The following is a 144,179-nucleotide window of genomic DNA, read 5'->3' as shown; positions in this document are numbered from 1 at the left end:
CACCCAATTTGTGGTATTTTGTTATGGCAGCCCCAGAGAACTAATACATCCTACTAGACTGTGAGCTTCTTGAGAGATGGAATTCTATTCATCTTCATAGTCACCTAGCACTGTGCAAGGTGCAGATTATTAACTGAAGTGTTCAATAATGTTTGTTCAACTCAACCAAGAAATAAGGAAACATAGAGTCCTCTGGCCCCACCCTCTCACTCATCCACCTCACCCCCTATACTGCCAACATTGGCTTTCCTGTCCTTAGACAGGTCACATTAGAAACAAAAGGTTGAAATTCGAGATGGAAAAAATCTTTCTAACCCTAATGTATCAAAATTCCTCAATCTCATTCCTAAATAAATTCCAGAATTCAATCTGCATTTTTTTTTTCTACTTTACCTATAAATAGAACCTCATTCAGGAACAAAGTACCAAGCAAGAAGACTTGGCAAGCCACTTGAACGAGATGATACAGCCGGCAGGTCCTATCTACCTGGCTGGGTCATATGTTCTCTTTAACTGCACAGCAAGGTGAGGCAAAAACTTCCCTGTGGCTTTCCCAACTCTGCCCGAGGTGATTCAGCCCACCCACCTTACCCACTCTACCGACTCTGAGTTGAATGAAGTCACTGAGGAAAAAGAAGGTGACTAAGTGCTAGTTACACTGAGCAACAGCCTATTGTGAGCTCCAGAGCTGTAGGTCATTGTATTTTTTAAGCCAAGATACTGAAAGAAAAAATTAATTTAACCTGTCAATTGTATTAAATATATTTATCTTTTAAGTGGAATTTTTCTGAAATTAAAAATACATACAAAAAATTTACGAAATCCCTTGGCAGTATCCAGTATCATGCTTGAGAAATAAGTTTGGTAAAATAAAGAACCTTCTGGAACACCTCTCTTAAGGTAACTAAAATGAGAATTCAGAAGTACATTAAACAGTTTTCCTCCTCTTTAAGTGACTTCAGATGATTCTAGAAAAGGGAAAAGGACTAAGAAATGGAAAAGGCAGGTTGGCAGGTTATAAAAAATGAAAATTACAGCTGTGGCCATGCTCTGGAAAATATTCCCTGACCTAGCTAGACGTTGATTATTGAACCAACAGCTTGCTTATATAATTACAGTGTGCCTATAAACCTGGTTGATATGATATACTTGTTTAACTATTAACTTCTAGATTTCCTGGAGTTTCCACAATCCAAAAAACACCTAAAAGTATGAGATATGATATGTTCCATTTATTAACCTATTGTGATCATAAGCAATAACTACAGTACATAACTTGGTAAGAAAAAAGAAGTTCTTAGAAAACATAAGCAAGGTATTTAAGCTCCAGATATTCTGCTTGGGCATCTTCTCTCTTTAATTCTGCTAAGAAACTATTCTGCCTATATGAACATTCTATTGGTGCCCCTGTATACTTGAAGTCAAGATTCCTTCTCCATCACTCCTTTGGATCTAGGACACAATATCCTCAGCAGCTCTGAAAATTACATTAATACTTGCAAGCTCATTGTAAAAACTTTCATGATCTCCCTCTCATTCATAGGACCTCCCAACTCACAGTATCTCTTCAAAGCCTGTCATCTAGGATTCTATCCTACATATTTCTGTACTTTTCTTACTCCCACTAGACTAGAAACTTCTTAAGGGCTGGAGGGAAAGGAAGAGTAAAGCAAATGTATGTTTATGGAGAGCTTATTATATAACACAATGCCTCAAACCCAGAAGTGCATTCAATAAATATTCATCAAATAAATGAATGCCAAGCACTGGCCAAAACACATTACATACATAAACTCGCTTAATTTTCATAACAACCCCGTGAATGAGTGTCAGTCTCTCCATTTAGCAGGTGAGGAAATGGAAGCTAGAGGTTAAGCAGATTTTTCAAGGCTCATAGCCAGTGAGTGGAAGAGTAGAGCAGGCTGCATTTCTGTCTAGTTCCACCAAGCACAATGTCTTAAACATAACAATCGATCACAAATTTATTTGTCGAATTGATCTGGACAAACCTCTTATCCAAGTTCTCTCTTTAGGTATTTTCAGAGTCTTTGGGACTATTTTTGTAAAATGGCAAAGGTGTTTGGGGTGCAGAAAGGAGTAAATAAAGTGGGGAGAATATGCTTATAAAGTTTTCAAATATCACGGAAAGGCTGTCTCTGCACATTCACTGCAAATCAATTTTCCATTCTGTTCTTTTTTCCATTCTGTTCCCACTGGTTTTTCAGATTCTAGCCTTACCTTATCTCCAACTCATCCCTCCCATGAGGGATTGGAGGAGGCAGAATGAAGGTAGGGAATAAATAACTTGTCACTCAACATCCAGACCATCTATTCCCATGGTTTCACCCTGGGATCATGGGAAACCACTGAAGCACAGGTACGACTGTTCTGCTTTGGCCGGAGAGAACTCACTGGTTTAAAAGTAAATTCATTCCCCAACCCCCCACCTCCTCTACCACAAAAAGAGGTAATTCTAGTTTCTTCCACAACCATCCAGTACAGAAGGAAAACAGTAGAGACGTAGGTTCACTCACAATTTCAAGGAAACTGCACTTGTCACATTTACATAGAAATAACCAGGAAGAAGGGAAATTACTAAACCAAAAAGGGGCTGTATTCCTAAGTATTCGTCTACTTAGGTATGGTGCCAAACTGGCCATGTTCTTACTGCTGTTTTAAAACAATTTAACTTTGATGGGAGGGAGACACAGAAAGTTTGGGTCTGCTTAGTTACAGCCTATAAGACAGCTAATGGAATCAATATTCATGTCTGATGTTTAACATAAACTTCCTGTCTGTGCAGACAGGATCTATCAGTAGACCAACTGAAACTAGCCTCTTTCAACCAGTGGGCAATTTGTACTTGGAATTCAACTTTAACACTCAGTATGAGTCACACTCAGTATTCTACGATTAGCAGAAGCTTAAAGGAACATGTTAAAAGGATCCTATACATAGGTAGACACAGGTCAGCCCCTCCTAACTACCTTATCTGGCCCTGGTATGCCCAAATATCCATGGAATCCATTCATGTTTTCAATCTCCAACCACGTATTTTGGGTAGTGGGTTCATAAATTTGTTATGGAGTCACAACTCAAGTCCGGTAGCCAGGAGCTCAGGTTCTGGGGTCAGACAGACCTTGATTAAAGCCTCTGCTGTGCCACTATCCACCTGGACACCTAAGGCACGTTCCTTAACCTCTCTGGCCTCAGTTTGCTCGTATACAAAATGGGACATCATTTTACCAGGCCCTAGTGAAGGTAGAATGAGATAATTTACATCCATCACTAAGCACAGTATCTGGAATATAGAAAAAATCTCAGTGGTGTTACCATCTGGGACGGTAGGAATTATAGCACTTCCTTCTGTGTGACTTAAACTTATCGCAGTCTGGGTGTGGTGAACAAATCTGGGCTCATCCTACCAAAGCTACTCTGTCTTCCTGTAGCTTCCACCCCCTCCCCCTTCATTTTCAGAACCTTTACCAGGACATTCCTTCCTAAATACATACAATACCCACAATGTAAGTGACTCTGTGAGCTAAAGGATCCTCATACCCACATGAAAACTGTCCCCGCAGGGTTGGGGGAGTAAATGTGAGAAATGGCCCTAACCATTGTAGGAGAAGATAACAGAGGCTGTCTTACCGTAGAGGGAAACTTCTGTCTTTAGTCCACACAGAAACAACGATGGCACTTCTGAGCTGCATCACGATAATAACCAACAAAGCCAGGCTACGGTGGTAGTGAGAGTTGTTTTTACTTTATTTGCTTTTCAAACAAAATGTAAGACCAAGAAAAGGGGAGAATGAGGGACTAACGGAAGAACTAATGAGCAGCTTCTCAATAGGAGGGAAAAAAAAAAAAGAAATATAAAGCAAACAGGAAGAGTGCAGCTGAGGGGAAAGGACCCCAGGATGGGCTAAAGGAGACTGGTAGCTCAGTTCAGCGGAAATGAGCAATGGCCTACAAATCTCAAACCCAGGAGAAACACCACTCAGACATTTCCTGTCGGCTGGGCCCCAGAGGTCACTGGCTGAGTAGTGGGTGAGAAGTTATCCAGGTTAACAACTTCCAATTAAAGCCAAGGATGAATGTAATGTAGAAGCTCCATCATGAAAAGACTCCATTACTTGCTTGAGTGAAGTCATAAAGGGCAAGACTAGCAGACTTTTCTTGAAAAGGACCAGACAGTAAATATTTTTGGCTTTGTGGGACAGTCTCCATCCCAACCATTCAATTCTACCATCGCAGAGGGAAAAGCAGCCATGGACAACATATGAATGAATGAGCACAGCTGTATTCCAATAAAACTTTATTTGTGACACTGAATTTGAAGTTTATATAATTTTTATGTGTCATGAAATGTTATTGTTTTGATATATTTCCCCCCAGTCATTTAAAAATATGCAAACTGGGGGCTGGCCCCGTGGCCGAGTGGTTAAGTTCGCGCGCCCCGCTGCAGGCGGCCCAGTGTTTCGTTAGTTCGAATCCTGGGCGCGGACATGGCACTGCTCATCAAACCACGCTGAGGCAGCGTCCCACATGCCGCAACTAGAAGAACCCACAACGAAGAATACACAACTATGTACCGGGGGGGCTTTGGGGAGAAAAAGGAAAAAATAAAATCTTTAAAAAAAAAAAAAAAAATATGCAAACTGTTTTCATTTATGGGCTGTACTTAAAAACAGGTAGGACTGGATTTGGCCCATGGACTGCAGTTTGCTGACCCCTGGTTACAAGCACGGGCCCTGTGCTCAGACAGGCCTGGCCTAGCATCCTGCCTCTGTAGCTTACTGGCTATCCAGCCATGAGCAAGTCAGTTAACTCACGGGAGCCTCAGGTTCTTCATTTGTAAATTAACAACAGCATCTGCCCCTAGAGGATTTATGTGACGTTCAAAAGCGTACTAGGTGAAAACTGACTGACATAAGATAAGTGACGATGACAATGATGATGATGATGATGATGATGATGATGACGGTGATGATAGCATGGGGTGTGGGTTGCGATCAGTATCCAGATCTGTAGCTAATGGTCTGTGAAAAAAAGACTGATCAAAACCCAACTTAAGGAGAGATTTACAGAGTAGAAAATGAAATAGATGATAAGAGACCCAGCAGGTGCCTATTTAATGCCTCAATTCAGAATTGAGTTGACTAATTTATGATGATTTGTGATAGACACCATTTTGTGTAGATTATAACCTGAATATCCTTTCCACGGAGAAAGAAGTGGTTTTATGGACCGCATACCAAACTGTGTGAACCAGCTCAGGGAAGGAAGACCGTCTCTGTCTCTGAGGAGACAGAGTGGGGAACAAGACCAGGGCAGAAGGCGGGGCAGCCAGTAACAGCACCAGTGGTCGAGGAGGAAGTGGGGAATCCTCTCATCTGGGGGTTATCCGTGCAGAGTTCCCTGTTTTGTCACAAGACAGCCTGAAACCCTTCAGAGGCTCAAGTTCAGAGGTAACTTACAAACCAGTTCCTGAAACCAGCACAGGATGGATGAATTCCCTTCAATCCTATCCCGCTGGATTCTTTAGACAACTCATCTTAGTTCTGCATACTTTTAAAAGAGAAAGGTAGTCAGGGATCATGTAACCTTTAAATCTGCTCAGAGGGCCTAGGTAGGAGAGATGACACTTCTTAGCCATCATAAGTTGCTTTCTGTGCTATCCTTACAACTTCCAAATATCAAGCAAAGATATAACAGGAATATTAATGCAAACAAGCAGGAAAACTGCATTATAATTTAATGACCCCGAACCTTTTATGAAACATGGGGAAAAATGATAGAGATCTCTACTGATGAAAAAATACTTTTATTGTCAGACACTTATTGAGCACCTATTATTTATAAGCACAATGCTAAAAGAGACGCAAAGATGTATACGAAGAAACGTTAGCTACCCAGCAGGGGCTTTCAGAGATCATCCATAAAAGGTAAACAACAATTACAGTGGTTAAAACTGAACGCTGATACTGTAGGTACTCGGAATTAAAACGAGAGTGTTTGCAAAACATCCTTTGGCAGAGAATCGGTAAGAAAGCCCAGCACCATGATTCATGTATGACCATTTCTTGGGCGCAGAAAAAGAACCCCTGCTGATGGTCCCATCAGCCTCCCTGGCCAGCCTGCCCCCGACAAAAACAAACAATACAAAAAATAGGAAATGTACTAAAGATTCTGAAGAAAAAAAAGTTTCATAAATGTGGATTACTAGTGTTTATGGTGGTTTAGTGAAAAGAACTTCAGGACAGAGAATCAGGAAACATTAAGTTCCACCTGTGGCTCTGTCTTCAGGCAAACTACTTACTTCCAAGACCTCAGTTTGCTCATCTGTGAAATGAGATGATTGGACTAGAAAACTCCTTTCGCAGCTGTAAACTCTATCACTTAATATCAGGATGCATAAATAGGCACATTTAGTAAGGAAAGCTATGTTAAGAATACGTTAAGTGTGACTGATTTAAATAACTTGTGAGGTCAGCAAAGTTGATCCTAGCCTTAATTCTTCTAACAAATCTAGTAACCCAAAGTAAACCTCCTTTTATGACTCGGCATTGCATGTGAAGTTTAAAAAAAAGAGAATTATTCTGCAACAATGCACATAACACAATCAGGTGCTATGGAAGAATTATTCACAAAATGAAAGAAAATCTAATTTTGCCCGTAGAGATAACTGAAAATGCAGAAATGTCCAGAAGCAAGTTATTTCCCAGGCTGGAATTTTAATCAGATCATTACATTTTTCTTTTTATTTTCATATTGGTCTGGATACCTACAGACAGTAAAACAAAATGAGCTTATAAAATATGTGATGTTTACTTAAGACATTTTGGTGAAAATTAAAATTAGAATCCACTAGGGAACTAAGTTGTTTAGATGTATGGAACCCAACTTTGAACCCATGATTGCCTAAGCTCTTCAACTTTGGAATTTTCTGGCCTCACTTTGAAAATAAATTGATCCCCACATTGAAATTTTAAAGATACAATTTTATGAGGAAGAAAATAAATTCAAATACATGAAACACAAATGTCAAAAAGGTGGGGGCATTCAACTTTTTTATTACTAAAAAATGCAAATGAGAATAAAGTATTAATACCTTTCATTGAATTGGCAAAGTTTTTCAAATTATTATACCCAGGATGAAGGTAAGTAGGCATAACCTTTGTAGAGAGCAATTTATTTGGCAATCTTTACCACCACGATGCCTAAAAGGAGAGAATGGGTACTTCCAAATATCGTTGGTGGGAATGAGAATTAGTGTTAGCTCTCTGTGGGGCAATTTGGCCACATCTCCATGCATGTCCCTGAACCTAGCACTTTCACTTCTAGGAATTCATCCTAAAGAGATAATTGGGCAAACGTGCAAAGATGTATGTTCAAGGTATTCCTTGCAGTATTGTTAACAGCTGTAAAAAAAAAAAAAAAAAATAGAAACTATGTGAAAGTCCAATAGGAGATTGATTAAACAGCTACATTCTTACAAATTAAAATAAGCAATTGTTAAAAAGAATGAGGTGAACGTATGTGTGTGCATATAAAAAGATGTCCAAGATATATGGCAGAGTATAAAGCAAGTTGCAAAATATTACATATAGTGTGTAAAACAGCATGTATGAGTATGTATGTATGTACAAATGCAAAGAGATAGTCACCAAAAAGTTAACAGTAATTACCTCTGGACGGTATGACTTGGAGTGATTTTTATTTTCTTGTTATGAATTTCTCTTTGGTTTGAACTTTTTTCATGAGTATATATCATTTTATGATAATGAAGAAGTTATTTTTAAAAGGTGGAGAAGAGAATGGGCAGTGGGAAGAATTGGATATCCATAACCAGTAGTTTTGCATCCTGGAATTTAGTCTGAGGCCATGGTATACACAGTAACTTAGGAAGGGGGATGGTCATCACAGGAATATCCCTAACATTGAAAGTTACTAAATATTAAGGTCCTATTTAAATAAATACAACAGAATTGGATATTACGAACGTAGAAACACTAATTTGATTACTTCACAGTCTATTGGTAAGTGAAGCAAAAGGGAAGTGAATAGACATTGGTTGTATACATATTTTCAATTTATTCATATACATATACATAAAATAGAAAAAAAGTCCAAAAGGATATATGCCAAAATGTATTCTATAGTAACTGATGATTCTTATTTTCCTTTTCCATATTTTCAAGTGTTTCTATAATGAACAAGTCTTATTTATGTACTTTTTTAAGTTTTAAAACTATTCCTTACAGATCTTTCAGATTTTAAAATACTGGAAAGTAGTTACAATAATACTAAGCTGTGAAAAACAAACCGATGAGAATCTCAATCCTTTTCTCCAGCGTTAAGCAGACCACCAAGAGACCCCCGTGAGTGCCCCTGCAGCTGAGTCGCAGCCTGCTGGAAAGAACTGAACGCCCCACTAACACAAAACAAGCTCAGGAAACCCAAGGTGCCTATTCTGATTTTGTGTCCTGAGATGGACGAGGTTATAAAACACACTGGCTCAGATTACAGACTAAGCATGACAAGTCTGGCTGGTACAACCTAACAAAGGAATTGACACAGAATGAGAAATTTACATTTCCAGGGCGGAATGAATTACAGAAGCAAAGCACCCATAGTAGGGTTAAGCCTACCACTCTCCTACATGCTGCTGAATTATGCCTTACACACATTTCTCACGACGTGATTTACCTATTACTACCTTAAACTGAGATAAACTAGGATTTTTAAAAGGTGAATAGAGGGAGAAATGAGAAAGAGTGCAGGGTCAAACTTTTTGTAGATTTTCAGGTGAACTGGGAGATGCCAGGCCTCCCTTCCTTCCTCTCTCCTTCCCTCCCTCCCTCAGATCATTATGGCTGATAACAATAGTTTTTCTCTCCCGGGTAATGTAGATGACACATTTTTCCTGTAGCCTGTCTTCCTGTAAAGTGCAGGAATTCCTGCACTTTCTGGGTGCCCTTCCTGTTAACTTACATTTCAGATTTCCTCAAAAGGCATTCTACCGCTTTAATATTTGAAAAATGTCAGCTCAACCCCAGACAGCTAATATAAACAAGCTGAAAAGCATACCACCTAAAGTTACAACTGTGGAAAACAAAATTTCTTTTTAAGAAATTCTTTCTCGGAATCTCACTGTTGGTAAGGCTGGAAAGAAGTAACTGGCTCCTTCAGCTCCCAGGGACTCTGTAATTCTTTTGCCTCTGCTGTGCCTTAAATTAGAGGTCTGTAAAACCGAATTATAGTGATCTAGAAAGTTCGTAAAGGTCCTTGAATTGAACATGTTGTTAAATTCTTCAACACTGTGAGGTTGCATCCACCTTTCACTTTTCCTCCCATTTCATTTGGTTATAGTATTACAAAGAAGTTTGCTACTGCAAAAAATGTCTTGGCCATTTGAAACTGCCATAGCTGAATTAGGCCAATTCCACATTTAAAGTCCAGGCCAAAGCTCCTTTGCCTTTTCTGAAATGATCACCCACTTCTTTCTACCAATAATTTTCCTTTGGGACAGAAACCCCAAGTTCACTCCGTATGTACCTTCCAAACACAACCCAATTAAGAAAACTTTTTGGATGAATGGGAATTGATTTGAAGAAGCATCAGTACCTGATCTATTATGTGTGCACCCATAATGGAAGAGTGCCATGCTAATATTTCTTTTAGCTTTCCAACTCAAAAACTTGCGCTACTAGGAGTGAGCTACCTTAGGAGTGAGCCCCAAAAATGCAAAAAGGAAACTGATTTAGTTTAGACCCTGAGGTGCAAAGATCAGATCACTCTAACATCACCTTCTTCATGAAACCTTCCTGACTATCTCCCAGAGAGATCACCTCCATCCCTAAAGTCCAACAGCACCATTTCTCTTCACTATCTACGCAATTATCTTGTATTATAACGATTGTATACATGCTTTCTTTCACCAACCACAGAGTAAGTTCCTGGAAGGAAGCAACTACATTTTAAATATTTTTGTATGCCCCCAAATCCTGTGCACTACATCCGACTATCTATCTCTATGTGTACATACATACACATACATACACAGACACATATGTATCACGATATGTTTATACACATATTAAACTGAACTGAATGAATGAGTGAAAATATACACAAATACAAAGTAAGTAGATGTCATCTCTTTAATACATCAAAGCATGGAATGCCCCTTCTAAGCTACTATTTCTCTGGTCAATTAGGAGATTGTAGGTTTCCCCTCTCTTAAGAAACATCTGCACCTCATAATGCCAATTCCTATGTTCTTCAGCATTCTTAGCCTTTCAGATTTCCATTCTCCCCTAAGACTCAAAGACAAGCAGAGCCCTACTTTGAACTCTTAAGAATACGTACTACTTCCTTCTTGGGCTGAGATGCATGCTTCCCATCAGGTAGAATTAAAAAGTGGTACAACTACTCCAAAAAAAGCGGCAGAAAGCTTATGAGACACTTTCATTTCACCAGGTCTTACTTACCTATGTCGTGCCCCAGGTAGCCTAACTCACCCAGTGCCTAACCCACCTCTCCATTCCATACATTCTCAGATGGCATACGCTTTCTCTATAGTAAAGAAGGATTGATTATTGAAACAAGTGACTTAGGGTCCTGGAGGCACCTGACAACACCCCCTCAAGTTCTCTTGATGCCATGTTAGAAATTTTATTTTTTTTAATCCCCTCCCCAGCATGACATTAAGTCTGCAAAATACAACTGCGTAAAAAAAAAATTTAAGAAAAAGAAAAGAACACAAAGAAAACAACCATAACCCTGAACTTCTGACCTATTATAATTGACTAAATATATGCAATTACACACTTAAAAGATTTCATTATGGTTGTCAATGAAACAGTGCAGTCTCCCCACGTTGGTGTAATGCTTAAAAGTACAGTTTTTCCCCCAACATTTTCCCCCGAGATGCAAAGCATCTTCCTTATGGGAAGACATAAAACATCTATGTCCTCATTGCTGCTTCTAAATACTGCGAACCCAAAAGCAATTGGTGTAAAGTGCAAAATCTCGGAAGAGAAAGTCTTCTTGTCTGCTTTTCTGTAACATGCTATTATTCACACTTCACCTTTACTTCCTTTAAAAACCAAAAGTTGTTTAATGTTCAAAGCGATATCAATGGAAATTTAGCTAAATACTGGTACCGCAACGGCTCATTCCCAAAGGAATATAAGGTTACATTAATTTCCTACTAGTTTAACTCAAGTTTTACCTTTCATCTTCACCTACAGACTTTTTAAAAGTTTGTACCCTTGTTGCACATAAAATTACTTGTAATATGTGTGCATACCAAAGAATTTTACAATTATATAAAGCATTGCACTTTTAGACGCTACCAACCTGCTCTATCTCTCCTGACTGTGCAAAAGGCAAAAAGAGCTCAGTAATCCTAGCAGAAGAATGCAAATAACGTCAATGCACAGCTGAACTGCAAGCCCTGCCTTACAGGAACTCTCTGTGTCTGCAAAAAAAAGACACATACTAAACAGGAAATGCAACTGAGCTGTGGAAAACCTCAAACTTAAAAATGCAATCGCCAGGCGAAAATTGCATCCATGCATTCATAAATGCATGCACAAGCCTTTGCATTTTTGCAAGTAATGCAAATAGACTCTTACCTTTCGACTGAGACATTTTCCCCTTTCCTTTGATGGGGGAGGGGAGCACAAAAGACTTTGCCTTGCTTCTCTTCTGTAGCTAGTTTTGCAACAAAGATGCAAGCTGCAGGCGTGCAATCTTCATGCAAGTGGAGTTTCTCTTGACCGATGCAGCAGATGGACTTTCAGGGAATCAAGATGGAAATGCACACCTTGCAAAACAGACTGGAAAGTGATTTTTCCCCCAGTTGCAACGTTAGGGAAGGCTGTGCTGCAGCTACATGATGGGCCAGGGCTGGCAGCTAAAAGCTCCAAACTTGGAACTGAGTATCTTAGTGCGCAGACGTCCTTCCTGCGAAGGGCGCGGGGGCCGCTGGGTAATGTAGTTCCGGAGCAGAGTCCACGGGGCTCTGATTTCAGGAAACGTGGTCGCGCGGGTCGCTGACCGAGATGTCCGGGTGCGACAAAGATTGCGCCCAGATAAACAAGTCAGACTCGCACTCGGTAGTGAGTGATGGGCGACAAAAGGCAAGGCCAACACAAAGGGGCATTTTTGTTATCGAAAAGCCCTTGAAGCAACTAAAGCTAAAGAACATGAGGTTAGCTAAAAATCATCTGGCTTGCTCAGAAGGTCTGTTTGGGTGTTTCGTGTTCGCAGGGCAGCACCTGTTGTACTGTTCTGCCTGTAGCCGTTTACCCTCACACCTCCATTTTCAAAAACATTTTCCTGGCATGGAGAATTTGTTGGTGATTTGGCTGGCTAGAGGTAAGAATACCTTTGACTGCAGGGAAGATGCAAAGCTTTATTTAGTGAGATAGAATCCAGGTCGATTATTTTCAAGGAACCTGAAATTCAATTCTGGGGCTGAGGGGGAGTTCTTATTTCTTGAAGGGTTAAAGAGGAAGTTCTGCTTTCTCTATGTCAAAGCTAACTTTATCAAAGTTAAACTGTTTAGATGTTTTTTCTAACCTGGGGGGAGGAAAGTCCCTGGCCTAAGGGAGAAAGTGAGTGGTAGTCTTAAATTAACGAAGTCAAATATCTGGAATTATTCAACAAAGTTAACAGACATCTGTTGAGCCCCTAGGATGTGCCAGGAATCTTTCTAGGGCTTTGCGTCATCCATTTGTCATGTGTTGCTCATGGCTAAGGGATGGACAGCATCCTGTTCACCCCCTTCGCAAGGAAGCTGGAGATGCATCGAATAATTCCATGCAAGAAATGGAAACGAGTGAGGGGGCATGGCCTGAAATAAGCTCAGTCCTCTCCTTCACTGAGTAAACCAGACTCAAAATGTACTTTTAAGGTAGAGAGGGAAGAATTGAGGATTTCAGGCTGCTAAGGTGTGAACCAAGCACAGTGGAAGAATGAGGAGAGCCTGTTCAGAGGACGCTAAGGACACCTGTTGCCTTGTATGCAGAAGTGGTGGGGGTGGGTGGGATTTACAGGTGAGGACTCTACAGGGCCTTAAAAGGCAGGCTAGAGGTTTGGACTTTATTCCACAGATACTTGGAGGTGGTGAAAGGGGTGTAACTTAAAGCATTGTTTTAAGAAGGTAAATTTGCCCTCAGTGATTAAGGTGGATTGAAACTGGGAGAGGCTAGATGTAGGTCAGGTCAGTTGTGAAAAGCAAAAAGCGGACTTTGAAAGAAGATTTGGCTAGATTTGACAACTGCTAACGAAAACTGTCAGAAGTTTACTAAGAATTCTAGGAAGCCAGGGCCTTCTGAGTAATGGATGAATCAGAGGGAAGAAGGCCACCATGTTTCAGCTGCAACTCGGCTCTTAAAACAAATAGGTCACAGGTCATGGAACTAACATTTGCTTAAGTTGATCCCCTCTGCTGACTTTATGAAGAATTTATCACAGTCACCTCACGTTCATATTAGCTTCTGCCGCTAAGATGAAGGAGTTTCCCTCCCAAGAGCACAGATACAGAGACTTCCTAGCTTACTTTCTTTAACTGTTCTTCTGGGGGAATCCATGTCGTCCTTTCCTCGCTCTCTTGCACACAGGATCTCAGCGCCTCATTGAACCAGCATCTTTTTTATAAGTCTCATTTAACCAGGAAGCATGAGGGCATGGAGATCCATTTCAGTGCATCTCGTCTACTTTTCCAAGCATTGGTGGAGCACCTGCTATGGGCCAGGCCCTGGGATAGCTTCTGGAGCTGCTCGTAGACTCACTAAGCCCAGGCAGGGCCTGAACAGCTGCCTAGAGCTTACTTCAATTTGCATTTTATGTGGTCAGCAGCATTGCTCTTAAATTGCCCCGGACTCCTTTCTTTATGGAAGAGTTCTAATCACTTGTCTGGTGCATTTTGCTACTATCATTTGTGCTTATACAGTCTCTGCATAGGCATGCACAGTTCCCAGCTGGCAAATGGATTGTGTTCTGAAAGTCAATCTGTAATTCATATTCCCATAGGAACAATGATATGTTCAACAGCCAGTGCACATACACTCTCACACACGCCTATGCAAGACACTTCTGACCCGTAAGTTGGTTGAACCATATATTTAAAAATATCAAAATTCATCATTTTTCTTTCTGGGAAAAATATATTTTAAATTTCCACGGAGAACTCAACCTCTCTGTGAAGTCTTAGATTCCGGAAGAAAAAGTTCTTGTTGCCTGCATGGTAAAAGGTTTCCTCTGCCCACGGTCCTGGGTAGAGGAGGAGGTTATACCTCTGTGCAGTCGTGGGCTGTCCTCTTGCCAATCTGTGGCAACGTTCTTAGGAGGGGAATCCCTCCTATGGTGGTGTAAGGAAATGAGCAAAATCTGGATGATTGTTCTGTTATTAGACAGTACATCAGGTGTTTATCTTGAGGTACCCTGTGCTCCTACTTCGAATCTGCCGTCTTTGTAATTTTCTGTACTTCCAATCTTTCTAAAATGCAAGTTTGATGCATTCTCCCCCCAGCTTCTACTCACCTTCAAAATCAGTTCCAAACTCCTTGGCATGGTATAATTGGCCCCTCAAGACCTGGCCCCTGCTTACCCTCCAGCCTCCTTTCTCATCCTATGTTGATGCTATAGGCAGAGGCCAGGTTTTCTCTGAAGTTGCTTTTAGATATATTGCTCCCTCTGCCTGGCAAGCCTTTTCCATTCCCTGCCGAGGTCATTCAGATTTATCCTTGAAGACTCGGCTTAGCTGCCAGTTTCTTTCAGCCACTTTCTGTGACACATCACCCTATGACCACCCTCAGTGTGAATGAGGTGTATTCCCTAATTCCATAGCGCCCTGCACACACTTCTCTCCTAACACTCATCATAAGGCTGACAGGTGTTCATTTACGTATTTGTCTCCCCCAGGAGACTGAACTACTGGAGATCAGACTAATCTGTGCATTCCAAGTGTCCAGCATGTAGCATATGAAAGGCACTCAAATGCATACTGAAATAATGGAGTAGATGGGGAGAGGACCTGTGACCATGGCTAGCCTAGAATAGCTAGATTCCAACGATGGAGTTAACACCTGCAGGGGAAACTAGAACACCTGGGGAAAGCCCTGTGCTGTCAGGTTAAAGGTCTGAGATTCTTGGAAAGAGGCCCTGAGGTTAGGTCAGACTGGCTCGAAAGGAATTATTCTAGAGGTATATGTGGAATGGAGAAGGTGGTACGGGTAGGGTGACTCCACCTGGGGTGATTTTGACCCCCAGGGAACATTTGGCAATGTCTGAAGACATTTTTGGTTGTCACAACCAGGGTATTGAGGGTAGTGATACTGGCATCTAGTGGGTAGAGATCAGGGATGCTGGTAATCATACTACAGTGCACAGGAAGCCCCCTACAATGAATAATTATCTGGTCCAAATGTCAGTAGTGCCGAGTTTGAGAAAGCTTGCCACATAGGATACCATGAGAACTTACTGACACTCTATTTTTTAAGTTAATTTAAAGCAAATGAGATTTGGTAAGTTGTTAACTTTTGATGTGAAAAAAAAAACACTAGAATCTAAGAGATGTGAGTTCTAGTCCTGGCTGTAGAAAAAGTTAGCTGTGTTTCCTAAGGCAAGTCACCTTTCTGGACCTCTTTTTGTTCAACTCAGGCCCTTTCCAGTTCTAACAGCCCATGGCTCTAAACCTGGCTCAAATGTCTGATTAAAACCACCAGTGATTTGAAAAAAGAAAGACAGTTGTGATCACATATTCTGTTTTTTACCTTGGTTAAATGTCTTTCTTCAGGAACTAGAAGGGTTCCTAATCCTCTGCTTTACCAAGACAACCGATGACCATTGTAACAATATCACTTAAGAGATGAGACAAGACATATTCGTATTATAAATTGAAATGTTGCCTCCTAGGTGGCAGTACTCATCTGCACGTGACATTTATGAATGTTTTCCAACAGCATCTACCAGATATCAGGAACAAGGGAAAGGAAGGCACCAAAGTTAAAGCTAAGAGTTCCAGTTTGAATATCTACTTTTCTGGATTCTGGAAAATTACGGTATAAACAGGTGTGTTATATATAATGAAACCTATAGGGGAGAGTATGTGGGGAATTAGGTTAGGGGACTGGATGATGAGTGATGGTTGTACCATACCTTTAAGTACAGTTTTTTTTTTTACTGCATTAATATATCACAATGAATTATGACTGTTGGCAGATATTTTAGAAATCTCGAAATAGATTCAGCTTAGCTTCTAGTGCCCTCCCCAATATGGCACAAGGATACCTGTTCAGCCTTATCTCTCAAGTTTCCTTTGTTTAAGCAATCTGGTCAAAACAGGATTAAAAATCTTCCTCAACTTACAATGGAGTTATATCCTGATAAACCCATCATAAATTGAAAACATTGGTAAGTCAAAAATGTGTTTAATACGCCTAACCTACTGAAAATCATAGCTTAGTCTAACCGATCGTAAACGTGCTCAGAGCACTTACATTAGCCTACAGTTGGGCAAGATCATCGAAGACAAAGCCTATTTTATAATAAGGTGTTGAATATCTCATGTAGTTTATTGAATACTGTACTGAAAGTGAAAAACAGAATGGTTGGAGGGCTACAGAATGGTTTTATGTGTGTGGGTTGTTTACCCTCGTGATTGCATCGTTGTTTACCCAGGCAGCTCGCTGCGCTGCCCAGCCTCACAAGAGAGGATCGGACAGCATATCGCTAGACCGGGAAAAGATAAAAATTCCAAGTACAGTTTCTACTGAATGCATATCGTTTTCGCACCATTATAAATTCAAAATATCCTAAGTCGAATCATCGTAAGTCAGGGACCCTCTGTACTTATCCTCCCTAAGACCTGAATTTACATCTCGGTGCTTCTTTGTGTTAACCCATGCTATTCTATGTCTTCATTTTCCTAAATTCTACCTTTCATTCAAGGTTCAGGGGCAGCTCTTTCATGAAGTTGTCCTTGATCACATCCCTCTGTCTTGTAAAAGAGCATCCTCACCTTTTAACTCTGATGGCATCCGTTAGCTATTATGGGCCATGTAGCTAATATGCAGTCATATTACATGAGTACAAATCTTACCTCTTCTGCTAAATCTCTTGTTCCCTGCATATTCCTAACCTACTCCCTTGGGCAGACCTGCTTGCTTGTCTATATTTGGCCCTTGAGTCTAACCTTGGGCAGGGACGGTTTCATCTTCATCATGCAGCCCCAGGCCTAGCATATGTTGTATGCATATGTGCTCAATCAATACCTGTTTATCTAATGGATGGGTGGATTTATTACATACTGAATGAATTCATCTAAAACAGGTTGATTAGCTTATCTTAGCCTCCTTTGTTAAAAGTCAAAGAAATGCTAGCATAGAGATTTGCAAGGAAGAAGAATTTTTGTTTAATTATGATAACTAATTATCTAAAAAATATTTGGCTAATATTTTAGTGAGACTCCTATTAAGATTCTAGATGTTCAAATTACTATCAACAACCTCTAAAATTAACAGTGTCTATTGTGTCTTATGGAAATGGCAACCAACTATCCAGAATCCTCATTGGATTACATTCTCATTGAATAAAAAATGTGGAATATGAATGCTCAGTGGTTCTTAGCAATCAAGGAGCCATGTAGCGCTCCAGTGTAATGTTTCAACCTTTCCCCAAAACCGTATTGAGTCTTGGCCAGACATATTAGCATGAGCTGACCGACAAAAGATGTAGGTTCTAGGAAAGTAAGAATAGAAATGATTCCAGCTAGCATTAACCCTGTAAGTGTGTTAGTTATCATCTGTGTGGTATGTTAAAGCACTGGCAAGTAGTGAACTACCTTGAATGATTAGATTAAGTAATATAGGACACAAAAAACTTTCCAATACTGTTAAGTCAAGAGGAAAATTGGAATGGTGTCTAATCTAACATATGTATATACTTTTTCTCCTCCTTCCACTGTAATCAAATCAATCAATCTCTTTTTCCATATATATATACACACGTATATATATACACACACATATATGCATGTGTATATGTGTGTGTATGCATTTCTTTCTCTCAAGCAAACACTCACTCATTTCTTCTCTGTTCCTGCCCCGTCTGGCTTCTGAAAGTCTGAAGAAGTCAGAGCTCTACAGAAAGTCAATAAAAATGGTTGTATTCAATATGCGAGGTTCAAGTTACCCTTAAATTTGGAACTCCTAATCAACTCTATATTTAATTAATTACTTATTTGTATTATACAGGGTGATTCAAAAAGAATTGCACCTTGGCCACCCAGATCCTCAGATGTCTCACTTTGCAACTTCCTTCAGACAGAATACCTCCGGAACCTCACATCTGTACTGCACCTTCATTTTTTTTCAACCTTCAAAAAATGAAGAATCTTGTCCTGGCTGCCATTTCGGTTGTCAAAGGTGACATTTTACAAAGGGTCAAGGGTGATTGATGCGTGCCCTAGGGACATGAAAGGTGCATACTGAACATTTATTAAATTATGGAGAGGGCTTCTTTACAATGAAAGTTGTCAAATTATGGCCCATGCTCTAAATCCATCCTGCCCACTGTTTTTGTAAATAAAGTTTTATTGGAACACAGCTATGCACATTCCCTTATGTATTGTGTACAGCTGCTTTATACTACAACAGAGTTGAATATTGCAGCAGAGACTATCTCACCTGCAAAACCTAAAATATTTAGTCTCCGGCCCTTTGCAGAGTAAGTGTGCAGACCCACCTTTACAAACTGACCTTTTCTACATGCTCCTATAAACCCCAGTTACTGGTTAATGCATTTCCAAAAGTTTCACTTCTTTTGGAATCACCCTGTACTTGAACAATTTCTATTACAAAAGTCTTAACAATTATACCATAAAATCGTTGAGAATATTTTTGTATACCCTGCAGATCCTACATAGAACAGCAGTGGGTGCATACTAAGCCTGTTATAAATATTTGTTGATAGATTGATTAAATTGAGCATTTATTAAAAGAATCATGAATCTTATAAGAAAAAATTAGCTGTCAGTTTTCCTTGAGTGTATCTCATTTTCCACCTATTTTACTTTTCCTACATATCTCTCAGAATGTTCGAGTCCTAATATATTTAAATACTAGGTCTGTGTACTAGAGAAGGATTAAGAAAAATAAAAACATAAAATACAGGCAATACCAGCTATAAAACACACAGCTCACAAATCTTTTTATCCCTAGGACCAAAAGAAAAGAGAGAAGAGAAAAGCACCCCAGTTTATTATGTCCCATTTTAAAAAGTAATAGACTTTTATTAAGACCTACAATTATGATAGGTATGGTATGGGTTAAGAGACTGGACGAGTAAGACCCCTGGTCTGAGAAGCCTAAAATCCTATAGGTGATATGAATAACATGTTTGTAATATTTTAAGGTTTCCAAGCTCTTTCCACATTCACTGATCATTTTATCCTTACAGTGACATGTGAACCGGGTTGTCCCAACGTCTCACTTATCTTTGTCACCTCATATTGTTGCTTTACTTGGACAAGATGGAAAAACATGTGATTTAAAACTGTCTTGATTACAGATGTAAAAACTTGTCTTCTGATTCCTAGTTCCCTATTTTAAGCTATCCAACCTAGTCTTAAGGCAGGTAACTTTTAAGGAATGCCCTAGAAATTGTGCCTTTTTTCAGGCTAAGAGAATCTGGTAACATTTTGCCTTATTTTATATTAGTTATTAATGGGATAAGCTCAATTCAGGACTTATAAAGGCCACAATAAATCTGTATATCTCCTTTACGCTCCGTACTTTAGGCAATATACTGTGACAATTCACTAAAGGCTGTACTATTTGAGGATGAGTTAGAAACACTGATATAGGACAAAGTGTTGTGCCCTTCAAGGCTCCTTGATCTGTTTACATTGATATTAATAGATGGTTCTGGGCTTCAGTCACAGGCCTGAATAATTCAGGTCATACTGACCTGCTGCACTTTTTAAAAAACTATAAAATAGTCTGGGAAATATTTTAGATCGGTGATACCTGCAAGTTATTGAAAAAGTTCAAAAGTCCACAGAAAATTAAGAAACTGTCTGAACTACAGTGGTGTAGAAATAATTATAGTCAATATAATAAATCAACTTGTTCTTAAATTGTCCCATTTGGATTAGTGTCCAAAGGGAATGTTTTATTATTAACAGCATATGGCAGATAATTAGAAAATACTACTGATTTTCTATATTTATTGTTTTTTGAGATGGGTAAACTAATAATTTTATTGTGGGCCAAACTCATCAAAACAATTGGTTCCATATGTTTTTGTAATTAATATTAATTAATTGCATAACTATTATGCAATTGTATAGTATTAGAAAGTAGCTATTTGAGAATATAATGAATGTCCAATGGTATTTTATAGCTTGGGCTTCCTACTGTAAAGAGGTTAACCTTTTTAGCATGAGCTGCATGCTCTGTGCCTGTTCCTGACTCTGTATCCTACAGTAAAAGGAGTAAAACAGCAGAGATAGATTAGATTGTACTCTACTGCCTCTGGAATTCTTTGAAAGTCTATTTCAGAGAGTCTTTCCAGCAGCCTTACCTTACTGACATTTAGATGGAAAATGAAAAGAACCTAAAAACCTGCACACTTGCTAAAGACAACTAGAGATTTCCATTTTACAGAGCTTTGTTTATCCTTTTGTTTCTGCTTTTTTTTTTTTTAAATCTAAATGCATTTATTAAACATTTTTTGGGCACATTGCCAAATCGGATGCTACTGTATATAAAGAAACTGTGTGGAGTGTGGTAACACCATCTGGCACTGTGAATACATTTTGGAATGCTTGTGGAAATTTCAAAGAAAAATGTAGGAAATTTTGTGTATAATTTTCTTAAACTTATTTCCATGAGATCCATGATTTAGGAAACACATTCTACAGGTTTTCCACAGACATTTGGATGATTTTTTTTTTATACCCAGATAGTGCTTTATGAAAAAGCATAATGCTTGGTTCTTACCTTTTAATGACTCATTAATTCTGTGTAAAATAGAGCTGTTAATAGTAGATTTTAAAAATATGCCATGTAAAAAAATCTTTAGAGGATTTGTGAACTTCATATTAATTCTTCCCCAATCTTAATAAGGTAGCAAACCAAAGTGCCTCTCAGTTTGAAGTTAGAGAAACTGAAGTACATCCACAATGTATGTTTGTGACATTCTAGATAGAATCAAGAAAAGAAGTAGAGCGCTACTACACGTGTTTATGACATCTGTCTGTCTGCTAAGCTAGGAGTTGTTACAACTCACAGGATTGAGCAAAAAGGCACCTCAAACGTGAAATACATCGCTCTGTTTATTCCTGCATCTGTAAATACCAGTTTGTTAGTTCATCAACATTGGAGGAGTCAAGCCAATTCAGATTTTAATTCGGTAGGCTGAAGGCACTGTTTTAGTTTGCAACCTGAGAACTCTCACTGTCACAATTTTAAGTGACCTAATTGATATGATGTTGACCTAGGAGCAATACCAAGGTGAAACTAAAATCATTACCAGCAATTATCTATTATATTTAAAATTAAGTACCTGAGAAACAAAGGTTTCCAAAATATGATTAAAACAAGATTATATCTATGTGGATGCTACCAACATATTAATACACCTCCCAACTCAGAGACATAAAGCCTGTGTTCTATAAAGATGTTTAATTATTTCAAATTCAAGTCTTTATATAACCAACAATCATGGACTGTTTTCAAGGGCAGTGGTAACTAAAATATGGAATTTATTGGCTGATGGTGCTGTTCAAGTGCCCTTCTACGTAATATGTTTCATGTGTTCTGTTTCAAAGCCATTTTGATAATGAATCAACAGATGTTACATGAAAAAATTGTTCTAAGGATTCCTGCTAGCTTTCTCTCAGCCATTCATGTTTAATTTGGGAAGGAAATTTGAAGAAGTAAATTAATACCTATTCTACCTGTTTTTAAAAGTTTATGGTAATAGAAGAGTCAGACATAATGAATATTTCTCAAAGTCAAGTGTTCTATGAAAGGCAGTTTAGATTGGAAGAGGTAGAAATATTCACAATGATAGTATATTATATTACAAGTAAATACTTTATGAGAATTAGTGGATATAGTCAGACATAGGTAAAGAAAAACAAAAGGGAGTCAAATAATTTGGAGAATATTTGATCTACTTAAAAGTTATACCTCCAACACTAAATTAATACACAAAAATGCGAAGTAATCAATTTTAAATTGAAGAAATAATTTCAGATCTAGTTCATGGGAAATGATTGCCTCTGCCTCATGCATGCAGGAGTAGATAAGCTGCTCTGTTATCTCAGCTCCACTTATAATCATCAATTTTTCATTCAACTGAACAGTTGATGATCAAGAACTTAAGACATTTCAGCTGATGGGATACCAATCATTGTGATTTCAGCTGTAAATATTGTGAAGAATTAGCTGCAACAAAAATTCAAGCAAATGTGGGCTGGCCCAGCGGTGTAGTGGTTAAGTTCAACGTGCTCCGCTTTGGCGGTCTGGGTTCGCAGGTTTGGATCCCAGGCATGGACCTACATCACCCATCAAACCGTGCTGTGGCAGCATCCCACATACAAAATAGAGGAAGATGGACACAGATGTTAGCTCACAGCCACTCTTCCTCAATCTCCCCCTCCCCCCCCCAAATCAAGTAAATGTGAACTTTGGCCCTCAATTTTATGTTTCAAAGACTTAGTAAAGTGTCAAATACCAAGAATATACCATTGGAAGATGCTATTTAGCTGTACACTATCCCATAGAAGCAGGTAAATTGACCCAACTCTAGCACTTGCTTCCATGCCCAGTTCCAGTTTCTGTTATCTTCTTCTGGTTGTTCATAGGTGTAATTTGACAACACTCTACCTGAATAGGTTAGCCATAATGGTGAGGGGATTAAAACACAGACTCTGGAGCCAGACTGCCTGGCTGGGTTAGCCTCCTCACTCTTGTTCTGTGAGTTGGGCTCAACAGATCACTTCTCTGTGCCTCAGTTTCCTACCTATATAAAGTTGATGATGATAGTACCTATCTCATGGAGCAGTTGAGAAGATGAAATGAATTAATACACTTAAAGCTTTAATTAGAGTGCCTGGTCCATGGTGTATGCTTAATGGCTATTACCTATTGAGGCTTTTGGTGGTTATTATTGCTATTAAATTTCCAGGCATTAGGTCCTTTCTTGAGAATGAAGATACTGTATTTGAAATTGAAGGAAATTGGTATGTAAGAACATGAGTCCTACCAAGTGATAAGAAAAAAATCTAAGACAGAAGATGAGAAAGCTTTGAAATCAGAGGAATGTTACCAATCAACATAGGGAAATATGAATAGAAATGCTTAGTTTAATAGAAAGGAAAGGAAGAAGAAATATTTTATTTTTGCAGCAAATCAAAACACTGTTGGATGCTTGTTAAGAGGAAATGGAGGCCATATGGAGAAAACAATTCCATTACACAGTGTGGAATGGATTTAAAGGACAGCTGAATAGCTAGGGCATGAATTATGTAGGCCTTTAGCCATATAATGTCATAGATTAACAAAGCAAACAGCAGGGGGCATTGTGGTAGTTAATGAGAGGTGGAAAGAGTTGTCAGGCTTCAATGATCAGTTTTTATGATGCGGTTTTCCTCATTAAGGAAGTATACTGATAACATTATTTTGGTTCTTTCCAATCATTGCATGCATTAGGACCTTAATATTCTAAATCTTTTCATTTTATTTATTTTATCTCTATAGTTCTTATATTCATTGGCTTTGTATTAACTTTTTGCTTGTAACCATTACAAGTGGTTGCTGCCTTTTTTCTGATTAACTTGTTAATTAATTAATTAGCTCAATTTTAAAATTTATATTAGGCATATTTTAAAGATCGCCAGAATATGTTTTCCGCAGTGGCCTAGTTGTCTGATAACTAAATAGTAGAGGGGTTTGAGCATGTTTTATAGGTATTTTATTATTATTTTAAAATGGAGAAATTCTTGTTAAAGACTTATTAATTGATTCTGCATTTAAAATAATTTTTTAACACCTATCCAAAATGATCCACATGGTTGTTTAGGATTAGGCAGGGAGAACCAAAACACAAAGAAAAATTAGATAATTTTTTTATTAGCTGAAATATTTTACTTTGCATCATAATGAGTTAAAAAAATACATAGAAAATAAATATTCTTCCTTTATCAATGTCAAGAGAGTCCAGACATGAAAAATCATCCTGTAGGACTTCAGAATTTCAAAAGGACAGATAGGATTATTTTGAAGTTTTAATAAGTATTCAGAAAAACTGAACAGTCCAACCCATAGGTAGCATGTTCTATTGCTTTCTTCCTCCAATATTATAATTTTCTCCAGTTATTATGGATTCTAAAGCTAAATTTTTGGCTTGACTAGAAATGGATACATTTAACCTTTTAACATTAATTTATCTGGGTGAATTATATTAGCAATTTATGATCAGTGCTGGTTTTGAGTAGATAGGAAGTGAAGGACATAAAGTGTTTTTAAGATTTCATGTTCACAGTGACTGAGATTCCTTCAAAGAAAAAAAGTTCCTGCAACAAGAGCTGAGCAAATATCTATCAGTTTGCCTTCCAAAAAATGAATTGAGCCTTGTGTCTTAAAAACAGCATTTTAAAAATAAGTCATAAGGGAGATGAAGTGCTGAGCTGTGGTGGATGATATTCCAGTTATCTCTTCAATCAATTTTGTATAATGCTTTGGAAGGAGAATAACAAGTAATATGAAATCATTTTTCAAGATGCTATATGTGCACACGCTTAGTTCTATTTCTGTTTTCATTGGAGCAGGCAATTTATGCAATGCACTTGTAATATTCCAAGAACAAAGACCAATTTCCCTGAAGGTTATGAGCGCTCTTGAATTTTACCAATGCAAAAAAAAAATTATTTTCCTGTTGTCACATTTTAGATAATGAAGTGTGCTGGATGTACAGAGTCTCCCTGAGTTGTCTCAGGAAGTATGCCCACCGCGGGTATATTTTATTCTGAGATTCAGAAAGTGGATGTTGGCACTTCTTTAACAAGCATTGACAAGTAGTAATTAGTGGTGAGCGTTGTGGAAGATGGAGGGCTGAAAGGATTTGGGCATCAGTGTCTGAACAGGAGTATCTTTTATTCTTGGGAAAACAAGTATCCAATTGATCTGTTTATGATCCTTAGTCTAGGTTTCAGGAACCGGACATGAATCTCTGTGTGACTGAAATGAACCACCTGTTGTCTTCAAATGGAAGTGAAGAAAAGGTCGAGTAAGGACAATATATTAATCCTTTTGGCACCCCGTAGCCATTTTGCTTGTTTTGTTTTACTTTGGGGAGTTGGGTAGGGATGAGAGTAGAAATGGCTCCTATTTGACCCCTTCATGCGATTCTACCCCTGACTATGACATGCATGCATTCAGGCACGTGATAGCAATGTCACAGATTCCAAAGTTCAAAAGTGGCCTTGTGTCTTTGCTTGTCTGTTTTTTCCTTGAATGTTTACATGGTTTTGTTTGTTTTTCAACTTACCAGTGGTGCCTCACGGGTGCACTATTTCCCTAACAACATATGTAGAAACAGTGTGTTTAAAAGGTTCATAGCTACCTGACAAATAACCAAATGTGGAAATCCCTGGGTTGCGAGAAGCACAGATACTTTCCAGCCTTCCTCCCTCTCATGCAATCTAACCGGAATGAATAGAACACAGAGACTGGTTGATTACCCTCTCCACGCAATCTCCCTGAAGTGCCCCCAACTCTGGGGCACAGTCCTGCTTAAACTTGCTTCTATCGCATTCCACACGGAGGGCAGAGTTCTGAATGTGTATACACTCTGCTCTTGCCTAGTTTCATGTTATGTAATAGCTGCAAATGCTCTTGTGCACCTGCATATAAACTATGAGGAGGAAGGGGATATTGCAAAATGAAGCCTTGGTATAATTTCTACCAAAAAGGCCCATTTTGCTAAAGTTTGGGACCCCATTATAAGATCACAGAGGAAAAGCCAGACAGGAAAGGGTTTGAGTTTATAAATCCTTGTCTGTTAGACCTGAATGCAGAAAATTAGGACTGGTTTGAAACTTTTAATTTGCTTCATTAGCTTAGTAGTTGGAATGCAACTCTTAGATCGCAGCTACTAAGAAACCACCAGGCTTATTCAGATATATCCAACTACTGGAGTCACCTCATTCAATGACTAAGTTTAGCAAAAAAAAGAAAGGGGAGAATGAAAATGCAGAAAGCTAAACTGGGACAAAAGAAAGCTTTTAGGTCAGCTAGTATGAAGTATTAGCTATAACTTCACAGATGGTCCAAACAGATGAAGAGGAGAAAGGATGGCTACAGAGATCTGGCAGTCAGCCTCTTGACTTCTGTCACTCGTTGCAATGGTGTTTTCATTTATTTATTTATTTATTTTCTCTTTTAAAGGGAAGATGGAGTGGGGATAAGAATGACGTCAAGCATCTCACTTGATAATCTTGTTCTTCTTGAGAGATTTACCTATCTGTTGTGAATAGGAAGAACTTTGCTTGTAAAATCAATTTCAGATAACCATATTTAGATGGGTGGCGATCATCATTTTTCTTAAAGTTGCTTCCAGCAGCCGGCCCAGTGGCGAAGCGGTAAAGTTCGCACGATCCGCTTCTCGGTGGCCCAGGGTTCGCCGGTTCGGATCCCGGGTGCGCATGCGGCACCACTTGGTGAAAGCCATGCTGTGGTAGGCATCCCATGTATAAAGTAGAGGAAGATAGGCATGGATGTTAGCTCAGGGCCAGTCTTCCTCAGCAAAAAGAGGAGGATTGGCAGTTGTTAGCTCAGGGCTAATCTTCCTCCAAAAAGACAAAAAAAGTTGCTTCCAAACTTCTTTTTCTATATATATACTTTGGAAATCCAAGAAGCCATCAGCACCGATGATGTTGTAGCCAAACCGAGCCTTTGGTGAAGGAAAGCATAGCTGAGGAGTCGATGAGGGTCCCAGTAACATCATGGTTGTACTATTAAGCCTAATTTATTCTGTAGATTCTTTCGATTTTATAATTTCTTAATACTCTCCCGTGTTCAAGGGTATATGCCTTTTTTTGGTAAATGGCCTTATATATTCTTTAGAAGTAGGCTGCGTAGAAATTATAACCAAATGAAGGAAATAAGCATCCTCATAGTGTATCTCTTTGATTACACTGATCTTCATCTCAGTTCACGTCAGCAAACCTGGCCTTGTCATTCTCTTCCCTATCTCAAGGGCAGGGTTTCTCAACCTCGGCACTATTGACATTTTTGGGCCAGATAATCCTTTGTCGTGCGGTGCTGTCCTTTGCATCCCTGGCCTCTACCTACGGGGTGCTAGTAGCAGCCCCCTTGTTGTGACAACCAAAAATGTCTTCAGACACTGCCAGATGTCCTCTTGGGAGCAAAATCACCCCTGATTGAGAACCGTTGCCCGAGGGTGAAAAGATTTTCCAGGTTAGTCCCAGTTTATAAGTTTTCCCAAGTATATAGGATCTCCTTTCACATTCAAAAGGGTCATAATTTGGACAGGGAATTAAATGGTCACCCAACACATCTCAGTAAATAGCAACTTCGTGTTTCCAGTTGCTCATGCCAAAACTTTGGAGATGTTCTTAACTCCTCTCATTCTCTCATACCCCTCATCAGCCATCAGTAAATCCAGTTGACTAAAACCACCTTCAAACTGTATGCCATATCCAGCACTTCTGTCCATGTCCACTGATATCACACTGGTCCAAGCCACCTCGTCTCACCCAGAAGAACATGTGCCCCTCCTCAGGCTGTTCTCACACAGCTGCCAAAGCTATCATGTTTAATTAGCAAGCTGGATCATGCCACTCCTCTGCTCAAAATCCTTCAATGGCTTCCCATTCTACTTAGAGTTAAAGCCAAAGTCATTACAATGGTCTAAAAGTAGCCTTACAAGATCTGCCTAACCACTGCCCTCCTCCTTGTTCCGGTTAGCCTCTCTGACCTTATCCCTTTGGACTCACTGTTCAGCTACACTGACCTCTGCTATTCCTTAAACACCTGGCACAGCCTGTTTCAGCGCTTTCCTCTGCCAATTCCTTTTACCTGCAACCTTCTACCTCCCGCCACTCCAGATATCCACATAGCTTGCTCCCTCATTTTCCAAGTCTATGTTCTACTCTCAGCTTCACAGTGAGGCCTTCTCTGACCACTTGATTTAAAATCACACCCTCGATTCATCTCCCCTGATTTCTTTCTTACCATAGCCCTTATCACTATCTGACATACTAAAATTTTACCCATTTCTTTATTTACTTCCTGATTTATTGTGTGTCTCTCAGAATTAGTATGCAGACTCCACGAGGGTGGGGGTTTTTCTCTGTTTTGTTCACTGTCTTATACTCAGTGCCTTTAGCAGTTTTCCTAGGAAACATGTCGTGGGCACTCAATAAATACTGAATGATGCAATAATGAATTTATTGAATACTTACTTTCTTCTAGGCATCAGGCTAATACTGAGTATACAAAAGTGAGTGCAGCACTATCCCTGCCCTCAAGAAGTTTAAAATCTAATAGAGGACACACGCATGTAAATAAATAAGCACAGAAGCGTGAGATGCCTGCAATAAAGAGAAGAACGCGTGGATGTGGTATAGAGGGATAGAAGGGATTGGTGGAGCACAAGGGACTGCAGTGCATTGAGGAGGAAGTGGCGGTAGGGAAGAGATAATACTTTGTCCCAGTCCATTATTTGCACAGCTGCGGCAATGCAAATACAGTGTGAATGGCAATGTAAAGCCGCTGCATGTGCCAGTGGCTTATCATCTTGTACACCCACACCTGCAGTGTGGAATCCTTAGTTTAGCATGGTATATAAGGCTGATCATAATCTGGCTCCCTATCCAGACTTATCTATTGCCACTCTCCTCCAAACAGCTTTTCTTGCTAACTAGACTGATGAGAACAATATGTGTCCTTAACACTTTCAGGTTTTTCCTGGCTCCTGGAGTGCCCTCCCCCACCGCATGGTCTACTTGACAGGTTTTAAGACTTGGCTGAAGTGGAATAGCCTCTGTGAAGACTTCCTTGATGTCACCTTCCTTCTGGGTAAATTATCACACGAAAGACCAGAGGCAGCTGCATCAGACAGGTTGGAAAAGTATGCATTTATTTCTAAAGAGAATGAACCTATTAAGAAAGTTTGAAAAATGGTGCAAAAGAAATATATACCATCAATCAAGACTATGTATTAACTTTGAGTAATTGTAGTCTGAAATCCACATTCCTGGAGCAAAGAAGTGACATACCTGCCATAGATCAATGTAAACATGGAGACAGAACAATGAGAGCCTGTACAATAAACGAAGAGGAAGATTGGTACCAGATCAAAACATTTCCCTCATCTGCCTGCAGTTTAATCTGGGAAGAACTGGAATTAAGTTCTGGACCACACCATGTTTATGACTGACTACTTATTAATTGTATTTAAATGTGTCATAAAGTTAAATGTGTAGTAAACTATATGAATTTTATTTCATATTTTGAGTTTTTTGATTTATAACTACTAATTCCTTCTATCATGATAAAGTTGTGGGTTGAAAGTACCCATTCGATATTACGAAAGGTAAATACCACAATCGGTAGATCAGAGTGGTGGTTACAATCAAGATTCTAGTGACCAAAGTCAGACCAGTTGGGTCCGCAGCATGCTTTATAGACTAGTATCTCTGTAGGACCTGTTACTCTTTGAATATTTATTCAATAATTGAATAATTCAATGTTCAATTGAATAATTCAGTAACTGAAGGTCTAAGCGTCAGGCATTGTTTTGATCTTATAACCTTCTCAAGAATCTATGAATTAAGTTGTAATTTCTCCACTTAAGGATAATGAAGCTGAAGCTTAGGAAGGTTTAAGTACCTTCACCAGCCAACAAGAAGAGCGCTCAAGATCCAAACCTAGTTCGTTCCAAAGTAAAGCTCGGTCTTAACTACCGTGCAGGTCTGTGTCTGTGCTACATCTCTGGATGATTTCATTTCAGGGCATTTGTGTCTGAATTGAGGATAATCTTTTGCCACCAAATTGATACAGATTTTGATGGTAATCTGTGTATCATGAATCATGGTTAGTCACAGAAATTATTTGTTCACTTTGTAATTGTTACACCTTAAACTCTTTAATGAAAATGAGTTTAATGAAATGGCTGATAGTAATATTTGAGGCCTAATTGTCAGCTTGGGCAGGTGGACCACAGGCTTGGTATTTAATCACATAATGTGCCTTTGTGAAAACAGAACAGTTGTAAGACCGGCATCAGCAATTCCTGAGGGAGGATTCCAAGAAGCAGCTAAGAAGACCTTGAAAATTCCCCTGGGTATTATGGATTTCATTTTAAGTGAAAATGCAAAGCAATTAAATTTCTTGTAACTGAATTCCTTAATTATACACAGTTTCTATTGCTCATTTTTTAGTTAAAAGTTGACCTTGATTTCTTGGAAATATGTAAAAATATAGTTGCAAATGGAAAAAGACTGGAAGATAATATACAAGAAAAAATATTTTTGGTCTTAGGATAGTAGGAGAGCTAGGATGATTTTCCCCCTTTTAAAAATGTTCAAGATTATTGTTTTAGTGGTTTCCCATTTTTAAAAGAAACAAATGTAAAATAAGTAAAACTTAGAACAACATAGTGGGTTGGATTCCATTTTACTATTTATGTGGTGTTACACAAGTCACTTAATTCTATACATTAATAAATATTTTTACTAAATCTAAAATAAATATCATAGTTAGAAATTTGGATCCCTAGATATATATTTTAAATGTTTTCATCTCAATCTTTTATCATTTTTAAAATAGGCATTTTTGGGGCTGGCCTGGTGGCATACTGGTTAAGTTCATGTGTAGCCCAGGGTTCATAGGTTCAGATCTGGGCATGGACCTAGCACTGCTCATCAAGCTATGCTGTGGAGGCGTCCCACATACAAAACAGAGGAAGATTGCCACAGATGGACAATCTTCCTCAAGGAAAAAGAGGAAGATTGGCAATAGATGTTAGCTCAGGGCCAATCTTCCTCACAAAGAAAAGAAATAACATAAAATAGGCATTTTCCTGCCTGTTTTAGGTAGGATTGTAATTCATGTCTTGGGTGATACTTATGCTGAAGGCAAATTTTTTTTAGCCCCTCATCCTGTTCTTTATTCTTTGCCTGCTTGCAACAACACACCATCTCCCATTACAAAACCTGTGTAACTCTATTCAATATCTGGTGTTTTCACCTTTTAGGAATCTCTCCAAATTTCCTGACCAAAAAAAAAAGCTAGAAAAGCAGACAAAAGGTCCATGAATGACCTTTAAAAAAAACTGGATTACAAATTATCCTCCAATACTCCCAATATGATCCATTGAGGGCAAATCACCTGTCGTAGGTTGAAATGTGTTCTCAAAAAGATAAGTTCAAGTCCTAACGTCTGTGAATTTGACCTTATTTGGAAATAGGATTTTTGTAGATGCCATCAAGTTAAGACTAGGTCATATTGGATTAATATGGGCCTTAATCCGATGACTGGTAGCCTTATAAAGCAAGGGAAATTTGGGCACACAGAAGACACACAGGGAGAAGGCCATGTGACAAAAGAGGCAGAGATGAGAGTGATGCATCTACAAGCTGAGGAATGTCAAGGATTGCCAGCAGTCACCAGAAGTAAGGAAGAAGCAAGGAAGCCTTCAGAGAGACCATGGCCTTGACAACACTTTGACTTCAGACTTCTGGCCTCCAGAACTATGAAAGAATTTCTGCTGTTTTAAGCCACTCCATTTGTGGTAATTTTTTTTACAGCAGCCCTACTTTGGGTGTTCATCACCCAAACCTGCATGGTCCATGTGGAATCACCATCTCTGTTGGATGAAGAGAGGGAAGCACTGTGGCATCTGATGACCCTGGTAACAGGAGGACCCCCAAATTTGGAACAGGTACTCAATGAGAACAGCAGCCGAAACTGGGAAGGATTCTGCTGGATTGAATTCATGAGTGTCTGCAAGAGGCCATGAGAGGATAACGTCTAATAATGTCTGATGATACTGGAGGAATCCAACCCACATAAAACTAGCACACCAAAGATCCCTTCCAGGGAAGTTCTGCTTTGAACATGGTGGAGTTACAGCCCACCCAGCCTTACTTCAGATAAACTGAGAAAAATACAAAACCAGCAACAAGCAAAAGCAGGCAGACTTTGGAAGAGAGTCAATACTTGGAGGAAGTGTTTGGCTCGGAAATAAGCCCCCTGTTCTCCTGTTTTGGTTTCTGTTTTGTAGCATTACCCTGAGAGCATCTGCAGTGCCACTGGAAGTGCAGGAGGGCTGAAACTCTGACAGACTGCTCCCCTTCTTTCTAGTAAGGAGAACCAGAGAAGGGGCTCAGGCAATCAGAGCTTCCAGAGAGTGAGGAGGGAATCCCAGAAAGGGAAGAATGAGAGATGGAGGACCCCAAAGAATGTGTGAAAACCTGCCGAGCCTCTGGCTCACCCTGGGACCAAGCACGCACAGAACAAACTGAAGTCAGTCTGAACTGAGAGCGGAGCCAACACCCAACACAGCTGTTGACAGTTTGCAGTTTGAGTTGAACTCAGTTAATTGCCTGCTAAAACATAAATATCACCACTCCGGAGGAAAATAACAGAAGCCAAAATGTCCAGGATATAAGGCAAAATTACTATATGTACAAAAAGCCAGAAAAGATATGATCCATTTTAACAGGAAAAGACAATCAACTGACGCGAACCTCAAGATGACCAAGATGTTAGAATTATCAGACCAGGGCTTAACAGCAGCTATTTGAATATACTGAATGAGGCAAAAGGAGACATGCTCACAGGGAATCAAAATGTAGAAAATTTATAGAAATGTAAAAGAGGAACAGATTTTTAAACAAAAATACAATATAAAATATATTTATATAATATAAAACAGTATAGGTTTAAATATAAAATTTGTTGGATGACATCAGTAGAAGAATAGAGATATGGAGATGACAGAAGAAATAATCAGTGAACCTGAAGATAGATAGATGGATAGATAGATAGATAGACAGATAGATATAGATATAGATCTGTTTCTGAGGAATGGACGAGAGTGAGCTCTAGACAAGAAATAAGACTGAAAATACATTGACATAAAGACTGGTGGTGAGCATTAAGTAGATATTTAATTTGTAGTACTAAGAATAATGGTTATAAGGGAGAAAATATTCTCCTACAGATAGAATACAATTATTTTAAATGGTAAAGAATTAGGACTTTATATAAAAAGTAGAATAAGCTTCCTGATCTTCTCAATGGTCTTAGGACTGAAAAAACTTAAAGTAAAATTTTGGATAACTGAAGGGGAACAAGAAGAGGTGAGATGAAGAGATTAGATTGCTAGCTATTTTCAATATTGCATACTTCCTTAAGATTAATTATGGGCGCGCACACACATAACACACTGTATCAGCATTTATTTTACTTAATGGAGAATCGTTAGAGGCTTTCCTGCAAAACTCAGAAAGAATATAATGATGCTTGCAATCTCCACTCCTATTTAATATTGTGTTGGAAGTATTAGTCAATGCAATTGGATAAAAGTTAGCAATTGAGGCACATGGATTGAAAAGGAAGAAGTAAAACTATAGATCTATGCTGTCCAATATGGTAGCCAATAGCCACATGTGGTTATTTAAATTTAAATTAATTAAAAGTAAAGGAAATTTAGAATTCAGTTCCTCGGTCACACTAGCCATAGTCCAAGTGCTTAATAGCCATATGTGGGTAATGGCTGCCATTTTGGACAGTATAGATATTGAACATTTCCATCATTTCAGAAACGTCTATCAGATAGTGCTATTATAGATAATATCTATAACTTGAAAACCCAAAATAAGCAAAGGAGAAAATACTACAAACAATTAAAAAATTAGTAAAGTATTGAGTTTTAAAATTAACACACCTAACCAGTAGTTTGCATATATAGACTCTTTTTACAATAGCAAATCCTAACAAGAAATATCCAAAGCTTACATGAGAAAAACAATAGCACACTCCTGGAAGACAAAAAGGTAGACCTGAATAAATAACAATATGCATATTCCTGGATAGGCATACTCAACATCATAAAGATTTTAGTTTTTCCTTCATTAATGTATAAGTTTAATGTAATCCCAATAGAAATACTGTTATGCTTTCTTCTGTAACTAAACATGTAGGTTATAAAATGCTTGGGGCGAATTAAATAAGCAAGAAGATCTTTATTTTTTCTGCTTTTTCTCCACCAATCCCCCCAGTACATAGTTGTGGGTCCTTCTCCTTGTGGCATGTGGGATGCCACCTCAGCATGGCTTGATGAGCAGTGCCATGTCCACGCCCAGGATCCCAACTGGCGAAACCCTGGGCTGCTGAAGCAGAGCACGAGAACTCAACCACTCGGCCACGGGGCCGACCCCTCAAGGAGATCTTAATTGAGGAGAGCAGTGAGCGAAAGTAGCTGTTGGTTCACAAACCGGCCCCTGTACACAGAGGGCAAGGAGAAACCGAACAAAGAGGCAGACCACTCCAGATTGGTAGGTGGCAGGTGTGAAGAAGCCAGAGAACTTACCAGGCTTGTCTTGGGCAGCAGCAAGATGAGTGGATCTCCATACCTACCCACTGGAATCTTGAAAGTTTATATAGAGGCCTTGACGGGGTTCTGTCACATATACTGTCCCGATGGTCTCAGCAACACATACTCTCTCAAGGCTGTGTCCTTGAAACAGCTCTGGCTAATGGAACAGTAGGCAGGACATATATTTCAAGGACAGGGGAGGATGTTTGGAGACTCCAATTGCCTGGGTCCAGCTCGCAGGTCAGCCAGCGGTCACATCCTGTCCATGACCTCCTCCAACAGTAGCATTGCCAGATATCAAAATATACTCCAAAGCAGGGCTTCTCAACTGTTCCTCCGGCCCCCGGCCTCTCCTCCACCCGCCACGCCCCAGGTAACACTCAGCCATGTTTGGAGAAATTTTTATTTGTCACAACTAGGAGTTGGGGTAGGAGTAGGAGGTTGCTACTGGCATCTGGTGGGTAGAGGCCCAGGAACATGCTAAACATCCTACAATATGCAGAACAGCACCCTACAAAAAAGAATGGTCTGGCCCAAAATGCCAATACTGCTAAGGTTGAGAATCTTGGCTCTAAAGCTTCCCTAATTAAACCATCTTGGTATTGGGGCATGAATAGACTGGCCAGAGGAAAACAATAGAAAATGCAGAATTAGATCCAGTTGCATGTTTAATTTAGTTTACAGTAAAGGCATACTGCAAATTAGTGGGGGAAAGATTGATTTTTAAATAAGGAGTATTGTGATATCTGGATAGCCCTATGAAAAAAGCTAAAGTTGGACCCACTCCTTAGACCCTACTTCAAGATAAATTAAAAATAGATTAGATATTTAAATGCAAAAAATGAAACATACATACAGAAGCTTTATTCAACTTATGCATACATCTTGATAAATTCTTATAAATAAGATAACCACCATCCACATCAAGAAACAGAACATTATAGGTGCTGGCCTGGTAGCATATTGGTTAATTTCACTCACTCTGCTTTGGCGGCCTAGGGTTCACTGGTTTGGATCCCGGGCACAGACCTATGCACCTCTTATGAAGCCATGCTGTGGCAGGCATCCAACATATAAAATAGAGGAAGATGGGCACACATGTTAGCTCAGGCCCAATCTTCCTCAGCAAAAAGAGGAAGATTGGCGGCAGATGTTAGCTCAGGGCTAATCTTCCTCAAAAAAAAAAAAAAAAGAAATAGGACATTACAGATGTTGAATTATAATGCTGTACACCTAAAACTTACATAATAAAAAAAAGAAAAAAGAATAGAACATTGCTATCACTACAGAAGCCCCCCATCCCCATGGTATTTTTCTGATTACAACCTCTTCTCTCTTTCCAGAGTTAATCACTATTCTGATCTTCTGACTTTTATGGAAATCAATTCCTTGATTTTCTTTATATCTCTAAGAGTCTGAACAGAACTGTTGAATTTTGCCCTTTATTGTATTTTATATAAGCAGAAGCATACTATTTCTCTTCTTTTTTATTTTTTATTTATTTTTCTTGAGGAAGATCAGCCCTGAGCTAACATCTGCGACCAAGCCTCCTCTTTTTGCTGAGGAAGACTGGCCCTGAGCTAACATCCATGCCCATCTTCCTCTACTTTATATGTGGGACACTGTTCTATGAATGTCTATTAGTTCAAGTTTTGTTAGTTAATATGTTGTTCAGATCTTCTATATCTATTTGTCCTGACATTTTAATTTGTTTGTTGCATCAATTACTGAAAGAGTTTTGTTATTTTCACAATATGATTTATGGATTTTTTTCTTCTGTGGTTCTTTTTTCTTCTTTATGTATTTTTACACTGTGGTATTAGGTGTACACAAAATGTAAAATGGTTACCTTACTTTGAAATTAAATGTTTATCCTTATGAAGTGGTCCCCTTTATCTCTAGTAATGCTTTTTATCTCAAAGTCTGCCTTCTTTGATATTAACAGGCTACCCCAGCTTCCTTGTGGTTAACACACTCGGATGCATATGAATGTATTTATCTTCTTATTTATCCTTCTTGGGATTTACTGAGCCACTTAAGTCTGTAGATTGGTGACTTCATTAGTTCTGGATAATTCTCAGCCATTATCTCTTCAAATATTGCCTATTTCTTCTCTCTTCTCCTAAAACTAATCAAATACATTTTAGACTTCACCTCTCTTAAGCTCTTTTCTGTATTTTTCACATTTTTTTTCACTCTGTACTGAAATTCTGGGTAATTACTTCAATCTTCCCATTAACTAATTCTTCTTTGTGTCATCTTTTTCTTAACACATCTATTGAGCTTTTAATTCCAGCTATTACATTTTTCACTTTGAGACATGCTGTTTGGTTCTTTTTCAAAACTGCATGGTCACTCCTTTAGTTTCCTGCTGCCTGCAAATATTTCCAAGCTTGTCATTTATTCCTTTAAACCCATTGCAGATATTTGTTTTATAATCTGCATCTGTTTATTTGTGGGACTGTTTCTGCTGTCTCTTGTTTCTGCTGGTTATCATTCGTGTTTCCTTGTTATCCTGTTCTTAATTGATGGAGTGCTAGTCATTGTCTTTGAAAAACTTTGTGGGGATTCTCCAGTGCCTATGCTGATGGTGGCCTCCTCCTGAAGAGATTTGCCATCCACATCCGCCAATACGTGAGTGCATTACCCATTGGGGACCACCTCAAACCACTTCAAGGCTTGGGATTCCCCGGCCCATCCCAGCCATGCATATCCAGGTCTGCATGAGGTATAGATCTGCATGAGGCTGATCTGTGGCAAGAATAGTATTGTATCCCTATGCCATGCCAATGCAAAGTTTATGCCAAGGGAACCCTAAGGTTGGGGCGCTGGGGAGGTCACTTGTAGATTTTTACCCTGAGAATGTAGCCTTTTGGGGCTCCCAGCTTATACAGGGAGGAAGGGTTCTTTCTAAGGTTTTCTGCTTTAGATGTGCTTTGGTCTTTGGCTTCTGCCTTTACTCCAATTAAGGCCATGGAACTGAAGCCCAAGTATGAGGGATCAGTAAATATCTTCTTTAGGTCAAAAATATCTTTGATACTCTGACATAAAGCTTGGCTGAACTTTGTTTGACATAAAAAATACGTAAAAATCCAAAGAAAAAAATAATCAGCTTGGGGCTGGCCCCATGGCGTAGCAGTTAAGTCCAGCATGCTCCACCTTGGTGGCCCAGGTTCATAGGTTCGGATCCTGGGCGCAGACTTAGAACACTGGTCAAGCCATGCTATGGCAACCACCCAATGTGAAATAAAGGAAGACTGACACAGATGTTAGCTTGGGGCTAATCTTCCTCAAGCAAAAAAAGAGGAAGATTGGCAACAGCTGTTAGCTCAGAGCAACTCTTCCCCATAAAAAAAAAATCAACTGTATTTTCACCACCTACAATTAACTACTATTTATATCCTCTCATATTTGTTTGGCTATATTACTTTTAAAAAATTACTCATGCTCTTTTGAAGTAATTTAGACAAGAAAGAAATGTAAAACTATGAGCGTTTAAAAACTTGCATTGTCAACATTAAACAGCATTCTAGGCAACTGGACTTTGGATGGTGAACACAGTGTAGTCTACACAGAAGTCAAAATATGATGTACACCTGAAATTGATATAATGTTCTAAACCAACGTTACTTCAATAAAAAAAATAAATCAACGTTCTAGACACCACTGATGCATAGGCAACTTTTTCTGCATGTGAACAGAGAAAATATTGATGATGGATGGGTGGAATAGAAAGATAAAAATACTTTTGTAAAAGTGATAAGTATAAATGTTATTGTAATTACAATATTAAATTTTCTTGAATTTAGTTTAAGAAAAATAAAAGGAAGGGAAATTGAGGGAATTGTTGAACTTCACATGTGCCTTTACTGCAGGAAAACTCATTTCCCAAAATATGTCTTTAAGGTAATAAAAAAAAAGCAGACAGGTGTAAACATTAAAAATACTAAGATATTGGAGTCATTATGCTCTTTTAAAACATTACAGCCTTCAAATTTAGAAAGTATTTGTAGACGTTGGCTTTGAAAAATGGAGATATTCTTCTTCCCATCTTCCCTGTTGTGGGTTATATCATTTTCACATCATCCACATTACTGCATTCACATTCAGTTCTTTAACCCTAATTCTCATGGTTGTTGTGCTCTCTGTTCAAACGAATTCAGAGTTAACACCATGCTTTCACTTCTTGCTTCTTTGTTCCTGAATGAGACATCTGAATTTTGTTATCCAGCCTTCAGAAAGCTCATGGGTGCTATTTCTGTTAGTAATTTTATGTTTGAAAATATGACCTTATAAATAGAGTGACATAGTAACTGAAATAGAATATTGCTTTCAACACCTTCTTTCCATGAGAGCTTTGTTGGTTACTAATTGTCAGACTTTAATATGCATAGAAATTACCTGGGGACTTGTCAAACATGCAGATTCAGTAAGACTGGCATTGGGCCTGAGATTCTGCATTTCTAACAAGTGTCCAAGTATTGCCCATGCTCATGACTTGAAGACACCCCCCTTTTGGTTTTTTTTTTTTTTGGTGAGGAAGATTAGTCCTGAGCTAGCATCTATGCCAATCTTCCTCTGCTTTGTATGTGAGAAACCTCCACAGCATGACTGATGAGTGGAGTAGGTCAGCACCAGGATCCAAACATGCAAACCTGGGCCCCTGAAGTGGAATGCGTGGAACGTTAACCACTCAGCCACAGGGCCGGCCCTGAAGGCCCCACTTTGTAGACATTTGAGGGCACATTTGTAGACTTTGCTTCATCATCTTTGGACCCCAAATGCTGCTATAGAGATGTCTAACACTAGCTTTATTTCTCCCCTCTTGAAGGTGATTTGCTTTTTCTGCTTGGATGCCTGAAGAATTCTTTTATCCTTGAGATTCAGTCATATTGGATTTGAGCATTCTCTATCAGACTTAACTAGAAAAAATAGGTTCTTTTTAATTTGGAGTTACAGTTTTTTTCTTTATGGGATATTCTTCTTGAGATATTTTTTTACTTTTATTTTTTTTGAGGAAGATTAGCCCTGAGCTAATGTCTGCCACCAATCCTGCTCCTTTTTTTTTGCTTATGAAGGTTGGCCCTGAGCTAACATCCGTGCCCATCTTCCTCTACTTTATATGTGGGACACCTGCCACAGCATGGCTTGATAAGCATGTGTATATGTCCATGCCCAGGATCCAAACCAGCAAATCCTGGGCCGCCGAAGCCAAGTGCACAAATTTAACCATTATGCCACCAGTCTGACCCCCTTCTTGAGTTATATTTTTAAATACATCTTCTCTACCATTGTATGGGGTGTCTATTTCATAGAGAAAACTTATTCTTATTGGATTATCTTAGTCTGTGTTCTGGATCTCTTAGCTTCATTTATTGCTTGATTCTCTGTATTTTTTATGTGTTTGCTCTGATTAGGCAAAGCTCCTCTACCTCAGTAATTCAATTCTCAGCAGTGTTTATTCTGTTAATTGTTTTTTCTAATTTTTTAAACTTTTTTTCTGTAATTACATTGTATTGGACCTTGTAATGTTTTCCTTAGGTCAATATTTCCCCTTTTTATTCTGTTCTTGAGCTGTTTTCCCCTAAGGTGGCTCCGTGCCTTTTGCATGCAATAGTCCCTCTTACCCCATAGGATATTTGCAGTTTCCCAAGCTATTGCAAGGCTTGAGTGCCTCTGTCTCACCTGATATAATGTGGTGACTTCTTGACTTTTCCCCCCAGTGCATTACACCTGTTTATTCAACCTTTGGACCATTTCCCTCAATTCAGAATGTTGCCATGGAACCTTTGTATCCATCAGAGAGAGAGAGGCTCATTGTTCATTTCTCTGTCTCACTCCCCCACCCCCAATGACAGTGTGATATTGTGATTTATGGGAAATATATATATATATATATATATATATATATATGGTCATTCATATGACCAAAATCTATTTCTCATATATATTTGGTCTTTGTCCACAGTTCCTGGCTCACAGCTCCCCCAGATCCTTGGAATCTCCTAAGCAATAAGAGCAATGGAAGCATCTTTTATTATAATATTCAGTCTCTGTCCTCAGTCCTGCAAAGCCTTCAGAGCCTTTCTGAAAGAGTGTGGTGAAATAGTTGTCTTGTTCTTCATACTTTCCAACACTGAATGGGTTTATGTTAATAAGGTGACTTTTGGAAAGCACCTAAGGAATGGGGGCTGGTTGCCAGGGGAACCAACCCAGAACAGAGGGTTGGAACTTTCAGTCCCAACCCCTGATTTCCAGGGAGGGTGAGAGGCTGGGGGAATAAATCGCCAGTGGCCGATGATTTAATTAACAGTGCATATGTAATGAAGGCTACATAAAAACCCAAAACAGAGAGGGTTCAGAGAGCTTCCAGGTTGGGGAACCAGAATGCCTCCACCGTGCCAGGCCCCAGACTCCATGAGGACAGAAGCGCCTGTGATCAGGACCTTGTCCTATGGATCTCTGGCTGTTGACGCGTATCCTTTAATATCCTTTGTAGTAAACCGGTAATCTAGTGAGTAAATGGGTTTCCTGAGTTCTGTGAGCTGCTCTAGCAAATTAATCGAACCCAAGTAGGGGGTCTTGGGAACCTCTGATTTATAGCCAGTTAGTCAGAAGCACAGGTAACAACCTGGCCTTGCGAGTGGCATCTGAAGTGGAGGGCGGTCTTGTGGGATTGAGCCCTTCACCTGGGGAATCTGATGCTGTCTCCGGGTAGATAGTGTGAGAATTGGGTTGACTAGCAGGACACCCAGCTGATGTCCCAAGCATTGCTTAGTGGTGTGAGGGGAAAAACCCCCCTTCACACATTGGAATTGGGTACCAAACTCAAAATAAACAGTTTTATTCATCCTCAGTTCAAAGAGAAAAAAGTGAATGAACCAACTCAACGTGATTGTCTCCAGATTTGGGGGAGGAAATTTTTCCATATGACTTTTTGGCTGTGAGGGCTGGGTGGGGGAGGCATAGGAGCAGGTTTAGAGCCAAGTATTTCTGGGTTTTTCTCTACAGAGTCTTCTCTTTCTTGTCAACCCTTTCATTGTTTGAATGCAGTTGCTGCTTTTCTTTTCTTGGTGACCCAGGTAATATGGCTCCATTATTTGAAATTCTCCAGTGGCTCCCGCTGTCTTTGAGAGTGAAAGCCGAAGACCTTACAGTGGCTCCCTAGGCCCACAAGGATCTGCCTCCATCCTCACTCCCGTTACCTCCCTGACCCTGTTCCGTTCTGTCCTCCTTGCTCATTCTGCTGAGGCCAGCTGGCGTCCTTGTTATTCCTCAAGCACATCAGGTATTTACCTGCCTCAGGGTCTTCTATCTGGAACATTCTTCCCCCCTCCCTTTCTACCCCATATCCTCAAGGCTTGCTCCTTCTCTTTAAATCTTTGCTCAAATATCCCCTCAAAGTGACTTTCTCTTACCAAGCTTTTTAAAACTACAGCCCTCAGCACTTCCCTTCCTGCTGTGTTCATTTTTCTCCGTGGCACCTATCGATATACCACATTATTTATTTTTTTATTTTACTTACTGACTGTGTCTCCTGCTCTGCTCTCTGCTCCCTCCCACAGTAAGCTTCATGAGGGCAGAGATTTTTCTGGCTAAAATAGTACCTGGCACATAGTCAGTATTTAATAAATGTTGGTTGAATTTATTTGTTTGTTTATTTTGCTTATAATGATATTGAGGACAAGAAATTCTTTGAGGACATTCCTACGGCCCCTTCAACCCTTCTCATTTAATCATCTCAACAACTGTTTAATATATCTTGATGAGGCCAATCTTGTCCCTAGAAAACCTGTTCCAGCGTGTAATGTGCTTGTAATCAGGATTCCTTCCTATTCATCCAAACTATGTCTTTAACCATGCACAGCTCAGATATTTTTGTTCAATGAAGTAACATAGAAACACATACCTAAATAAAATATCCTTCACTTCTCTGTATTGCAAGGTCTCTCTATTTTGTGGTAAGGTAGGCTAGAAGGAAAAGAATAGGGCAGTTGAAAGTTTATTTTGACTCCCTTATTTCGAATCTCTTCTTTGCCATTCCTTGTTATATTTTCCCCCACCGTGACAAAAGCCATATTATGAATGAATCTTCAGCAAGTGGGTGACTTCCATCAGTGGCAGAAGTGTGAACAGTGAGAAGCTGGTTCCTTTCAAACTCCCCTATATGTTTTTCCACGTGGTTTTCTTGAGCCTCTGCCTCCCTAAGCACTTCAGGTGGGAACTAAGTCTCTGCTAGTCCCTTCAGTTTTGAAAGTATTTAATATAAATCAAAACATGATTTTAAGTGAGATATTGATGTTTGAATATTTGTAACCAAAATATATGTAATTTAATGATACGAAAGTCCTTGTCTCAGTCATGCTATAGTTTTAATTATCTTCAAACCATCTAAGCGAAATCCTTTGTTATTTTGAATTCTTATCAGTTACTGTGAAGAAGACACTCGTTAACTAGAATCAAAGCTTACTTGCTTAGTAGACTAAATATGAATCATCATCGTTATGTCTCAGGCATTGTGCCAAGTCCTTAACATGCATCATCTTATTTAAAATCTCACAGTAATCTAATTATTTAGGTAAATTAAGAGATAATTTTTAAAGGTTAAAATCATGACCCTAATACAAATATAAAATCAACACATGTCCAAGATTTTATTTAGCTTATCAATTAATGAAGAAACCAATAAGATGTTATAAGTGATTTAAAGGAGAATTCAAAGACTGTGCATATATAGGCAATTAGAAATGCTGAAATGAATTTACAAATAAATGTCAAACAGGATAATATCCTATGGCAATGATCAGTTGTGTTTCAGGGGGCACAATTTGCATATCTATGGACAAGAATCATTTGAATTACTATCAGTATTTTACATCTTATGGAGTTATAAAATAGCTCAAAGACATTGAAAGGTAGAGATAACGCAGAAGGATGTTCTAGACAAGACACTCAGTACTCTTTGCCAATTTCAAAGTCTTTCACTGTTGTTTCAGTGTCTTCCTGACAGTCTCATTCCAATTTGAGAGATTTTAGAACTCAATACATAGGAATAAAAGAGAAGCTTCATATAAATAAGATCTTCAATTTTAGAAGACGAAAGATGATCTTTAAATAAAGCAAATAATCAGAATATTAGATCTGGATCAAACATTGCAGATCAAACTTCAGATTTTATACATGAAATAATCTGACATTAAATAATTTGCCAAAAATCATAAAGCTGGTTGTTGGTAGGCCAAGAGAACAGAGAAACTAGGTGTGTCTCATAGAGTATCATTAAAGTAAACAGAAACGAAATATTAAAAAACCTTGTGTGTTAAAATTACCATTAAATATATTACATTTAATGAATTACCCCATATTATAAAAATAAACTGACACAAACATGAGTTCAGAAAATTCCCCAAGATCATAGTTCAGGATACGATCTGAGACTTAGTATCAGAAAATTTATTTTCTCCATCAGACAAATGTAAAATGACAAACTCACATTGCCTAATTACACAAATAGTATATTCATTTTAAAATTACAAATATGTTCTCTACCTGTAAGGTTTCACTGAGCTAATTATTATCTCTTTGATTGAGTATATCTGCAAGGAGACATTCTCTGAAAAGACATACTCATCAACTGACATTCTCTTCTTAATTAAGTCAAAGTATTCCCTTGCCTTAAGGATACATTACCAAAGAGATTACTTCAATTACAGACTTGAACACTGATTTAGTAAATTAAGGATGTGCTTGACATTTAATCCAACAGATAGCTAACCTGAGCACTCCAATATTTAAATTAAAAATCATGTTCAAATTTGATTCATATGCGGGTTTCCCCCACTATCTGAAAGTTGAGCACGTCTATGAAACCCTTAGGAAGCCAAAATGGCGTAAAGTGAAGAAGCAATTACCATTAATTTATATGGGAAAATTTTTTTGAGCATTCTCAGACCCAAAAATAACCTACCAAATACTACATGAAACCTAAAATAACACTAACATATAGTGAAAGCAGAAATGACGTGATACATACACAGCCTATATGAAGTAGAAATGCTGTATGTGCAGTGTAGTTTCACTTACCAGACTCGGGAAGACGGCGAGCACACTGGAAGGCTGAGAGGTGGCGGTGATGATGATGTGCTAGGCTGAGTCGTCTGAGGTTGGGACGGTGGGGGGTACAGGAGACTGGGGTGGAGGAGTGAGAGGAAGAGGGTCATCTATTAACATCTCATCATCGTTGTCCGAACCCATCAGGCCAGGAAGATCACTAATGCTTACCCCTTCTTCTGTGTCTGCCTGTCTCGATGTCGAAGGTCCAGCTTCATTGTCTGCTGTGGCTGATGTGGAAGGTTTGAAATATGACAGTATGCCTGACTGCTTAGCCTCTGTAACGACTCACTGCAAAACAAATGCAGGACGCTATTTTCACCTTTTTTCGTAAAAGTGAAAATCCTCTTCGGATTTCTTCAGTGAAGACAGGTACTACTGTAGGTCATTTGTAAAAGCGAAGTGGTGTGAAGCCAGCTTTTGGATAGTGGGGCAAACCTGTATATAAAAAAAATCAATTTGCTAGAGTTTTTCTTAGCTACTTAGGCTACTGAAATGCAAATATAGGTAATCAACACAGCTTCATTTAACATACTTTAGCAAGTGGGAAAGTGCTGGAAACCCACTGATCTGCTTCTTCAGATTGGCATTACCAATATAACAGTAAGTGAACAGGTACCATAACACTACTGTTGTGGGAAATGAGCAAAGGCTTCTTCGATGGGCTGAGTCCCAGGGCTCTGTTCTTCGGACTTCTCCAGTCTAAGTCCTATTCCAAAACCATTTGCTCTGACTCTGAGAAAGCATTTCTTTGATCAAAGTAGAAACTGATCAGTCAACAGTAGTATTGGAGAAAGATTGTTTAACTAAGGCATAACCTAAATGCTGGAGCAAGCTGGTGAGCAAGGAAAAGGAGTGTTGCAACCTCCCTTTGGAATAGAGATCACCTGTTCTGGCTAATACATGCTTGGCTTAAAAAATCACTTGTGCCATCAAGGGCAGAGGCTTTTCCAACATAATGAGATTTTCTTCTCAGGTACCTCTTACATTTGGAAAAATCAAAAATGTAGGAGAGACTGCTGTGAAATCTTTTCACTGTATTTGCAATTTTGCTTGGTCTTCTTTCCAGTACCACAGTGAATTTTGGATACCACCATTTGAATGTTATATTAAAAACTATGGGTCTGTAGAAAAACTATCATTAAAATTGCAAATTGGGATTTGAGAATATAGAATATAGCTGTTAAATGAAACTGAGATTTAATGTTGAGAAGAGAAAAATGACTTTGAAGTCCTGAGTTAGGGATTCAGTAAATACAGAGGCCTCCTGAGTTCCAGGGCCCATGTGTGGGTGGTGCAGAACGTACAACCTCCTATTGTCTCAGAGCTTTTCTACATTGTTGTTGCAGTGATTGAAGAGGAGTTACCTCGTGGTAGATCCAAATTTGCCTTTTAATAGCTGTGAGAACTTGGCCGAGTCACTAAACCGCCCTATTTTGTAAAATGGGAATAACAACGCTCACTACTTCCTATAATGGTTACGAAGATTATAAGTTAATATTTGTTATCTGTTTAGGACACAGTCTAGAACATAGTAAGCATCATGTAAGTGTTTGTAAATTAAAAACGTAACATAAATAAATATACCCCATAATCCTGAGGTCTTTTTGGAATCCATCGGGCGCTACTACATAGTCAGGAAGTTGGGACTAAGGAAGAGAGAATAGGAAAATCTATTCCTGTTCTCGGAAGTTAAAAGTCAGGTGACCTGAATCTTGCTCTGTATACCTCAACTTTTCAGGAATCCACAAGCTGGAAATCCATCTGTGCAAAACCAGGGCTTCTAGATCATGGCATTGAAATCTTTGCATCTTTTCTCTTTTTAAATTTTTTTTCCCAGCTTTATTATCAAAAATACAAGAGTTAAGTGCTCGTGAGGTAGTGGAGAAAAGGAACCCCTGTGCACTGTTAAAGGGAATGTTAATCGGCACAGCCACTATGGAAAACAGTACAGAACTTCCTCAAAAAGCTAAAAATAGAACTACCATATGATCCAGCAATTCCACTTCTGGATATATATCTGAAGGAAATAAAATCACTACCTTAAAGAGATAATCTGTACCCACATGTTCATCGCAGCCTATTTACATTAGCCAAGAGATGGTCCAACCTAAATGTCCATCACTGGATCACTGGATAAAGAAATGTGATACACACACACTGTATATATACAATGGAGTATTATTCAGCTATAAAAAAGAAGAAAATCTAGCCATTTGCGACATGTTTTTATTTATACTCTCTCCCTTGGTCATCTCATCCAGTCTCATGGCTATAATAATTAATAAGTTCTGAAGTTATATCTCCTGCCTGGATCTGTTCCCTGAATCCAGATTCCTACTTAACACCTGCAATGTGAATATTTAATAATAAATACTAGTAAAATGATTAATGGTATTAATATTAACAGTTTATTTTTTATTATAATTTATATTGCCATTTTATTTTATTCATAAAATTTATGTATTTAAAAATATTATTTTGTAAAATAGATTGTATAAATATTTTGTCGAATTTTTATGTTATACATTTTATTTTATTTATATGAATGTTATTGCCTTTTTATTTATTATTAATAATTTAATATTTAACAGGTCCAAGATTAAATTCTTTGTAGTCTCTCCTAAACCAGATGTCCTGTGGTCTTCCCCATCTCATTAATGGCATCTGAATTCCACCACTTGCTTAAGCCAACCAACCTTGAAGATGCTTTTGACTGCTCTTTTTCTAACTAACCCATATCCAATTTATGAACAGATTTATAGGCTCCACCTTCAACTTTAATCCAGAAATTGACTTTTGTCACTACTTCCACAACACTTTTGTCCAAACCATCATCATACTAATTTATTACTGTACCCAGTAATATCAGAATGTAGGATACTGAATTCCTCTATCAAGGAACATTATATAAATATTTCACAAAAATTTTGATCATCTGTGTTCCCTCTGAGTGTAAAACATTATGGTCAGCAAGGGCATTCACAACTCTCCAGGGACTTCCCATAAAGTCTTTGATTTTTGAAATATTTATATTAATAACATTTTGCTTACACGTATTTAACCTAGTCCAGGCTGTGTGCACTTTCTAATCTGACAAATATTTCTGTGCAATTCTTACTATTGTAACACATCAAACAAACTTAATCTAATTATTTCTAGCATGGCTTTTTTTATAAAGTAAAAGAACAAACCTTCGTGTTTTTCCAAGGGCCCTCTAGGAAATCTCAAAGATAGTTTAGTATAAAAGATATCCTGAAAGTTATAAATTTTTTTCTATTTAATATCCAGTTGTGGGAAGGCAATTAAAAATGTTGTCAAAGGAAATTTGGGGACTTGATTAAGATAGGATAATGGGTGCCTGAGAAACTATTTAACCAAAATGACAATATAACATTTAAAAATAAACATAGAAAATAGATGGCTCTCCAGGAACCAGGAATTGGACCCTCACCAAACGTGGAATCTGCCAGCATCAGCACCTGATCTTGCACTTCAGATCCAAGTCTCTAGAACTGTAAGAAATAAATTTCTGTTGTTTATTTAAAAAATAAGTAAATATATAAAAATAAGCATAGAAAGTAGCATTATTATACAGAATCTTAGCTCTTTCATAAGTGAGAACCTTTATCTTTTTCTTGAACAATCAAGGCTATAATAAAGTCCATATAAAGCAAATTATTCTGGTAAGACACAGACTCTTTGCTATATAGGCAGATTACACATAGTGTAAACAATAAACTTTGATATTACAGGTGAAGGCACTAATCAGTAAACCACAGAAGCAAGCCCATCAGAATTGAGAAAATTTCATTATAATTTTTAACATTTCGTAGCTTTCATTGAGATTTGGGTATTATAAATCAAAGCAAATAAATTCACTTCCAGAGTTTTGTGCTTAATTATGCTCATTCATAATCTGGAACAAACTGACATTTTAAGATGGTAGTTCTCTCTTAAGGTATCTGCGATGTCAAAATTATACAATATAATAATATTAGGATGATATTAATGTTAGTATGCAATGTGTCCATCATTGCTATCTTCAAATCAATCAATCAATCAATAACTTTTCAGTTTCCAATACATTAAGTATTGATAGTTATAAGTCACATAGACCAAAGCTCTTTCGGATGCTCAAGAGGTCCTAAAAGTGTAAAGTTGGCTCAGAGACCAAAAAGCCTAAAGATTGTTGCTTTAGAACAAAACTACTCTTTTTCTTTGAAAAACAAAAGCACAGTTGTATTTCTGTCACTATTACTCCTAGTATACTCTCAATCTCTTATTTATAACTTTTTATAAAACTGACTACCTTCACAGGGAAAAGCAGAAAGTGCATAATTGAGAACTGTCTATTATACACAAGCATTTTTTAGCAGACTAGCAGCACTCACAAATACACGTAACATGACTTTCTGCAATTGCATTGTTGTGGATTGAATGTTTAGGTCCCCCAAAATTCATATGTTGAAATCCTAACCCGCAATGTGATGGTATAGGAGGTGGGGCGTGTGGGAAGTGATTAGATCATGAAGGTAAAGCCCTCATGAATGGGATTAGTGCCCTTAGAAAAAGAGACACCAGACAGCTCTCTCTCCCCTTCAGCCATGTGAGGACATAGAGAGAAAATGGCCGTGTCTGAATCAGGAAGCAGGCTCTCACCAGACACCAAATCTGCCAGCACCCTGATCTTGGACTTCCCAGCCTCCAGAACTGTGAGAAATAAAGTTTGTTGTTTAAGCCACTGAGTTTATGCCATTTTTGTTAGAACAGCCTGAACAGATTAAGACACACATCTCTTACATGCTCCTAAAGTGGCAAAAAAAGGTATATGTTGATTAATATGACCCAAACCTATAGCCTGTCTACAGCATATAAAAATGAAAAGCAAGCACCAGCCCGGTTGTGCAGTGGTTAAGTTCACAGGTTCCGCTTCGGCGGCCCTGGGTTTGCTGGTTCAGATCCCAAGTGTGAACACGGCACCGCTTGGCAAGCTATGCTGTGGCAGGCATCCCACATATAAAGTAGAGGAGGATGGGCATGGATGTTAGCTCAGGGCCAGTCTTCCTCAACAAAAAAGAGGAGGATTGGCAGCAGATGTTAGCTCAGGGCTAATCTTCCTCAAAAAAAAAAAAAAAAAGAAAAAAAGAAAGCAAAAGTATGTAATAATTATCCATTAATTAACTCAATTTAATATCAGGCCAAGGCTAGATGGGGAAAGAGCTGGAAGATGACAGTGGATAAGACAAAAGAATCAAAGAGAGCTTTGAGGTTTTGATTTTGGGTTGCTCCAGGGATGGGAATGCCAGGAAGAGAGAGAAAGATTGCAAGGTGGTTAGCACATTTCCTGGAAGGTGATGATTTTCGTTTGGGACATAAGGAGTTGGAGATGTCAAAACAATCAGAGGGAAACGGCCAGCAAGCATTTGGCCATACATCACTAGCTATTTGAAAGACCTGTCAGGGCATTTATTTGGGCTGGGTCTTAAATGGTGACAGATTTGTGAATTGTCTTTATTGGGGTGATAGTTGAGGTCATGCAAATAGATGAAATAGCCAAAGTGAACATTTAGAGAAACAAATTTGTTTCAGAACTTAATTGTTATTCTGTGAATAAGTATTACTTCATTTGTTCCTGAAAAAGTGTTTCTTATAATGGTTTTAAAAGTGCAAAAGCCAAAAGAGGCTATCAACATAGCATGGTCAGGCTTGAGGTCAACAACACAATGTAAAAAAAAACATGTTGGTGAATCCCTAAACCAGACTCAGAGAAGTATGCCAGTTTCACCCTCCTTCTCTCTACTTGGAACTTTCTTTTGCATTGGTTTCCTTTACTCTGTGACTTGCTTGATTTTTTAGCACGTTAATTTCTTGTTGTGCCTGACTTGGATCTGTATAACATTGTTCTGATTCACCTTGACGCCTTTTTAAAAAATCTAATGGGATTCTGCGTTTGTAACTAGTTCATGGTTTTATTCAGGAGACAATATGCCCACCTTGCCTAGTCTCCAGAGCGTAAATGCCTGGTTTTCGTCCACTAATGAATTAAACTAGTGCAACATGTTGTTATGTCGCCACTATTCTTTCAAAACATTGTAGGTAATTTATAAACATTATATGTTATGAAAACCAACTATATTTTTATCTTTAGAAATATACACATCAGTATTTAGGACAGTGCCTTGCACATAATGGGTGCCCAATAAATCTACATTGAATAAATGAGTGGGGGTCTTGGATACAAGTTAGATAAAAGTTTGAGTTTACTAAGGTGGTTCTCATCCTCCTTGTAAGTTACACTATAGATTCAAACTACTTAGTATGCTGAACATAGAAGATGGAACTATCAAATTCACGGTATTTGAACTCTAGGTTAAGCTCTTGAAACACACATGAGAAAATATTCTTGGAAGTCTAGACTTTCAGCTTTCGGAGCTGGGCTTTTAGGAAAGGCAATAGTGTTTTGAGTTTCAAATGTATCAGGATTTAAAATTTAAGAAATAATAAATAGGAAAGGGAGAGAACAGATAAAGAGCCAAAGGACTCTGATCCCCATGCTCAACTTGATCAAGTTTGCCCAAGCTGTGGGAGGAGTGTTTTTGAGAGATGGCAGGAAGAGTGTCTGGATTTGAGTGAGCTCTTGAAGGGTCCTGTACCCTGTCTCCTCCTAACTTGTTCCTGAGTAGGTTATGGATGGTGGAATTCTGGGCTTGGAAATCTGGGAGTAGAAAAGACTTAATGTATCTTGCTTCCCAGGTGAAGCCCAAGGATGTGGCATGTCCCTTAAAGAAGATCTCCACCCAATAAAGTGTAGCAGCACTCAAGGAGAAATGGTGTCACAGAGTCTCTGGGTAGAGACACTCCAAAGTGGCTGTCTAAGTCTTACTTGACTCTGACATGGCACAGGGGCGCATTCCCAAATTTTCTGTTCTCAGCAAAGGGCACCAAAATGGCAAATGGAAGGAAGGTCAGTGAACCTATTTGGGATGAAGAGTACATGGAATGTACTTCATGGACTTGAAGTCCATAAGTGATAGCCCAGACAAGTGATGAGTAAGTCTCAGGAGATGATAGCAGGAGCATATATGCCAAAATCAATGACCCGAATTGACAAATTGTCTCTCATAGATGCCAGTGGAAGTCAAAGGGTGAAAACAGACCCAAAATCTTCCCCTACTGTTAGGAGCCCCCAACCTCCCACATCCCTCTACTCTGAACCACAGAATCCATGTTGGGGAGGAAATAAGATGGAAAATCCTGGATCGACTATGTTAAACCTGAATCCAATGATAAACTACTGAAGTTGTTTATTTGGCATTTATTAGTTTAAATTTTCAGCCAGCAGGCAAAATGGGGACTATATAGAGATTAAGTATTCAGAAAAGTAAACTATAATTACAAACATCTGAGTTTGGGGCCCTCTCATATCTGCTCTCTATAATGTAGGTATGTATTTAGGAATGAGCCAATATGCTTACTTGGTTACTAGAAGATTCACTACTAAGTAACAAAGTCGACACCACTTTTTAAGTCTTATAGGGTTAAAACCTAAAATAATTAAAACTTAATCACTTATACATGCAAATATTTATAAATTCTTTTCTGACTATACTCATATAGAAAAACTAGAGATTAGGAGGAAGGGTGTAAGATGAAAGAGAAATCAATCCATAGGAACAAAATCATGTTTAGGTATCAGGCTGACTTTTTCATAATACTAATGAAAGTGTGTTTTGTGAAGAGATCACATCAAACTTAGGCAAAGGGAGCTGGAAAGAGCTTTCTTCGGTAACATAAGATCAGGTTCATTTTTATTTCCTCTGAAACCTGAAATTTAACTGTGTTTAGAAATTTTGAGGATCTCTATGTTGGAAATAAGGCAAGGCATAAAATGTTAGATACAAAACAAAAAACGGCTCCTTGTGTGTCCCACTCAGCATCCCCAGCAGAGAGAAACATAAATTAGATTTACAGATTGTAATTTAAATAATCCAGTAGTAGGGAATACATCAGAAATAGAAATTCCCCTATTTTCTTATCTCCAACATGCAAACATGGGCAGAATAAAGAAGGAAATGCCCCTTTGGGTAAAGAGAGAACTAAAAAAAATAAAGCTTTAAGTTATTTACCTAAGATTTTATTATAAAATTTTTAAATTAATTTCTCATTAAGATAGCCGGTGGATTTCCTAGATAACACACGGTTAGCTCTCCTGTCTCTCCTTTACCCTGAGTTTACAGATTTGTTTACTTTGAAAAAAGATTTTTACATTATCAACATAATATATGCTTATTGTAGAAAATTTGAAAAAAAAATGTATGTTCCTGCTACCCAGACATAATCATTGTTAATATTTTGCTATAGATTCTTTAAGGATTTTCTCTATGCCTCTGTACATTTATTTTACATAATTGATATCATGGTACATAAATAATTTTTTATCCTACATTTAAAAATATAAGCATTTTTCCATGGTTAGAAAAAACTTTAAAAAAACATTTTTTTTTTTTAAAGATTTTATTTTTCCTTTTTCTCCCCAAGGTCCCCCGGTACATAGTTGTAAATATATATTTTTTTAGTTGTGGGTCCTTCTAGCTGTGGCATGTGGGACACTGCCTCAGCATGGCTTGATGAGCAGCTCCATGTCTGTGCCCAGGATCCGAACCAGCGAAACCCTGGGCCACCGAAGCGGAGCGCGCGAACTTAGCCACTCAGCCACGGGGCCAGCCCCAGAAACACTTTTATTGATTGCTTAATTTTCTGTCTTACGTTATACCACAACACACTCAACCATTAATATTTTTTGAACTTTGTGTTTGTTTTCCAAGTCTAAAATTATAAATAATATAATGAATATTCTTAAGCTTTCATCTAGGGCTACCTTCCAGTTCCCTCTCCACACTCCACACCCCCACCTGACACCACACACAGGATATGTTCCCGGAAATGGAATTACTGGGTCAAAGGGCGTGAACATTGCTATGGACTGAATTGTGTCCCCTTAAAATTCACAAATTGAAGCTCTTACCCCCAATGTGACTGTATCTGGAGGAAGGAACTTTAGGAGGTAATTAAGGTTAAATGAGGTCATAAGGGTGGTGTCTGAGACTGTGACCTTATTTGAAAAGGAAGTGAGAGAAATCTCTCTCTCTCCTCACTATGTGAGCACACAGCTAGATGGTGGTGTCTGTCTACAAGCCAGGAAGAGCACTCTCCCCAAAAACCAACCACACTGGTATCTTGTTATCTTGAACTTCCTACCTCCAGAACTATGAGAAATAAATTTCTGTTGTTTGTCACCCAGTCTATGTTATTTTGTTATGGCACTCTGAGCTGACTAATGGAAACATTTTTAAAGTTACTGGTGCACAGTGATAAATTACCTTCCAGAAAGATGTTACCAATATACACCACCCCAGCAGTATTTAAGGAGTTATTTGCCCTCTACCCTCACCAGCACATTCAAAAACTTTTTAAAACTTTATTCTTTTAAGATCTACCTATCCTTTAAAAGGCTTTTTTTTTTTCTTCTGAGGTAGATTAGCCCTGAACTAACATCTGTGCCACTCTTACTCCATTTTATATGTGGGTCACTGCCACAGCATGGCTGACAGGTGGTGTAGGTCCGCACCCAGGATCTGAACCTGTGAACCCAGGCCACCGAAGTGGTGCATGGGGAACTCAACCACTATGCCACATGGCCAGCCCCTAAAAGGTTTTTGAAACTCATTCCCTTGAAGTTTTATTTCACCAAAACAGACTTAGTTTCCATGGCATTGTCCCATGGATGTACCACTATATTTTGAAGTTCCCAGTGTTAGTAGTATTTCATAGAGATAAAAATGTCCACTTAGGAATCCCAAAACAAAGCAAACAGACATATAAGAAATTTCTTTTAAAATTTCTATTATTTTATCATCTCCACTTTTATATTTATGGGAAGGAAAAGCTAAGAATTAAGAACTTGAGATGGTTTTAAGGCCATGTATTAATAGGACTGACAATCAAAGACCTATGATAGAGGCTCTCCAATTTAAGCCCTCCCCTATTTTGCAAAGAAAGTTGTCATTTTTGTTATAAAATAGGTATATAGAAAAATTACCATCAAAACAGAAAATAAACTCTCCCTCTGTAACTTTTATCATGCTTTTAAATAAAATCCTTACTAGCAGAACACTCTTTTCCACAGTATGCACCCTAAATTATTACATGTTTCATTTACAATAATTTTCTCTCCTTCAGCTTGCAATAGAAATCAGTGACTTAGATAGAATGGAATTAAAAACTAAATTCCAGTTTCCCATCTAGTTTTATACTAAGAACATTGTACTGCATTCTGTACAGAATGCAAATATATAGCACAAATTCGTTTACTATTAAACAGTAACAGAAATTTGCCAATTGTTGCCGCTGATGATTATCTTGAGGATAAATTCACAGTGTTGTGACTTTATGCCTGACTCACTTTTCCATTCTTACTCCATTCTTAACTCACCTGTTCCATTCAGTATTACTTTACAGCACATGGTGCTCTGTTTTCCTAACTTTGCTCTGAGTTGGCACCAAGTGAGTGGAGATGAAAATATCTTTCACGTCAGTGTGTCTTGCTTCATAACATTCTCAAGCTGTTTTCCCAATTTTAGCATTTCAAGGGCAGTTCTGCCCTCCTGGGTCCTCTTAAAGCTGATTGGATTTCCATGGAAGAGGTGCCTGCAGAGTTGATAATCAAAGAAAGAAAAGAGAAAATTAAATTCACCTGTGCTGACCAAGTGGGCGAAAGAGGGCACTCCAATGTCAAACAAAGGATATTTCAAAAGTCAGTCTTAATGGACTTTTGTTTTATGGAAAACCAGCCAGAAACGCCCTCAGCCCAGAAAGTTTTTCTCATGGGATTTGAGTTTGCATCTTAATGGTGTGTTTATAACATTTATGTTGGTTTTCATCTCCCATAAATAGAAAAAAAAACCAACAAACCACTGAGTGGAGGAATTGGAATGATAATTTGAGCAGAGTGATGAATGGGTAGGGTATGGAATAAAAATGCCAGTTCTTCATATAGAAAAATGTTCTATTTCAGAATAAAAAAAAAACTGTGGTTCTAAAAAAAAAAGTTATTTCAATGATGCTTCTTTTGTTCAATTTAGAAGTGCAGGTATAGCAATTCTAATTTCTTAAATGTCTAATGCTCTTTAATTTGAAGAGAAAAGATGTAATTAAGTGTGTATAATGTACTTAGAATGAAATTAGGTTCAAATTTAATTCTTCCTCTGTGCCCCCTGTAGTGTGGAAAATGTCAGTTTTTTAATAGTCTTATAGAAAAATGGCGTTTTCTTATATTAGGATCTAATACAATCGAATGCATGCTGGAAAATAATATTCATGTAGTTTCAATGGAGATTTTTGAAAACACTGTCTAATTCAAAGAACATTTTTAAGATTTTATTTTTCCTTCTTCTCCCCAAAGCCCCCCGGTACATAGTTGTATATTTTTAGCTGTGGGTCCTTCTAGTTGTGGCATGTGGGACACCGCCTCAGCATGGTTTGATGAGCAGTGCTTCCGTGCCCAGGATCCAAAACCGGCGAAACCCTGGGCTGCCGAAGCAGAGCATACCAACTTAACCACTCGGCCACGGGGAGGGCCCCTCAAAGAACATTTTGATTCCTATAGCAAATCAAGTGGTCTTTCTCCTCTTTCCGTTGACATGTATACCTCTAATAGATGGGTAGCCCAAGAGAGCTACAGCAATTCCATATCACTACATTTCAGCCAGGATCTAGAGAATTAAGTTTACTGGTATTCCCCTAGAAAAGGGAACTTTCTCTAACAATACACCAGCACACCATAAAATAGTAACTCACAGCTTTATCAAGACTGTCCAAAACAATATGTCTGAGATCAATTTCAGACAAATTAAGGAAAATACTAACTGTCTTGTGTGATTACTCTGTGCCAGGCTGTATGCTATTGTCACTTGTATTACATCATTTGTTTATCATAACAGCCTTATGAAATAGTTGCTATTATTATTTCCACTTAACAGATGAAGAAACCGAGACTGAGAGAAGTTTATTTCCCCAAGATCACACAGCCAGTGTGTGTTGGAATTGGGATGTGAATCTACAATCTTGAAAGCCACTTTATTGCCCCAGATCTTATTCAAAGTCCTCTAGGCTACAGGCAGTATTCTTGTGAAGGAGGAGTTAGAATATAATGTTTCTGCGACTACCATATGATTAAAATGTTATGATATTTTATAAACAAACTGGATACAAACAATTTTTAGCATTCCCTCTAAAGCAGCACAAGGTATAAATTTGATATTTTGAAACCAGTATATGTTTAAGATTTCATCATGCTTGATTTTTTTAACTGGTGAGTGGTCTCAGTTTCCCTAATATGGCTGTGAATGTAGGGTCCAGGGCCTGTCGTTGTCTTTGTACAGTTTTACAACTCTGTAAGTTGCAAAAAAATTAGGGTAATGCAGATTATTTTTCTCTCTAGAAGTGCAAATGAATTTTATCCAGAGGAATAAAAATGATCATTGCCTTGTGGATATAGACCAATTTTGCATCTGTGAGTAAATTTACGTCAGCATTCCTGATTGTGTGTGTGTGTGTGTGTGTACATGTGTGTATGTTGTTTGAACTCTCCTTTGAACCAGTTGTAACATCTGACTGATTTCCCCATCATTTAATGAGTTAAGCAAAATCACTGACATGTTCATTTTGTATTTGTACATGACATGCTTTCAATATTAAAAATTTCTTTTCTTTAACACTTCCTTTATTCTTTCCTTCCATTTGAGCATCATTACAGGGGCCAAATCCAGCCTAAGTCCTGTTTTCGTATGGCCCACTAGCTAAGAATGATGTTTACATTTTTAGCAATTGAAAAAGAAAAAGAATATTTTGTGGCATGTGAAAATTGTGCAAAATTCAAATTTTAGTGCTCATAAACCAAATTTGATTGGAACACAGCCATGCTCCTTTATTTACATATTGTCTATGGCTGCCTTCCTGCTACAGCTCTGCTATTGCAGAGTTGAGTAGCTGCTACAGAGATCAGGTCTAAGCTTGTTGCCCTTTACCTCCTCCCTTCTCATCTACATATTTTAACTCTTCCCTAGGTGGCCCCTTCCCCCACAGCAGACTCCTACGGACTGAAAGCATTCTGAAGTCCCCTTAATTCTCGGAGCACAGCAGAACACGAAACCCTGTTAGGACTGGAGTTGCGGGTGGGGCTGCCAGCAACAGCTGCTGTTTTGTTTCCCTTGCTGTCTCTTCTCCCAAAGAGCTACCACTGCTTCACTGATCTCTGCTGGCCAAACCCCTGCTGCCCACCCTTTGCCACCTCCTTAATCCAGCCCTGTACTATTATCCCAAAATTGCATTCAATTCTTATTATATTTTAAATTCCATCAATTGAAAATTGTGGAAATTCATTTTCTTTTTATGTGTCTTTTTATGTGTCTAGCCTAGATTTTGCCTCTTGACCTGTAAAGCCTAAAATATGTATCTCTAGACCGTTACAGAAAAAGTTTGTCTACCCCAGTTCTGTAAGTGACAGGCACTATTCTAGCCCTGGGGATACAGCAGGGACCAAGAAAGAAGTAGTTCCTACCACCATGGGCTTATATTCTTACAAGGAAGACTGAAAGCAAGCAAATTAATAATTACATACGTATGGGAGACAATCCTTGTTTTTAAGTAACACATATAATATTTAGAAGTCAAGGGGTATGATGCGTGCAACTCAGTCTCAAAAGGTTCAGACAATAAAAACAATGATATGTATGTCCACAAAGTTTTGAAGGGGAAAGGGTGTTACCCAAGAATTCTGCACCCAGGTAAATTATGATTCATGTATCAAGGCAACAATATTGTATTACAAACATCAAATTTGCTGAGAGACTAGATCTTCAATATTCCCACCACAATAAAGAAAGGATAATTATGTGATGTCATAGAGGTGGAGCTAATGCTAAAATGGCAATCATACTGCAATATATACGTGTATCAAATCAACATGTTGTACACCTTAAATTTACACAATGTTATGTGACAAATACATTTCAGTTTTTTTTTTTTTGAAAAGCTTCTTGGATAATCCTCATGCTCAGCTAGATATAGGATCTACTGACATCATATTGTTTTACACTTGGTTGTGTACGTGGATTTATCCTTCACTAGAATTTAAGTTTTTCTTGACAGCAGGAACTATGTTTTGCTCTAGAAGAGTGCCTTGCACATATCACAGTAGGAATTCAATGGCTATTTGTAGAATTTAGTGGGTTAATGGCTGAAATTTCTTGCCAGTTATAGGCATATCACTGTACCTTCTTTTCTATGTAGTGGCAAATATATATATATATATAATCTTATGATTTTGATGTAGTTGTGGATATTTTAAATATTCTTATTTGAGTTAATAGTATATAAATTCACTTTTCTCCTCGATAGGTAAAAGGATTAAGTGTAAGAGCACTAACTAAAAAAAAAAAACATTAAAAGAAAATATAATTGAATTGTTGAAAGCTCTGGGAATTATTGGTGATTTTTTAAACTTAGAAAACCTGGATCAAGAAAGGGAAATATTTCTTCTCATTTCCAGTGCCTTTAGGCAGACATCATTAATAGATGAAGGCACTCTTTTTTCACTAAAATGAGGCTTGGTTTTAGAATCCTTCTTAATCCAGTATTCCATATAGCCAGTAACGAATTATGTGAGGAGGCATGTAAATGAAAAATTGGTTGGCCATTCTCGAAATAGAGGAAAAGTAATCAAGTTTAATTTTTTAAATGTCATTTCTTAATTTTTTGTTCTTTCTTGACTTCTACTTGCATGATTTTTTTCTTCTTCTTAATTTATGAATTACATGTTTATCTCTACTTTGTTCGTGGTATATCAGTAAGAAATCACCATGATGCAATGGTAGCCTCTGAGTCCAGCACCAAAGGGCTAGTCCAGAAGAGTTCACAGACCAAATTAAGATGCTGAAGTCACACTATTTGTTGAATCAATTTAAAGCATACAGCAAGAGGCACGGGGAAGAGATGAAATAGGTTAACAGTGTACTTAGGAAAGGGTGCAATTGAAATGGCAGGACCAAATTACCTGAATCCTGTATGAGGAGATGTTCATATGTCCTGTCTCCCATTTTTCTGCATCAGCTTTTTCTGCTAACATTGGAACTGTAAAGACCAGAGTTGAGGGTGAGCTAAGAAGACTTAGCTGATGGAAGGGGCCTAGTGCCAATTCTTACTTTCTCTACCAGACTCAGGGCTGGTATGCCTGCTGTAGTAGTAACTCACCATTGATAACGTGCTGAGCATCTGTGGATTTTATCTAACTGGCTTGAGCAGAGGAGACGTGGCCAAAATGGGTCCTCTTGAATATTTAGTGCTTACCTGGTAGCATCGGTAATAACGGTAGCCTTCTCTCGAAAAAACCCAGAATTTACAGGCTGGCCTGGTGGCATAGTGGTTAAGTTCGTGTGCTCTGCTTTGATGGCCTGGGGTTCACCGGTTTGGATCCCGGGTGCAGACCTGTGCACTGCTTATCAAGCCATGCTGTGGCAGGTGTCCCACCTATAAAGTAGAGAAGATGGGCAGAGATGTTAACTTAGGCCCAACCTTCCTCAGCAAAAAGGAGGAGGATTGGCAGTGGATGTTAGCTCAGGGCTAATCTTCCTCAAAAAAACACAAAAAACACTCAGAATTTAGAAACACAAAATGTTTCAAACTTTACCTCTTTTTCTTTCATGTTACAATGTTTTAATTTTCTTGGTTATCCTATATGATTATTATAGTCAATACTTATTTAATTTCTCCCAACATTTTACTCTAGTTGTTTGCTCAGGCTTTCTTTTTGCATGTTGCTGCTTTCTTTTTGAATTCAATTTCCTTCTTATCGAAGTACATCTGTTAGTAGTTCTTTCAGTTCAGGTCTGTGAATGGTAAACTCTATTGATTTTTTTGTGAAAAAGTCTTTTTTCACCCTCGCTTTGAATGACAGTTTAGCCGAGAATAGAATTTCCTTAGCACTTTAAAAATTGTATTTCAATCTTATTTTACCAATGGAAATTCTTTTGTCAATCTAGACACTTTGCAGTATTCTTTCTTTCTCTTTTCTTTTCTTTCTTTTTTTTTTTTTGCTTTGCTATTATGGTTTTTCTACTTGTTTTTGGTGCTCTTCAAGTTTAACTAGAAGTGTCTAGATACTGATTTCTTTTTAAAAATGTATCCTGTGGGGACTTATTGTATTGTTCCATGGGTCATGTCTGTATTTCTGAGGAATTCTCTGCCATTTTCTCTTTGAATAGTGCCTCCCCTCCATTATCTCTTTTCTCTCTTTTTGGAACTACTATTAGCTGTGTATTGAATCTTCTTATTCTATCCTCCATATCTCTTAACTTCACTTTTATATTTTCCATTTTTTTAAATCCTCAGCGCTGTACTGTAATTTCCTTGGATTTATTCTTCAGTTTAATAATCAACTCTTCTGCTGTTTCTAGTCTGATTAACCCATCTGTTGAGCTTTTATTTTCAATAGAATATAAGCTCTATGCTAGTAGGGAATTTGTATGTCTATCCACCATTTTATCTCTAGCACTTCAAACAGTTCTAGAACTTCGCAGATGTTCAATAAACATTTGTTACAAGAATTAATGACTCAATAAAGCCCTGTTCTTTTTCAATTATTTCTATTTTTTATCTTGTTCTTAATTTTATTTTATATTCTTTCTTTTATGTTTTTAACCATTTTATCCTTTTGTAGTCACTTTCAGGTGGTTTTATTCACTGAAGTTATTTGGGCACAGCTTTTTTCAATTTGATGTGTCTGCTGCCTCTCCCTTGTGGTGGATTGTTCCCTTGTGTGGTGGTAGATTTTACTGAGAGCTCACCTTCAGTGGCAGTTGTTTATTCTGTGGAATTCTTTTGTGCCCTGAGTTGTGCAAATGTCCTTATTGAGGATTTTTATATTTGCTTCCCTAGGGGCCTGGCAGTTTCTCTGTTTCTAATCTCAGGATTCTGTTTTCAAATAATAGTGTGCTAGTGGACTTTTATAGACTGGGATTTTCAATTTTCATAGGAACCATCATCCTCCACTTCCACCCAACCTAGACTACTGAGCAGAAGATAAGTTTCTTAGCAACTTCCCTAGGCTTCAAAAAGCGAACATCTCTTTAGGGTCCTAATTTATGCAGGAATTGTAGTTCCAGCTCCTCATTAAGTGGCTCTGGGGCCGCATCTCTTGGTCCTGCATGGCGTTGAACCCTCAACTCCTGGCCCTTACTTCTGTGACCTTGGATTTCTTCTTCATTTCTGGTATCTGAAGATTTTGCCTTCTCTATTTTGAACTCAGCTTTATATTTAAAAATAGTTATACTCTATGCATCATATCTATAAATTTGAGAGAGGTGGGAGTCTCATGCCATGACTGTCATTTCTAGTTGGAAAGATGATTTGGTTCCACAGGTCTTGCTGCTGAATTTCATCCAGACTATCCAAGAGACCATCACCAAGAATCATCATCTCACTTTTGATTCTTAGAGCTTTTGGCAACATTACTGTAGATACTAACATTCAAATCAACTCAATGAATAATATAGTGCTAACTACTTCAGGAAATATAAAGATGACTAAGATAGTCTCTGCACACAAGAGGCAAGCATTATATAGTAGGGAGATTAAGAAAGGTTCATAAATAATCATAAGGCAGAAAGCCTTTAAGTGCTAGCTTTAGAATAATGCATGCTACATTTATTATTAAACAAATTAGTAAGCTCCTTAAAAGAATGAAAAGAAAGAAGGCATTTTCTCGTGGTAGTAACAGGAAAAAGTTCATGGAAGAGGTGTTATTTGAAATGTGTCGTGAGAAATGAGTGGGGTTTCTAAAGTAATAATGGAGGGGGAAGTATTGGAAGAGAAGGAGTGTCTTTTCTAAGTTGAGGGAAAAGCATAAGATTAGATAAGGAGATGGGAGGGTGGAAGGTATAAACAGGGAACAAGTAGTCCAATTTGCCAGGTTAGGATGTTAGAAGACAGTATTATTAGAATGTAAAAATAAAAGAAATGAAGATAAAGCTTGTGTCAGGATGAGGTGGTACAAAATGGGCAGGCATTTAAAGGTAAATTTAATTTAAAATTTCTTACTGTCTATGTATCCAAAAGGAAAGGAGGATGTTGGTTTTATTTTTTAAGGATACATTTAAGAACCAGGATCACTTAAAATTTAGTTTGGGCAGTTTCTTCTTAATGTCCTGATACTCTGGTTAGTTTCACTAGTTTCCAGGTAGGTAAACCAAATCAGCATTTTTGTGTCTCAGGCATACAAGCACCATCTAGTGGCAAAAGAAGGTAATCACAGGAATGAACTCCATATAAAAACACATACTTGTGGGGTTTTTTCCCACTTGTTATTTACATTACGATTAGCTAATAAAAGTGGGCCATGTTCCAACAGGATAGGGAAATAAAGCAGTCTGAAACAACACGGCTTGATGACTGGATTAAGAGAACGTGGGATCAGATAAAAATGGATTATAGATAAAGGGCTTATTAAATAGGAAACATCTGAAAATTTCACATCAGGGACTTAACATCAAGTTGTATTTGGGAATGAACCTTAAAGCAAGATCTATTTGAGCTTGTAGACAGAGTTGAGAAAAATAAAGTGTAAATGAGGAAGAGGCCGAAATACTGAAGGTAACAGTATTCTACCAGAATATTTTCTCCTTCCTCTTTACCTAACTTCTACTTAGCCTTCAGGTCTTAATACAGATATGACTCCCTCTGGACAATGTTCCTTGACCTCTCAGGTTTGTATTAGATGAATCACTTATGTCCTCCTACCGACCACTGTCCTGCTGAAGGTACTGGCCACACTCCACTGTCACTTTGTTTTTATCTATAGCCCTCATTACAGTCTAGACTCCTTAACAGCTGGTACCATGCTTTTTTCATTTACTATTCTCTCCCTAATGCTTAAGGTAGCACCTGACATAATAGGCACGCCACAAATATTATTTACAAAATGAATGGACAGATTAATGAAGAGAATAACTGTGATAGAAATGCGCAAGGAACAAATATTGAAAGTTAGTAAAGCTTAATTGAAAAAAGAAAATATTTTCAGGAAAGTTACTAATAGGAAAAACCTGTTTTCTTCATTCTATATCGATTCCCTACATGACGTCTATTTTATTTCTAATCTCTGGTGCTTTATAGTTTTCAGAGTACTTCTCTCTACCTCAGAGGAGGAAAAATAGTACATAGCTTACATGGGCACTGTGGAGATTAAATACAAGACTACATAGCACAGTGTGTAGCACATATTCTGTGCTCAATAGTTGCCTTTTATTATTTCACACACCTCATCTCAAAAACTCCTTGAAATAACCCAGACAAAGAAGGTAGGTATTTTTTAATCCTATTTTACAAGTTAGAAAACTAGTGACTATAGATGCTAACTATGCCTATGTGATTATGGAGTCCCATCAGTTCTTAAGTGTCTGAATCCACCAAATCTAATAGTTCATTGTCCTTTCTATGGCATCGCTTTGCTTACCTAGAGGGAGAGAAGAAAACAGAGGACATTTGGATGCTAAATATTAACAGGGCTATGTTGGAGAGAATGAAAATAAATTGCAAGAGGTATATTATTTTTCTTTTGTTGCTTACTGAATTACCACGACCTTAGTGATGTAAAACAATACAAGTGTATTATGTCTCTTATATAAGTTAGAAGTCCAACACCCAGTTTGCTGTGGGAGAAAGATCAAGGTGTTGGCAGAGCTGCATTTCTTTCTGGAGGCTCTAGGGGAGGATTTCTTTCTTCGCCTTTTCCAGCTTCTAAATGCCACTTGCATTCTCTCCTCCATCCCCACAGCCGGCAATGGTTGGTTGAGCCCTTCTCACGTCGCATCCCTCTGACCTTCTCTTCCGCCTCCCTCTTCTACTGGTAAGGACCCTTGTGATTACAGTGGGCCCACCCAGATAAGCCAGGATAATCTCCCTATTTTAAGGTCAGCTGATTAGCAAACTTAATTCTCTTTTTCCACATAAGGTAACATATTCACAGTTTCCAGGGATCAGGATGTGGGCATCTTTGGGTGGACGGAGGTGGGGGGGATTATTCTGCGTATTCCAGAAGAATAGTGAATTCCAAGGGGAATAATGGCAAGGGGATCCCCCAAAAGAAAGGAACAGGTGCTTGCGGGCACAGCGTTTTCAAATGGAAGTGTTAGAGGTGTCACTGCAAGCTATCTGACATAGCGTGTTAACTCACATTGATCTTGGCAGACATTAAAATGTCTGGATGTTTTTACATGGCAAACCTAGAACATATCCTATTCTGTACTTCTGCAGTTTTATGTTTCAATTTGAACAAATATGGGGATTTTCATATATTTCTGTTAAATTTTATCTTTAGATTTTTAGCTCAGAGTGCAAATTGTTAATGTAATTTTGTTTCCTGGTTCTGTTTTCAGTCATATTTTCTATGCTATATAGGTTTTGTTTCATTTTTTGATTTGACTAGAATGATTTCTATGTCTTCACCTATGTAATTGATGAAAAACTATAAACAAAAATTTGGCTACAATTATCCAACTAACTTTGAGTTTACCTAAGTATAATTATATCTTATTTTAGATTCTCATCCACAAATATGAAAGACTGGATTAAATGCTTTGCTGAAATTAATTTATACCACGACTATACAATTCCCATTTTAATCCAAAGATCAAGTCAAAAAAGAAGTATAGTGTGACTTATCTGTAGTTTAGCCTGGCTGGTTGCTAGTGACCACCAAACGCTTTTCTAAATGTTCAAAAGATATATTTAATTATGTACTCTGGAATTTTACTTTCCTGTTCTGAAGTTTTTATTGTCTAACTTTTCACCCATTTTAAAAAGCAGGCGACCTAGCATCTTTTTCATTTTTTACAGTTTCTCTGAATTTACCAGCAATGGAATAGGTCTTAGGTTACCTGTAAACGGCTATGGGATGTAATTTGTGCCTGGAAACATGAACTTGTTTGAAACAGATAGGTGCTTGCTTACTATCTCCCCACCCATCTCAAGTTTCAGTTCTCTTTCTATGTTGTTTCACTTCAAAGTCCATTTTCCTTACTGAAGAGAGAAAGAGCACACAGATTGAGTCAAGTCTCTCTTTTTTAGCCTTTACATTATTCTTTTAGGTAAATTGATAATTTTGTGTTTATAAAAACCTATGCAGGCTTATTTTGCTGTGCCTCTAATATATTCTCCACTCTGGTTAAAGCAGTCTCCCCATCTTTTCCTCTTGAAGGTACCAGGTAACTCCAGCCCTCAATGATTTCTCTACAGTAGTTTACAGTTTGCACTACATAGTTTAACAGTGGAACAAATATGATCTTCCATTTGATGCTCTATATTTTTTTGTTGATTTCTTTACCTTTTTTTTGTTCACCTGCAACGTTGGGGTTTTGTTAAGCAGGAATACTAGGCATTCGCTATACACTTGTCGGTTGGTTGAGCTTTTAAATATCAAATTAAATATTAACCTCCTTGAATAATTTTTCTGTTTGGAGAAACACAAAGAAAGAATATAGTATTTGGAATTCTTTTTAGTGTAACAAAAACAATAGTGATAATTATAATAATAATAGTAGTGGCAGTGGTAATAAAGCCAAATAAACTAAAATTACCTTCAGAAGTCATTCCCTTCTCCAGTTTTCCACCAATTATTAATTAATCATTTCCCTAAGCTATTTAATAACAATCCCAGCCACATTTGAGATGGTAGTTTAGAATTCTATTGTTAAAGATGCAAGATTCTCTTTCTATTTTGTCAGTCAAGGCTGCATTCCTTTATTTATCTTGCCTTATTCTAGAACAAGGTACCAATTTTAATTTCTTGGAAATTATACCTAATTTAAACCCTGAATTTAGAAACCACATCGCTTCTCTTGGCACTTTTTTAGCTTGTAGAAATGGTAAGAGTTTCACAACAAATGGTAATAAAGAGTGTTTAATAGTAATAGGTTTATAAAATGGTATATGTAATTTTCAGTGTATTGATAATCTTGCAAAATAATGGACTGATTTAACATCAGGAAAAAAAACTGTCCGAACAATTCAGCAATTTTGCTCTTAATTTTGGCTAAAATAGCATAAGAAATCCATTAAATAAAGCTCTGATTTTTAAGTCAAAAAGCAACACAAATAGAATTCATTGTTCCCTAGCAGGAGGTTAGGATATAGGTTAGGGTTTAGGGTAGCAACCCTAATTCTCACTCTCTAGATTAAATACTGTCAAAACTCTGGTTCTCCATTTATTTTGTTTAGCTAGGCAACTTGTTAAATCTCAGTCTGCGACATCTATGATCTATGTAGTCCCATGTGATTTATTTGTCTACGAATCTATTAATGAGATATGGGGATTTGGCTTGCCACCATGACAACCAAGCAGTATGACTTGTTTGCTATTTCCTAGATACAAAAGCTCAGACACAAACATCTTTCCTACAGCTGCTTATTTAGTACTGGGACCTGGTAACTATGGAAATTTAGATGAGATTATGTGGCTAAACTGTTAGCAAGGTACATGCAGTCTGATAAATAGCCCGTTCAAAAAGGCAGTAAAATATGTCATGGCCAATACATTACTTTGTAGCAGTCTTCTTACATAAAGGTCTTATTTAGTATTCTCTGTTATGTTATTCCCACAACCATAGCAGCATCATAATTTTGTCATCCATCCCATAAGAAGAATTTAATATCTTCTCTTTCTGTTATTACATAGATTTTGTTGAGTGAGTGGTGACATTCTGGGGGGATAATAATGACAAAATTTGCATAATCTTGTACATGTGTTTTCTCATCAGTAGTATTATCAACCTTTACTGCACATTATGATGCATAGGACCTGGGAATTTAAATTACCAATCTAAGAGAAATCGCTTAATGCCACACTACTTACAATTTAATTGACGAGAGAGTACATAAGTAAAATGATGTGAACAAGATGGTAGCATGTGTGCAGACACCCATTTTATCTGGGGTGATGAGAGTTTTAGAGAAGAATTGGGTCTTTGGTCTTCAAGCAAAAGTAGAAGCATAAACAGACAGATTGAATGACAGTGAACATTGCAAGCATAAGAAATCCAGGAAACAAATGCCTAGAATAGTGGCAGAAATGATGAATAGACCTCTGAAGTTAAAGCCAGGTTGAGGCTACTAGTGAGAAGTACAATTGGAGAGTAGGGAGTGAATGTATATTTCAGTAACACGTTTCTACCAGGTTTATTTATCTTTGACCTCCATTTATTTACTTGCTCCTAAATCCTAGGCCACTAAGAATGCATTCTTCTGAATTGTAACTAAAACGTCTTAAGATATTCCAAAAGAGAAAAAATATAACATGAATAGTTTTCATTACCTGCCTTCAGTTTTCCAGTGTAGTTTCTAGGACGTTCTTAGCTTCCTTCCCCGGACTCCCACTGCCAGATTTTTAATAACCATGGATTCTGCTAACCCTCTGAATTTCCTATTTAATCCATATTCAGTAGGATAAATAAAACTTGATTCCTTGATTTTTGAAATTTTAGTAGAACTTAGCAGAGCAACTGTTGGGGGGCACTCGGTTTAAATTTGCGAAGCAGAAAAACAAGACACATTTTAAAAATACTGGATATACACAGGATCCACAGAATTTTTAAAAAGTCTTTAAATAGTTAAATTCTCAAAAGTGAAAAAACTGCAAAGAAATGTGACCATACAGAAATCTAGAGAGGAAAAATCTGTAATGCTAGTCTTGTGAGCTTGTCTTTCCTTTACGATAACTTTTGACCACCATTTAGGTCACTTTGGGTAATAAAACTCAAAACCCCAGTTAGTATTTTTAACAAAAGTAAGTGCGATATAGAGTCTTCCACAGATGCCAAAAGTCTCAGGCCTTTTGGAAAATTCAAGATCCACCACAGCCCGGACTCTCGTGAGAATACTTCAAAAACTAAAAGCATCCTCACTGTCCAGATGTCGCTGCCTGATGGGAGTTGGAGGACGTAGTTACGATAATGAGGACACTGCACCCCAGGCGCTGCGGCGTGAAGAAGGCCTGCGGAGTGACTTAAAATGTAGTCCTGGAAGAGAACTGTTCAAAAGCCGGGAAACAGCAAAGATTCTTAAAATTAGATGTGACCCGGGAGGCAATGAGATGGCAGCAGGCCAAAGTCACAGGTTTGGACTCAGACCCGAGCCCCTGACTTCAAGCGGGTTGTTTGTGCCTGTGCCTCAAGGCAGAGCGTGGCGAGGTCTCCGCGGGGAATGCAGATTCGAGGACCACACGGCCTGGGCGGAGCTAGCAGGCGGGGTTCCCAAGGCTCTGCCGCTCGGCGGGCGCGCAGCACCCGGGTCTCGGCGCGCCCCCACTCGCCCCGCCCCCTAGGAGCCCCGCCCCCAGGTGAGCTACCTCCACGGGCGCGCTCCCGCACCGCCGGCGCCGGGGCGGGCGGGGCCGAGCAGCGGGAGCGCGCGCGTCCGCTGACCCCGTCCTCTGGGAGCCCCGCCCTCAGGTGCTGTCCGCTGGAGGCGGAGCCCGGCTTCCGGCGCCGGGCGCTGCTCTCTCGGGCGCGCTGCCGGGCCTGCGACGCTGGGGCGCGCGCGCGGGGCCGCGCTCTCGCACACATTGCCGAGCTCGTTCCCGCGCGGTCTCGACCGACCGAGCGCGTCGCGGCTGGACGGCGCTGCGCCCCGGGCCCGGCCCTGAGGTGAGGAGGGCGCCGAGGGCGGCGGCGCTGGAGGCTCGCTCGGGGAAGCCTCCCTGGGGAAGGAGGCGGGGGTCGAGCAGGGGCGGCGGGGAGGGCTCGGCGGTCGGGGGCTGCAGTGTGCGGGTCGGAGGGCTAGGGGGCACGAGAAACGCTGCGCCGCGTCTCGGCGGAGGAAGCGCGGTTGGCCGCGAGCGCTGTCGCCGACGCTGTCTGCTCCCCCCGGGGTGTCGGGGTGCGGGGGCCGCCGGGACCGGCCCGGCCGGGTTACCAGCGCCAGGCTGCGTCGGGTTGGACCAGGTCGTTTCCATCGCCAGGGCATCGTTAGGGAGAGGGAAAAAATGTTGTGGACGCAAATTCCCCTCGAAACTGGCTAATTAGCACTGGCTGTTCCTCGGGGGTTTCATGCTGATCATGTAATACGTGCGTGTTCACGGGAGTTTGGGTGAGCTGAAAATGCGCAGATCTCATGACAACGATTTTAGGGGGGAAACACCCTGATTCCTAAAACACGGCGAAGAGCTGCAGGCGTGCAAACATCTCTCTCAGCTTCTGAGAAGGCTAGCTCGGCTGGAGGCATCGATCTCGGTTTGAAGCCGTAATAGAGGAAGGAGGGTTTCTTCTGTGCTCCTGAGGCTTAGATAGACGTTTTAAAATAAGTAAGTCTGAAAGAATAAAGAGAATCACGTTTACTTTCTATCGAGGACGCTCTGAAGGAACAGAAAGAGAGAAAAGGAGTATATGTTGGATTCCCAACCGTGAGCGCAGTATTATCTCATTTAATCCTGACAGTCACCCTCTGAGGTTGGCGGTGTTATTCTAGTTGGGCAGACGGGGAAAATAGGTCACAAAGTGGTTAAGTCACTTGTTAAGGTCTCAACTAGCAAAAAGGTAAAGCTGAGATTCCACCCCAGGGATGCCAGACTAAATTCTGGTGCTTTCTCCACTATAGTTTGTGTCTGCCCAGAGAGCGATATTACATATTTTTAGGGAGGACTCCATGTAAGAGAGCGTTATTAAGGCTCTTGGGGTATTTGGGTTAAAATCAAACTAGCAAGGTATTAGTCCTTGAATATGTGCAGTTTAAGTGTATTTTCCTTCAAACAGGGTTTAGTATAGGAAATGTTACATTCAGGATAAAAGCAAATTTATTAATACATGTTTATTTGAATGTCCTTTATATTTCAGATACTATAAACCGTGTGCCAAGAGTGCCACACTTTATAATCTCTGCTCTTGAGTTAAAATGCATGATCATATAAAAGAAGTTTGTGATATTCTACTAAATCGTAATCTTTACTAGTGTGTGAATTAATTGGATTAAAAATAGCTTTAAGCACGAGCTTTTAGGAACCTATTATATATAAGAAAAGGCATTGGATAACTTGTGTGGGTCCCATTGCATTTTCCCGTTCAGCAAGAAATACTGTCCTAAAATTTAGGTTAAGTCATATTGACAACTAGTACTTTGTTTTTATTACACTATCTTCATTAAATTTTGAAACACTAAAGAAGAAAAGAGCATTTATAATTTATCCCCTGTTAAATTAAAAGACTTGATTTTATAGTGTTTTTCTTTCTTTAGTTGAGAAGCCAGTGATGTAGATGGGCAGGAATTTCTTTCAAGTCATTTGCCAAATATGTTCTTAACCTCTTTTTCCAAAAAATAAGTCTTAAATTAAAAGTATAGTTAATACCAGATTCCATTTAAGCTTTATGGCTCAGAGTTATAATGGAAACACAGTGTCTTCAGTTTAGGCCAAAATGGCATATTGTTGAAATATATAATATTACCTTTGGCGCAGTTGTAGGTAAGCGGATAGAAGGGATACTGGGACATTTTGGAAATTTATTCAATTGCTCCAGTTTTCTCAATAAAGGAGGAATCAAGGTTATAATTTGAGGGTGATGCTGCTGCGAGTGGAAGCTTTAGAGGTTTGGGGATTGGGAGAGTGCATGGAGTAGTGAAATATATGATTGCCAGGCCATTAAACAATCTCTCTTAGGAATGAAGAGCGAGCTAGAGGAAATACAGGGTGCTATAAATGGGTGCACAAAATAAAGGTGTCTAATCTCATTTTGCACACAAGGTATTACCTATGCCATTTCCAGTGGCTGTGTTTACAGTGTCATCTAGAGTATACACCTGCACCCTTTGCCCCGATTCCCTGTCTGTGCCTGTGCCACTTCACAGCTATCCCTGTTCTTTATACTAAGTCAAGCCCTTTTGGGAGTATAGCTTTTCCATTCTTTTTTATCTGCCTGGAGTTCCCCTTCCACTCTTTCCCAAAGTCTTTCCCTCAGTTGCACTTAGCACATTATATTAAATTTTATGTATCTGCCAAGTCAGTGAAAGTGTCTAACATTTTTTTTTCATTATGTTTGGTGCATAAATCCCTCAGTAAATGTTAAACGCATGTGCCACTTTTCTTCTTTCTCTTTTAGTCCGTAACAGGGGTTAGCAGACTTTTTCTGTAAAGAGCCAGATTGTAAATATTTTGTAGGTTTTATATGGTCTGTGTCTCAATTACTTTGCCGTTGCAGCACAAAAACAATCATAGACAATATGGAAAGGAATGGGCATGGCTATGTTCCAATAACCCTTCATGTATAGACACAAAAATTGAATTTCCTCTAATTTTTACATTCCACAAAATTTTATTATTCTTTGATTTTTCCCTAACCATTAAAAAATGCAAAAACACTCAATTTAGGGGCTGTACAAAACAGGCTGTGGGCTAGATTTAGCCCCCACCTCTGCCGTCATAGTTTGCAGACCTGTGATCTAAAAGGACTCTCAGCATGTCTTGATAAAGGAATTTGCAGTGAGATGATATTGGTTATAGTAATATCATTGGTGGTAGAGAAGCAAAGATGAATAAGGCAGTCATTTTTGTCAAGGATCTCATGGTCAAGTTCAAGATTAAGACGTAAACAAATAATGATGACACAGTATGGTAACTGCAATTACAGCTTATTTATTAGATGTAGACGTGGAACAAGAGAGTGATAATCAGTTCTACTTGGGTGGACCAGAAGTGACCTCTGATAGTCCCTATCTGTTGGAGGTAGGGAACATTTTCAGCTAAGAGCCTTTTCCAGAATCTTTCCAAGATTGCTAAGAAAGTGACTGACCGCATCTCTTACCAGCATGGCTGTGGACATCAGGATGACTCAACTTCTCTATTTTTTATTGCTTTGAGAAAAGTGAAGTATGTTTCATTGTATGTGTAATGTAGTAATCAATATTTCTTTAATAAATTAATAAGTGATTTTTTTTTTTGAGGAACATGAGCCCTGAGCTAACATCTGCTGTCAGTCCTCCTCTTTTTGCTGAGGAAGACTGGCCCTGAGCTAACATCCGTGCCCATCTTCCTCTGTTTTATATGTGGGACGCCTACCACAGCATGGCTTGACAAGCGGTGCCATGTCCGCACCCAGGATCCGAACCGGCGAACCCCGGGCTGCTGAAGCAGAACGTGGGAACTTAACTGCTGCACCACCGGGCCGGCCCCATAATAAGAGAATTTCTGATATTGAAGTTTGGATTATGTAACTTTTAGTCTTTATTTTAAGTCAATTATTAATACATTAGAAAAGGAAGATGAGCTTTAAGTTTTCTTGCAATTTATTAGATTTAGTATGAATTATTTTTATCTAGGAAATTATTTATCTAGGAATGTTAAATATTTGATTAAACCTTTGGTGATATTACTTGTTTAAAATTTATCTAATTATTATTTAAAGCTCACAGCAAACTAATGCATTCCCTGGGGATGCTGTGGAGCAATGGAAAGTAACGTAAACATTTTAAAAAATAATTTTCTACCCTTATTTCTGTGTCTTTGTCATTGTTCTTTAGCAGTTAAGAATTGACTTTATTAAAGAGGTTTAAAGGTACATTGGTAGGACTTTCAATTGGAACTATATCAAGTATTATAAGTTTTCCAAAAAAGTATTTTTTGTTAAAAATATACTATTAGAAGTTTTAGTGCATTTCACTTGTTCACTTTGCTTTCAAGAATCGTCTTCCTACAAAAGAGAATTTTGCAAGAAGATGATGTTGCCTAAGAGACGGTCTTCATGTTTTGCAAAAGAGAAGGTCTTATATGTGTTGTCTACTCAAAAAGCTGCTGTTTAATGTTGTGTGGTCCTCTCCACCATTTCCAGCTCTGCCATGGGCTTGTATGAACTCCACCACTAGTGAGTGAACTCCTGGATATTGTCTGATTCTATTCTCACTTAGAGCCAGGGTTAAATGTGGGGCAGGCCAAGCATCCTTTATTACCTTTTCCTTTTCTTTTGAATGCCACCACCTAAGAATATAAAGTTTGGGATGATTAAAGGATTATAGTATAGAAGAGGAAATTTAGAACTCTCTGCTAAGTTGGGTTTTCTTGTATTTCAAGAAAAGGCACCTGAGAAGTTAAACTCTTTACAGATAGATGTCCCTGTGCTGGCCATACTTCATTTCTAACTTTCAGCCCTGTTTTCAGCAATACACTTCTCTCAGAAGCACCACTTTCATGTCTGCTCGGTGGATCTCCATCTTTCTTTCAGGAAACCTCGTTCCCCTACCCACAGGAGTGGGTCTCAGCTCAGACACCATCTCTTTATCGTTGGCTGAGTCGTTCCATGTAGAAATCCCTGCCTTCCCGCATCCTTCCTTTGTCTGTCTCCCCATTCCAAACCCTGCAGAACAGTGGGGGATGCTAGTGAGAAGGGGGGACTTCTGTGATTACCCCACCAGGGTGAGTTGTAGGCACCCCTTTTCTATTCTTTTTCCTTCTGTCTTCTCTCCAAAGGACAAACATAATTCTCAGAGACAGCGTGGTCTCAACACTTGAAGGGGAAGCAGAATGTTTTCCTAAGCACTTATAATTTGCGAGGAATCTTTTTTTTTTCTGCTTTATCTCCCGAAACGCCCCCTGTACACAGTTGTATAGCTTAGTTGCATGTCCTTCTAGTTGTGGGATGTGGGACGCCGTCTCAGCGTGGCCTGACCAGCGGTGCCATGTCCACACCCAGGGTCCGAACCCTGGGCCGCTGCAGCAGAGCGCGCGAACTTAACCACTCAGCCACGGAGCTGGCCTCCTGCAAGGAATCTTTTACAGTAGAGTTAGTACTTCCCGTTATTATGCAGAGCAGTCCTTGCTTGATTTGTTCCCCATGACCCTTTTCAAATTGGTCTGCTTTTAGACTCTGTGGGTTGTGGGTGGCAAGAAGGGCAAATAGGTTCATTGTTGTCAGTTTACAAAACCTAACTACAGCCTTGAAGTTTTTGTTTAGATGGACATTAAACTAAAGGTCTCTAAAGAATCAATGTTAAGAATGTTTCCTTTTTTTTTTTCTTCAATCGAACAGCCAAATCAGGGGTTTCATATCATGAAGAAAACAAGTAGTCAGTTGAGTTTTCTTCTTTAACATTTTTTTTAGTAACTTGAATAAATAGAAGTTCAAGGTTATTGAAATTTAACATTTTCACATGATTAGACTAGAGCTTATGAATATAAGAAACATGAATTTGTTCAGGTCAGTCATAATACTCATTCATCTGTATAATTTCATAACAGATTTTGTACTTTCCTTTCATCATTTTCTTCTTTATCTTTTGGTCATCCATTCTGGAGGATTTCCTTGACTCAGTCTTTATTCTTACTCACTAATTTGCCTTCAGATGCCATTCACCTCATCTATTGAGAATTTTATTTATATCAATCTGGTTCATTTCTAAGTTCTCTGGTAGATTTTTCTTAATTGCCTTGTTCTTGTTTCATGAATGTGGTATTCTTTGTTGTCCTTTTTTTTAATTTAATTTTATTTTTTTGAAGATTGGCACCTGAGCTAACAACTGTTGCCAATCTTTTTTTTTTTTTCTGCTTTATTTTCCCAAAACCCCCATACATAGTTGTATATCTTAGTTGCAAGTCCTTCTAGTTGTGGGATGTGGGACGCCGCCTCAACGTGGCCTGACGAGTGGTGCCATGTCCACGCCCAGGATCCGAACCCTGGGCCGCCGCAGCAGAGTGCATGAACTTAACCACTGGGCCACAGAGCCCGCACTGTTGTCCTTTTGAGGATATTAGATATACTACTTTTATGTACAGTAGTGATCAACGTGTATAATTATGTGCCATGGACCAGGCACCATTTTCAGCTTTACATGTATTAATTCTTTTAGTCATTCTAACACCCCACAGAAGTGGGTACAATTATTACTCCATTTACAGATAAGAAAAAACTTAGACACAGAAAAGTTACTTGCCCAAGGTCACAAAGCTACTAAGAGGCAGAGGCAGGGTTCTTGTTTAGTTGGTTTGGCTCCAGAGGTCACACTCCTAATCACTCTACTGTATTACTGCAGGCATTATTAATTCTTGTGTTGATTTCAGTGCCTCTTCGTCATGATATGTTTTTCCATAAATGTTTATCGATTCCACTTTCTTTCAGCGTGTTGGAAGATGTTGATTGGGTTTACTGTAGCCCTTTTTTTTAATTGTGTTGGGGGAGGGGAGAATAGTGCCAGCAGCCACCTAAGGGTTTGCACTACATTTCAATTTAAAGATACGGTACCCCCTCTTCCAGACTGAAGTAGATGAAAAGCTAAGGTTGAAATTTTATTTGATAGGTTAAGCTCTTCTTACAAAGGTATTTAATTCAAAATAAAAATCTTTTTAAAGTATCAAAATAAAATGTAGATGTGGTATCTTGTTTTTATAAATAGCTCATATTACAGTTGTGTTGATTTTGAATCTTTTTTGGAGGAGAGGGATGACAGATGAGGATAGATCAACTCAACATCGGATTGATGAGGTTATCTACCAAGAAGTAGAATGTTCTCTCGGAGAGTACTGGGCACAAAGGAGTACAGGACATTTTGACTAAGGAAAAATGATGAGAAAGAAAATCTGCCTAAAGAATAGAGCTCAGTTGCAGAGGGAAAATACTGTGAAAGCGCTTTTTGCTGATGAAGGGACTTTGCTTTGGAAGAAAGGACATGAAAGTAACCGAAGATTGAATAGACACTGAAATGACTCCTTTAATTAGTCATTGTATATTATCTTCTGCAGAAATATTTCCCTGTTAATATTATTTTAAACCTTCTTTAAAAACTTTACATCAGTGATTCTCAACTTTTTATCTGCCCCTACACACTGCCATTGGTATCGGTGGAATTCTATGCTTACTAGGGAGGGGAGGCAGGAAGGTTTTTAACATCCCCTGTTCTTCCATGCTTCACTTTGAAAAATCACTGTTATCTTTATGAGTATTCTAACTATGGAGTTAAGTACATATTATACTGTTATATTGGTTAAGTGCTTTGGGTTGTAAGAAGTAGAATCTGATCCTGGCTAGCTTAAGTGATAATAAAATATATTGGGTGGATAATAAGGTGTGTCACATACTATAGGGAAGAAAAATCAAGGTTTAGGCACAGTAGGTATCACACCTTAGGGGAATGCTTAGTACCAAGAATGTAGGAACTTTCTTTTGTAAATATTTCCATTAATGTAACTGTTTCCATGACTCCCATCTCTGCGTCTCTTAGTTAAAAATTCCATACTGCCAGGAGAAAATGTAATTGATATGGCTCGGGGGTAGTGGTGGAGGTGATAGTGGTGGTGATGAAGATGGTTTGTGTGTCTCTTGGGATGGTGGGTGGTGGGTGGAGCAGGAGTAAGTTGTAGTTTAAAAAGCCCTGCCTCGGGGTGGCGTGGGTGCAGAGGTTCATGGGTTTCAGAAAAGGCTGTTAAAGACTCAACCCTGAGTTCAGGGAGCAGTTCTCAAAGAAGGAAAATATTGTGAGTCCATCAGCTACTTTATGAGGGGCCTGTTTTCTAAAAAATGAAGAATGAAGCATGCAGTGTTCAATTTGAATGAATAATTCAGTGGTGCCCACTAAATCAATGTGTTTTGGCAGATATCTTGAGAATGTTCTTGCTGTATTGGTTAGTGTTTCTGTGTTTCTTTTGTAGTAAATCATCCTTGAATGAGTGTGGTTTTTCTTGTTTTTTTCTTTCTTATTGGCATAGAGATGATTATCAGTTCTTTACAGAATCTGATATAACGTTAATGAAGCTGTTAGAAGAGTTTATTTTTAATGTATCCTCCATTCTTGACTGCTTTAGTTTTGCTGTTTTTAATTTAGTGATTTAATATTTTTACGGTGTGTCTCATTGTGTATTTTTTTTTACTACATAAGTAACACGCATCAATGGAAAAATTCAGAATATAGGAAAAAAACCAAAGAAAGTAAAAGTTGTCCATTATCCCATTGTTAAATTAAAAAAACTCTCTCTCTCTCATCTTTCTTCTGTGCATATAAGGAGGATGCTTATTTAATCCAAACTTTAATTATAGATATTTCCTTTTTTGAGTAAACCAAGCTGCCTCTAAAAGGTTGCCTGTTTTTTTATCGAGGTGGAGATGGTCAGCCAGCTTGGAATAGATTCTTTTTGTTTTGGAGGGAAGTCATACCAATGGCCCCCATCAGATAGGTGTATGTAAAACACGGCAACAAATATTGCTCTGGAAGAAGGCTTCACAGGACTGTCTTGGTGTTTCCTGCAGGCTGCCCTCTCAATACCTTTTGGTATGCAGAGATCCTAGGTTACTGGGGTAGGCAAGTTGGAATAGGGACCATGGAGATTGCACTTGAGACTCTGGCTGTTTCTCTTTTGAACTCATCTCTAATGTGACCTCTTTGAAGAACTGATATAACTCCAACAGAGGTCCACTGGCAGAAAAGGCTCCAAGGACCTCCAAAGGGTGAACTTACCCCAGCAGATGGAGACACTGGAAAGTGATAGGTACAACGATTTAGCTTATACAATTAAAAACAAATTATTGAGGTGAAATTCATTTCCATCACTTTGAAGTAAAACCCCTTTCTCATTAAGCAGTTTCTCCTCATTCTTCTCTCTCCCCAGCCTCTGGTAACCACCAATCTGCATTCCATTTCTCTGGATTTATATATTCTGGAAATTTCATATAAATGGAATCATATTTGACCCTCTGTGTTTGGCTTCTTTCACTTAGCATAATGTTTTGGAGGTTCATCCATGTGGTGGCGTATGTCAGTACTTCATTCCTTTTTATGGCTGAGTAGTATTTCATTGTGTATGTATACCAGTTTCTTTATACATTCATCTGTTAATGGACATTTGGGCTGTTTCTCCCTTTTGGCAATTATGAAGAGTGCTGCTGTGAACCTCTGTGAACATGCACTTGTTTGAGTCCCTGTTCTCAGTTCTTTGGGGTATATATCTGGATGTGGAATAGTGGAGTCATATGGTAATTTTATGTTTAACTTTTGGGGGGACTGCCAAATTGTTTTCCTCGGCAGCTGAACCATTTTGCAGTCCCACCAGCAGTGTATGAGTATTCCAGTTTTGCCACACAATTTCTGTAGCAAAGCCTGCTCTCATTCAAATCATTATTTCCCTGTAGGTAATATATGGTTATTCTCTGACTGCTTTCAGGATTTTTCATTGCGTTTAATTTTTAGCAGGTTGATTATGATGTGTATGGGTGTGGATTTCGTTTGATTTATCCTGTTTGGGATTCACCAAGCTTCTTGAAACTTGTAGGTTTTTATCTCTTGTCAAATTTGGGAAGTTTTCAGACATGAATTCTTTGAATATCTTTTCAGCATTAACACTCTTTCTTCTCTCCTTCTATGAGTCTGATAGTATGAATGTTAGAGCTTTTGTTATTGTCCCACTGTTCTCTGGAGTAATTGTTCATTTTTTTTTGTGAGGGAGACTTGCCCTGAGCTAACATCTTTGCCAGTCTTCCTCTACTTTTATGTGAGCTGCCTCCACAGCATGGCGGGTATGTGGAGTAGGTCCACACCTGGGATCCAAACCTGTGAACCAAGGCTGCTGAAGTGGAGGACGTGAAACTTTAGTGGAGCACTTGGCTACAGGGCTAGCCCCTCATTGTTAATTTTTTAAGAAAACCTTTTTTCTCTTTGTTGTTCAGATTGGATAGCTTCTGTTGATTTATCAAGTTCACAGAATCTTTTCTGTTGTCTTCATTCTGCTTTTGAGTGTATTCCATGAGTCTTACTTGTTATTTTGTGTTTTGTTCTAAAATTTCTATTTGGTGCTGCTTTATGTCTTGTTTCTTAGCTGAGGTTTTTTTTTTTCATTGTTTTCAAGAGTGCTTGCTGTTGCTTGCTGGAGCACATTTTTAATAGTGGCTTTAAAGTTTTTGTCACATAATTCCCAAGTCTGTTTCGACTTGGCATTGCCATCTGTTGATTTTCATTTCTTAATAGAGTTGATATTTTCTACATACTTCATTTGCTGAGTAATGTTGGACTGTATGAGACTTTGAGTTTTGTTTTAATCCTATGGAGAGTGTTGATATTTTCTTTTAGTGTGCTGTCGACCTGGTTAGGTTCAGGTTTCAAGTTTCTACTCAGCACTCTTTAAGCTGTGGTTCTAATTTCAGTTTAGTTTTCAAAAGCCTTTGCAGTGCAATTTGGATCTGTCCTTGTGTGCTTCCATCCACTGACCAGACTAGATCTGGGCATTGTCTCCTGTTAGTTTGGTTCTTCAAGTCTTTGGTATGCAGAATAGGATTAGAACCATGCGTGCCCCATTTGGGGGTTAGTCTAGGAGTTAATAAACAACATTATTGTGTTGTTTTCCTGAGCTCCTCTTTTTCTTTGCTCTTGCTGCTACTTTCAGATTGCCTGTGGCTCCTCTTTTCCCATCCTCCAATCAGAAAGCTGGGGTTTATTTGCCCCATTGTGTCGCACACTTCTGCAACTGCATCCACCGCATCCCTGGACCAGTGGCAGGAAGTAAAGAAGAAAGCAGTGGGAGAACAAGTAAGCAGAACAAGTTAAATGATAATCTTTATGTTACACATAGACATTAGGCTTTGTTCTTATTATCTTTAAGCTAAATCAGGGTATAGGGCCTTGAGTGAGTCTCTGACGTATCTCCAGTTTCTGGAAAGCAGGAACATCAGTCACAAGGGACCACAAAGGGAAGATTATTGGGAACTGAGAACAGACCCTGAGGCCACTGGAGGCCAGATGTCTGAAGAAACGGCATTTCAAAAATAGTTCCATGCATGTCTGCACATCCTCCCCCCTATATAACTGACCTGTAGTCTTTGTTCTGGGAAGGTGGGCTTTGAGGATGCTAGTCTGCCGTCTTCCGTCTTTGCTTACAAAGACGGATAAACCCGTTCTATTCCACTGACTTGCCCCTGGACTTATTGGCTCATCTCAGGGCAAGCAGAGCGAACCTGTTGCTTGGCAACACACCCTCTTAGAACCATAGTTCCACTTAGTGGAGAAAAAAGTTCCCTTGCCTCAGAGTTTTGGCTACATTAAGCTTTCATTACTGCTGTCAGACATGGCTGTCATGGGATGGCTTGGGGATAGGGGCATAAGAAAATATAGAAAACAAAAAAAGGTTGGTGCCTCAGCTTGCCTACTTGCAGTGCATTCAGTTTGGGCGATACCAAAAGAGAAAAAGTGGTGAGCTCATTGTTGGTTGAGCAATATTTTGAATTCTGGTTCTCCTCTGTTTCACATGCTACTCTTTATTTTTTCAGGGTCTTCAAATTGTTGTTCTGTGCAGGTAGGAGAGAGAGCTTGGCTTATACTTAACTTCATCTAACCTGAGACTGAAACATCTGTCTGTCTGTCTGTCTGTTTTTTCCATTAAAAATGGCATATTCTTGACTGTGTGGTTCCAGGTTTTTTTTTTTTTATCTACCCCCTTTAATAGACGGATCCAGAAGACATGGCTACTGCAATTAGGGAGGTGGGAGTTTGGAGACAGACCAGAACACTTCTGCTGAAGAATTACCTAATTAAATGCAGGACTAAAAAAAGTAGCGTTCAGGTCAGTTGAATGACTCTTATGCCTTGTCGTAGTTTATTTTGTGTTGACATGTTCTGTCTTGACGAGATGATTTATTTCGCTGGATACAATTTTATTATAATTTCCTTAGGTCCTTAGTTCCCTTTAATTTTCTTGTGAAGTGAAAACTTGTCATGTTAGCCACAGAAGAGTACCTAAGTTGCCTAATGTTTTCTAAATGTTAAAAATTTTAATAATGATTCCTAAATTTAGTTAATTGCTAATATCAGTGTTTAATTTTGAACTTTTATGCATGCGTTTTCCAAGTTTCATGAAATGAAAAGTAAATTCCACAGATAACTTTGTGGAACATTATTTCACAGTTTATTCCCTATGACCTCTCATCTTTTGGACTCCGGATGGAATTGCCTAAGATTACTAAAATTATGTCCTATATTTGTTCCCATAAGCATACATTACTTTAAAAGGTAAAAGAAAGCAAGAACTCTGACTAAGTAATTAATAATAATTTTAAAGGATGAAAATATATTGTTCATCTTCTCCTAAAACCAGCAGAACAATTAAACAGCAAGATGAAACAATAAATAGTTTATCCCTGTTAAAGCTGACTATTGAATTTAACTGAGTTTAATATCAATAGTACAAATTTAGGTAGAATTAAAGCGTGAGTTTTAATTTAGAATTGAATAAAGAAATTTTTATATAAGTGATCCCTCATAGGGATGTCTGATAAGTTACTTTTAATAACGTTATGTATGTAAATTTATTATATTTTACATTAGTAATCTTAGATGTTTAAATATTAGCTTTTATATCATTTTAATATATTATGTGACTTGAATTTTAAAATATTTCAATAAAAGTAAATATAAAGGAAAAATTATCTAATATGCCTTTTGGGTCAGGTGAGATGTTCAATGCGATATTTCTTCTAGGATAGAATTGGTTTTTACTTTTTGTACTTAAGAAAGGAAACCCAAATTCCTCATTTTTTCTAAGTATTAATTATATTTGCATAGAAATCTTAATGATTTTTGCTGCCACTGTTACACTTTGTAATCATTTTCTTTCCTTTATTATAGGAAATTCTTTTTCCATTATTTTTTTTGTTTTGGTTAATATTAATTAGCATGATGCATCCCAATAAGAAATATGAAGAAGTGCCTGATATAGAACTTAACCCTCTGGACAAATCTATCCTCTCTAACCTAATTCTTGGATATACTCCAGTGACTAATATTACAAGAAACATCATGCAAACAGTTTCTACTGATCACCTTCCTGATGGTATTGTAAGCTTATATATGTATTCTATCTGTAACAGAAAACCTCTTCGATATTTTTTTACTTGCCTTATTGAGTAAATAACATTCTTAACACTTGAGATATGTCCCTTCACCAAAGTATAGTTTTATAAAAATATTAAAATCATTTAATTCTGCTGCCTTATGTTTCTTGTGAAACCTTAATTTATAATCTTGGTAATAGAAAGTGGATTAAGTTTTAATATTTTATATTTAATTATTAGACCATTTATAAAATAAGTATATTTATGCAGGATAAAAGATTTGAAGGAACGTTACATTTTGATTCTGACTCATAATAATTAAGAATCTAGAAATGTATGATAAAGAGTATAAAGCAATAATCTTTTCAGATTGCCATGCCTATTTATGGAGGTATATGGTGTAAACTGAAGTATTTAGCTTTGGAGACTGCGACTGTGGTTAAGTACCTAAGTCTGTTTCTCTCAAGTTGTTCTTCTCCTAAAGAAATGGACTGGACAACAGTGTAAACAATGAGACACTAATGAGCCTAAAGTGGCTGTGCGAGAACTACTAGAGAAAGTGAAAGAAATGTTCATCTAATGATCGTTGATTTAATGAAATGCTGAATTGTAGAAAGTAACAGGTTAACATGTTGTCTTATATAGAACAGTGGTAATTAACTTCTAGTATGTATCATCACATTATTGGATAATGTGTTACTGAAAAGAAAATGTTTATACAGTCAGGAGCCAAATAACTTTTTCACCATTGGTTTCTTTCTGGCTTGTTACTATTTAATATTTTTATCAAACACATTTCTTATTGGTATATAATATGTTTGTTAGGTTATCATATTAAGCACAAGTAGCATGGATAGCATAAGAATTTAGCATGCGAGCTCAAAAAACTCATCAGGAATGTTGAGAACAAAATTCATTGGTAATTCTGAGTAGGAGAAAAGCATATATGCCAAAGAAATCCAAGTCGATGTATTAACTTAGATGCCAAAATAGTAAAAATATATAGAGTTTTTTTTTTAAGTTCTGACTTTTTAACAACAGAACTATCCAAAAGTGGCGTAGACATACATACATGATAACATGTAACCTGTAGGATGTTGAATTAACACCCTTTTTATTGAGATCAGTCCTGGAGTTCCAGGTGCACCTTAAAGGTCTGGAAAATCATTATAATTAACATTTCAATAGTGCTTTATAACTTACAAAGCGTTTTCATGATTGTAACTGCATTTGATCTTAACAACTCAGTGATCAGCTGGGTAATGTGGATGAGGATACTGAAGTTTGAAGAATTAAGTTTCTTACTTGTGCTCACATAGTTAATAAGTAATGAAGTTAAGAACTAAGCCTGTGTTTGTTCCATTTCACCACGTCTGAAGCTTCTGGAGTGAAGACTAATTGTTTCAAATAAAACTTCAAGAAAATATTTAAAAATAAGGATTATCGGATGTGAAAGGAGCTGAATGATGGTTACAGTATTTTCTCCATATATCTTCTAAGAAAGGAACAAGCAATATTGGGTTTAAATGTTTAGAAGATAATTTTTATTCAAAGAAGAGTTGCGTCATAGTTGCTAATAAACATTTCTGAGAAGGATTATGGAATTTTATTCATAAGAAGAAATATTTGAAAGTAAAATATCCATTTATTTTGTAAAGAGTTATTTGTATAGTTTTCTTTGAGACAGATGAGTGAACTGCATACATATATTGCATATAAAGTATGTACTCTATTTTATCATATTAATAACTATGTATTACACTGACATAATTTATGTGATCAAATGACAGCTGAGAAATGTTTGTAAAATTGTGCTATTTTATTATTTAGTGTTTTGTTTTAGAAAGGCTGTTGTCATTTTCTGAGAAGCTAGAGCATAAAATAAAAGTGCTTGTAAAATATTACATTCATAAATATAATGGTAAATTTGGTCTGTTGTATTATATTTAACTATTTTAATTTGTGAATTAACTATATCATTGTAATATTTTATAGTCATAATTACCGAAGAATATACAAATGAAAAAGAATTGGTAGCATCCAGTCTTTCTAAGTCCAGCAACTTTGTAGGTGTGGTTTTCAAAGACTTCATGTCCTATGAACTCCGTTTTTTTCCTGATACAATTCCAGTATCTTCTATTTATATGGATTCAAGAGGTAAATAGCCCTAAATGATCTTTGAAAATCAGTTAAATGTATGCTTTTGCTACTCTTAGTTTATACATACAAAATTTAATGGGATCCAGCATTGGCATTTTCAACTATACTTATTTGTTCAGATAAGAACACTGGGGTATAGCATAAAAATATATAAGTATACCCAAATATCTGTCTGTCTACATCTACATATATAATATAAAATATAGTTTATATAACATCCATTTTAATTTTAATACTTTTGTATATATTCTGTTGATTACAGTAACATAAAACAAAATTGTATCTTGAATTGTGTGATTTTCTAAATCTATTTTTTCTCTCCATGTAATTGTTTTCACATATGGTATATTACATATCTTTAAAATCTCAAGGTCTTCCATCGATAAACTTTATTAGTGTTATGTTTGAAACATGGAAAACAGCCTTCAATCTTTAAACCTATGAAGAGATATTATCAGTCACTGACATTTATTGAGCAATGTTAAAGTTGCTATGCTAAGTACTGAATTTGTGACTTGATCCCAAAAAGCCCTACCAGAATTTTTCTTTTCTGTCCTCTTAACCTGGACTTGTCCTTGCGTCTGGAAGTGCTTTAAAGCTGATGTCATTGTAGAATGACTTCCCTTAAAACAGAAAAGTGACATTTTAAATAACTATGTTTACAGTTAATTTCTACCTTTCCATTTGTATTAATTTACTATTCAGTGTCCTACCACACATGACTCTCTTATTTCAGAAATTTCAAATAAATAATCAGGAGTATGATAAATATTGTTTGCCTTTTAAGGGCAATTGCTTATTTTCTTTGGCTTTGTAGAGACTGATTAATTATATTACTTTGGTAACTCTCCATATATGATCTTTAAAAGAAGGAAGGCACTTTCATGTTGTGCAAAATCTTATGTCTCACATTTTTTTCCCCATAGCTGGCTGTTCAAAATCATGTGAGGCTGCTCAGTACTGGTCCTCAGGGTTTACAGTTTTACAAGCATCCATAGATGCTGCCATTATACAGGTAAATATGGTAAAGGAAGAGAAAAAACTATATTTTAATAATTGTGCTCTAAATCTTTATAATAGGGTTTGGTTTACTGCTGTCAAATGTACAGAATTCGTAACTTATTATAACTGTTTTAAGAAAAGAACAAAAAAATCGTAGTTTCTGATTTAATATTTTTTGAAACCCACTTCTATTTGATGGCTTCTAAGCATATAATTCAGCATTCTGTATATCTGTATTATTATATCTGTTGATCATAAGTAATATTTATGAAAGGTCTATATTTGCAGAGTTTCTCATTGAATAAAAATAACTTAAAGTGAATATCTTTATCTTAATCATAGTAGATTTTATTTTTTATTTCACAAACATGACTTATTTGCCAAACATTGTTTCTAAATTATATACTAATTAACCTATTTAATCTTTAACAACCCTATGAGATTGATGCTGTTATTCTCTCCATTTTATATATGAAAATGAAGCACAGGGAGATTAAATGACTTGCCAAAACTCAGTTAATTAGTGCAAAGCTAATTCAAACTATTGTTTTTTGTCTCCCAAGTCTGTTTTTTAATACTGTACTGCCCCTAGGATTGTCTATAAATGTTACAGTTACATTCTAAAGACACGTAAACCTGATCCAGTGTTTCACAGTTTAGTAGAAATGAACAGGAGACCTATGTCTGTTAGTTGTTGGACTGTTATATAGTAAAACGACTACAATAATAATGCTGTAAGTGACAGGGATGTTGGAAGAACCAAATGAGATGATATGTGTAGAATTGTCTTATAAACTCTTGCAACATGGTCTAAATGTGTTGTAGATATGTAATATTACACAAATTTAATAATGCAGAAGTTTAGGGTAAAAACAGTGAAATATGAGATTTGTCACATTGATTGTGTTTCAGTACTTATTTGTGTTTTGGCCAAAGCCCTTAGCCATCTACAACCCAGACCACACTCAATGAATAGGCAGAGAATATCTCATTTTAGACATAGAGTTGAACATTAGATAGAAGCATCATATGACATAGTTTTATTATTGTCTATCTGTGTTGTGTATATAGATTTTAAAACCATAGGATATCCTATTTAAAAGAAGAGTTTTTAAAGAGTCATTCTTTCATGATACTAATAATCATTCCTTAATTCCTGAACTTCATAAATGCATGTTTTTGTTGGGACATACAGTTGTCTGCTTAAGATGGTAATTGTGCAATTTTATTTTCTTTGACAAATTATTTTATCAAAATTTATATACTTCCCAATTTCAGACTTCAAACTTTATGGTATGCATCCAGAATCAGTAAAAGCAATATCCTACTCTGTATCATGATTTTGGCTCAGTCACTTTATTTCAGGTGTGTAGCTTTTTGAGGATTGTATTTGTAGTACAAGTTTATTGACTAAACTTTTGGGTATATTTGTCACACTCTATTAGGGGCTAGTATCAGAAATAAATTAATTGAATATATTTGCATTTTCTAATTGTAGTTGAAGACCAATGTTTCCCTTTGGAAGGAGCTGGAGTCAACTAAAGCTGTTATTATGGGAGAAACTGCTGTTGTAGAAATAGATACCTTTCCCCGAGGAGTAATTTTAATATACTTAGTTATAGCATTTTCACCTTTTGGATACTTTTTGGCGATTCATATTGTAGCAGAAAAAGAGAAAAAGTTAAAAGAGTTTTTAAAGATCATGGGACTTCATGACACTGCCTTTTGGTATGTTGTTAAAAGTTTACTGTTTGGTATGATTGATAATTGTATTAAGTATACACATCTTCAGAATTGTAATTTTGTTATTATCTGACTTGATGAGGTGCTGATTCTGTTTTCTTACAGTGCTTGCCTTTGTCTTGGAATTTTGAGACGAGTCAACAAGCTTCAGCAATTGATTAGCTTGTTTTAACATAAAGGAAGTGGGATTTGGAAAGCATATGTTGACATTACATGTTTAAATTTTATTTCACATTATTGAATCAATGAAGTGTGCTCCATGTCTTGCAGCGTAAACTTCAGTGTATAGAAGATATGAGATCTTGGAAAGTTAGAAATTAGTTGCCTGTGTTAGTTCTCCCCCAACATCATAGCATATATGTGTTATTAAAAATTTAGCTACAGTGACTGTATGTAGCATATGGACTTTTTTCCTGGAAAAAAAATTATTTGTGTGAATTAACATGAAAATATACAGATAATATAGGAAAAACAAATGAAAAAAATGTCACAAGTGAGCTTTAATATATCAGCATTTTTATACAATGATAATTTTATAGAGGCGTGCATTTTTATAAATAATTCTAAGTGAATTGTTCTTACTTTTCCCACTGTATAGTAAGAAAATTTATTTTGATGTCGTTTTGGGGGAAAAGTTAATACTGTGCATGTGAGTTGCTATTATAGTCCATTTTACAAATCTTACTGCATTGAACACGATGCCAGAATTATAACATTTTACACAATGGGATCATTGTGTATAACATTTTCTTTGCTCCTTTTTTTCCTCCTGTCATTTTAGTAGTAGTTGGTTTTTATGATGCGTTGGATTGTTAAAGTACTTAGTGAGGAAACAGGAGCTGGAGGAATTTAGGCAAATCAAGCTCTCAGTGCTTCAGTTTTTGTCTCGGTAAAATGATGGATTCAATTTTGGTAATTTAGGTATCTTTTAGCCCTATTTCAGTGAATTTATGATAGCATACATTCAATCATCATCTACTAACTTGAAGAATAAAGATAAAATGAAACTAAACACTGTAGCAATTCCATTCAGCTCTGATTTGAGGAGAAATTTCAAGTAAAACAATGAATCCATTGTTGAGCTTCTTGTGTAAATGTAGTAGTTATGTTGATTAGTGAGGTAGCCTTTATTGTTTGAAGCACCAAAAGCCGTTAGAGGTATAATTGTAGCACATGCTATAAAGAAAATTGTTAGACATTAAACTCTTTTGTATTTTAAGAATATCCTAAGTGTTGCACATTATTGAACTTTTGAGAGTATTAGATTTAAACTAATCATGAATTGCTGTTAATTTGTAAAGTTTTTTTTTGACTCTTGAAAAGGTAATCACCGTTTTATCTGTATATCAGACTATACTTTTATCTATAAATAACCAATACTGTATTTTTAATTATAAAAACTTTATTTTTCAATACATGAGAAACAGAGAAATGAATAGATTGACTTAATTTTAAGAATAAAATGCAAAAATAAAGCTGAAGTTTTGTTTAAAGTGATCTTTTTCACTGTTAAAGCTTATGCATTTAACCATTAATGTATTTGTATTCTCATTTTAGGCTTTCTTGGGTTCTTCTGTATACAAGTTTGATTTTTCTTATGTCCCTTCTTATGTCAGTCATTGCAACAGCTTCTTCATTGTTCCCTCAAAGTAGCTGCATTGTGATATTTCTACTTTTTTTCCTGTATGGGTTATCATCTGTAAGTATTTTAACTTGAAAGGGGCATAAAGAAGTGTTAAAATATTTGATTAATATAACAAAGTCTTGTTCTTTGGTTTATTTATACTTGATTTCCCATGAAAGAGCTTGTTATAGGGTTGCTGATAAATGAGTTATAAATAGCATCATTATACCTCCATATTTTTAGGAAAGGTACAAAATAGTCTCAAGTTTAAATTTAACTTGTTTTCATATGGAGTATTTCACATATAGTTCCTCTGAGTCTGTCTTTTACTATCTTCTTATAATTCTGTGTAATTAAGATTGTCCACTATTGGACTTTTTATTCCTTTGTTTTCATGGAGTCCTGTTTCAAGTTAATTTATGTCACAGGATGATGTTGCACAAGAAAAGTCTCTGTACATATAGCTCTTTGGCAGTGTTGATATTCATTTGGTATATTGGCTGAATGCTGGCTGTTAATAACCAGCCTTTGTTGTAAGTGCTTCCAGTTTCCATTCTGATTGGCGTGTGTGCCCTTGCTCTCCCAGTTAAATATTTTGACTATTACCCGTGCTTTTTAACCTGATATGTAACAAATAACTCATACTTCTCTGTATGATTGCCTGGTTTTTGACTGGTTTTATTTCTTATCAACACAATTGTTTAAACAATTGTTTAAAAGATGGGTTCTGTAGGTAAAGGTTGTGGATGTATTGTTTTGTTCATATGTGTACACATCAAACTGCAGAAACACGTGGCTATTTATGGTTTTTTTAGTGTAGAGGTGATCATGTTTCCCTATTATGTAGATAAAATGTAGTTTTTAATATTTGTCAGCATAAATTTTTTATATATATCACCATTTGTATGAAAAGAAAGTATCTTACCATAGCATTTAGAAATGAAATGTTAATGAATGTATTTTCTAATGAAAATAACGTGTTCTTTCGCAAGCAAAATTTAATTTTGTTTTCATACCATTGTATATGAACAATACATTAACTGTAGTATTTATATTTTATAGGTATTTTTTGCTTTAATGCTGACACCTCTTTTTAAAAAATCAAAGCATGTGGGAATAGTTGAATTTTTAGTCACTGTGGCTTTTGGATTTCTTGGCCTTTTGATAGTCCTCCTGGAAAGTTTTCCCAAATCATTAGTGTGGCTTTTAAGTCCCTTTTGTCAGTGTACTTTTTTGATTGGTATTGCACAGGTAGGTGATATATTTATCTTACTTTCACTAAATGTTTTCTTTTTCTTCCACTTCCATGCAGCATGTTATATTACTATGAATACTACCTTGGATATGCAAAAAAAAATTATTTAAAAATTTCAGCATGAGAAGGAAATTATATTTGAATACTGGAGTACACTTTATATTTGTTTCATTTATATTTTCTCCACTGTTAAATTTTTCATTTATTTGATCTGTTTATAAGTTCTCCACCTTTCACTTTAGTATATCTCGGTAATCAATTTCACCACAATAACTCAGTTTGTTAGAAGTCACTGGTTTAAGCATCAGGTAATCTAGATTGCTCTATAGCCTGGCTATATTGCTACGTATTATGAATTTGTCTCAGAAGTGTGCCTGGGAGAAAATTGTGTGTGGAGCAGAACAAATTTTTTGTGACTTTAGTAGTGAACTAAGTAGACCTGGTGGATTTCATTGGCCTAGGAATCATGGTATTGTCATATTCACCTAAATAATATTTAGATTTATAAATCTTCAGGGGCAGTCAGGTTCTAAGGGAAAAATTCTTCTAAGATACTGCTTTATATAATAGAACATAAATTTGATTAACGTATAAAGAAAAACTATAATTACTTAATATGAGATTGTTCATGTTGGCTGGATAGAATATTCTGACTTGTGAGACTTAAGACAGGTGGTTTATGAACATTGAGTTAAACAAGTTTTAATTACTTGAGACTTAAGAGCTGTTGCTACACATTTTGAGAGTCCACTGAGTCCCCCTTCACTTAGGAAGGTAGAATTATAGATTCATAGTTTTTGTTGTGAGTGCAAAATGTCGTTTAATTCATCTTCATTTCACAGATGAAGAGACTGAAATCCAGGGTGGTGTAATTAAAGTTTATTCTCTCAGGTCCCAAGTCTGGGACCTAAATGAGGCTTCAGCCTCTAGTAGATATCTTTCTGCTCTATAACATTTACCTACCATGGATAATTTAGTAATTGTTTAATCAGAGTACCTTCTCACTTTTCAGGATTGAAAAGATGGCTGAATGTAATTTTATCCTCAAATAGTTAATTTGACTTCCATGTGGACTGTGATACTTTTGTTTGCATTTGTTAATATTAACATCATACTTTATTTCATTTGATAGTCATAGCATTAGAATTAAATGTCCCAGGAATGGATGTATACAGTTCTAGTTTTAGAAGCATAATATTAAAAACAATTGAAAAGGATTATTGTGATAAATTTATGTTTTGGTAAAGTTTTTATTTTTTTTTCTAATGAATTTGTATTACTAATTTGGTGGACTGTTTAATCTGTTAAAAGGCCCGATTTGGTTACTGTTACTTTGAATATAATGAGTAACTCTAAGTAGTGTTAGCTTTTGCTTATTTTTATCATTTTTATGTAATAAACTTGGTGTTTCTATTTTTCAGGTCATGCATTTAGAAGATTTTAATGAAGGTGCTTTATTTTCTAATTTGACTGAAGGCCCATACCCTCTAGTTATTGCTCTTACCATGCTAGCACTTAATAGTATATTCTATGTCCTTTTGGCCGTCTATCTTGATCAAGTCATTCCAGGTATGCAGGTAGTTACTGCATTTTACTTTAAAGATTTTTGGCTTTTTGGCCCCGTAGGGTCAACTTAATTTAAATTTTTTTTCTTGCCAGGGTACCCTAAGTCATATTCATTGTTAAAACTTTTAATTTAATTTTAAATAGGTACGTTTATCCCTTAACTGCTAGTGAACTTAAGAAGATTGTGTAAATGAAAGCAGTTTGTTTTGAAAGCCTTAAGTCCCTAACTGAGCTTCTTAACTCCTTCTCTACACCAATCTTTTTTGGCTAAAGTGTTTCGTTGTTTTACCCTCTGAGGTCCAAACTATGAAGTAATATTGTAACGCCTACTCTTCCCCTCATCTCCTGTCGTGCATCTATAGAAAACTCCTGTAGATTCAAAATATTATTAAATATCCAACACCCCTTTAGTTTTCCCCTTGAGTTCCTCGTTACTTTTGTCTGTGTTCTAGACCTGCACTATGTTATATGGTAACTGCTAGACACATTTGGCCTTTAAAATATGTTTATTAGAATTAAATAAATTAACAGTTCATTTCCTCAGCACAAGCCACACCACATTCCAAGTGCTCAGTAGCCACATATGGCTGTTAGTTACCATGTTGTACAGTACAGATATAGAACATTTCCGTCACTGCAGAAAGTTGTATTGGGCAGCACTAGTCTAGACCATTGTAGCCCCTCTCATTTAGTTACTTACCTCTGGTCTGTCTAAGAACTTCACCATTGCCTTTAGTCAAGTTAATCACCTGCTCAAAAACCTTGCTGGGCATATCCTGGGAAGTTAAATAAAAACTTGTTATGTATTAATGTCCTCCACAATACTTTTACATATGTATTTAATCTCTCCTTATCCCTCTCCACCTCCTTATTGTATTTAATATTCATCTCTACCGTCCTATTTAAATGCATCTTCAGTATATCAGTTAGATTTTTTTTTAGCTATTCGTAACAGGAAACTTTTCTAATTGGTTTAAATCAATTACTTTACTTAAAAGGAAGTCCAGAGATAGGATGGGCTCCGGGTTGGTTGACTTGCTCAACGTGTCATAAGGGACCCACTCTCTCCATGGTTGGCCACCTTTGTCTTGGAGTCTGGCAGCTGTGCTCTCCTCGTGGCTGCGGGATATTATGCTTCTTTGTTCATGTCCAGTGGAGGAAGCAGGGTGAACCTTTGCCCCGGCTACGCCCTTGCTTCTGTCTGATTGGTTACATGCATATGGCTGGAGCAATAACAGTCACCAGAGCATGCCAGGTACTAATTAGGTCAGTTAGAACCTTCTGGGTAGTTGGGATCAGATCCCTTAGAAATGTGGCCATCTAGAAGAGGAGTGGATATTTTAAAAAATGGGGATTGTCTGTTTTTTTGGGGGAGAGAGGGGAAAATGGATACGTGCTATGTGGCCAACCATCACTGTGCCGTATCTAAATCCCCTATGTCTGTGCTATTGCTGTGTTACTCTCCTAATTCTAAAAAGTCTTCTGTATGAACTATATCCGCTTTTCTGAATACTACCTGTTTTCAAAGACTGTCTGAGGTGATGATCATTCAAGCCTTCAGGATATCCCCTGTCCAGATATGAACTTTTCCTCCTCTGAACTGTTGTTAGCACCGTGCGTGACATGCCTCCTGTTCTGCATTGTGTTTTAACCTTTGGTATATATGTGTACTCAAAAGGAGTAAGTTCTTTTAGGGCAGAAAATGTGCTTTACTCACCTTTGCATTCCTGCCCGCTCTCAGCAACTCTAAGAAACTATTTATGGACAGTTATTTGTCAATAAAACTTTTATTTTTCACAATATTGATTTTTTTAATTTTTTGGTTATTTTATTTTTCACAATATTGATTTACTACTTTATATCTGAACTTTAGAACTATGTTGTCATATATTTCTCATACTTCCTTTATGATTTAAAAACTAGTTTTCAGAAATAGTTTGTTAGGATAACTCAGTTTTTCTGTTTTTCAGGGGAATTTGGCTTACGGAGATCATCTTTGTATTTTCTGAAGCCATCATACTGGTCAAAGAACAAAAGAAATTATAAGGAGTTATCAGAGGGCAATGTTAATGGGAATATTAGTTTTAGTGAAATTGTTGAGCCTGTTTCTTCAGAATTTATAGGAAAAGAAGCCATAAGGTAGGATTCAATCTGGCAATGTAGGTATAAGAGCTGCTGATGGAATATGCCAGGTTTAAATCCTTTTAAGTAATGTATGTAAGCATGATATCTTAGGAGATTTGGTACACATTTCATGATTTTTAAAACACAGTATTCATAAGGGCTACTTCTCTTTTAAGTTCTTATTTTCTTTGGAACTACTTAGAATAGTTTCTGCCAAATTTGCAATTTTTGGTGTCAAGGGAAATTTTAAAAGTAATAAAAGTGTTTATACAATTAAGCTATTTTAAACTTTCTCCATTGTGTAAATTAAAACAATAAATATTAGCTTTATCATTTTATTCAGGCTATGTTGTCTAAGTTATACAACATATTAAATTGTCCTCAGTTAATTTCACAGACCCTTAGGTATTGTGACATAATTAAAATATCAGTTTAATTTGTTAGAACCAAAGAAATTCATTACTGTTCCTTGCTAGATCAGTCAAAACCAAATTAAAAAAATAATAATGAGGAGAAAGAGAAAGGAAATAGAAGAAAAGTGAAAGAAAAAGTGAAGTATAATTTGTGTTTTTTAAATTTAAGAAAAATGTATAAACGCTAGAGAGAGTCAGATATTTAGGATGTAATCAGTGGGCCAGTAGTCTGCATTCTTAAGGGTAAAATTCAAACTGGTTAACAAAACCATTAATTTTTAAAAAAAATTACGTGAAACATTTAAAGTGGAATGAGAAAATCACTTCACATTTATTGACAGTTTGAAATGTGTGCTAATGTGAAATAGCATTTGGTTTTTAATCTCCCTTAACTGATATAACAAGTATTTGATTCATTACAAACATAAAAGTATCAGAGATAAAAAGAAACCTATAAACTACTTGAGTCAAATGCTTCACTTTGTTTTTAGAAGTTGGCTTGTGAAAAATGAATGAGTGACATTTAAAATGGAGAGGAATACTGTACTTTTCTCCTGTAGTTTCTTTAAAATACTTTTATAATTGGCAGTTCTCTCTAGTTTATTGCTTTAGTAGGAAGGTACTTTATTATTATTCCAGGAAAATATGACAGCTTTGATAAAAATACTATGGATGAAAACACACATGCTTATAAATTGCTTTAAATACTTAAAGTAGGAAATGGTGTTTTTCAGAATCAGTGGTATTCAGAAGACATACAGAAAGAAAGGTGAAAATGTGGAGGCTTTGAGAAGTAAGTAGCTTTCCTAGTATTCAGTCCATAGTATTAAAGTTCAAGTGGAAAAACAATTTGCATAGTTTGTGGGAAATTTCAATTTCTTTACCACAATTTTCTCTTTTTCCTTTAGAGATACTTTTCTTTTATTTATGTGATTAATATTCATAATAAAACTAACAACATCAAAGTAGTGAAACAAATAATATCAAGATGAAAAAATTCAACTATTTAACAAGTCAGTGTCCTGTTTCGTTTTATTTTTTTTTAAAGATTGGCACCTGAGCTAACAACTGTTGCCAATCTTCTTTTTATTTTCTTCTTCTTCTTCTCCCCAAAGGCCCCCAGTACATAGTTGTATATTCTAGTTGTAGGTTCTTCTGGTTATGCTGTGTGGCCTGAAGAGCGGTGCCATGTCCATGCCCAGGAGCTCAACTGGTGAAACCCTGGGCCACCAAAGCGGAGCCTGCTAACTTAACCACTCGGCCACAGGGCTGGCCCCCTTTTTCGTTTTATTATTGTGCATGTGTATACATGTAGTTACTTTTTTTCTCTTTTGGCCTACCACAAGGTTTCTCAACCTCAGCACTACTGAGATTTTGGGCCTGATAATTCTTTGTTTTGGGGAACTATCCTGAGAATTGTAGAATGTTTAACAGTGTGTCAGTCAGGGTTCTTTAGAACCAAGAGAATATATATACACACACATACATACACACACATATATACATACACATACGTACAGAGAGCGAGGGAGCTGGAGGGGAGGGGGCACGAGGAAAGAGGGAGTTATGTACTTTCTTTTTTTTTCTTTGAGGAAGATTAGCTCTGAGCTAACATCCGCCACCATTCCTCCTCTTTTTGCTGAGGAAGATTGGCCCTGAGCTAACTAACATCTGTGCCCATCTTCCTCTACTTTATATGTGGGACACCTGCCACAGCATGGCCTGACAAGTGGTGCTATGTCTGTGCCCGGGATCCGAACCGGTGAACTCTGGACCACCAAAATGGAGCACACAAACTTAACTACTATGCCACTGGGTCAGCCCCAAGATTATGTACTTTTAAGGAATTGGTTCACATGATTGTGAGGCCTGGCCAGTTGGAAATGTGCAGGGCAGGCTGGCAGCCTCTAAACTCAGGAGAGACTTGAAATTGCCATCTTGAGTTCAAAATTCCTAGGGTAGGCTGGCAGACTGGAAACTCAGACAGATTTCGGAGGAAATTTATGCTACAGTTTTGAGGCAGAATTCCTTCTTCACAGGGAAACCTCAGTTTTTGCTCTTTAGGCCTTCAGCTGATTGGATGAGGTTCACCAGTATTATTGAGAGTAATCTCCTTTACTAAAGTCAGCTGATTGTAAATGTTAATCATATCTACAAAATTCCTTCATAGCAACATTTAGTCTAGTGTTTGACCAAGCACCTGGGCATCATAGCTCTAGTGAAACTGACACATAAAATTAACCATCACAAGCAGCATCCCTGGTCTCTGCCTACTATCTGCCTGTTGCAGCCTCCCCTTCCCCAGTCGTGACAACCAAAAATGTCTTTAGACCTCGCCAAGTATTCCGTGGGAGGGGTAGCAAAATATCTCCCCACCCCTGCTTGAGAACCATCGGCCTAACATATATTGACTTTTTTGGATAATCTTCATTTTGTTTTCAAATTTATTGGCAAAAACTTTATAGTAATTTCATATTGTTAAGGTCTGTAGGATCTATAGTGATCTCCCCATTTTTATTCCTGAGATTTATTATTTGTACTTTTTTCTTTTTTTAGCAGGAGTTCATCAGTAAAAATAAATCTTTTTAAAGAACTAACTTTATCTTTGTTGACCCTCTCTATTGTATGTTTTCTGTTTCCTAAATGTTTGCTCTTTATTGTTATTGTTATTTGCTCATGTTGTTTCTACTTCTACATTTAAATGTTTTTTCCCTTAAATTCTTGAGATACATGCATAGATCACTTTATAAAGATGCATTTTAAATAGATAAATTTTCATCTAAGCATGGCTTTAGCTGCATTGTACAAATCTTGACATGTGGTTTTCATTATTCAGTTTTAAATATTTCTTAATTTCCATTATGTTTTTTTCTTTGACTCATGTATCATTTACATGTTTTGATTTTTAAGTATATGGTGATTACATTTATTCTGCTTTGGTTGTATAGTGCTTCTTGAATCTGTACCTTGGGGCTTTCTTCTGTTTTAGAAATTCTCAGCCATTTCTTTTCTAATCTTGCTTCTGTCCTACTTTCTCTTTTCTCCTCCTCTCGGTTTATTTTTACATGTTAGAACTTTTCATTTTATCCTATTTTTCTTTTGTTCTCTTTTCTGAATTTTTTATTCCTTTGTTTCTCTCCACGTAAGTCTAGATATTTTCTTCTGACTGTTCTTGTCATTCTCCAGTTTTCTCTTTCATTGGACCTAATCTGCTGTTAAACTATCTATTGAAATCTTTTCACTTATCTTTCCCGGTTTTTGTCTTTCCACTTGGTTCTTTTTTTGTATAGTTTTTAGTTCTTTGCTAACATTCTCTTGTGAACATGATAGCATAGTTATTTTAAAATCTGGTCATATGCTGTCAATATCTACATCTCCTTTGGATCGAAATATTTCTATTGCCTATTTTTTCTGTTGGTTTTTGGTCTTATCTTGCTTTCTCCTGCCCAGTTGTTTTTGACTGGGTACTACATATTGCATATGAATAATTGTAGAGATTATTTGCTGTTCTGAGTGATTGATCTTACTCTAGAGAGGATTTATTTTTGCTTCTGGCCTGCAGCTCTAGGAATATTAACAACCCCAGATCACCTTCATCAAATCAGGGGCTGTGATTATTTGAAGCTGGTTTTTCAGAATGCTGTCTCTTGTCTTCCTTTAATCATTGACGGATGCGTCCAGTGATGCTTCTTTATCCCATTTTCCTTTTATTTAAGTTGAACCTTTCAAGCATTTACTTAACCATTCCCATGCAGTTGGTTAATTTCTAGTTTTTTGCTAATATGTTTAACATGCCTAGAAATACCCTTGGGAACAAATTTTTATTTGTCTCTTTATCTGTTTTAATTCCCTTAGAAATTCTCAAAAGTGGGTATGCAGAACCCCCCACCCAATATTTTGTGCGCCCTCTGAATCTGTTAATGTAACAAGAAAATAAAAGTTTATTTTTTATTAATTTTCTTATTGTTTATACCATTGACTTAAAGAATTACTGTATGCTATAATATTAAATATTATGCTATTAAATATGCTGGTAACTTTAAATTTGTCTTTAAATTTATTGACTTATTTCAAGATATTCAAGTATTAGGAATTATCTTGCATAGTTCACCAGAAATAAAAATCACATTTGAGTCTTCTCCTTCTTTCCTGAACTAGATTTGTCATTTGACATATATGAGGGTCAGATTACTGCATTACTTGGCCACAGTGGAACAGGAAAGAGTACATTGATGAATATTCTTTGTGGATTATGCCCGCCTTCTGATGGTGAGAGTTTTCTGACTTAAAAAAAGAAAAATCTCTTACTTCATTTTATTAGCCTTATTTAACTAAGGTATCACTATATAATTATTTATCCCTCAAATAAATACTTACTGATTTTTGTCAATGATTTGGGACCAACTTTTGTATCTATCAAGGTGTTTCTTTGTTTTTTTGATTACACACATTTGTATGTTTTCCAGTATAAAATAAAAATGATTCAATCATGTTTAATAAAGTAAAAAAGATCTAATTTTGTACATATTTTATCAGATATTTTGTGTGTGTGTATGTTGTTTATTTTTCATTTTCAAGGAAGGATAAATCAGTAATTAATTGGAAATTAAATGAGACCTATAGATATTTCAGGTTAAGAAAATAGATACAGATTTCTAATGCAGCAGGAGTTCAAAAGGAAAGAATGATAAATGTCAATACCATCTCCTAAAATAGAATTTTAAGAGCAATGCCTCAAACATAATTGTTATATGTGATTGCCCTTTAGGGGAAAATTCAATATGGCAGCTCCACATTTCCACAATAACCAAACACAGGTAGAGTGGCAGTGCAGTAAATATTTTACTTTAAAAAAGGGCTGAATTTCCATGTATTGAATCTGTATCTTTTTAAATGTAGTTTAACTTTTAAAATTAGTTTGATTTTTTTGCTTATTCCTAATTGTGTTACTCTTTGATGATAGTAATACTAACTTACATTTATATAAGAATTTATGATTTTTGTTGCAATTACCAATACATTATCATACTGATTTGACAGTTCTTAAGTGGGATATTTTAGCATTCAGTTTATATAAGAAAAAAGCTGGAATTCAGATTGTCATTTTTCTCAAGACCACACAACTAATACTTAGGGGGAAATTTTTAGTTCTTTGTTCTCTTTGCTATTGCATAATGTCTGGAAATGAAGAAAAGTTACTACTGGAATATAAGTATAAGTAATGTGCCAGTTAAGCTTCTTTGCTCTTTCCACTATGTGATATGCCCTGAAAATGAAGGAAAATGAGATTGGAATATAAATGGAAGCAAATCACCAATAGTATGTGGTAAATGAGGGTTATTGTCTCTTCCAAATTTATATTAACTCTTACCCTATATGTCTGTTACATACAAGTAACTAAAAAATTAGTATATATAAAGCATATATACTTTTTAATATTTAATGTATTTATTATAAATGTAAATATATGTTTTGCTTTTAGGGTTTGCATCCATATATGGGCACAGAGTCTCAGAAATAGATGAAATGTTTGAAGCGAGAAAAATGATTGGCATTTGTCCACAGTTAGATATACACTTTGATGTTTTGACAGTAGAAGAAAATTTGTCCATTTTGGCTTCAATCAAAGGAATACCAGCCAATAATGTAATACAAGAAGTATGTTATTCATATAGAAATCTTTACTTTTGTTTCCTGTAAATTAAGAACCTTTTGTAATAACTTTTGTAATAAAACTGTCCTTGAAAATCTAAATATAAAACCAGTTCAGAACCAGTAAACAGAAAGTCGTTACAAAGAATTATATAGAATTTGGAGTAAAAGTTTTAGCACCTATAAAATAGTTGTTTCTTCTGGAGGATGCTAGTCTCTCAATGTTGATGTTTCTTTCTTTTCTTCCTTCCTGTACTTTCACATCTGCCCTCTCCCCCAGCCACACACGCACACAGAGCCTTTACCCTGATCCCTTCTCCACTACCAGGAATCACAAAAGTCAAACAGACCTTTCCATCATGAATCTTTTCATCTGTTGTTTCAAAATTATTTACGAATGTGTGTCAAGATTAAACTCTATAGTAAAAGAAAATTTTTAAAGTTGGTTTTAAAAATGGAACACTTAAAAACTAATATTGAGGGGGCCAGTCCTGTGGCCGAGTGGTTAAAATTCTGCATGTTCCACTTCGGTGGCACAGGTTCCTGGGTTTGGATCCTGTGTGTGGACCTACTCCACTCATCAGCCATGCTGTGGAGGCATCCCACATACAAGGTAGAGGAAGATTGGCACAGATGTTAGCTCGGGGCGAATCTTCTTCACCAAAAAAAACCCCTCCAAAAACCGAAAAACTAATATTGATAATTATGTAATTGGTGTGATTTAAAAAATAACATTGTTCACACTTTACTTTTACAGGTGCAGAAGGTTTTACTGGATTTAGACATGCAGGCTATCAAAGATAATCAAGCTAAAAAGTTAAGTGGTGGTCAAAAAAGGAAACTGTCTTTAGGAATTGCTGTTCTTGGGAATCCAAAGGTAAACAAACATTAGTGTCACTGATGAGATAATTTTAAATTATGTTGAATAAAAAAGTAGGTTGTAGAATATATATACACACACACACAAATTATGTAAAGTTTAAACATACATAAAATACGATATGTTATTATGGATGTAATTGTAATAATGTTTTAAAACGGAGGTCAGAAAGATATATAACATCTTTATGATAGTGATCACCTCTAGGAGGGGGAATGGAAAGGACGTACTTTAGTTAGATCTGCAATGTTTTATTTCTTTAAAAAAATATCTGAAGAAAATGGCCAAAAAGTAACATTTGTTAAATTTCACGGTGGCTCTAAAAGTATTGTTCTATTATTCTCTGTAGTTTTCTATATATTTGTAATAGTTCATGATAAAAATTTAAAAGTAAAATCAAAGGAATAGTTGTTTTTCACTGTCCTGCTGATTTAATTGTGTATGTGTCTGTTTTGTGCTGTTCTCTGTCTGTAGAACCAGAGAACCGGCTGGTACAGTGCACAGAGCTAGAAAGCTGCCAGTGCATGCCTGCAGCCAGGAGCCCCAGTGGTCCCCACCATCCTGCCACCTTTTCCCTTGCTGCTGCAGCTTGGGGATGACTTTGTATTCTGGCTTTATGTTAATCTGTCTTCCTCTCAAACCCCACCACCATATTCTTGAAATTAAAAATAGTTTTAAAACAAATTGCTTCCCTTTAGCCAATATAGGGCATACTTCTCTAATAAACAATTGTTATATCTACAAAATTTCATTGTTCAGATAAAAGCAATATATTTAATTTTTGTTTGTTTGTTTGTTTTTGATTGTTATTACACTTACGTCTTATACATCACAGACATTAATCTTTTAAAATTAAACCAAGGAAAGAATTCGTTTGCCAAACTGATAATTTTAAAAATTTGTGCTCACATATGAATGAAAAACTCAGGTCTAATATAGTTCTGATGGGCAATAATAACTTAGAATGCGGCAGCTTTAAAATGTCCACAAAAATTTTATTTATTTTAGTTTTCCTGAGGATTCCTTGCCTTCCCCATCCCTTTTCACACAGATACTAATGCTAGATGAACCAACAGCTGGAATGGACCCCTGTTCTCGTCATATTGTTTGGAATCTTCTAAAATACAGAAAATCTAATCGTGTGACAGTGTTTAGTACTCATTTCATGGATGAAGCTGACATTCTTGCTGGTGAGATACTTACTTTATTTTTGAAGGATAAGGTCATAGGGCCAAACAGGAGATTGGACATAGAGATGCTGAATCCTGAGGAGTAAATAAAGAAGGTGTGTGTTCTTCACAAAAAAGTGTTAAAATTTTTAAAAATTACGTATATTTGTATTGGGGAGTCCCTCAGCCCACCCCAGGTTCAGTTATTTGCTAGGAGAACTCATAGGACTCGCATAGTCATACTCACAGGTATGAGTTATTACAGTGAGACTGAAGGGATATGAAGCAAAGCCAGCAAAGGGAAAAGGCACGTGGAACAGAGTCTGGAGGAAACCAGACGCAAACTTCCAAGAATCCTCTCCCACGGGAGTCACACAGGATGTGCAGAATTCCTCTAGCAATGAGTTGTTAAATTCACACATTAAAACACGTGTGAAATGTTGTCGACTAGGGAAGCTCATTAGAGGCTCTCCCCAGGATTTTTGTTAGGTGCTGCTCGTATAGGAACCCTCTGCCTGGCATATACTGAAATTCCAGACTCCCAGAAGGAAAGCAGGTGTTAACCGTCATTTACATTGTTTGTACAGTTTAGGTACAGTGAACCACCCTTATTTGTTCTGGGCATGGTGGGAACACTGCTACAATCCAGGTTTCCAGACCCCAGTCAAGGGCCAGCCTTGTAAGCGTGCCATTCTGACAATAACAGTCTCAGACCTGCTATGTTAACTGTTTTCTGCACAATTTTAAACACATACACACATATAAAGAATCCAGATTTAAGCCAACAGAATTTTTAATAACTGTGACAAGATTCAAGAGTTTGAAATGTAGATTAACGTCTTTGTTTATAATATCATCTAAGAAATTGGGCATATCATTCATCTTTTCAGCAGTATCCTTTTTTTTTTTTTAACATTTTGTTTTTTTGTATTTTTTACACGTGGTTGTAAAGCAAATTGTGAACATGCTTGCATTAGTAAGCCCTTTAGGAAGAGGAGATATTTGGAGCAGTATCAGGAAAGTAGACTCTAGACAGGCTGCCTGGGTACAATTACTGGCTTCGTCACTTGTGAAAAGTGGGCAGACTGTATATTTCCTCATTGCCTCAGTGTCCTCATCTGAAAAATAGGTGATGATCATCTAGTACCTTCCTCTTAAGGTTATTGTGATAATTTAATGAGCTAATGCATTGGCATCTCATATAGTAATCTATAAAATATAAATGCCAATTATTAATGCTGTTACTAACTCAAAAATTGAAATGCAAATCTCTGTTTACAGATAGGAAAGCTGTCATATCACAAGGAATGTTGAAATGTGTTGGTTCTTCAATTTTTCTCAAAAGTAAATGGGGGATTGGCTACCGCCTGAGGTATCATTCATTCTTTATTGACTTTATTCTTTATTATATTCTTGGTCTACTGTTAATATATTTAGTGTTTGCCATAATGTGCTTTGCCCATTTTTTTATGGCACTAACTTTAACTTAAAACATTCAGAATTTATTTTTGGTTGTTTACTGAGTAATCATAAAAAAAAGTGATTTTTGATTCTCTCTAGCATGTACATAGACAGATACTGTGCCATGGAATCTCTTTCTTCTCTGGTTAAACAACATATACCTGGAGCTACTTTATTACAACAGAATGACCAACAGCTTGTGTACAGTCTGCCTTTTAAGGACATGGACAAATTTTCAGGTATTACCTACTTGCAGTTTCTTGGTCTTTGAACTAGGATCTTGCACTGGAAATAGTTCACTTGATTTACTTTCTTGTTTAGTTTTCTGTGTAATATTTACAGCTCCAAGGTGGCCAGAGTTAATATTTTGTCTCTGCTTTATTTTACTTTTGAAAATCAGAAATACAAGCTAATGTGTGTGGGGTTTTTTGTTTTTGTTTTTTTTACCAACAGCATGCAAGAAACTAACTACTGTATTAAGTAAATAACTATGTTTGCTTTGCTGTCAAGAAAGAAATAATTTCCTTGTAGGCCTCCTGGGAATAAGATGTGTACTCATTTATAGTTGTTTGTGTATGTCCTCAAGTTCTTTTCCAGTTTCATGGTTCCACAGTGAATTATATGATTATATGGTAAACCCTGGAATTATTTTAATTGTAGCATTAGTTTGTTGCTTTATAATCAGAAACTCAGACTCAGTCTCCTTTATCTGTTTAGGGATCTCTTAAGAGGATATTAATTATGTAGATATTCTGCAGAATTCCCATTGCATTTATCTCATGATTACATAGAAATTTTCTGTTAGTTTAATTGGTTTCTTCCAAGAAGAAAAAAAATATGAATCATTAATTAGCTGGATTGAAGTACAGATGCCAACTTAATGTACCTTGTCTATCATTCTGTCTATAAAATATTTCTTAGTTTTAATTTGTAATATGATAAATGTCTAATAGATATATTTCCATAAACAAACATTCCTTGGGGTCCTTAGTAATTTATAACAATGTTAAAGGGGTCCTGAGACCAAAAAGTTTGAGAACCACTGTGCTAGCAGTGTAAATTTAGTCATATCCTATTTTTAGAAGATATTTTAGGATAATTCATGATAGTATGCTTAACTATACAACATTCTTTCATATTTTTCTTTTAGGTTTATTTTCTGATCTAGATATTCATTCAAATTTGGGTGTTATTTCTTATGGTGTTTCCATGACGACTTTGGAAGATGTATTCTTAAAGTTAGAAGTTGAAGCAGAAATTGACCAAGCAGGTAAAAACAAAACTAACACACATTTTAGGCAGTGAACCAGATAGATGATGGATAAGACAAATAATTATGTAAGCATGTGAAATTTATATTTTGGGGAAGAAAAGGCAGAAATAAACAGGTAAATAGATAAGTTATTGAGATATTTACTGATAGTGATTAGAATTATGAAGGAAATAATGGGGTGGTCTTAGGAGGCAGATAGCTTAGATTGTATCTTCAGGGAGGACTTTGTTGAGATGATATTTAAGCTGAGACCTGGATGGCAAGAAATAAGTAGGTGTAGATTTTTCAGAGTTTTAAAGCATAGGAGTAACATGATCTGATTCGCATTATTAAAAAATGCGTTCTGGCTGTTGAGTGGATTGTAAAGGAAGTGTGAAAGCAGGAAGACCAGTTAGGAAACTGTTACACTTAATCTTAGCTTGAGCTAGGATGGTAGTGAAAATGGGGAAACATGAACAGATTTGGGTTATATTAGTGATGCTGGTGATGACTTGCTGATAGATTAAGTATTAGGAGTTGGGGAAAGGGAGGAATCAAGAATATTTCCTAAGCTTTTGGCCTGAGAACTGGTAATGGAATTGCCATTTTCTGAGAATTGGGAAGGAGCAGGTTTGTGGAAAGAAGGAATCCAGGCATGAATTTTGGCTATATTGTTTGATAGCCAAGTGGAGGTGTACAGTGGGCAGTTGGATGAACACATTTAGAGTTAAGTGAAGATGTTAGGACTGGAGATACAAATTCTGGAGGTACTCATATATAGATGGCGCCATGGGATTGAATGAAATCACTTGCGTAGAGGGTACAGATACGAGTAGAGGGCCCAGCCCTGAGGTTGAGCAGTGAAGGGCTAAAAAGGGCTGTAAAGGAGCAATTATTGTTCTTTCTTTCTTCACAAAAGGGGATGTAAAAGCCAAGACAAATGGTACCAGTTATTTGCTGATTGCTGTGAAGAATAAGATGAGAACAGAAAAGATGGGTTTGGTAGAAGAGAAGACAGTGAGGAATTTGGTAGTGTGGAAGCCAGTGGTGACCTTGACAAGAACAATTTCAGTGCATCTGTAGGTTAAGAAGAGAATGTGAGTTGAGGAAACTTTTCTTAAATTGAAGCTTAGCCAGATGGTTGCCGTGGTAGGTCAGGAGAGTGAAGGAAATGGAGATGTTTCTCTCAAACATGGAGAAAAGAGAAGACTCGAGTTTATGATGAGGACATCATATCAGATTGTAGTCGGAGAGGGAAAGTTCACATACAAATTTTGGATCTTAGACAGTTGGAGAATAACAAGGTATTAAATTTGGGCATGCATCCAGTGTGAGGAAATTGAGTAGAGAGAAAGGTGTAGGAATAGAAGAAATAAAGGAAGTCAGAGGTCACGATGTAGAACGCATCATCAGTGAAGATATTTGTAGTACTTAGGATGACGGAAGAGAATTACATGGAGAGGATGCTTGCATGTGTGGTGCTGACTATTTTGAGGTATACAGTAGTTTCTAGAAATGTTGGATGGTGGGATGAAGACGTGAAGGGTCTGCTCTGTCTAGGTGTTGCTGGCTTTTTTCTGTAGTACCTATAAGTCTACCATGCAGAATAAATTTACGTTTAACATCGGCTTGCTTTCAGTTTGGCCTATTTTAATCATTTTACTTTTCAAAGGTCAATGTACATCAAATTCTGTAGAAGGTAAATTGATACTCCCTGAATGCTATGATTCTAATATAAAATATTTTAGCACCCTTTTTTTGGTTTGATTAGTCCACTGTATCAGAGGAAGAGAGGAATTGAACTTGTTCATCTTACTAAGTCATTCATCTAAACTGTTAGGTTGGTAAGATACCGGGATAACCAGGTTGTACTTAAATATTATTTTATGCAGTATTCCATTTCACTCTTAAAACTTTTAATGTTTACTCATTTTTTTTTTTAAAGATTTTATTTTTTTTCCATTTTCTCCCCAAAACCCCCAGGTACATAGCTGTATATTCTTCGTTGTGGGTCCTTCTAGTTGTGGCATGTGGGACGCTGCCTCAGCGTGGTCTGATGAGCAGTGCCATGTCCGCGCCCAGGATTCGAACCAACGAAACACTGGGCCGCCTGCAGCAGAGCGCGCGAACTTAACCACTCGGCCACGGGGCCAGCCCAATGTTTACTCATTTTTTAAGTCTAGGATAAGTCTAAGAAATCCCTCTTTGTGGCCCTCATCATACTGAAGCCAATTTTCATCTCTTTTAAATTGAATCACTGTTATAAAAATAATGTATCCTGGTTTCTATCCCATCGATTAATTTTGTCTGTTTTTGGTTTAGTGGATTCAGTCATATGGCATCCCTCTTTTGCTTCTGGCTTCTTTTACTTAATATTATGTTTGTAAGATTCAAACTACTGTGCAGTAGTTGGTTCACTTTCATTGTTTTGCACTATGCTATTGCCAGAGTATTTTATAACTTATTCATTTACCTATTGATAGACTTTTAAGTTGTTTCCAGTTTATGGCCACTCTGGGTAGGGTGCTAGCTAAGAATATTCTTGTATGTGTTTTAGTTAACCTGTGTACAAATCTTACATATCTCTGTTGGGTTTATACCTAATACATGGTTCCTTGAGTCATAAGATAATCATATGTGCGGTTTTGATAATATTGCCAAAGTAAATGAGAGTTCCATTTGTCCTACATCACCACCAGATGTGTACTTCTTTAAAATTTACATGCTTCAGAAAGGTTTTCATCCTTTTAAGGCGTATATCATAATTTTCTATCTTTTTGTTTTGTTTTGGCCAATAGATTATAGTGTATTTACTCAGCAGCCACCAGAAGAAGAAATGGATTCAAAATCTTTCGATGAAATGGAGCAGAGCTTACTTATTCTTTCTGAAACCAAGGCTTCTCGAGTGAGCACCATGAGCCTTTGGAAACAGCAGGTGTACACAATAGCCAAGTTTCATTTCCTTACCCTGAAACGTGAAAGTAAATCAGTGAGATCAGTGTAAGTATAATCACTCTGCCGCCTGATGAGTTGTTTTTTTAAGGAGACGAATTGAATTTACCATCTTAATTTTTTAAATGTTGTTATAAGTAAATATATGTAGTTTTGAAAGATTAAAACTGTATTTTCATAATGTCTGAGAAAAAAATTATGCTTTTAGTAATTTCATTGAATACTATTAGAGCTTTACTCTTTTTTTAAACTAGCATTTTTGTCTCATCTGTAAAATGAGGGAGTGACAAATATTCTCTAATTATGTAATTTGTGAATTATTGTCTTTGTATTTAAATTTTATTTTGCATTTATATTTTTCACAATTATTTTGCATCTATTACTAATATTTATAACCACTTGTTGTAAACAGGAAGAGTAAGTTTTATCTTATCAAATGAAGAAGCTGAAATATAAGGAAGGCTTTATAGCTAGTAGAACTGGGATCAAAATGACATCTTTTCAACTTAGCTTTGCCTCTCTCAGTTAGGTTCCCAGGGGGTTCTAGGCACTGAATTACTTGGAGATAACATTAATACTTTCATATACTACTCACCCATCTTGTTAGATCCAAAATGGCAGTATAAATAAAACTTAATAATCAAGAATAAGAGTATTGTTATGTTTGAAATATGCTGAATTCATTTGCTTTTTTGCCCTAATTTATTCAATATCAAAGAATTGTATCTGATTTATTAGTGTCAGAATTACTGAAAGAAAATTGCTTATTTAAATCAGTATGTCAGTTTATTTAACTAAACACTATTTTCATAAAATACTGCCTGAAAAACAGCAAAGTGTCTTAGCTCAGGCTGCCATAACAAAATAACATAGACTGAGTGGCTTGAAAGCAGAAACTTATTTTCTCACAGTTCTAAGAGCTAGAAATGACATTAGGGTACCAGCATGGTGGAGTTCTGGTGAGGACTCTCTTCCTTGCTTGCAGATGGGCCACCATCCAGCTGTCTGCACACATGATTTCTTTCTGCACGCACAGGAGAAGAGACAGAGGGCGCTAATCCCATCAATGAAAGCCCTACCCTCCTGACCTTATCTAATCCTGATTACCTCCCATAGGCCTCACCTCTAAATACCATCACATTGAGTGTTAGGGCTTCAACATATGAACTTGAGGGAGGGTGACACATTCAGTTCATAACAAAAAGTATTGTGTGGTCAGGTATGCATTTGACCATCTATGCATTTAGAAAATGTTGTATCTCATATTCCCTCTCTTAAAGAGTTTTTCATTAGCATATAAAAATACTCGAGAGGTAAAGAAATTATCTCAACTTTGTATAGCCTGGAGTTTCCAAATATCATTTAACCATGACGTTTTTCTTTTTAGTTTAAAACACCTGTTAACTTATTGGGGAACTAGAGTTCAATGCAGAATGCTTTTAGAAATGCTAGTTTGGGTGTACTTAAAACAATTGAAGAATAGTTTTTAAAAAATTATAGGGATTCTGAAAATTAAAAAATGCTAAAGTGTGGTAATCTAAACTCTCAACCCACTTGTTGACAGCTATCATAATGTAGAGATACGTCGCAGGGTAAGATAGAAGGATACTGCCTTCCAGATAGAAGGGCATTTTGAATGGATAATAGAGTTATGTGCTTGACCGGGTGCAAATGATGAGCCTTATAACTGACTGTGGTATATCTTGTTTTGCCTCTGGAGGAGCAATGGAAATTGATGTGGTGAGGATGAAGTTCAAAGATAATCAAAGTTTCACTGTATTTTTCTTTTCTTTCCTGTATCTAAAATATTTTTGTATCATGTATTTTCTAAAATATGTGGAGAGTAAATAGTTAGACTAGAGGGAGGGCAGGAAATAGTTCCTTCAGGAGAATAAAGATGTAAATGTGATATAATGTCTGGTTCTTCAAAAGTTAAAAGTTTACATATCCTATAAAAAGTTCAGGGTGACTCTGATCCAACATACGTTTTTATAACTTTTAATTTTGTCATTGAATATTGGCTTTCTGTCCAATACTGTCATGAGATCATTTTGAAGAGCAGAAATTCTCCCAAGTGCTATTTTTTTCGTTTCATTTCTTTCTTTCCTTTTTTTTTTTCTTTTAATGAGTACCTTTTAACTGTCATGTGAGGGAATATTTTTCTATAGATTTATATTTTAATGTATCTTGAGCTGTATTTTTTTTTTCCTTCCAGGTTGCTTCTGCTTTTAATTTTTTTCGCAGTTCAGATTTTTATGTTTTTGGTGCATCGCTCCTTTAAAAATGCTGTGGTTCCCATCAAACTTGGTCCAGACTTATATTTTCTAAAACCTGGAGATAAACCTCATAAATATAAAACAACTCTGCTTCTTCAAAATTCTACTGGTGAGAGTGTGTGAAGGTCTGTGATGTGTGTTGGTCAGGGCTTGGGGGTGAGGGGTACATTGAGGTCAGAGATTGGGACTTCAGAAATATATGAAGGTAAAGGTATAGTCTGCACAAGTCTAAATTTAAAAAATCTCCTTATGATGTTGAGTAATATATTACAGAAATGAAATTTTGGTATAAGTGTAGATGACAGTTTTTAAAAATACTCTGATTTATACTGCTTGTAGTAATAAAATGTCATTTTTTAATAGTATCAACATATTATCAGAGCAGCATGTTTCATCTCAAAGTTAATGATGAGCAAAATAAACTTCAGAAGTTGAAAACCCCTTTTATTTTTTAAAGATTGGCACCTGAGCTAACAACTGTTGCCAGTCTTCTTTTTTGTTTTTCTTTCTGCTTTTCTCCCTCCAAAACCCCCCCAGTACATAGTTGTATATTTTAGTTGTGGGTCCTCCTAGTTGTGGCACTTGGGATGCCACCTCACCGTGGCCTGATGAGTGGTGCCATGTCCGCGCCCAGGATCCAAACCAGTGAAACCCTGGGCTGCCAAGCGGAGCACGCGAACTTAACCACTCGGCCGCGAGGCCGGCTCCCAATAAACCCTCTTTAGAAAGAGTTACAGTATGTAATATTTATGCAGTTATATATCTAAATAGAAGTGTTTAAATAGTTCTTCAATGACTTATCTGAAAAATTAATTAGAATTAAGAAAAATTGCTTTGGATGTAAATATTACAATCAAATACATTAAATTTGTAATGAGTATTTTTGAAGGGCTATTGATTATTCTTATTACATAATTGTCAGATATAAAAAAGAATTAAAAGCATGTGGCCTTGAGCAAGGCTCTGAACAAGTTAAAAAAAACTGACGTAGGATTCTGCTTTTCAGAATATTAAAACCTAATACAGAATTTCATTAATACCTGATGTCTTGTTCCTGCATCTTCCATCTGCATAGCTAGTTTGTAGTCCCAAGTTTCTTGAAGAGTAAAATCAAGCTTAACTAACTGGCAAATTTACAGCAAAAAAAATAAGCAGCTTCGTTTGCTTATCTTGCTGAAATATGTTAGTTGAATTTCATCTAACCCTTTCTATACTCAAAAACTCTTGGGAGTTTAACATTTCCGAAAAGTTTGCCTATGTTCTAGTATCTTTCATTTTTGATTTATTATTAACTGCAGAGCTTTGCCCAGTGTTAAAACAATAATCATAGGTAGTGATAATTATAAATTACTCTTAAAATCATCACTTTTAAAATCTGGCTCTCAGTTTACTGTGTAACTTTTATTCTTTTGGAGGGAGAAGGCATTTAGTGATAGAAAACTGCTCTTGAATAGAAAATGTTATGTTTTGCAATTTATTCGTTCATTAGAATTCTTGTTTTTGGTTTTAATATACATTTCATATTGCTAAAACATAGTATTGCGTGGAGCCTTATACTCCGATATTATGACTTTTTTTGTGTTTGGGGAATTGTACATGTATCTCAAATCTTTCTACTTTGAGTACACTCTCACTGATCTGCAGAAATCCTAATATTTTCAAAGTTTTATCCCTTCTATTGTTTTTTAGTGTTTCTAGAATTGCTTACCTGTATCCCATATTTTCCTAGGCCTTGTTATTTGTCCTAAATGAAGCCACTTTAGGAACCACTGGCCTCTGTGTGTATATATTGGGTGGTATCTTACCCCCCTTGCGGAGCTTTTTGTATCCTAGGTGATACAGTTCATTCAATTAATAACATAGCTGTCTTCTCAAGAGTACAGAGCTACTCTGGCAAGCTGGAGGTGAGAGGTGAGTTAAGGCACTAGCTTAGGAGTAAATGTAGTGCCACCAGAAGCACCCTTCTCTCTGACGCTCGAGTTTGGTGCTGAGTCTGATCCGTCCTGCCATGCTACTCAGTTACTCATAGTGTTTTCCTTTGTTTGATTTTGATTTCTCTAAAAGTCTCATTTGTCCTTCCTTGCATCCTGGCTTTTGTGATGGTGCAGGGGGAACTATTTCTGTTCATCAACATGTTGGTATTGATTTGAACCTTAGACAGGATTCAGAATCTTTCCCTTGGCTCCAGGCAACGTAAAGAATGTAGATAGAGGCCTGTATGTGTTTTAATATTTTAAGACAATTGACATTTCTAAAATTTGTCTTTTCAAAGCACACAGAAATCCCCTAAGGAGTGATGTTACCTAACTCCACACCCTGGCTTCTCCCTTTCTGAGCCCAGTAGGTTATCTTGTTACATAAAATTGCAGGTAGATTTTTATTCTCACTATTTAACCAAATTTCGTGTGAGTATCAGATAAACTTTCAATATGAGTAATAGTAGTAGCAGCAGCAGCAGCTAAAATTTGCATAATTACTGTGTGCTACATGTTCTGCTCTAAGGCCTGTGTCTTTATTGACTTGGATTTGAATCCAGGCTGACTGGCTCCAGGGCCAGTGTTCTTAATCACACCTTATCTAATCAAGATAAAATATTTTTTTAAAAAGAACTCTTTCCAATGTTATTAAAAGCCTGTGTCTGTTTCTCATTTAAACTGATTCTTTATTATTTGCTTATTTTCTAATTCCAGACTCTGATATCAGTGATCTTATTAGCTTTTTCACAAACCAGGACATAATGATAACGATGTTTAATGACAGTGACTATGTATCTGCTGCTCCCCATAGTGCAGCTTTAAATGTGATGTATTCAGAAAAGGTAAGAGTAATGTATGTGAATGAATATCCATATGAAAGTTATAAAAGATTAAGATACTTCCTCTAAAATTAATGATTTGCTGATTTGATCTCAGTTGGAAATTTAGAATTTACTTTTGGAAATAGCTAGCTGTGTTTATAATATATTTTATGCCCTTATGGGTGACCAATATATAAATCTACAAAGAATTTAATTTTATTTTTGTGTCATATTTTTGTTTAAAATATCTGTAGATTTCAAACTAGGTTGTCTTTATCCATCTGTCTTTATTGAATATTATTTCTGTGATTTGTTGAACCAATTTTTAGTACAGTTAGTGAGAATTAGCTTAGTTGGTGAGAAAAGGTTGGTACATAGCAACAATGTATCTACTTATATATAGTATATAATAAGTCTCTATTTTTTTTACATCGTAGGACTATGTTTTTACTGCTGTTTTCAACAGTACTATGGTTTATTCTTTACCCGTATTGATGAATATCATTAGTAACTACTATCTTTATCATTCAAATGTGACTGAAAGCATCCAGGTCTGGAATACCCCGTTCTTTCAAGTAAGCAAACTTAAAAAAATGTGTGTGTGTATATGTAGTGACTATAAAAAGCCAAGTGATAATAACAAATGAAATCCGTAGGTGTTCATCTTGTGATGTCTCCTAGTCTTCTTAAAACTTGAGTTGGGGATGGTTTACATCTGGGTTCAGGAGTCCCCGTATTAGTTTACTTCAGGGTCAAAGAGCTTCTGTCTTGGTACTGATATTTTTGTAGAGCATGTAAGTATTTTTTATATTACTAATAGAAGAAAAATTAAGTTAAAAATGAATATTGTTCATCTAAAATCTGGATACTTGGGGTATCGAAAGAACCTTGAGAAGTCACCCAGAGAATCATTTTTCCTCCAGATAGGACTGTTGGATTATAAATATGAAAATTAAGTCTCCAGAAGAATACTCAACATTTTTCTCTTAATCCTTATGTTTTGTTTTTCATATATTGAAAAATCAATGGACAAGTACCTTTGTGTTATAGCATTTTCTATTTTCTCTTGCTGTACTGTTTAACAGCTTTATTGAGATGTACTTCATACACTAATTCACCCATTTAAAGTATGTAATTCAGCGCTTTTTATTATGTTCATAGAGTTCTGCAACCATCACCACAATCGTTTTTATATTTCATCGCTCCACCAGGAAACTCTTGTACCTATTAGTTAATCACTTGCTAAGTTCCCCTACCCCTAGCCAACCACTAATCTACTTTCTGTCTCTATGGCTATGTAACATACACCCCAAACTTCTTTAGTTTACTGTAATCTTTTGCCATGTTTAAGTGTAAATCACATCAAAGATTAATTTAGTACTCTTCTTGTTATAATTATACTTAGACATGGGGATAAAGTAACATCAAATTTACATTTTAAAAAGGTCACTGGCACCAGGGTGGAGAGAGATTGCTGTGGGGGGAATTGAGGTGGAGGAGAGGAAAGGAGGTTAAATAAATCAGATCAGAGGTTCTTTTACTACATATTTAGATGAGAGGAGATGATGAGTGTCTGAATTAATGCAGTGTCAGTAACAATCCTGATAGAGTTAAAAATATGTGACATACTTCATCACTGTTGCATTTGTGAGATGAGATGAGGAGAAGAGAGGTGTCATATTGCTTACACTTCTGGGTAATGTGCATAGTAGTACCATTCACCAATTTTGAGAACATAGGCAGAAGAGAGATTTTTGTTTTGTTTTGGTGGAATGGAGATACTGATTCAATTTGGAGTTGTTGCCTATCCTTGTGACATTTGCTTGATGGACATGTTAGGCATTTGGATGGGTGAATTCAGAGAGGTTTCTGGACAGGAAATAAATATTTGGGAATCACCAGTGCATAGGTGATGTTGAAATCACCAAAGTTGTAAATCATCCCTTGTGATTTTATTGTGAACTAATTCAAGCCTACAGAAAATAAACAGCCATGTATCTACTTCCTAAATGTTTCAAATGTTAATATCTTATCATATGTTTTATTTAATAAAACTTTAAAGATACAGTTGAAGCTTCCAGTATATCCTCCCCATCTTGTTCCTTTCTACTCCATGAAGTAACAACCACAATTCAAAATTATAATTCCTGTACATGTTTTTATGATGTTACTGCATTTGTATGTATCCATAACTATTACAAAAGATCTAGCAACTTTCCATCAAACACTGACATATAATCATACCATTTTTAAAAACCAGGGGAAAGAAATGAGACGTTTTAAAACTCACTATTCATAGATATAGTCTTACTAATGTTCCACGGTTTTTTTTCTTCCTTCATCAGAGTCTGTGTGATTGACTCCAACTGTAGTCTCATTAATCTCCACTTCTTGTACTACTTAGCTTACATGTTTGTTGGTTCTATCTGGGTCTTCCATTATAGTGTACCAGGGTTTGGGACAAATTCTACAGTGTCATATGGCATGAATTAAGGAATTGGCTTTATTGCTAAAAACTCAGCAGGGGAGGCTCAGCAAGATGCCCTGTTTCCACATTATGCTGTGGAGGAGTGTGCCACGGCCAGGGTGTCTGCTAGACATGGTGTGGGTTCTTTTCTAGTGCAGAGTCCTTCCCTGTCCCATGGGCATATCTTCTTACAGAACAAGGGTAGGAAAAAGGCCTTGTTGAGAGTAGGGGATAATGAAGTGCTCCTGATAATGGATAGTTTGCACTTGGGACGCCAGCTGTTTACTAGTTTGTCTGTCTGTACCTGGTTCTTGCAGTTAGGACTGTTGGGGTCTGTGGGAATTATAGTCTCCCATGCTGGAGAGAAGCAGCTTCTAGTTCCATAGGAAGCTGAGCTTGGGTGCAGCTTTTCCCAGTGGAGAAAAGGAGGTCCCTAAGATCCCAGCTGGTTCATAGTCCAGGCAACCAATGAAGGCATCAAAGATTATTCTGAGATGGTCATATTCATTGCATAAGACCACTGGTGGACATGTTAACTGCTTTTCATGCACATTATTATTTTTAATTAAATGGTGAATCTTAATTTATATGCCATATTTTTCTGTGCTGTAGATATGAAAATGGAAGTACGGTCATCTGCTCTGGATCATATAGCTATTTAATAAGTGGCAAAGTTGGTCCTGTAGCTCACTGCCTGTTACCTCTGACACCTGTTCTTTTCTATAGACTATGCCTAGAATAGATATCCTAATTGGTTTCTTCAGTAGTTTTGATAGTCTTTTTTAGAAAGTACTAAGAGGATATAAAGTGATTTTCAGTTCTGTTTCTTATTCTTTGGTTGTCTTTCAGGAAATTACAGACATAGTTTTTAAAATTGAGCTGTATTTTCAAGCAGCTTTACTTGGAATCATTGTTACTGCAATGCCACCTTACTTTGCCATGGAAAATGCAGAGAATCATAAGGTAATGACTCACTTAAAAAAATTACAGGTATAGTTTGCCAATAAGAAATGTCATAGAAAAAAAAAACCTGTTTGCCTGAGTGTAAGACTTCTGTATAATTATTTCAGGAGTAAGTAAATGGAGTATAAATGCATTTATTAGTAATAGTAATAACTATCATTACTTGAGTCTGTGCCATGTACTTTAAAAGTTATATTTTTTAATTTTTCAACATCGTGAAGTAAATTTTATATTACCCACTTTATTTATAGGTCACGAAATGGAAGGGTGGGAGTGTTCATCTAATGAGCCCAGGTTGACTCAACTTGTTTAAGTAGTGGATCTAGGAACTGACTATGATCCTTATGTTCTTAATTGGTACACTAAGCTGCCTCTCCTCTTTAACCCTTAGTAGAATTTATTGAATGTATAAGGCACTTAATTTTTGCTAAATGAGAAAAAAAAAAAAGTAAAAAATGATTGTGATCATCAGGGCCTGGGAAAAATTGCTATGTGTCCAGAGGTTTCTTTGGTGTTCTTTCATCTTTTCTGCCCCTTTCTGTTTTGATATCCGTGGGCTGACGGTGATCTTGTACAGTCTTTTGGCTATTCAAAGCCTTCCACTCTTCCACTCTGCTGAGATTCTCTCTTCCTCCTCTAATCAAAATTTTCATTCTCGGTATGTCTCTTATTAGCTTAATGGAAGCAAATTTGTCTAAATTAATTTACACAATGTGATGGATAATAAGGTTAAACCTCATAGCAGAAAATTATATCTTTTAGTAATTTTCTTTTTTTTCTCCCCAAATCCCCCCAGTAATAGTTGTATATTTTAGTTGTGGGTCGTTCTCGTTGTGGCATGTGGGACGCCGCCTCAGCATGGCCTAATGAGTGGTGCCATGTCTGTGCCCAAGATCCAAACCAGCAAAACCCTGGGCCGCTGAAGTGGAGCATGCGAACTTAACCACTCGGCCTTGGGGCCAGCCCCTAGTAATTTTCTTTAGTGTAAAAGTAATACATTAATTTCAGAAGTTATTTTTAAAATATGTTCAATTTTTCTGTTATAAATATATATAAATATAGGAAAGATATAAAAACAATATAGGAAAATATAGGAAAGTATAAAAACAATAAAAATAATTCTTAACTCCCACAACTCAAATATAAAACTTAGTTGACAGTTGTGTTTTTCTCTTTTTTTGTCTCAACTTTGTTTTTCAGTTCAAATTTTTTTTTAGAGATAATTGTAGACTCCTATTAGATTGCAAGAAATTATACAAGATCCTTTAACCACTTTACCCCAATAATAACATCTTGCAAAGCTACTCTACGGTATCACAACCAAGATAGTGACATTGATACAGTGAAGATACAGAATAGTTCCATTACTACAAAGATCCTTCCTATTGCCCTTTTCAAGCCCAGATCCCCACCCGACCCGCTCCCTGACCTCTGGCAACCACTAATCTGTTTCTCATTTCTGTAATTTTGATATTTCAAGAATTTATAAATGGAGTCACAGCATATTTACTTTTGGGATTGGCTTTTTTTACTCAGTATAATTCCCTGGAGATTCATCCAATTTGTGTGTATCAATAGTCCATTCCTTTTTTATTGCTGGGTAGTATTCTATGGTGTGGGTCTGGATTATTTCCAGTTTTTGACTATTATGAATTAAGCTGCTCTGAACATTTGTGTACAGATTTTTGTGTGAACATAAGTTTTCGTTTTTCTGGGATAAGTGCCCAAGAATACAATTGCTGCATCATATGGTGATTGCATGTTTAGTTTTATAAGAAATTGTCAGACTGTTTTCCAGAGTGGATACACTGTTTTACATTCCCACCAGCAATAGGTGAATGACAAAAGCATGGATTATCCAAAATAATTGTATTTGACTTGGTTTATGTTTTTAAACTTATATTGAAATTTGTATTTTTTTCTTGTAATTCGTTAAGCATGAAAGTTGTCTTTTGTTTTTTCAATGCTCATATTTATTTCAACAAACAGCACTAGCTTGGGCAGGGCTGTTGGTGTAAACGTTGTCTTTTTTTTCTTTTAATCATTTCTCTTATTATTATTATTTTTATATTCCATGCTTCCCTTACCTCACTCTATGGTTAGCTGTTTCATATAATACCTTTAATTACTCAGTGTCGATGTTTTTATAGATGACAAAAATCAACTGAATAAAATTGTTATATATTTGGATTTATAAAATACTTTTAAAATTTCAAATTAAATAATGAGACAATGAGAGAGTTAGGAAAACTGTTAAATTTACGGTTAGTACACAGGAAAACGCTGTTACATTTATGTACTACACAGGAGTCTCTAGAAGGCTTTTAAATGCACTATCAGTACGGAGTTTCATGTTTAACCCGAAAGCCCTATGTAAATCTGTTACCGCCTACAAACGTAGATTCTTACCCATCACACAAGAAGGGCCAAATAAAAACTGGAACGCTGGGCTTATGGCAAGGAAAGGGTTTTTATTTCTGATGATATCAGCTAGGAGACGAGAGTAAGCCCTCAAATTTGTCTCCTTTCATCTCGTCTCCCTGAAAGAGGGGAGGTGAGGGGTTTTCAAGGTTTGTGAGGAATGTGGCTGCTTGTAGATGGTGGGGGAGTCAGTGGCCTTGCTGGTCGGAGCTTTCCCACCCCTTCAGGAGGCTGTTTGCAGGAAGGAGGAGATGATAAGGAAACTTGCAGGTTGGTGACCTTGGCCATTTGTCTTCATGGCAGATAGTGGATTCTGGAGCCAGGAGCCAGGGAGTGAGTAGGGAAAGAGTGCTTGGGTTTTAACCCCATGTATGCTAGGTTTAATGTAGGGGAACTGATACCAGGACAGGCTTCAAATCCAGAGGTTACTTGGCAGTTTATTAGTGTTTTCATGAAAGGTTAAGTTCTAAAAGAGTCCTTTTCTTGTTTAAAACATATTTTCCCATCTCTTTCCACAGATTTTCAAAAGCAGAAATGTTTTGGCTGCTTATTGTTTGCATAGCTATTACCCCCATGACACTTTTTGCTTTATTTTAGTTTTGTCTTTCTTAGCTGCTTTTCTGATTCTGAATAATTTTGTTAAAATAATTTTGTTAAAATTGTTGCATCTCAGAAATAGCCAAATTAAAGGCTAAATGGAATTTATATTTAGCTGTAGGGGGGGGCTTTTATTACCTGTAGGTCTGGAATGTGACCTTTATTGTTTTGTTGATGTAAAATTAAGAGTTTTGCAATAATCTGCTAGAGTTTTCTGTTTGTTTGTAAAATGTTTAAAATTATAATCAATTTTTTTCCCTTTTTCTTTTAGATCAAAGCTTATACTCAGCTTAAACTTTCAGGTCTTTTACCATCTGCATATTGGATTGGACAAGCTATTGTTGATATCCCCTTATTTTTTCTTGTTCTTATTTTGATGCTAGGAAGTTTATTTGCATTTCATTATGGATTATATTTTTATCCTGTAAAGTTCCTTTCTGTGGTAAGTTAACATCAGTTGTACTCATGCTATTTGTAAATGTTATTTTAAAAAACTAAGTCTTTATAATGTGACGGTCGGTTGAGTAATTTGGATATGATTATTTTACAGAAAATAGAACCAGTGTCTGTTCAGTTATTGTATATGATATCTGTGATTAATGCAATTTATATTACTATAAGTGATTTTTAAAACAATAACTTACTACCATTATAAAATAATTCTTTGAAACTAGGATGGTCTTTCATATAGACTGTCTACTTGTGTATAATTAGGAATGCTTAAACAGACAATCCTTCCTTAAAATATCTTCCTTGTTTCTGTGCCTGAAAATAATTTCACAAAGAAGAAACTTTTTTATTCCATAATTTACAATATGGTTTAAGATACCTAAGGGAGAGTATAATTTTCATTCATGTTCACATGTAAATGACTGATAGTAGACCCTTTCATCCGAATGGTGTATGTTAGGAAAAAGGGAAAACAAACCTAGATGAGGTTGGGGTTGCTGAAAATAAACTTAGCAGTTTTGCCAGAGATCATAGTGACTTTACATATTCATTTCTGCCTTATAAATTAATAAATGTTTTTCTTAAAAATTTAGACAGTGCATTAAATGTATATTAAAATGATAATTAATAGTTGATTGAGAAGGATAAAGTTGTAACCAGCTATTACACTTGTTTTTATAAAAAAATGATAAGAGATACCATTTTACTTGGCATAAAAAAGAACTACAATTAGTGTTCATTTTAAACGACTTATTGAGGATTGTGTTAATAATTAGTTAAAAGTGTGAGTTTTATTGATTTAGAAGAAATGTGAGTGGTAACTTCTTAGGCAATCACAATTTCAGTTTTTGGAGTGATTTTTTGAGCAATAAAATTTGAAGAATAATTATCCCTTAATATTTTAATACGACTAGCATTTTATATCATATGTATTGCTCACTATTCATCTTTTTACATAAAATATACCTTTCCGTTTTTACAGGTTTTTTGCCTTATTGGTTATGTTCCATCAGTTATTCTGTTTACCTATATTACTTCTTTCACTTTTAAAAAAATTTTAAATACCAAAGAATTTTGGTCATTTATCTATTCCGTGGTAAGTTACATTTTATGTTATTTTACTCCAACTTTTCATAGCAGCTTATTTGAAAGTCATAAACTCTCTCAGGGTTATACTCAAAAATGTTACTGTGTTTTTTCTAAGTACAGAACTTAGATAATAGATAGCTGGCAGCAGCTTTTTGTGTGTATATATGTCTTCTGCATCATTCATTCCATGAAGGGATGATAGTGAAAGCATTTAAGAACTGCATGGCAAGGATGCCAGCTACAAACAACTGGTACCAGCATACTGACACTTCCTTGCTAAATATCATCTCTGGTTCCATGTTTTACTAGAGGATTGAAAACGTAGTTATTACTGAGGCACAAACTTACAAGCAAGTTTGTATGAAATTTCTGAACACTTTTTCACTTGTTTTCTCATGTTTTTCTCTAGACAGCGTTGGCTTGTGTTGCAATCACCGAAATTACTTTCTTTATGGGATACACAGTTACAGCTGTTCTTCATTATACCTTTTGCATAGTCATTCCAATCTATCCACTTCTAGGTTGTCTGATTTGTTTCATAAAGGTAGGTCTGTTAGGTGTTTTAATATTTAAAAGGCATAAATATTGCCTAATCTTTGGGATATGAGTTCCTGTACTGAAAAGAGAAAAAAAAATCATGTTAGCTGCTATAACTTGATTTAAATATTATTAATGCAACAGTTTAAAATTACTGTGGAATCTTTTCAAGCATGTCTTTAAACCTTAAAGTCCCAAAAGAGAGGGACCCTGTCCATTACATGTTCTCCGATGTCCAAAATGATGTACATAAATTGCAAGTATGATCTGACTTCAGTTATTTTGTTTGGTGGGAGCTTTTCAACAATTAAATAATGTATTGTACTGTAAAGGGATGAGAGAAAATAAAGTGTAAGAGGTTTTTTTCCAAGAAAAAATAAAATACAGATTAGTTTTATTATACCTGGATAATTGAAAAACATTTCCATGTGATCAGGAAAATAATTAAGTGATGAATTACTGACTTAGGATAATTGCTGATTAAGTCTACTCACTAACCTCCCCTCCTTTTTTTGCTTTAGTTTATTACGTTGAATTTGTATCTTCCCAGATAGAAATATTTTGGGATGGGGAAGATTTTAATCTAAGTACAAATCATCGCTATTAATATTAATAGCTAATTTATGTATAGAGAATATGTTTGCTGAACAAAAGGCATTTTTTTTTCATTTTAATCCAAATATTTCTATGCATTGCAGCTAAAAGAAAACTGCTAATCACAGCACTTTTGACATGAAATATATGGGTTTTTCCCTCACATAAAGTAATCATCATGCTAGCCATCTGGAATTAGCGCAGACCCCACAGGTTAAGGGCTCAGTCCCACAAGACTGCCTCCCATTTCAGACACCAATTACAAGTAGTGGGTCCCCCAGTTACCCACACTCCTGTCTGACTTGGATACAAATCCAGAGTTCCTATGACCCTCTCTCAGGTTCAGTAATTTGCTATAATGGCTTATGGAACTCAGGAAATTTACTGTTACCGGGGTTTATTATAACAGATACGCAAATGAGCAATCAGAGTAGGAGGTACGTAGAGCAAGGTCCAAAAGGGTCCCAAGTGCAGGAGCTTATGTCCCATGGAGTTCAGAGGTGCCACCCTCCCAACACGTGGATGCATTTACCAATCTGAAAGCTGTCCCAACCCTGTGTTTAGGGTTTTTATGGTGGTTCTATTACTTAGGCATGATAAGTTAATCTCCAAACCCCTCTCCCCTTCTCAGTGGTCAGTGGATGGCACTGAAGGTTCCACCCCTCTCATCACTTTGTTGGTTCCTCAGCGACCAGCCCACATCCTCCAAGAGTAACTTTATTTGCATAAACTCAGCTTTGGTTGAAAGGGGCTTGTTTTAAATAACCAAAGATGCTCCCATCACCTCTGTCACTCAGGAAGTTCCAAGGGTATTAGAAGCTGTGTGCCAGGAACCCAGGTCAAAGACCAAATATTATATCACAATGTCATGGCAGCATATAAATTTTCAAAAATTTTTGTCTTAGATTTCTTGGAAGAATACTAGAAAAAATGAGGACACCTATAATCCATGGGATAGGCTTTTGGTGGCTGTTATATCGGTAAGAAATGACAAAAATGTTTGTGTTAGCCTGTTACCTTAAGAATAGTTTGGTTTTATGATTTTAACTTTCTTTTTAGTTTTTATCCTGTTGCGTGAAAACAAAAGTGTGTAAAAAGTCAAGTATGTTAGTTAATGCTAGCTAATGTGGATTGCACTGGTAATACCTTTCATTTACTGACTATGCCCATTTTAATATACTTGGCTTTTTCATGTTATTCTATTTAATTATAATTCTGGCTTCCTCAGAAGCAAAAGCAGAGCTGTTTTTCTTTTGATTGTATTTTATGAAGCTGACAACCAGTGAACTTTATAGAGGTAGACAACTATATGAAAGATTATTTTACTAAAAATCTGCTTTGGTTTGTATTAAAATTTATTCTTAACTCGTATGGCATGCAAAAAAGTTGTGATTAATTTTTTTGGTGATGGTAAGGAACCTGATAAATCTGGTCTTCGTTCTGTTGGTGTAAGCCGAAGAAAACATTTGGTCATGAGCTGTTATGTGTTCTTCTTTTAGCCTTACCTGCAGTGTGTACTGTGGATTTTCCTCTTACAGTACTATGAGAAAAAATATGGAGGCAGATCAATAAGAAAGGATCCCTTTTTCAGGTCAGTTAATTTTTTTCTAAGTTTTAATGTTTTTTAGTATGTTTACAGAGTTATGCAGCCATCAACATAATCTAATTTTCGATCTTTTCCTTCACCTCCAAAAGAAACCTTATGCCCATTAGTGGTCACTTCCCCATCCCCCGAGTCCTATATAACCACTAATCTACTTTCTGTCTCTATAGATTTGCCAATTTTGAACATTTATGTAAATGGAATTATACAATATGTAGTGGGGTTTTTTTTCACTTTTTATTAAGATTATGATAGTTTACAACCTTCTGAAGTTTCAGTTGTACATTATTGTTAGTCATGTAGTAGGTGCACCACTTCACCCTTTGTGCCCTCCCCCCACCCCACCTTTCCCCTGGTAACCACCGATCAGTTCTCTTTGTCTCTGTTTTTAACTTCCACCTGTGAGTGGAGTCATACAGAGTTCGTCTTTCTCTGTCTGGCTTATTTCACTTAACGTAATACCCTCAAGGTCTATCCATGTTGTTGTGAATGGGACGATTTTGTCTTTTTTTATGGCTGAGTAGTATTCCATTGTATGTATATACCATATCTTCTTTATCCAGTTATCAGTTGATGGGCATTTAGTTTGCTTCTACGACATGGCTATTGTAAATAATGCTGCAATGAACATAGGGGTGCATGGGACTTTTGGAATTGCTGATTTCAAGTTCTTAGGATAGATACCCAGTAGTGGGATGGCTGGGTCATAAGGTATTTCTATTTTTAACTTTTTGAGAAATCTCCATACTGTTTTCCATAGTGGCTGCACCAGTTTGCATTCCCACCAACAGTGTATGAGGGTTCCTTTTTCTCCACAACCTCTCCAACATTTGTCACTTTTTGTTTTGGTTATTTTTGCAATTCTAACAGGTGTAAGGTGATATCTTAGTGTAGTTTTGATTTGCATTTCCCTGATGATTAGTGATGATGAGCATCTTTTCATGTGTCTATTGGCCATCTGTATATCTTCTTTGGAGAAATGTCTGTTCATGTCCCCTGCCCATTTTTTGATCAGGTTGTTTGACTTTTTGTTGTTGAGCTGTGTGAGTTCTTTATATATTATGGAGATTAACCCTTTGTCGGATAAATAACTTGTAAATATTTTTTCCCAATTAGTGGGTTGTTTTTTTGTTTCAATCCTGTTTTCCCTTGCCTTGAAGAAGCTCTTTAGTCTGTTGAAGTCCCATTTGTTTATTCTTTCTGTTGTTTCCCTCATCTGAGTAGTTATGGTGTCTGACAAGATTCTTTTGAAACTGATGTCAAAGAGTGTACTGCCTATGTTCTCTTCTAGAAGACTTATTGTTTCAGGCCTAATCTTTAGGTCTTTGATCCATTTTGAGTTTATTTTGGTGTGTGGTGAAAAAGAATGGTCGATTTTCATTCTTTTACATGTGGCTGTCCAGTTTTTCCAGCACCATTTGTTGAAGAGACTTTCTTTTCTCCATTGTAGGCCCTCAACTCCTTTGTCGAAGATTAGCTGTCCACAGATGTGTGATTTTATTTCTGGGCTTTCAATTCTATTCCATTGATCTGTGCACCTGTTTTTGTACCAGTACCATGCTGTTTTGATTTCTGTAGCTTTGTAGTATGCTTTGAAGTCAGGGATTGTGATGCCTCTGGCTTTCTTCTTCTTTCTCAGGGTTGCTTTAGCAATTCGGGGTCTTTTGTTGCCCCATATGAATTTTAGGATTCTTTGTTCAATTTTTGTAAAGAATTTCAATATGTAGTGTTTTTTTGTCTGACTTCTTTTATTTACCATAATGTTTTAAAGGTTCATCCATGTTGTAGCATGTAGCAGTACTTAATTACTTTTTTTTTTTGCTGAGTAGTATTCCATTGTATGGATATACTACACTTTATTTATCTATTCATCAGTTGATGGACATTTGAGTTGTTTCCACTTTTTGGCTATTATGAATAATGCTGCTATGAGCGTATTTATTAACCACTGGATACTTCCCACATCCATGGAAGACTTAACATCTGGTTCTCCTTCTTCTTTTCCCTTATTCCTGTCATCTTAGGGGAGACTTTAGCATCTACCTAGATGACCTTTCTAAAACGCTATCCCCACAGTTTCTGATTTTCTCCACACCAGTGACTGGTCTTTTCCATTTCACCCATCTCTGCATCAGAGCCATGCCATCACTGCTCTTCACTTGATCTGTAAAATCTGAAACTTCAGTTTCCAATGCTACCAGTAACTTTTCAGTTTTCCAGATTTCTTATTTTATTAGCCCTGTTGGTCTTTTCCCCTATGGTTTCATACCCTTGAGATTTTTCTGTTCTCACAAATGTATGAGCTAATCCTTGTTTTTACTTTTTTCTCTGTCCAGCCTTGCTCACATAATTCATCACTTTCACCCTCAACTTCCATATATCTTTGACCTGTCCACTAAAAATCATAATTTTTGGTGGATCTAATTATATGCTGGAGAAAAATAAAAGTGCAGTTTGACATTTCTGCATATTTACCCATATAAACTCAACTTTATTTTAACATGGTCTAGTAACCCTGTCACATTTCCCTAGTCAGCACCTTCCTGTCTCTTTCTTTTTACTCGTTATCCCCAGCTTTTTTTGTATTCCTCAAATTCACCTAACCTCACCTCATTTCCTGCTTCTCAGTAGATGATCTTGCCCTCTAAGAAAACAGAAGCATTTAATTATAAATCATAAATTTTTGCACTTATCCACATCTTTCATCATTTTTGCCTTTTCCCAGTCCCAGAGGAAGAGATACTTCTCCTGTTATCCAAGTCTTCATTTATTCTGTCTACTTAAGGATGTTGCTCAGTCAGTTTTCTTTTCTCTGTCTGTCTTTCTCTTTTGGATCTTAGTAGGGTGTTTTTCTTTCAGGAGGGGTCATCTTTCTCCCATATAAAACAAAGTAATAGATGTCAGAACTCATAAATCTCATTTAAACCAGAATCCCTCTTTGGCTGTTATCCCATATCTCTCTTTTCTTTCATAGCCAAAAGACTTCCATCTTCAGTTCCTCACCTCCCATTTACTCCTTAATTCCCTGCAATCTGGTTTCTGCCCTTACCTTTCTATTGATACTATTTTCAGTAAGCTAACTAATGACTTATTTTTCAGGTAGGCTCAATTTATTTAACTAGTCTGAAGCTTTTAATATGACTGACTTCTCCCTTCTTGTACTTTTCTCTTGTTCATTTGTTTTCTGTAATGTCAACTCCTGTTTGCCTCTTTACCTCTTACTATTGCTTCATAATTTCCTTCAGAAGCGCTTTTTCCTCTGCCTACCTTTATGGTGTTTCTGTGGGTTCTGAATTTAGCCCTCTACATCTTCTCTGCCTGGGCAATCTCATTTATACTCAGACTGCAAATTATTTGAGGGAGGGGTACATGTGTTTTTATCTTTTTATCTTTGTATGAAATAGTGCCTAACACATACTGATCATAAATATTATTGTTGAATAAAAGAATTTAGATAGTATCATTCAAATAGTATCAATGAATGAAAAATAGCTCTATAATTCCACCTTTCAGAGAGAACCACAGATCTCGTATTGGTATATTCTTTTATTCTTTTCTCTATGTAATGCTTGGATTTCTTACTATTTGAATTTGAAAATCTGCTATGTTTATTTGTTTAGGACCCTTTCAACAAAGTCCAAAAGTAGGAAGTTTCCAGAACCACCAAACAATGAGGATGAAGATGAAGATGTCAAAGCTGAAAGACTAAAGGTCAAAGAGCTGATGAGTTGCCAGTGTTGTGAGGAGGTAATTTAGTCTTTATTGCTAAGTCATATTAATTGTGCAATAATCAGTTCCCCATGTGTAGAAATTAATCTGAAAAATATTTTTCTTTCCATATGAATCAATCTGAACAAAAAATCTTTCTTTGAAAAAATAGTTTTGTCCACTTTCTTTTGAATAAGCCATTATTTTAGTCATAAATGGATATTTATTTCTACAATACCCTTTATTAGCAATTATAGTTCTTGGGATATAGACATGAGTTGTGTGCAGCCTGTTATTTCATGATTGGTATCTGATTTATAACTCTCTTTTTAAATCCTATTTCCCTTATTAGAAACCAGCCATTATGGTCAACAACTTGCATAAAGAATACGATGACAGGAAAGATTTTCTTCTTACAAGAAAAGTAAAGAAAGTCGCAACTAAATATGTCTCTTTCTGTGTGAAAAAAGGCTGGTATTTATTTTTTCTTAAATAACTTTTCTAGAAGAGTAATTTCCATTTTTAGTTTGATTTATGTATGATGATTTTTCTTTCACTTCCTGTAGGAGAGATCTTGGGACTATTGGGTCCAAATGGTGCAGGAAAAAGCACAATTATTAATATTCTGGTTGGTGATATTGAACCAACTTCAGGCCAGGTATGATATATAATGTGGGATATGTTGACTACGATTTACGGTTTTAATTAAAATAAATTTCTTAGTGATAAATTAGGATTTTGATGCTTAAATTTTACTTGTTTTTAGTATTAATTTTTTAGTATAGCTTGATCAAATTATTATCTTTTTGGTTATCTGTGAAAATAATGTACATAGTGAAATTTTCATATACACATGCAGACACATGCATATACAGTACAGTCATGTGCCACATAATGACTTTTTGGTCAATGATGGACCATGTATATACTACAGTGGTCTCAAAGGATGAGTACCATATAGTCTAGGTGTGTAGGAGGCTGTACCATCTAGGTTTGTGTAAGTACACTCTATGATGTTCATACTATGACAAAATCACATAATGACACATTTCTCAGAACATATCCCTGTCATTAAGTGATCCAAGACTGTATTTCTGCTTTTATAATTATTATAATTATGTGTGATTGGTCCACCAACTTAAGGTAATACTATTAACTTCAGGAGACGTGGGAGCTAGTCTTGACCCTGCCATCAGTTAGTCTCTGATTATAAGCATATCACTCACTACTCTGTGGAAACTTCACAAAACTATTCTGGTCCTGTCTCCTGCTCCTCCCCTCCTTGCTTACATCACACCAACCTCACTGGCTCGATGCTCTCCTGGAAAATGCAGGGACTCTCTTTTCATTGGGTTTTTGCCTGTTGGCTATTCCTTACACCATAGAAGTCAAAGTGACTAAATTTACTTACCTTCCTGGCTCAGTATCACCTCCAGTGCGGCCCCCCGATCTTCCTACTTTAAATTGGAGCTGGCCTTCCCAGTCAACCCTGCATTCCTAATAGCCCTCTCTGGCCATGTCACTGAGCTCTGATTTAGCTACCTATGTCCTTTCTTCATCAAAAGGAGTAAAAATCTCACCTGATATTACTCTGGCTCTAGGAAAGAGTTTGAATTCATCCACTTGCCATTTCCTTCACAATGTAAATTAAGCAAAAATAGTTACATAGTTGTTTAAAATGGGTTTGTACTTCTGTAGGTATTTCTAAGAGATTATTCTTCAGACCCAGCTGAAGATGATGATTCCATTAAGTATATGGGATACTGTCCTCAAATAAACCCGCTGTGGCCAGATATTACATTGCAGGAACATTTTGAAATTTATGGAGCTGTGAAAGGAATGAGTGCAGATGACATGAAAGAAGTCATATATCGGTAAAATTTAGAACCATTTTGTTATCTGGAGAAAGGTTTACATTTCATGTTTTTAAAATTTCGTAACAGGCATTTCTGTGTGTCATAATTTTCATAGAAAATGGTCGTTACTTTTTTGTATATTCTTTACTATATTACAATAGCTATGAAAATAAAAAGGCAATTTCTCTATTTCTAATTACAGAATGGATATGCTTATAAATGTCATGACACTTATTTTAATTTAAAGTGAATCTTTTTATCAAGGTATTAATTTGTTTAAAATGATGTAAATTGGAGGTCTAATTATAGTTAGCTTCAACTGAGTGTTCTAGAAAAGAAGAATGTCAGTGATCACAAACAATAAGTGCTAATACACTGGTTTTGTATTATCTGTTTTGCAGAATAACAAATGCACTTGATTTAAAGGAACATCTTCAGAAAACTATAAAGAAACTACCTGCAGGAATTAAGCGAAAGGTACTTTTATTAAAACAACAAATATGTGTATGTTTTATTCAAAGTTTAGTGCCTGATACTAAACCATTGATAGAATTCCTTATAGTGAAGCCTTATTAGTTCTCTGTCCTCTTGTTTTCTTTCCGTCTAGTTGTGTTTTGCTCTAAGTATGCTGGGGAATCCTCAGGTTACTTTGTTAGATGAACCATCTACAGGTATGGATCCTAAAGCCAAACAGCACATGTGGTGAGTATGACGTTAAAGACACTTTTGAGACACATTATACTATATCATACTTCAGAATAAAAGAATATTTTATTAAAACTAATGGTTTTGTAGTAGCTGTATTTACATACTGATTTAAAATCCAACACAAATGATTAAATAGTAATTAAAAACTAAATATTTTGATTTCTAGAGAATCCTTTAAACTTTATTATATTTTTCATGAAGTAGTAATAATATTTTGTATATTCCAAAACAAAAATGGGTATATGGGTAATTATTAAAATAAAGAGTACTTCTGTCTGAATAGTTTTAAAAAAGTTTTTTCCTAGTTATTTAACGTATAAATTATATGTTACATATAATTATATATATATTGTATATTATATATATATAACTCTTTCTCATAATAATACTGACTTGAATTTATGTTGGAACTCTTTCTAGAAATGCACAGTGCTAATTAGTTGACCGACTCTTTGAGCCTAGATTTCCATGTCTATAAAATGTAAGATTGGGTTTAGATGCATGTTAAGATTTCCCTCTGATTCTCTGGCTGTTTTTGTTGCAACATAAAATGGCATCAATTTTTATAATTTGTTTTTTGACACATAGAAACGTTTGAAATCACGGAATTTCTGACTGTTTGACGAGCTTTCAAAAATAAGGGAAAATAAATTAGAAAAATCATAGTTGGACAGAACATAACTATAGCAATTGATATTTGATAAATTTTAATTAACCTAATCAACCAAATAATTGGATTTTTAAAAACCCAGGTATTTTCATTAGCATTCAGATGCTTTCTTCTTTCTTTATTCTATTTATGTTTTGTAGGCGAGCAATTCGAACTGCATTTAAAAACAAAAAACGGTCTGCTATTCTGACCACTCATTATATGGAGGAGGCGGAGGCTGTCTGTGACCGAGTGGCTATCATGGTATCTGGGCAGTTAAGGTAGATGTCTGAACAGCGTGCCTTTTGGGGATGCATGTGGGGAGGTGGATTAAGAGTGTCATCATTTCAAAACTTATAATACATTAATTTGAATGTTAAAAATAATGTTTCCATGGTTGAATTTTTGAATCACTTACCCTTCTATGGGATTACTTGGAAATATGTTAATTTTTTCAAAAAAGTGGCTAGCTGCATTTGGAATTGGCTTAATTATTCCACAACTTGTTATTTTCAGGCATGATATTTGTTATTTGTTTATTTGGTTTTTTTTATTTGAGTTCATAATAGTTTGCATCACTGTGAAATTTCAGTTGTACGTTATTTCTTGTCTGTCACCACATAGGTGCTTCCCTTTACCCCCTGTGCCTACCCCCCCACCCCCATTTTCCTGGTAACCCCTGAACTGTTTTCTTTGTCCATGTGCTCGTTTATATTTCCACATATGAGTGAAATCATTTGATGTTTGTCATTCTCAGTCTGGCTTACTTCACTAAGCATAATTCCCTCCAGGTCTTTCCATGTTATTGCAAATGGGATGAATTCGTCTTTTTTTCTGGCTGAGTAGTATTCCATTGTGTATATATACCACATCTTCTTTATCCAATCATCAGTTGATGGGCACTCAGATAGTTTCCACATCTTGACTATTGTGAATAATGCTGCAGGGAACATAGGGATACATATGTTATTTTGGATTGTTGATTTCAAGTTGTTTGGGTAGAGACCCAGTAGTGGGATAGGTGGGTCATAAGGTAGTTCTATTTTTAGTTTTTTGGGGAATCTCCATACTGTTTTCCATAGTGGCTGCACCAGTTTGCATTCCCACCAACAGTGCATGAGGGTTCCCTTCTCTCCACACCCTCTCCAACATTTGTTATTTTTAGTCTTAGTGATTATAGCCATTTTAACAGGTGTAAGGTGTTATCTTAGTGTAGTTTTGATTTGCATTTTCCTGATGGTTAGTAATGTTGAACATCTTTTCGTGTGTTTATTGGCCATCTGTATATCTTCTTTGGAAAAATGTCTGTTTTTATCCTCTGCCCATTATTTGATCAGGCTGTTTGTTTTTTTGTTGTTCAGTTGTGTGAGTTCCTTATATATTATGGAGATTAACCCCTTATCGGATACATGATTTGCAAAAATTTTCTCCCAATTGGTGAGTTGTCTTTTAGTTTTGATCCTAGTTTCTTTTGCCTTGCAGAAGCTCTTTAGTCTGACGAATTCTCACTTCTTTATTTTTTCTTTTGTTTCCCTTGTCTGAGAAGACACAGTATTCGAAAAGATCCTTTTAAGTTCAGTGTCAGAGAGTGTACTACCTGTATTATCTTCCAGGAGTTTTATGGTTTCAGGTCTTATCTTCAAGTCTTTGATCGGTTTTGAGGTTTTGTGTATGGCGTGAGATAATGGTCTGCTTTCATTCTTTTGCATGTGGCTGTCCAGTTTTCCCAACATCATTTATTGAAGAGACTGTCTTTTCTCTATTGTATGTTCTTGGTACCTTTGTTGAAGATTAGCTGTCCATACATGTGTGGTTTTATTTCTGGGCTTTCAGTTCTGTTTCATTGATCTGTGTGCCTGTTTTTGTACCAGTACCATGCTATTTTGATCACTATGGCTTTGTAGTACACTTTGAAGTCAGGGATTGTGATGCCTCCAGCTTTGTTCTTTTTTCTCAGTATTGCTTTAGCAATTCGAGGTCTTTGGTTGCCCCATATGAATTTTAGGATTCTTTGCTCTGTTTCCACGAAGAATGTCATTGGGATTCTGATTGGTATTGCATTGAATCTGTAGAATGTTTTGGGTAGTATGGACATTTTAACTGTGTTTATTCTTCCAATCCATGTGTATGGAATCTTTTTCCATCTCTATGTTATTATCTATGTCTTTCAATAATGTCTTATAGTTTTCATTGTATAAGTCCTTCGCCTCCTTAGTTAAATTTATTCCTAGGTACTTTAGTCTTTTTTTTGTGATTGTAAGTGGAATTGTCTTCTTAAGTTCTCTTTCTGTAAGTTCGTTATTAGAGTACAGAAATGCAACTGATTTTGCAAGTTGATTTTGTACCCTGCAACTTTACTGTAGTTGTTAATTATTTCTAATAGTTTTCTGATGGATTCTTTAGGGTTTTCTATATATAAGATCATGTCAGCTGCAAACAGTGAGAGTTTCTCTTCTTCATTCCCTATTTGGATTCCTTTTATTCCTTTCTCTTGCCTAATTGCTCTGGCCAAAACCTCCAGTACTGTGTTGAATAAGAGTGGTGATAGTGAGCATCCTTGTCTTGTTCCTGTTCTCAGAGGGATGGTGTTCTTTTTCTCCCCATTGAGTATGATGTTGGTTGTGGGTTTGTCATCTATGGCCTTTATTGTGTTGAGGTAATTTCCTTCTATCTCCATTTTGTTAAGTGTTTTTATCATAAATGGCTGTTGGATCTTGTGAAATGCTTTCTCTGCATCTATTTAGATGATCATGTGGTTTTTGTTCCTCATTTTTGTTAGTGTGGTGCATCACATTGATTGATTTGTGGATGTTGAACTATGCCTGTGTCCCTGGAATAAATCCCACTTGATCATGATGCATGATCTTTTTTGATGTATTGCTGTATTCGGGTTGCCAATATTTTGTGGAGGATTTTTTCATCTATATTCATCAGTGATATTGGCCTGTAGTTTTCCGTTTTTCTGTTGTCCTTGTCAGGCTTCGGTATCAGAGTGATGTTGGCCTCATAGAATGTGTTAGGAAGTGTTGCATCTTCCCTAATTTTTTGGAATAACTTGAGAAGGATACGTGTTAAATCCTCTCTGAAAGCTTGGTAGAATTCCCCAGGGAAGCCGTCTGGTCCTGGGCTTTTATTCTTTGGGATGCTTTTGATTACTGTTTCAAACTCTTTATGTGTGATTGGTCTATTCAGATTCTCTATTTCTTCTTGATTCAGCTTTGGGAGGTTGTAAGAGTCTAAGAATTTATCCATTTCCTTGAGATTGTCCATGTTGTTGGCATATAGTTTTTCATAGTGTTCTCTTATAATCCGTTGTATTTCAGTGGTATCCATTGTTATTTCTCCTCTTTCATTTCTAATTTTATTTATCTGAGCTTTCTCTGTTTTTTTCTTTGTAAGTCTGGCTAGGGGTTTGTCGATTTTGTGTATCTTCTCAAAGAACCAGCTCTTTATTTCATTGATACTTTCTACTGTCTTTTTTTGTTTCAATAGCATTTATTTCTGCTCTGATTTTTATTATTTCTCTCCTTCTGCTGACTTTGGGATTTGTTTGTTCTTCTATTTCTAATTCAATTAGGTGTAGTTTGATATTGCTTATTTGTTTTTTTTCTTGTTTGTTAAGGTGAGCCTGTATTGCAATGAATTTTCCTCTTAATATGGCTTTTGCTACATCCCATATGAATTGGTATGGTATGTTTCCATTTTCGTTTCCAGATTTTTTTTATTTCTCCTTTAATTTTTTCAGTGATCCATTGGTTGTTCAATAGCATGTAGTTTAGTCTCACATCTTTGTCCTTTTCTCAGCTTTTTTCTTGTAATTAATTTCTAGCTTTATAGCATTGTGATCAGAAAAGATGCTTGTTATTATTTCAATCTTCTTAAATTTATTGAGGCTTGCCTTGTTTCCCAACACATGGTCTATTCTTGAGAATGTTCTGTGCGCACTTGAAAAGAATGTGTATTCTGCTGTTTTTGGATAGAGTGTTCTATATATGTCTATTAAGTCCATCTGGTCTAGCTTTTCATTTAATTCCACTGTTTCCTTGTTGATTTTCTGTCTGGATGATCTATCCATTGATGTGAGTGGAGTGTTGAGGTCCCTTACTATTATTGTGTTGTTATTAGTAATGTCTTCTTTTAGGTTTGTTGATAGTTGCTTTATGTACTTTGGTGCTCCTGTGTTAGGTGCATAGATATTTATAAGTGTTATTTCTTCTTGATGCAATGTCCCTTTGATCATTATATACTGCCCCTCTTTGTCTCTCCTTACCTGTCTTATCTTCAAGTCTACTTTGTCTCATATAAGTATTGTAACACCTGTTTTCTTTTGTTTGCCGTTAGTATCATCTTCCATCCCTTCACTCTGAGCCTTTGTTTGTCAATGGAGCTGAGATGTGTTTCCTGGAGGCAGCATATTGTTGAGTCTTGTTCTTTAATCCATCTCGCCACTCTGTGTCTTTTTATTGGAGCTTTCAATCCATTTAAGTTTAAGGTGATCATTGATATATGAGGGTATAATGTTTCCATTTTACCACTTGTTTTCCTGTTCTCCTGCATTTCCTTTGTTTCTCGTCCTGTGTATTTTGGTCTACCAATCGAGTTATGTAGCTTTTTATATTGTGTTTCTTTGTTTTCTCCTTATTTATTATTTGTGTCTCTGTTCTGCTTTTTTGTTTAGTGGTTACCCTGAGGTTTGTGTTCAAGATCTCGTGGATAAGCTAGCCCCTTTTCTGATGGCCTCTAATTTCCTTAGACTAAACCAATTCAGTCCCTTTCCTCTTCCTCTCCTAAGTTGTTTTTCTCACATCTTATTTCATCTTGTGTTATGAGTTTGTGGTTAAAATGACAAGATTATCTTTGTTTTTGGTGTTTTTCTTCCCTTTGTCTTTAATGCTATATTTGAGTATTTGCTATCTTGCTCTGATTCTGTCTACCTGTTTAACTCCTTACTCTGTGCTTTGTAACCCCTTTCTCCCTTTTTTTTTCAGGTATGAGGGCCTTCTTGAGGGTATCTTGTGAGGGGGTGGGTCTCGTGGCTATGAACTCTCTTAGCTTATGTTTGTCTGGGAAAGTTTTTATTTCTCCATCATATCTGAAGGATATTTTCGCTGGATACGGTATTCTTGCCTGAAAGTTTTTGTCCTTCAATGATTTGCATGTCATTCCAGTCTCTCCTAGCCTGTAAGGTTTCTGCAGAGAAATCCCCTGAAAGTCTGATGGAAGTTGCTTTGTAGGTTATTTTTGACTGCCTTCCTGCCTTAAGTATTCTTTCTTTGTCATTCAGTTTTGCCAGTTTCACTACTATATGCCTTGCGGTAGGTCTTTTTACATTGACATATTTAGGAGATCTGGCAGCTTCTTCCACATGGATTTCCTTCCCAAGGTTTGGGAAGTTCTCTGCTATTATGTCTTTTTTTTACAAGCTTTTTATTCCATTCTCCTTCTCGTCTCCTTTTGAATACCTGTAATTCTTATGTTGCATTTCCTAATTGAGTCACATATTTCTCGAAGGCTTTCTTCATTTCTTTTCAGTCTTAGTTCTCTCTCTTCCTCTATCTGGAGCATTTCAACATGTCTATCTGCGATTATGCCCATATGCTCTTCTATGTTGTCTGCCGAAGCGTCCAGATAATCCATATTTTGTTTTATTTCTTCCATTGTGTTTTTCATCTCTAATATTTCAGATTGATTCTTACTTATAGTTTCAATCTCTTTTGTGAAGTAGCTCCTGAACTCACTGAATTGTTTCTCTACATTCTCTTTTACCTTGTTGAGTTTTTTGATGATAGCTATTTTGAGTTCTTTGTCATTTAGATTACATATTTCTGCATTCTCAGGACTGATTTCTGGGTACTTGTCATTTTCTCTCTGGTCTGGAGATCTAATATAATGTTTGATATTGCTAGAGGGAGTGTGGCTCTGTTCTTTTGCATCCTGGCATCATTTGGTTGCAGTTACCACCTATCGCCCCTGAGTAGGGGTCAAGAGCCACGTATTCTGAGCCCTGTGCCTTCAGCCGAAATCCCAGGGTCTGGAGCCATGCTGAATGGGTGGGGGTGAGGGGTGCTTTCTCCTGCGTGCTTTCAAAGTTTTCTCCTTCTGCTCTTGCTGACTGCTCTCCTGGGGTGTTGGCTTGATAAGGTCACCACCCATGAAAGCTTTCACCCTGGTAAAGGGCTTCCCTCTAGGCTGCAAGGGCCCTTGGGAGTCCTCGATGTTCCCTTGAACAAACGTCCCCTCCCCTGTTCCTTCCCTCTCGGAGGCCTCCCACGGTCCCGGATCGCAGTCTCTAAGGGGAGGGAGTGAAGATTTCTCTACCCCATTCCACCTCCTCCGAGGGGGGCTCCACTCTCTCTGCCCTCCATCATATGGCTGCATGGGTCTCTCCGATGTTTTTTGTGCTGTGATTGGATGTCCTCTGTTGGATTATGAATTTTTTTTGTTTTATATTGGAGGGGAACGATTTCTGAGAGACCTCACTCCACCATGATGCTGACGTCACTCCTCAGTGTTTGTTTTTAAAAATTGCTAGGCATTATATTAGATTACAGCCCAAAGTATAAAATAAATATACGTAAGTTCATACTTATGCAAATAAATGACTGAATAAATAAATGTGAAAGAAGAGGCAAATCTTCCTTACAGAAAGATTTCAACTAATATATGTAGATACTACCCCTCTAGGAGGGGAAATTTAATCCCCTCCTTCTCAAGTAAAGTCTGGGCTTAGCCAGTCTCTTCTAATGCACGGAAAGGGGAAAGTAGTAACTTTATAGTACAGAAACCTGACAGATACTACCTTAACAAGGCAATGTCATCTCTGCCTGATATGAGGTGATAAGAAAAGTACTTCAGCTCTGTTTTATTTTCTCCAAAAACCCATAACCCCAGTCTAATCATGAGAAAAACAGACTACTCCAAATTGAGGGACATTCTACCAAAACTCTTGACCAGTTCTTCTCAAAGCTGTCAAAGTCGTAAAAGGAAAGACTAAGAAACTGTCACAGACCAGTGGAGACTAAGAGATATGACAACTAAGTGCAACGTGGTATCCTGGATAGATCCTGGAACAGAAAAAGGACATGGGTGGAAAACTGGTGAAATCCAAGTAAAGTCAAATAAAGTTAATAGTAATACATCGTTGGTTTCTTAATTTTGACAAATGAGCCATGGTAATATATGATGATAAATATTAGGGAAACTGAAACTGGGTGAGGGGTGTATGGAGACTCTCTGTATTATATTTGCAACTTGTCTATAAATTTGAAAGTATTCCATCATAAACATTTTATTTAAATCGTTCTTTAAGTGAGGCCTCATCCTTTGGAACTGTCAAATCATTTTTTATCTGAGTTTTCTTTTAAAAATCATGACAGATGTATTGGGACAGTCCAACACCTGAAGAGCAAATTTGGAAAAGGCTACTTTTTGGAAATTAAATTAAAGGACTGGATAGAAAATCTAGAAGTAGACCGACTCCAAAGAGAAATTCAGTATATTTTCCCAAATGCGAGCCGTCAGGAAAGGTAAAGATTTAAAAAATGGAGTTATATTTCTTTGAATAGTAATAATCATGAAAATTGGTTATTGTGTTAAGGATTAGGAAAAAATAGTCTGTATTCTCGCCAATATTGGACTAACATAGTCTCATGACTGGAGTTTGATATCTAATTTAGTGTTAGATCTTTCAAGGTTTGATAGTATTTAAACTTTTAAAAATTCTTACTTAGTAGTAATGAGAGTTACTTTATTGTACATGGAAATATTTTAAGATTTCAACAATTAATTTTTATCTAATTAAGTATCAAAGTAAGTTATTGGGGTTTAATTCTGAGCTTTAAAAATTTTGAACTTTACCTTTAGAACACAGTAGTAGTTATTTGTAATTTTCCTATATTTTATCCTATTTTTGTTTTCAGTTTTTCTTCTATTTTGGCTTATAAAATTCCTAAGGAAGATGTTCAGTCCCTTTCACAATCATTTTCTAAGCTAGAAGAAGGTAAGTAATATTTGAAAACATTGTAAGGTGGCTTTCAAATTATACCAGAATTTTATTTAAAAAGTCTCGAAGTTCGTATTATAGAAACTATGGTAAATAAGTTTAATCTAAGATGTAGGTGAGTACTAATATGTAGGTATTTGGTAATCAACTATATTGTAGTATAAACCTTTTCTTGTCTTTAATAGACATCAACACAGTTTTTCACCTGAGAAAGTTCAGCTTAATTAGTCCTTGCTGATTCAGTCCAGAAGTGGGAGCACTGAGTTTCTGGAATCCTTGCTTCATATTGGGACACAGAAATAGCAATGGTAGTAAGACTCCCGTGGCAGCAGGAGAGAGGAGAGACTTCATAGTGTGGGAGGGTGGGCGTTCCTAAAAGCTTTAAAGAAGTTTATCAAATCATGGCATTTTTAAAATAAATGGTAGTACAATAAAGATATACTGGTACCATAAAGAGAGATAAGCTCCTGGGTGGGGCAAGTATTCATATATTGGTTATTTTGTGGCTTCTATAAACTATGAAACAACCTATCTTTCCTGATGATTTCTTTATGATTAAAGACAACACCTGAACTACTTAAGGAGAATTAAATTAAAGGAATGACTAGAAAACCAGAAAATTTGATACATGAGATTAGATTGCAAAAGGATTTGAAATAAATATAAAAAAGTATATGGACACAAGAACAGTGTCCAGAATATAGTTCAAGAAATCAAGAATAGGGAGGCTGGCCCCAAGGCCGAGTGGTTAAAGTTCTGTGTGCTCTGCTTCGGTGGCCCAGGTTCATGGGTTTGGATCCTGGGTGTGGACCTCCTGCACTCATCAGCCATGCTGTGGAGGCATCCCACATACAAAGTGGAGGAAGATTGGCACAGATGTCAGCTCAGGGCAAATCTTCCTCACCAAAACAAAACAAATTCAAGAACAGGCTGTATTGGAATTGGGCAATAGGAGATACCAGGGATTAAAAGAAATCATGAAAAAATGAATCATGAGAAAGGATATAGAGGAGGGTAAAGAGGAGATGCTTGGTAAAGGTGAAATAAGGCAAGTGCATTAAATAAGTAGTGCTTAGGATATAGAGGAAAATAACATGTTTCAAATTTAATTGATTATAGAGATTTTTCTTAAAAAAACAGATTGTTGGCCACTTGGTTACTGCCATTTTTATTCTTTAAAAATATTAATAAGTAAAATATTGTTTTCATGTTTTAATAGCTAAACATACTTTTGCCATTGAAGAATATAGCTTTTCTCAAGCAACATTGGAACAGGTACTATAATGTTAAATTTTTAAAAATTCTTTTATTGAAAAAGTACCTAATATTTAATTATTTAGATTTATATTGGAGAGGGAGTTTGTGAACCAAAGACAAATTGTTATAGAATATTCTTCAACTTTGTATAATTTTAAACAACTTTAGGTTCTTCATTTATTTTGAGTAGCTCAATTTTTTTCATTTTAGTGAAGAAAATAGATCATGATGATGGTATTTTATATTAGCATATCTGAAATTACATTGCTTAATAATTAGAAATTATTTTTTATAACTGCTACTTACATATATTAATCAGAAAACAAGTAATCTATTAATTCTTTAAATTAACTATTCGTCTTTGTATGTGATTAATGGAGATTATTCTGTTTAAATAATAATAATAACAATAAATCTGTTGATACTTGAAGGGTTAATGTAATTAGATATAACATTGTACCATTTCTGATTTAGTTAAAAATTCTTTGAGATAATTGCGATATAGAATACTGTATTAATTTATTTACTTTCATTTAGGTTTTTGTAGAACTCACCAAAGAACAAGAGGAAGAAGATAATAGTTGTGGAACTTTGAACAGCACACTTTGGTGGGAAAGAACACAGGAAGACAGAGTAGTATTTTGAATTTGTATTGCTTAGTGTGCTTACTGAATTTTTTTTTCCACTTTAACTTTGGTTTAAAAAGTGTATTATTTGATTGGTAACTGAAGAACCACGAAAGCACTTGAGATTTTCCTAAGTTCCTTAATTGAATGCTGTGGCTGTGTGTTTTGCTTTTCTTCAAATAAACCTTATGTATAATTAATTGAAACTGCATGTTTATATTTGAAGTATGTTAAACTGTAGTCTCTGTGTGAAGTTCAGTATTTGCTTTTTCACCTTCCAAAAATAGTGCTTCAATTATGATTTAAAAAAATGATAGAATAATTTTATTTTGAACAGTTATCTGTATTGTTTATACCATTTTGTTATGTAAGTATATAATGTCCCAATCTAAATAACTAATATATAAATGGTATGTAGAAGAGAGACATAAATAAAAAGTTTCTTGCTTCTCCTTTTTAATTTCTAAAAGAAACTTTGAATAGAAGTTGGCATCCTGAAAATCTTCAAGCATAAACACTAGTCAGTCTCCGTGCAGATAGAGGTCTGTGGGAAGTGACATCCACTAGGTGGCGCTCATCACCCGCAGTCAATGAAAGGAGACCTTGTTCATCAGGTGATTGTAGACATAGATAACTTAGGTATTTGAAGTCACATTTCTTTTGCTTACAGTAAAATTAAGAGGTGTTTTAATTATTATAATTACAGGAAGACTATGTCTAGGATCTTCTGTAATAGTCCGATTGTTTGTGGATAGAATGATAGACATCTATAGAGTTGGAAGAATTAGCCATACCTTTTCCTCCACTCCTCCACGGAAGATAGAAACTTCTTTTGTCATCTTCCTTCCTAAAGCACATTTTCTTTTATTCTAGAATGAAATAATCTTTTTGGTAATCGTTTTTATTGGAAAACTTTGGTATTTGACTCTCTCTCTCCTCCAAAGAGTTTTAAGTATATCAGTGTGTAGATTTATTTACTAATTCACCTCAGATTCACTTTGGAATATGTTGGGATGTAAATAAACTTTTGGGGGTTAACTTAAGGATTTGAAGTAAACTATGCTTAATTCTCTTTGATAAGAAACCATAATTTCACCCTGTAAAATTATATTTCAACCAGATGAATGAAAGTATTAACTTTACAAAAACAAATGTGTTAGGATTGTGATGGAGTCTTAAAAACAACAGCAGCAACATAAGAATTTGGTACTGAGTTACTTTAAAAAGCCAAACCCTTTAATGAAGTCATTAGCTATTTAACTTAGGTAAAACTTGATAAGCTTTTAGCTCTCCTGTGTGATAAGACATCTGTGATTTTAGGCTCTAGTGGCTGATTTAAGTGGTGATCTCTTCTCAGTCTTGGTACAAGGTACATGACTGGTATTTTCTCCATTGCTTTGGCAAGTGCTGTACACGAGCCTGAAGAACCTGCTGTACCAGCTGTCTCACAGGTCTTCTAACTAACCTAAAGGAGCTGCCTTACAGTCTCGGCTTGCATTTTACAACTTACAGCTAGGTTATTTCTCCTTGGAAGATTTAGTTGGCACTAGTTTTTAATCTTTTATTATCAAATGACTTGCCTCATGATACCAAGCTTTTGGATTCTTCACCTGAGAAATCTCACTGTTACATCTTTAGTAAAAGTTGTAACTTTACTCAACTTTAGTTCTGCATGATGAATACAATTCAAGACAAATTTGAAAGAAAATCTTTACCTTTGAAGATAAATTAATCAATAGCATGTTGTATTTTCTAAGCAAATCAATGCTAAATGGTGCCGTAAATTTAAAGAGATATCTTTTAGTATCTAATATTCGTATAAATACCCGGGGGCTTCTCTTTTGGGATGTGTTTTTGTGGCTATATATTACCTTGAACACTTAAACTCAGCGTAAGAAACTTCTAGGGGAGTCACTGAAAAGGTGGTTTTTCAGAAGCTGACCATACTGAGAAAGATGGATTGTGTTAAAATAGAGCATGACGAACAGGGCGTTACCTGCTTTTGCACATTGAGCTGGTCCCCTTCACTTTACATCTGTGAATGTGTCATCAATGCAAAGGAAAATTTTTTTCCTGCAGAGTGAAAGTTGAGATTATGCTGACTAGTCATAACCATGTTCCTATCCGTTATATCCATTCAGTCACTTTACTATTATTGTCCTTTTGTAAGCACTTTTAAAAAAAGACATTTGAATTAATTTTTTTTTAGTTTTTACATACTTAGAGTGAATATATTTTGGTCATGAATTATTTGTAGAAATATTCTATTCCCTTTTTCCAGTAATAAAATCTTTCCAATTCAGAAGCATAATTTAACTAGGAAAACAAGGCTAAATAACATGGAAGAAAAGGAGACAGAAAGTCAAATGTGAAGTTTATCTTTATTTACAGTATACAGTTCATGTTTTTGAATATGTATCACTTTATTTCAAAATGTCTTAAATTACTGGTCTCAAAATCTCTTTTCTTTACTAATGCAAGTAAATATGAATACATATATTAGGCAAAAGTTGGAAAAAAACCAGCATCACCTAGCTTATATTTTCCATCCATGATCAAATGTTGACGTTAGAGTAAAGGCTGGACTTCACTGAGTGATGTGGTTGTTGACTAGTAAGGCAAACATCCTTCTGCAGCGGTTAAGACCTGAGCAACCGGTAACAGTGAAAAGCAGGATGAGTGTACTTTACATTTCACTTAATGGACTCTTAATTTTTTTCCAGTTTGTTTTTAGTAAAAGGCTGAGTAGGTTTTCTTTTTTTTTTTTTTTTAAAGATTTTATTTTTTCCTTTTTCTCCCCAAAGCCCCCGGTACATAGTTGTATATTCTTCGTTGTGGGTTCTTCTAGTTGTGGTATGTGGGACGCCGCCTCAGCGTGGTTTGATGAGCAGTGCCATGTCCGCGCCCAGGATCCGAACCAACGAAACACTGGGCCGCCTGCAGCGGAGCGCGCGAACTTAACCGCTCAGCCACGGGGCCAGCCCCAAGAGTAGGTTTTCTTTAAAAGCATTTTTTCCTTCAAACTGGCACAAACTATCTTAAATCAGTATTTTTATTTTCATCCTTAAAATATTGTTAGGGTAGTTTAATTCAACAGACATTGTAGTGACTATGTTTCAAGCAGTGGGTTCTTTGGGTAGAAAGATGACTATCAGTTTTGGCCCTGTGAGATCTTACAGTCTAGGAGGAGGAAGAGAGGTACTTATGTAACTAACTATAATATCATCTGACCAATGCCTTGCTAGTGGTACTATCACTATTTCATTGGAGCACAATTAAGTCTACTTAGGGTAAGTGTTGTCATTGTTTTATTGCTGTTCTGTTGGTCACACAACATTTCATTCTGATTGTACTCTGAATTTGATGAAACACCATACTGTATTTTCATGTAACAAAAATAGGCATTAATGTTTGAAAAATAGAAATGCTTTTATCCTTAATATATTTTTAATATTGCTAACGTTGATTTTTCATTTTCTTTTTTGAAAGAACATAGTATATAAAATGAAAGAATTTATTCTCAGGTGAATAATTTTTATATCAGCTATTCTTATAAGGTAAAAGTTTACTTATTTTTTATTCATAATGTGTTACATGTGAGTAATTCTCAATTCTGCCCTTTAAGAAAAATAAATATGATTATATTATTAATAATAAGCTTTAAGAACTGAAAA

The 144,179-nt window shown here is 36.6% G+C and overlaps 2 protein-coding genes and 2 long non-coding RNA genes across 14 annotated transcripts in view; 2 read left to right on the top strand and 2 right to left on the bottom strand.

The window, feature by feature from the left end:
* Positions 1-11,975, bottom strand: part of MAP2K6 (mitogen-activated protein kinase kinase 6) — a 117,206-nt gene extending 105,231 nt beyond the window's left edge. For 2 of the 3 annotated variants that reach the window (XR_011493919.1, XM_070483507.1), the window contains exon 1: positions 11,643-11,793. Coding sequence is in view for 2 of the 3 variants with exons in the window: in XM_070483507.1 (XP_070339608.1) it covers positions 11,643-11,658 (16 nt within the window). In the remaining variant the exon portion in view is untranslated. Of the gene's footprint in view, positions 1-11,642 lie in introns of all 3 variants that reach the window. The other variant, XM_014839663.3, reaches the window with a different exon arrangement.
* A 52-nt stretch (positions 11,976-12,027) lies between these two features.
* LOC106830235 (uncharacterized) lies at positions 12,028-29,259 on the top strand. 4 transcript variants are annotated; one of them, XR_006512320.2, is made up of 5 exons: positions 12,028-12,387; positions 15,931-16,086; positions 18,270-18,440; positions 25,226-25,311; positions 29,009-29,259. It is a non-coding gene; the product is annotated as an uncharacterized lncRNA (long non-coding RNA). The 4 variants fall into 4 exon arrangements; XR_011493921.1 differs by having other exon boundaries at positions 12,082-12,387; positions 15,978-16,086; XR_006512321.2 differs by having other exon boundaries at positions 12,252-12,387; positions 25,226-25,306.
* Positions 29,260-43,285: 14,026 nt separating this feature from the next.
* LOC123276459 (uncharacterized) lies at positions 43,286-45,065 on the bottom strand. The gene is made up of 3 exons (XR_011493922.1): positions 44,935-45,065; positions 44,737-44,841; positions 43,286-43,761 (listed from the first exon to the last, which is right to left on the bottom strand). It is a non-coding gene; the product is annotated as an uncharacterized lncRNA (long non-coding RNA).
* A 24,143-nt stretch (positions 45,066-69,208) lies between these two features.
* On the top strand, positions 69,209-143,279 carry ABCA5 (ATP binding cassette subfamily A member 5). Of its 6 annotated transcripts, XM_070483505.1 has the most exons (42): positions 69,453-69,518; positions 73,538-73,718; positions 80,213-80,355; positions 81,093-81,118; positions 81,269-81,385; positions 82,447-82,651; positions 84,648-84,809; positions 85,739-85,827; positions 87,313-87,542; positions 89,115-89,256; positions 90,244-90,432; positions 91,858-92,005; positions 93,973-94,141; positions 95,274-95,332; positions 98,698-98,808; positions 100,022-100,197; positions 100,949-101,068; positions 102,123-102,261; positions 103,522-103,612; positions 103,801-103,940; positions 104,852-104,971; positions 107,752-107,953; positions 110,121-110,290; positions 112,872-112,999; positions 113,416-113,553; positions 116,295-116,408; positions 119,698-119,868; positions 120,859-120,972; positions 121,375-121,509; positions 123,002-123,076; positions 123,596-123,687; positions 127,320-127,446; positions 127,760-127,877; positions 127,974-128,065; positions 129,106-129,281; positions 129,665-129,740; positions 129,871-129,965; positions 130,782-130,901; positions 137,997-138,146; positions 138,540-138,619; positions 139,842-139,897; positions 140,417-143,279. In XM_070483505.1, exons 5-42 carry the CDS (start codon positions 81,284-81,286, stop codon positions 140,522-140,524), a joined length of 4,929 nt encoding a protein of 1,642 aa, XP_070339606.1. In that variant the 5' UTR covers positions 69,453-69,518; positions 73,538-73,718; positions 80,213-80,355; positions 81,093-81,118; positions 81,269-81,283; the 3' UTR covers positions 140,525-143,279. The 6 variants fall into 6 exon arrangements, with proteins under 6 accessions (XP_044601112.2, XP_044601115.2, XP_070339606.1 ...); XM_044745177.2 differs by lacking the exon at positions 73,538-73,718 and having other exon boundaries at positions 69,209-69,518; XM_044745175.2 differs by lacking the exons at positions 69,453-69,518; positions 81,093-81,118.
* The last annotated feature ends 900 nt before the right edge of the window (positions 143,280-144,179 follow it).

The sequence above is a fragment of the Equus asinus genome, chromosome 13, assembly GCF_041296235.1.
Source record: "Equus asinus isolate D_3611 breed Donkey chromosome 13, EquAss-T2T_v2, whole genome shotgun sequence".
Classification (NCBI taxonomy): Eukaryota; Metazoa; Chordata; class Mammalia; order Perissodactyla; family Equidae; genus Equus; species Equus asinus.
The sequence above is the reverse complement of the archived record's forward strand: the minus strand, read 5'-3'. Positions and strand labels throughout refer to the sequence as shown.

Coding starts and splice junctions, on each gene's coding strand:
- ABCA5 (XM_044745175.2), top strand. CDS start 73,625: ATGTGTTGTCTACTCAAAAAGCTGCTGTTTAATGTTGTGTGGTCCTCT. Junction 94,142..95,273: donor ATAGGAAAAGAAGCCATAAG/GTAGGATTCAAT, acceptor GGTGTTTTTCAG/AATCAGTGGTATTCAGAAGA. Junction 129,966..130,781: donor AAAGCCAAACAGCACATGTG/GTGAGTATGACG, acceptor TATGTTTTGTAG/GCGAGCAATTCGAACTGCAT.